At 42.6% G+C, this 144,179-nt stretch overlaps 1 protein-coding gene across 1 annotated transcript; it reads right to left on the reverse strand.

Annotated features, from left to right (window-relative positions):
• Nucleotides 1–18,796: 18,796 nt before the first annotated feature.
• nova2 (NOVA alternative splicing regulator 2) lies at nt 18,797–99,752 on the reverse strand. The gene is given in 6 exon segments (XM_034115877.1): nt 18,797–20,175; nt 36,662–36,828; nt 81,384–81,527; nt 96,246–96,273; nt 96,275–96,315; nt 98,824–99,752. Coding segments are annotated over 6 exon segments (1,548 nt in total). The 5' UTR covers nt 98,981–99,752; the 3' UTR covers nt 18,797–19,164.
• Between the last annotated feature and the right edge of the window lie 44,427 nt (nt 99,753–144,179).

A 144,179-nucleotide genomic window follows, 5' to 3' on the forward strand; every position in this document is an offset into this window, starting at 1 on the left:
CGGGGCATGTTCTAAAAATAGCTCGCCAAGCAAATCCAAAATGTAAAAAATACACAAAACAAAAAAGGAAATGTATTTAAAAGAATCTACCCTATGCATAAACAAAACCTCAATCATGCGAACTCTATCTACTTACTACAACTCTATATCTATCTAACACCCCTCCTCCCCCCCACCCCCACAATGAATATCGACCAATCACATTCTTGCTTGATTTGCGGGACCAGCGTTGCAGTCGGGAAGAAAAGCAATGTGGAGCGGCAGCTCCCAGCTTCATAAGAAGTGTGACCGTGATTTTCCTTCTGGCAGAATCTACACAACACATCAGCCCCATTGAACAGCCTATCATGCCAGCCTATACTACACATGAGGGGCAGAGTTTTACTGTGTGTGTGTTGCAACTTGCATATTTATTGCACTTGACGCACACACACGCATGGCGTAACTTCCACTGGGGACAGGGGGGACAAGAATGCTAACTAGGTAACATAAGATAAGAATAAACAAGTTTAAATGATTTGTTATTGGTTGTGATCATATTCTAAAGATGTTTGGATTATTGAAAAGTATACAGCTCCCTTTCATCTGAGTGTTGAGAGCTGTATCCATCAATTCATGTTGTGCTCAAAGTGCTCCAGATTGATGCATTTCACTTCAACATATAAAAAATAAATCTTCCAGGACGTGAGGTCCACTCCCAAATAAAGCAGGTTAAAATAATTAAATTGAATACATTTTATTTTAGTAAACACTGCAAACGGGTCCCACAGACCCAAACAGCACACAAACGTTAAAGGTCAGCATATCATAATGTTAAAATGTGCTAAATATATACACTGCAAAAAACAAAAAAAAGAGGAGTAAAAGTAGCCCCCGACTTGTTTTATTTTGTGAAAGTAGCTCTCATCCTAAAAAAGGTTGGTGACCCCTGCTCTATCCTTATCCTCATATCTTTGATTCAGTAATTAAAAAGAAACACAAAAAAACTTTAACAGACAAGGACATTTAAAAAAAAAAAAAACAGAATATTTACTGTAACGTTCTAACGACTAATCAGGGAGGTGTCCGGGGCTCTCATAGAGAACATGACGTAGCCTATACATGTGCCTGCATCAGGTCATATAGTATATCCTATAATGCTGGTGGGTTTGTCTCTTTACTGTATATTTTAGAAAGGCTCACTGTACTTAAAAAAAGTATGAAAGGCAGCGGATATGGCTAAAGCCTGACTCCTACTGGCGGCTGGTTAAATGACCCCTCGTCCTTGAGAGTACACTCATGCATCTTTCAGCAGGAAAGGAGAGAGGGAATCAATGGAGCTGCCAGGGAGGACACAGGGGAATCATACAACAAATATGCGTACCTAGATGCGTCATGAGGTGCCGGTACACAGTAAGAAGTATCAGTACGCAGATGGGTAAAAATCTGAAGTTAAGGTACTGCGTACCGGTGAGTACCGGCCCAATTCAAGCACTGATTATCACCTAATTTATATATATAGTGAATAGAGCAACCTTAGCATTAATTAGGGGGGAAGGATATGCCCGTTAAGCTGCTAGGTTTTTCACTTTGATATCCAGTTTGTCTCTTATGGAGCATGTTGTTGGTTTGTAGAGCCCTAACAAATATCCTAAAAACGCTCTGCAGAGCTGAGGGGAACGGAGACTTCTCTGTGTCTCAAGTGTCTCTTCTGCCATTACATGCAGCCATTTGATTCAATGTTATTCTGAAATTAATTATTAAATTAAAGGTCACCTATCATGCTATTTTTAGGCAATAGCATTGGTCTCAGATATATAAAGATATATAAAAAACATGTCTATGAAGTGTTTTGCTCAAAATACCAAACAGATCACCCATTCTAGCCATGCCTCATATCCCTCTATTTCACTTCCTGTTTCAAAAGTAATGATTTGGGGTATAAAGCTTTAAAAAAAAAAAAGAATTGATACAAAATAAAAAAGGAGGGGTCTGAGCTCATGTGGGACCTGGCAGCTACTGTCTAAACTAAATACTGTCGTGATGAAACGCCATATCATGGATTATCAAGGATTATTTCTGAAACAGTATGGAGCTCAAAGGCTTTCTCTCTTGCCGGTTATACCACAAGGTGAGTTCCTTTTTATTTCCTGCTTCTTCACACACATGCTCTCCAGTACAGGTTAGCTCTGAGTGTTAGCGATGCTAATGTAAACACCGACCATATTACGTCCAAAACAGTCGGGCATTGTTTCTGATGGCAACTTTCTGATAGTGCTGTGGGTCCACATTTCAGATATTACGCCATATCGGACGCAAATCTGGATCAGCTCCGTTGTAGCCCCGTTTTTAGAGATTTGGGTACGGAGGAAAAGAGAGAGGGTTTAATTTTCTGACGCTGCGTGAGTTCCCCGACACACCGGGGACACATATCTATGTATAAAAGACATCAAAAAGTGCATTTTGCATGATAGGTCCCCTTTAGACATAGGTGGGAGAAGTACTTCTAAAAATAGAAGTACCAGAGTGTAGGAATACTCTGTTACAAGTACAATTCCTGCATTCGAAATGTTACTCAAGTAAAAGTACAAAAGTATTAGCATCAAAATATACTTAAAGTACCAAAAGTAAAAGTAGTGATTGTGCAGATTGTTCCATTTCAGAATAATATATATGATATGTTTTATAATGATTGATCATGAAAGTGTTATCAAAGCTGGTAAAGGTGCAGCTAGTTTGAATGACTTTGTATACTGCAGAGTAGCTTGTGGATTTACTCCAGGTGGAACTAAAGTCTGATTTAACACTTGATTAGATTTCACATCATTTATCCACATCTGTAAAGTAACTAAAGGTATTAAATACATGTAGTGGAGGAAAAGTACACAATTTACCTCTGAATTCTAGTGGAGTAAAAGTACAAAGTAGCACAAATGTGAAATACAAGTATCTCAAAATTGTACTTAAGCACAGTACTTGAGTAAACTTAGTTCCTTTACACCACTGGAACAAGCATTTGCTGTCAGTCAGATGTCTAACCTTCAGTGCAACAAGCTCCATTTCCTTTCCAGAAAACATCACAAGAAGACATCAAATAGAAATCTGAGAATGAGGATAAAATGAGCTTTATGTGCTAAAGTAAAAGAGTATTTTCATGTTTTATTTCTAAATTACATCACAGTAAAAGAATAAGGGAGCAGAACTGTTTTGGGTTGGGTTTTGCACAGCAAAAGCAGTCAGACACATCAAGCACTGCGCAGGCTGCCCTTTGTACCATAGAAAATGCATTTATTAAAGCATAGGCTCCAGAACAATAAAGAACAACAGCTGCAAGATTGCAGAACATGTTATGTACCATCAAACTGATAAAGAAACCCCTGTACAGGCTACAGTGCTTTTAGAATCACAGCTTTTGCAAGGTAGTTAATAGCATGTATGTATTATTTATTCTTTACCATATAATAAACATTCAATACATCTCCTTCTGGGAACAGATTCATGTAAAATAGATGAAGGCTATATCTGAAAGTTTGAGTTAGAAATGTTACCACAGCAGAACAAACAGCATATAAAAATACAATCATTGTTCATAATTTAGCTCAGCTGACTGGCGTTCTGGATATGATTATGAAGACGACGATGAGCAATTCAAAAGAAATGAAAAGGATTCTGTTGGACCAAATATTTCTAATGCTCTAACATGATACACATTTGCTTTAATCTGATTAGTCGAACCAGATCAGCCATTTATGTTACATATCAACAACTTTCACTTTTTTAGGTCACTCAAGTATTTTGAGGTTTAATTGCAAGAAAGTAGTCATTTGTGGGTGATATATATACATTCAGCCTATAGAACTGCTGTATCAGATATTTTAGAATATGAACAGAAGGGGATTTTTATTTCGGTGCGCTGATCCTCGAATCAGATGATAGCAAGTTCGAGTCCCACTGCAGTCAGCATGTCGTTGTGTCCCTGGGCAAGACACTTCACCCCAAATTGCTCCTGTGGAGATTGCCCACAGTACTGAATGTATGTAAGTCGCTTTGGATAAAAGCGTCTAACAAGTGACATGTAATGTAATTTAATTTGTTGCCCTTTTCGGAAAGAAACCCTTCAAGCGTACTCCTTCATACTGTGGATTCAATAAGACTGCGTCTCTCAGCATGTGCCTTGCCAAGAATTAAGTGATTGTGTATCTTTCAAAACATCTGCTGTTTATGCTGGCAACAGCTCCTCCATTCTCAGAGTGGGATGTAAAGCAGGCTGCTGGAGAGGGAGAGAGAAAGGGTGATGGAGAACTGGAAGATGGAGATTGGTCTCGGGAAGTCAGATCATCATCATATCAGTCATTAGTGCTAATATGTGCAAAAAAAGCTCATAGAAAATACATCTTGTAAAGTGTCAAGAAGTGTCAAGAAAGGCAAGTGATATACATTTAAAGAATTGTATCCCCAAATCAGTTAAATGACTTATCAACTGATTGAAAATTCAACACAGATTTGGATGGATTCCTGCAAAAGACTTCCATTAGAAAACATGCTATATATTCATAATTTAGCAACAGCATCACTTAATGTAGAGCACACTGGAGCTTTAAACGTGTCACTTCACAGTGAATATTTGATTGATTCCCCAAAATATATTAGCTTTGAATTATGACATTGACCTTACTGTGCATGAAGAGTTTGCCATTTACTCTATTGATTCACTTTTACATAATGTGCCATTAAAAACACAAACGCTGTATTCCAGCACCTCCATCCTGAACCATGTACACTAAGAGGGATTAACTTCGTTGACGCTAACTAATAAACATTAACACTTTCCATGACACGTTTCACCCGGTAATGGTGTGGTGCCCTCTGAAACGTTGTGTGCTGGTTGTAAACAGGGTCTTCCCCAAGGACAGAGAGGGCGTTTATGGAGGCAGGGCAGAGACACATCATGGTCCCAGAACATAAATTATTCGCTCCAATGCTCTCTAGGTTCAGCGTGTCCCTTCATGCCTGTCTGCATCTGTATGCTACTAACACTGCAGTTTGCTGTACCTGCACTGCAAAAAAACTGAAACGTTGACTTTAATTAAATGTATAATGTCAACAAATTCCACATACCTGTATCAGGTTAGTTGAAAGCAATAATATTAAGTTGAACCTAATATTCTCTTATTTAAACTTAATATTATTGCTTTCAACTAACCTAATAGAGTAATGTGAAATCTGTTGACATAATACATTGAATTAAAGTCAACGTTTCCGTTTTTTCAGTGTGCTTCCAACAAGCTTTGGTTTAGTTCAGATACCCTCTAAGCCTGCAGGTGGATAACTTAACATTTGGCCTACTTACAAACGCTTAATGTCCACATTAATCCTCAGAAACAAGGCCACGGCTTTATATTCCAATGGGGAAACTGGAAATATGGAACAACGCCCATAGAGGCCCAGTGAACTTGTTTTAATCTATAGGCTACATGTGCATGGGAAGCATGGTTCTCTGCCAGAAGCAATCCTTTCCAATTGATCTTCTTTCCGTGAGACTTTGCAGGAACCACCTGGGAATTCCTGTGAACGTCTCCTCTGGGTGCTACTGAGATATCTATTCTTAGAGTTCGGATCAACGAGGGAACATGCAAGGGGAGCAGTGCGCTATTAGCGGTAGCAGGTGCTGCGCTAACACTGACAGAGACAGAGAGCTAGCACTAGCTAGCAAACTTTTTAGTTAGGAAGTACAGACATTTCTTGGGATAAAATCTTTGATTCTTGATTGAATGAAATCACGTTGACTGTCTGTTGTGACAGGAAGTCTCACGATGTGTTTCTGGAACCTTTTATGAGAAAAAGCTGCAGTTGTAGCTTTAGCGACACCCAAGCGCCCCAGATTCAGAGCCTGTGATCTACAGTAGGCCTATATGTTTGTACCCACAGCAGCACAGCTAGTTTATCATGGTAGTTGTCACATATGCTCCTCTGTGGCTTTTGCACTAAAGTAGGTCAGCAGTGACTGGAATACTCTGAAACTCCTCTAAAACAGTTCTGGGGAGTTACTTTAAAAAGGAGAGACAAAATATAGATCGACCTTACATAACACTGTGGATTATGTTGATTCTATATTACAAGACTTATCATGTGGCCTGTAGTTGATGAAAGAAAACCTATTCAAAAGAGTGAAGGATTTAATCGATAAATGTCATACAACTGTTGAATCTGATCATCTGCTCTCATGTGGCTTATTCAATAATAAACTGTAAAGCCAATGGAACATGATCTAATACATACATCCAGTATGTTCTCCTGCTGGACCAGGTGTGTTGAAGTAGCTTATTTGCTTTGCTTGACCTTATTCAGTTACAGCATTTCTTGTATTATGTTCGAGCTGCTTTTAAATGAAGGTTTCCTGTCCTTGCAGAGGCACAGGCATGCTCTCATTATCTCTGCATAAAGACAAACTGCAAACAGCAGCAATGCTGTCGGCTCTTTTTCAAATATTCAAAGGCTTTATTGTCATTTGCATCATAGCTACAACGTAGTTTGGCAATGAAAAGTCCCAGGCTTCTCCAACAATGTTTCTTACTGTGTCATTAGCTATACGTGGATTGAGGTTTTTGCAGTGTTGTTCTTACACAAAATATCATTTCACCTCAGTTACTGCAGGTTATGAAACTTACCTCCTGTATCCTCAGAGGCCTCTGTGGTTCTGAGACAACCTACAGAACCTTTAGGAGCTGATCTAAGGCACATTCATATTGATCACAACACCAGAGTATATCTCAAAGGACAATTTTAGAAACATTTGTCCATTTCTTTCCTGCTTATTCACCTCTCTAAGATGTTGCAGTTTGACAGAGAAATGTTTCTTGTAGTCTGAGCTTCTCTGGAGGCAGATATAATCATATTGGTTCTGCTGCAGTCTAGAATAGGTGTGTAGTTTAGCTGGGATAGAGATGTTACAGACTACAGCCAATGGACTCTGATGTGTTTATCTTATATTTCAAATGTAAATAGTACATTATGATCTCTGAGAACACATATAAAGGCACTTTATATTTTGCTCACTGTGTGTACTTATTATTAGCTATTACATATATGTCATGTTATAAGTCATATTAAGTCACTTTGGTTTTAATTAAAAAAATAATTCTGTTTCTTAATTTCCTACCTGCTGCTGGTTTGGAGTTTAGCCTAATATAACTGACCCATACAATTGTTTTTCATGAGGTTTAAATTAACCATTGAGATTTGTCTTGCTCCCACAGCAGTGAAGCCTCCAAGAAGAGAAGAAGGTCCAATCTGTTATACACTGTTTAAATCTCCCTCTGATGTAATACGGTTCAAGTTTGAGTACAAAGTGATAAGATAAACATTTGCTGATTATATTATTTTAGCCACAACCTGGTAAATATGCATGGGTTGTCTAATACACTGTTTTTTAATTTTAGCTGCCTTCTGACCCATGTATTTGCTTGCTCGCAGTAGCGTATTACGAGTGTGTGACATTGTAAACACACACACCGTGACCTTCTTGCTGGAAGCCGGAGGAACTTCTTTAGTGGCATATGGAGAGAGGTGTGTGGAAGGAGAGTGACAAGAGGTTGGTCGGACCATGCTGTGAATTGTGACTCCATTTCCCAGGAAGCTTTGCAACAACAGCTCAAAAAGCCAAAAGCCGCCTAGCCGATGGCATGGAGAGGGCTGAGACGATTTGGCCAGAGGTCACAGGAGCTGATTGGCTGGATTGTGTGGAATCATGGTGGATGTGGGGGTGCAGGTGTTTGTTGATCGGATGACTCTGGTGCACAGGAGGTTTGTGGGTAGATGGATATGTCAGAGGTGAACCCCACCCCTTCGAGATGCCTGTCGTCAGGAGGAAGGTGATGTGTGATCGAACCCTGCTCGTCTCTCATTCTTTCAATCAAACCCTCCTAGAGAAGATATCTGAATGGAAGCACATTACCAGGTGCCATGTTGGATTCACTGTTGGAACTTACCTCATAACAGTGCATTATTATATGGTACTGACTTTACAAACAAATGTGTGTGTCTTACTCCTTAAGACTAAAGATGGTAATTTGCTTCAATGGTTTATTTTACCCATAACCATGTACAAATAAACAAAACCTTTACAGCTTTGTATGGTCACACATTTAGCATTCATTGGTCCATAAGCACTCCTCACGGCGACATATAAACACTGTTATAAGAAACCAACATTGATTTCTAGCGTCGGTGTCCCAACGTTGCACTGACGTCACAAATGTACCATCCATTCTAACAGTTTCATTGCAAATCAAAATAGTCACATGCAATGATTGAAAGAAATTACATTACCTCATGTCACATAGAAAGTAAGCGAAAAGTTCCATCATTTAGAAATGAGTACTCTTCAGAGATTTGTCTCTCTTTTTTTCCCCCTTTTTTTTTTAAAAAGTCCTAGACATTCTTTCAACAGCGTTGTTGGTCTCATTTGAGTTGTAAACATTAGTTACAGTGCCTAGCTTCATTCACCTGGCTGGCTGTGTAGCGTCTCTCAAGATAATGGGTCAATCAATACTATCAATCAACTGTTCCAGAGGAATTGGTCGGTAGTCAATCAATGGTACAAAGAATTTCTCATGGAAGGACATGATGGTCTTTGGGCTCAGTTAGGGGCAACAGGACACCAGTGAGAGACTTGAGAACAGACTGAACATTAGATCAATATAAGACAACCTGAGAATCACAACTACGTCTCTTCGTCTGTCCTCCCTTCTTCCTATCCTCTCTCTTCCTCTATCTTTTTTCTTCTATGGAACGATCATAGTCAGGTGGGCGTGGCCTCGGTGGTTGAGGAAGATGGTAGGTTGGTAGGTTGTTTTGTTGTGGCGGAAGCCCGTTGCTGTGCAACTGGCTCCTTTTGTGGTTGGCATGGAGACAGGTTAAGGTGGGTTCTGAGCTGGTAGGCAGTATGCAGCACGTACAGTATGTACAGTATGTACAGTATGAACAGTAGAATGTAGGATGCAGCTCTGGAGACAAATACTGGAATTCAAAATGGTTTCAAATGATGCTAAAGAAAGTAGACCGAACAAGTGCACCTTCAGATTAAAGGGCCAGTTCATCTTATTTGCAAAAACATTTTCTTACTCATCTCTAGAGGTATTTCATATTCGTCTTGAGATATCTGTCTTTACATTTACGTCATCATCTCCCAAAAAACTCTATTTGTTTTTGGAGCACAAAGTCTTTAAGTTTTTAAGGAACTACAGCAAAAATAGTCCCAATAGAAACTGTTTTAAGTGAGGTTTACTGTTTACCCAGAACAACAGGGACTCTAATGATTCTTTAAATGTACATTTGTAATGCTTTAAGCACCACAAACTCAATTCCATTGACCACCATTGTTTTGGCGATAGAAATGTTAAAGACAGATATCTGGCCTGAAATGGCCATTTTAAAATGAAACAACTTGAGGTACTTGATTTTCTTTTTCTTGACAACTGAAGCTGCATTTTCTTTTATTTGCAAACACTTCAACTGAAAACACTACCAACAAAACCAAGCGCACCTCAAGTACGAGCACTTCCATTCTATATTCCTCCCCAGAGCTGTCAGTATGTAACAGTAGATTGAGACAGTAGTATGTTATCGATGGAGAACATCACATGGGGCTGACGTGATGTGCAGCAAAGGATGGCGCAGGGGAAGGCGGTAGTGGTGGACAGTGATTGGTTGATTTGGTTGGTCAGGTGACTGAGGGGGTTATGAACAGTCGAGTTGAGTCTGATCACATGATGAGGGTTTGCAGCTATAACGTCAGGAGGTTCCATCAGGAGGTATGGAAGCCTGACAGGTTTTAGCTTTTGGTGAACACTGGACAGAACACCCACCCTGAACCCTGCCCTCATATATCCAGCAGGCACACACACACACACACACACACACACACACACACACACACACACACACACACACACACACACACACAAACACTAACAAACAGACATGCACTCATTCACCATATTTGCATAGACACACACAAACAAATAAATACACAGGTTTGTTCATTTACACTCAAGACAAACATTTACACATGCACACAAACATGCACACACACACACACCACACACACACACACACACACACACACACACACACACACACACTCACTCACTCACTCACTCTCTCCCTCCCCCAGACTTGCGATGTGTTACTGTGATGATGCAGAGTGTGGTGGAAGGTGAAGAATAAGACAACGGAAGACAGGTGATGCTAAAATGAACATTTATAATGACTGCTGTTGCTGTCGCAAAATAAGAATCCTTAAAAAAAGACCTCATATATATTAGCACTAGATTGCCCACTTCACTGGTAATCCACAAGTCAAGAAACACAACTCACTAGGATTTTTTTTCTCTTTACAAACACAATGCTACAATTACATTAAATATTCAATACTCTTTAAGTCAGTTAATGAATGTTGTTAAAAGCAAACACTAAAATACTAAAAAATAAAAACAAAACAATACTAATATTAATTCACCTTTTTCCAGTCGTTCCCTTTTTCTCGTTGTTATTTATTAATAGTATAATAATAATAATAGTCTGAGAAATAAATAGCTCATGTGGTGTTCTCAGGGCGATGGGGCAGGCAGCATAAATCAAGAGTGGAGCTCAGAGCGATGCGGTGAAATAATGGAGTCTAATCTCGCGCCGTCACTTTAATACTTTCAACATGTCTCTGATGTGCAGCGGGATATGAAGATATGCACAGGTTTGGTTCTGCAGGGGCGGGGGGGGGGGGGGGTGTTCGAATGTCCCCTGCAGAGGTTGATCATCTCTAAACTAGCATTCTATGGTATGTAAACTAGGACTGTATTGCACAAAAGTTAGCAGCTCAGCTTCCTCATTCTGTAGCCCAGGAGGAGCATTTTTTTTCTTTTTTTGTTCTGTCCCCCTCCCTGGGTTTTTTTTTCCAACCTGGAGGAGCCGAGTTTTCCACGATGATATGTCTCTAACACGACCAAGCTTTTTTTAATAACTCGATGATAAAACTAGCGCCACTACAACTCACTGTTAGGAAAACACCAACAAATGTACGAAAACAAGCCTACATTGAGAATGGCTCGGACTACTTCTCAAGGTCAGTATTCTTCTTCTATGAGCACAGGTATCTAAAGCTAACCAACATGGAAGCTAAACAGCGAATACAGTAGGTAAATCAACACTAATAACAACAGCACAGGTTAACACAGTAGAAGTAGCATAGCCGATTATACAGGCAGACCTAACTAGCCGATATGGAGTATGGAGAGTGATCGTCTACCGCGTCCACTAGTACCTCTTTATGCTGCCGGCCCCTTTCTGCTCAACACTTCTCTCTTTACAGCTCGGCAAAAAATCTGACAAAAATATTTACAATGAGAGAGAAACAAAATGAAATTGTGGAGAAACAGTTGTTTAGTGTTTTCTTTTCCTTTTTTTTGTTTGTCTGCACTTCTTTTTAGAATGTTTTTTCTTCCTTTCATATGTTTTTTTTTGTTCTTTATCGACTTATATCTCAGAGAATTGTCCCCAATGATGAGCAACAAACAAACAAACAAAAAAATCCAATCATATCAGCTAGCATTGCACAGTCTCAGAGAGGGTTTTGGGGATGGAATGGAGAGTTATCGTCCAAACAGTTGGATGAACACAGAAGGGAGGAGGAGGAAGAAGGTCAATAAAGTTCATGAGGGGGGTGAAAGTTCAAAAAAGTTCAAGAAGACAGAGGATGGCTGCGCAGCTGACGGTGCGTAAACACTCCTGCGTGTGTCGGCGTGCGTGGTTTGGATGTTAAACGACAAAAAAAATCATCATTAGAAAAAATGGAGTTTTTGAATCTTTCCCATCGAGAAAAATCAAATGGAGCGAGATAGAAAGAGAGAAAAGGTGAAGGGTAGAGAGAAGGGGGGAGGGGGGTGAGGAGAGTGAGAGGTGCCCCCAACACTATGGCACACAATCAATGGAGTCCCACAGGCTGAAGAGATGACAGAATTAGGAAAGCAGCTGGCATGAGCGGTGGGGCTTTTTTTTAAAGGTAGGTTGAGAGGCAGGACAGCAGGTAGGTAGCCAACCTGCAGAGGGGTTAATCCTTGTCGGGGTTTAGCTCTGTGGGGGGTGGTGAGGAGGAGGAGGAGGAGGAGTAGGAGGAGGAGTGGTTGTGGTGGTGGGGGGGCAAGGTGCTGTTCAGTTGAGGCGTCATGAGCGACATCATGTTATGAGGGCGGAGCATGCTGGCTTCATGGGTGCTTCCAGGATGGATGTCCGACACACAAGAACAACTCAAAGAAACGCTTGGAATGGTAGTTGTTGTTGTTGTTGTCTTTTTTTTTGTTTTTTTTCCCCCCTCTGTTTTTCTATTTTGGCACTCGAGAGAAGAGAGGGAGGCGGAGGAGGAAAGGGTGTGTATGTTTGGGCAGAAAGAAGGAGGAGTGGGCAGTGAAAGTGCAAAAAGAGGGCATGGAAGAGTGTGTATGTATGAGTGTGTGTGTGTGTGTGTGTGTGTGTGTGTGTGTGTGTGTGTGTGTGTGTGTGTGTGTGTGTGTGTGTGTGTGTGTGTGTGTGTACATGTCTATGTGTTGTGTAGGGGTAAACAGGCTACACACAGAAATGGCATTGAGTTCAACCTGGTCTAGGTTAGACAGAGCATACAGTACAAATCAAAACCAGGAAAAAAAAATCAACACTGAGAAGAAGGAACAGAAAAACAGTGATATGACAAATGCAGTCTACAGTTGCTGGTGCTTCGATGGGGCCCGAGATTTTGGGTGAAAAGGGGGGTGAAAAAGGAGCGGGGAGGGGTCCCATAATATGTCTTAGAAGAGGTGGGTGGGTGTGGGTGAGAGTGGGTTTGTGGAGGTGGCAGTGGAGGGGAGGGGGCAAAAAGAAACTGAGGACTATGTCAAAGAGCCACACCCACTGAGAAGCCATGAGGTCACCTGGCGAACAGGTGGGGGTTAAGTTTGCATTCCTCTACACATCACAATAAAAACACAGAGAGCCGGCTATGTCGCAACACACACACACACACACACACACACACACACACACACACACACACACACACACACACACACACACACACACACACACACACACACACACACACCACAAGCCTAAAGCAGACAGAGAGAGGAAGAGAGAGAGGAGCATGCACATCTAAATACACTGCTGCATAAACACCTACAGTAACATCTACAGTAGTCTGGCACACACACCCCCCCCCTGCTCGGCCTGCCATGCACAGTAACAGCAGGGAGTTTAGTGCAAACATGTCGCTGGGAGCAGGAGTCTTTGTGGGAAGTTTTCTGCTGAAAATACTGACTTCAATTAAATGTATTTGGCTACACATTTCACACAGCTGTATTTCATTAGTTGAAAGCAATAATATTAAGTTGAACCTATCATTTTTCATTTCAGCTTAATATTATTGCTTTCAATGAACCTAATACAGTTATGTGAAATCTGTTGATGAAATACATTTAATTGAAGTCAACGTTTCAAATACTGGTTGCATAATAAGGAATTAGATTGCGCTATTTGGCTTCTTTTTTTTTTTCACATTGAATCCATTAAAGAATCGAATTGAACTTAGAGGGGGAGGAAGGGAGAGACAGAGAGAGCACACTGGAATTGTTCAGTGTTGTTCCTCTCCCTGAGACCAGAGCCTTGGATTGCATATTAAGAGAGTCAAAACACAATCTGTCCCAAATTCTGCACCCAAGGGAGACCGAGAGTGCAGCAGCAAGACTTGTTTGAGTGTTTTTTTGTGGGTGAGGAAGGGGTGTTTTCACCCAACACACTCTCTTTATGACTCTCTCCCAACACTGAATTACACAGGGCAGGGCTGGAGGTGCCCCGAGTCATATTTGAAGTCAAAGTCAATAAGGTGCATATCAATGACAAGACAAGCCTCTGAGCGTGGGGGGGGGGGGGGGGGGGGGTAGAAGGACAGACAGTTATACTGAGAGCTCGACACAGTGCGTCAAGGGTTAGTCATGTTAGAATACAAAAACACACACGAAAGCCTCTACTGCACGATGGTCGATGGTCAGAGGAGTGATATGCAAACTTATTCGGAGGTGAGTACATTCATGGACAATCTCAGACTTCAGAGTTAAATCCTGATTAGTTTTTCTGACTAAAGTTAGGCAGCAACTGAGAACTGTTTAGTACAAGCTCGCTCAGCAAGTAGCAAATAGTCTTAGGTTTGTTCGAGAGTATCCCTTTGAGGATGGTTAGACAACTTAACGACAAAATACTTATTTTTGTTCACCTGCGGTCGGCAGACTTAAACGACAAACATTTGAACGCGTGTAAAACAATATCAAAATGCTCTACCCTTATCGGCATGCAGAGATTTGTTTCCTGAAAAATGAATGACACACACTGCCTGATTTTTTTTTTTGTCACTTCTTTTTTGATTTTTTAAAAATCTTTTTTTGTCCACGCTTCACTTTGATATCATGCAATATAGACGTGCAAAAAAGATAACATCTATTTCCACAAAATACATTTTCATTGTAACTATAAAAGGCTGTATTTAAGAAGGCTATCGAGTCACATTTTTTAAATCGCATAATTACGTTATAACCTATCGCTGTATTGATTAGTCTAGCCCGAGTCGTAGTGCTGTTGCATTCTGGGAAGTGTAGTTCCCAGATGAATGGTTAACACGTTGCTAACATGGCGGTCCCTCATCTTGTGGCAGGAACAGTGAGGGCTTCAACAATCTGCATCACTGAGGCGCTTTTACTTCTTAAAAACTGTTGCGTGGACGACTCACTTCATACGTCACTTATAAATATGGTTCATTTGGCACTTTTCACATTTTCTTAATATAAAAGTATGTCTCCTCTTATCTTATGAGTTTAAATCAACACATTTACCTCTGTAAAGACCTATTTTGGCACAGTTTTAACTTGTTCAGGTTAGAATTATACAATTATTAACTTAGCTTATAACAGAGCTTGTATTACACTGCCACTTGAAGCTAGCCTCTCCAGCTAAAGGACAGATTTCGATATGTTGTATTTTTAGTACATCAGATATTATTATATAGCAGCATTTTCCACAAATTAAATGTTTTCTACTCATGTAAACCTATTTAGCATCTTATCCAAAGCTCCTACGGCAGACGGAGGGCAGAGGACAGGACGACATGTATTGCTTCCAGTACTCGTCACATTTGATCTCCCCCCTAAACTAAAGAGATTAGCCGCTGTTTAAATAACAAACCAAAAGGGATCTATCTATGGTTTAATTAATGAGATGAAAAATAAATCCGCCCAGTAATAATCAACTTAAATGGCACCTATATCAGGAATATCAGTGCCGTTTTTCCACTATAAGCGCACTGTGCTGCATCCAATGTCATTTAGCCATGACGCAAATTGGACAACTATAAACCCGCTCTAGTTATGGTAAAGGATGTCCACCCTTAATCTGCCGATTAATCCGATTAAAGAATAAATCTTCAATTCAGCATTAATGGTCAAAATATTATTTTAAATGAATTGAATATTTGTTCAGTCTTTTTAAATGTCTGAAACTTGTGAATATGCCTGTCCAAATTCCTTTTTCAGTCTGATCAATAATCTGAAACCCAAACATATTCAGTTTCAATGATTTGACAAATATAAAAGCAGCCAATCCTCACATTACGAAAGCTGTGAACGGTCATTTTTACTCAATAAACAACAAGTCGAGCATGATTTAGCCGCTCAAAGATGGAGCAACATGCACTGAAGAATAGCTTATTAACTGCATACAGCACAGTACAGCTCTACAGTGGAACAAAAGCACACTATCTATGAGTACTACCACTATCTTCATATGGTCTTATGAGGTTTTTGCCACTAAGAAACCCAACATAAATCCAGTCAAACCCCATCAATGACAGAATATTCCCTCACGATATGTGTATGTTTGTGCAGCAAGTTTTTCCAAATAAACAAAGTATTATAAACTTAAACGCACTGATCCAACAGCTAAGAGTGTTTGTTCGCTGTGCCCTGCCAGCCTCAACTAGGACCTCCTCTGCAGGTGTGGTGGTGCGTTAGATCAGGGCGTCTCCGGCCCCCCCGGCCCCCCGAGGAGGCAAACAGAGGAGAGACTCATTCTGTGGTGTTTGTCAGGGCAAGCAGCAGACATGCATTGATCGTAACACCAGACATAGTCACCCATGGAGCGATGTAGTAGGAGGAGAGGGGGGGTGTCAGGATGGGAGTGCACTGGAGGACTGAGGACGGGTGGGAGGGAGGGTGAGGACAGAGTGGATGGTGTTAGATGGGAGTAAAGAAGCCTCCTTACCAAGCTTTGGAGATAAACCCTCACTGGCGCTCCAACAGAGAGTGACACATTCGATAGCACAGTGGAGCATTATGGGTCGGATTGGTTTCAAAAGAATCATATTTGTTTATTAACTTAGAGGAGTCGCTCCCCTCACCGGGCTGTTCAATAGATCAAATGCACCCCCTCCTCATTTTTTAAGTCAGTTTTTACATTCCGTCACACTCCTATTGGACTCAGATTGGCCCATTGGATGTACAGTACATTATCCATTTTTATGAAAAAGACAGCGATAGAAAAGTGAATTTATAATTTGTTCCAGTCTCTTTAATCTGCTGCTGGACACCTAACACTCCCCCAACATCCCACCCTCGGATTACAAAACCCTTTTCCAGGACAACAGGTGGGTAGACTCTAATTGATCTCAAACTCGTGACCTCAATTGATTGATCCTCTTCATCGACCTAGTCTCTTTCTCCTCCTTCAGTATTCAGATACATTTCTGGTGAAGTTCTTCATATGCATTCTACATATATTTCATATATGTGTGGTTTTTTCCCCCTGCCATACAAAAACCATCCAATCGCGATGCCGTCTACAGCACACATCCCTGACCTCATAGGCAGAGAGAACCGATCCCTCGCTTCACAGTGCATTAAGACAAAAATTCAGTGTACTCCGATTGTAAAAAAAAATATATATAACACAACACAAACCAAAAAAACAAAAGAAAACAAGAAAAGAAACAACAGCAACTTCAGCAGCCTTCTGGGTCTACAGTGGGCAGTTGCCACGGGAAACCTGCAGTTTGCCAGAGGCAGAAACAACTCCCTGGACGTGTGTTGGAAATCATGTCTGCCCTTCATCGGCAGTCGGACGGTCGCTTGATAAGAGATCAGTGAGGCTATTTATCTCCTTTACTGATGTGCATGCTGTCTTAAAATAGCAAATCTGGGAGTGAGACGAGCAGAAACTGCAGTGGACCCCGGACGAACAGTCGCCATGTTTCAGTGTTTCCTTTTCTTAATGTCTCAGTAGTACGTTGTGAGTCTTAAGTGCTCTTGCTTGGACTGGGTTTGGGTTTGGAAGACCACAGGCTGAGCAGTAGCAGCTCATCTGAGAACCCAATTATTCATTTTGGTTACAATTTTACATTTTAGGCAAATTTTATGGGCGTTTTACTACAGATTTAGAACATAGGGATATTTTGGAGCATGGGGAGGATGGCCAAGCATGGCGACGAGGCGTTTGAGGTTATTATAGCTGCGTAGATCTGCACTGCAGCCTGTGGTGTGATTACAGATATTTACTTGCTAATCTAGAGGTCTCACTGCAGTCTGCATCATAGATATGGTGAATTCCCTTTTCTAGCACCAAATGTGGCATTAGCGTTTTGTTTCAGTGTGTACGCGTGTGCATGTGTGTGCGCATTCCCTGTTCTGCTCTTAGACTGGATATATAAGGTAATCCTTCACTGTAATGATATTAATGCCTGGGGCGGCTCTCTTACTGGACTTAAATAAGACATATATTACACTTTGTGACATTACTATTCATATTCAATTCATTTAAATTAAAACAAAAAAATAGTCTCATTTACATTCATGTCAACCTGAATTCACAGATAAAAAAACGAAACAACTGAGCTTTTTATGGGTGAACTCATCAATAAATAATGACGATGGTGAGGATTCGTATAATCGTGACAATATCAGATAATAACAGAATCATCACAGCAGACTGCAAATCAAAACGCCATAGATCCTGTGTGTTTGCCGCAGCTTGCACAGTATCACTCTCGTCGGTATCGCACTACGTGAGGTCATCAACGTGCGCCTCGGCATTCTATCTCAAACACTAGAGCTGCGTATGGGGGGGGGGGGGGGGGGGGGTGCTGCGTGCCGTGACACCCCTGCAGCGCTGCACTGCTCGTAGGATACATCACAGGGTATACAGAGGGTGGTGTGCAAACGAAGAAACGCCCAGCTCACTCTCTCCGCCCCTCACCCCTTCCCGAGTTCACCTCACCCTTCCTTCGTCTCCCAGAAAGAGGGGAGGAGGGGGGAGTTGAGATCATACAACGGGGGAGAGAATCAATGGGGTTACGGGGGGATTTGACAACGTTTCTTTTCTCGCACACCAGGCTTAAGTTTGCAGTCTTGCTCATTATAAAAACCCTTGTAAAAAGGGGGGGAGGGGTGAGGGGAAGGCAAGGCTGTGGGCAAGTAGTGAGAGAGGCTTCGGGGGGAGGCGGGGCAAAGGGGCGGAGGGGCGAATCAAAACTAGAACAAAAACAAAAACCCTACAGGAGGGTGACCGGTGTGGGCTTCAGGGGAGGGAGGGGTTAGGGTTACTTCCATAAGGGATTTTGGGTTGTACCCTGTAAACGCAAACCCTCCCCCCTGTGTGCCCATGCCCTTCCCTTCCTCCCCCTACTTCCTGTCGCCTCTCAGGCAGTCGGCCTGTCTACATGGCATTCAGCTATGTCCACACAATACACAAACGAACAAACAGACAGCTTAATTTACTAATCAAAACAATAAAACAAAACAATAAAAAATCCCGAAAGGTCAAGACGTTAAGTAATAAAACCTTATTTACACATTTAGTTACACATTTTTTTCTTGGTTTTTCAGCGTGATAACTCGCTCCATTCCCTCCTCGTCTTCTCAGCACATTTTTGCTTCGCGTCAACATTTCTTTTTTTTATAGAGAATACTGAAAACACGCAGAAGAAAACGGCGCGGACGATTCCTTCTGACATTCTTGCTCTCCTCTCCTTTTTCCATTCTCACTTTCAATTTTTTAAACTCCTCCCCCAAGCCCCCACTCTTTTTTTCCCCTCTTTTCCTCCTCGTTTCTCATTGGCTGTCAGGTTTAGCCCACCTTCTGTGGGTTGGTGGCACGTACCCCCTGCTCGTAGGTGATTCGCTGGCTGATCAGGTACTGTGCAGCCTGCGTGGCGGCCTGAGACCCCGTGATGGTCACCTTCCTGTTCCGAGTTCCAGGGATGAACTCGCCTTTCTTGGAGATCTGGATCCTGGCGCCAGTCAGCTCCTGGTACTCCACTAGCGTCTTCCCTCCTTTCCCCAAGATGGCTCCCACCAGGTTTTCTGGCACGGCAATCTCCACCACTTCCTTTGCTCCTTCTCCCAGCTTCTCCTGGGCCAGTAGAGATGACCCCAACAGGGGCGACGCGGCGCTCAAGTAGCCGTTGGTGGCTCCTGCGGCAGCCAAGGATCCCAGAGAGAAGCCCCCGAGAGCTTGGTGAGCGCTGGTGGATGCATCACTGGCATAGGATGCTAACAAATTAGCTGCGGCGGCTGCTGCTGGGTTAGCATTAGCTGCTACCGCTGCTAACACTCCTGAGGCTGCCGCGGGATTCAGACCCAAGCCCAGGGAGTTGGTGTTGTAGCCGTAGCTGGCCAGGGTGTTGAGGGCGGAGGTGATGGCCAGCAGGTCGTTGCCTGAGAAGCTGGACATGGTGGTGGGGAAGGCCCCGACCCCGGCCAAGCTAGCCTGGCCGAGCAGAGAAGAAGCGGCGGATGCTGCAGCGGCGGCCGCGGACGGCATCACCTCGGTGGAGTTGGCGTACGGGGAGCCGGTGGGGTTGGAGTTGGCGACGGGGCCTGTGATGTTGGAGTAGGAGATGTTGAGGCAGGAGGAGCTCTGTGGGTCCTCCTGGATCTTCTGGACGATGATCTCCACGGCTTTGCGGTTCTGCTCGGGCTCCCCGCTGATGGTGACCACCCGTTCCTGCAGATTGATGCCCTCGGGTTTCTGGGATAGCTGGACCCACGCCCCGGACTGCTCCATCACCGCCTTCACTGTCGCTCCACCTTTACCGATGATCAGCCCCGCCGTGCTGTTAGGGACGATCAGCTTGGCCTGGGAGAGAGAAGGAAACATGTTTGGTTATTGCTTGAAGGCTATTGATCAGCATATTACATTGACTAAATCAAGGATTAATGCGATGGGGAATGAAATCTTTCCTTTGTCATGCACAAGGCTGCTAAATGGTACACACATTGTTTAGCGGTACTTAAAAGGCAAGGTCAGCGCTCAAAAGGACTCTGCTCTTCAGAGGTGTCCCTGAGAAGGATGGGAAACAGAAAGAGACGACGCAGAGAGAGAGAGACTGAACCATGTGTGAGTACAGAGAGAGTGAGTTCCTGTGTGTGTGTGTGTGTGTGTGTGTGTGTGTGTGTGTGTGTGTGTGTGTGTGTGTGTGTGTGTGTGTGTGTGTGTGTGTGTGTGTGTCTGTGGGTGTGGGTGTGTGTGTGTGTGTGTGTGTGTGTGTGTGTGTGTGTGTGTGTGTGTGTGTGTGTGTGTGTGTGTGTGTGTGTGTGTGTGTGTGTGTGTGGCAGTGTATCCACCACCTGAACACATAACTAGCAAAGAGGTTTTTTTTTCTTTCGGAGTGAACAGAGGAGAAAGAGAAGAAGAGCAAGTTGGTGAGAGAACAGGTGATGAAGAGGTAGAGAGAAGTACACAGAGTGGGAGGAAAGGATGGACAAGCAGGAGAGAGAGACAGAGACACAGAGAGAGAGAGAGACGGAGAGAGAGAGGGATTCTAAAGAGGCTACTTGTGTGACTCCCAGGGGTCAGTGTTACCATGGAAACACAGCTCCAGCATTCAAAGGGTAGTGAAAGGGAGAGAGGCGATGACACACACACACACACACACACACACACACACACACACACACACACACACACACACACACACACACACACACACACACACACACACACACACACACACACACACACACACACACACACACACACACACACATACACACACACACACGCTCCATGTCCTAATACAGTGCAGTATATTCATTTCACATATTTGCATGTACAAATGATGCATAATTCTTTCATACAGTACTTTTGTTCGTCCGTCACATTGTGCACATATAACATTGCTGTGTTGGTCAATGGATGGATATGAAGCACTTGTTTCTCTTTTATTTATCACTGACTAATATTTCCATTTCTACTTATTAATCCCTAGAAAATATTGTCTAAAAATGTCAGAAAAAAGCCCATATTTGGGAGTGGGAAAGAAACACCCGCTTTTAGATTTTGCAGACCAGTTAGATGCACCGAGAAACAAGGTAACACACTACAGGAAAGTGAAAGGTCAGAAAAGCATAATAGGTCCTCTTTAAGCTGAAAAACTGAAATATATTTCAAATGAGCTTAACTCCAATAAACTGCACTTTTGCTCATTAGCAGCCAAATGAAACCCCATGCATCAGACAAGGTAGTATGCAGTACAGGTGTGATGTGGAGTTTTCCTGTTGCTAAGCAGTGAGTGCCCGTCGCTGTGCTGCAGCACCCAGCTCCTGCACATTCAGAGCATCACTCTGCTGAATGGAGTGAGACCAGAGGAAAGTGTGAGACTGTCGATAGCAAAAAAACTTCTGCTGCAACTTATGTTGTTCTGCTCTTCAGTGCAAACTAAATGACGCAAAGTCATTTCTCACAAACAAGGACACCTGTAGAAGTTATTGACTTCGCATTAGCCGCCTCGCACATGAATGTGTGTGTGCGCTGCAGCATTGATCCCACTCTCTGAGACTCACTGCATGTCTGTCTGAACATCCAATATTCATACTGAGCAGAAAGGGAGAGTGTGGGCTGGAGTAGCGGGAGGAGAGATAAAAAGACATGGCCTTGATGAAGAAAAGAGGAGGATAAAATAAAAGGGAGGGAGAGAGGGGGGAGGGGGATTGAGAGAAAAGTGGACGAGATGCACAGTTTATGTTTTGTTGTTACATGCAGAGTGAAATAAAGCGAGAGGAAAGGGAATAAAAGAAAAATCCAAAGAGAGAGGGATCAATTCAACGTACGATAGAACATGTGAAGGCCATTCCAATCAAGCTGCCTCCCCCGTCTCACCCCCCCCTCTATCTGTTTGCTGCAGTTTTAAGCAGAACTACCTCTGCGCGGCGATGCAGCGGTTTGCCACGCTGCATTCCACGGCTCCATCGCTGCACCGCCGCTTTCCACGAGATGGTTTCCATAGAAATTGAAAATGAATAAGAGGTGTGCAGGAGGGAGCGGATAATAGAGCGGCTTCAAACCTGCAGACAGCGTGAACAACTCCCCTATCTGACGGCAACATTAGAGAATGATCTCTCCCCTGTGAGTGCGAGGCGTCGCTGCGTCGCTCTCTGGGATTAACAGGTGCACTGTTTACTTCTTCCTTTTCTTCATTCATCTTTGCTCTCTGGCAGTTTGTACTTCAGTGCTTTCTATTGATTAGTGTTGTTACTGTGAGTCTGTTTACGTCCTGCTGCTATCAGACACTCGCTACAATCTGCCGCCCTGTGTAGATTAGTGAGAGGAACAAAGTGCTAGCAAAGTGTGAACACTGCTGGGGCTGAGACACTCCAGTTACCTTTCAGAATGAAATCACAAAGCACAAAATGGCAAATGAAAAGTGACACGGAAAATATCCCAACTGAAGTTCAAACCAATGTGCACTGCATTACTGACCCCAGGTTATTAAAGCCGACACTAGATCCTATTCCGCCGGTGGTCCAGTCGGCCACGAACCCGGTCCGTCCTTGTGCCCGGCTCCCTGACTATGCCCCCCCTCCCAGCTGGGTCTTGTCCTGTGATTACCCTTCTTTGTATTTAGTCTCGTCTTCCCCTGTGCTCCATGTCGGTTCATTGTCTTTCCTGTCTCCCTCCATGTTGGTCACGGTCAGTTTTTGTTTACCTCGTGCTACCTGTTTATTTCATGTCATGTTTTTTCAGTCATCGGCTTTTTTTAAATAAAGCTCGCCTTTTGTTCCTTGACCTTTTTTTGTCTTTTTTATTCTGCATTTGGGTCCTACCTTTTCCCGAATCCTGACAAACCCTAACTTCATGGAGTTTGGTGCTTGTAATACGTTGGGAATAAATACAAATATAATATATATATTATAATATTCTCGACAACATCTTAGGAATTACTATCTCCAACAAAAAGTCATTCAATATGACCGGTTTCCTCGTAACGTGAAGATCATGTGAATGTTTTTTGTTGACGAATGTTACCAAGTTGTTTTCCCTTCCCCTTGGTTCGTTTCTTTTAAATGTCTTCTTTTTATTTATTTTTCTTATTTAGGGACTCACAAATTGAGTTTGATACCAAATCAGAAGTTAAAATAAATATTAAAAGATAATATAATATTAAAAGATAAACCCTAAGCCCCTAACCCTTACCCTTAACAAACCCCAACCTATAATAACTAATTCAATTAATTAATTTGCAGAGGAATTAACTAGCTTAATTATTAAAGATATTATTTATAGTCCCGGTTTAATATTAATATCCGGCCATAAAAGCACCCAGAGCACAAACCTCTGCCCAGTACCATTTTTACAAATTATTTTAAGGACTGAAAATATATTTTGGTGAACATCAGCACCAAAGTACAGATACTGATTTTAACGCTGGTGTTTTGGAAAATAATGAAGGTGTTCCGGGTGTAAAAATAACGCCATTTCATCAGGAGCATTTTTGTTGGAGCTGCAACATTTCAGGATGGATGTTTTTCGGTTTGGAGATGAGCAGGCGGTGGGGGGTAAAAATGGAGACGAGGGATAAAAAGAAATAAGTGACAGGCAGCGAGAGAGTGAGGAAGGGAGGGGGGGGAGCCAAAAAGATTTTACCCATGAGCCCTTTCATCCTCTGCACTGCAACATCCTCACACACACATGCATGAGTGTTGGTGGGAGGATAGACAGTGGAGTCTGATCCCTCCTGGCCCTAATGATCACATCCACCATCTTCACATCTAACTGATTCTCAGCTAATGAGCATCTCCGCTTGCCTCCACTCCTCCTCCTCCTCCTCCTCCTCCTCCTCCTCCTCCTCCTCCGCCCGCTCTGCTTTCTTTCCTCACGTTTCCATATTGTGTTTTTTTACGGATCTAAAGAGGTTTTAAACCTCTTCTTTCAAGGTCACACACTCCCACACACACAATCCGTTCCCGTTGTGAAGGGCGTTTTATTGTGAAATCATGGTCTTCATCCTGCTTTTATTCAGATGATGCTGTACGATCGACTCGTTCTAATAGCCGACTCAGCCAGCCAGCCTTCTACCTACCCACAATCCTCTGCACCTATCTGCATATCCGCCACAGAGAAGCAGATTATGTGACAGTTGGCAGCATTTAGGCGATCGCTCCTACAGTGACGGCTCTTTCATGTTTGTTTTCCCCTCAGCCGCTCTGCTTTAAATCATTCTTTCTACATTTTCTCATCTCTGGCGTCTCCTTTTTTGTTTTGTTTTCTCCTAGAAGAGTTTTATATTTGCCGTATGAAACTTTTCACAGAGGAGAGGACAAAGGAGGGGGGCTTGGCGTCCATCCAGCTGCTGACCACAACGTCCTGTTGCTGCAGCTGCAGGGCTGAGGTCGGAGGTCAAAGACAATCTCCTGTTGGTGAATGCTTTCAGGCAAGCACTTTGAAGGAGCAGGGATGGGAAGTGTTGACTTCAGCAGGGATGGCTGAGCTGATAAGTCCAAATCAATGTCAACAGCACAGTGGAGCAATTTGGAACAAGTTCAGAGTTTGACCGTCTGAGCTATATGAGTGCCAAAACTGTCACACTGCAGGCACAAAAGTAAAATCCCAACTAATAGTTTAGATTTTTTCATTCTTTGTTTAGCCAGGAAGGTCACATTGACATACAAGATCCTTTAAAGTCCTGTATTAAAATTGAAACTAAAGTTCTAAGAGCCTTTAATGTGCCAATCCTGAACATTTCAGTCCTGGTGGAAATGTTGGAGGGGCTCTATTATGCTAATGTTCAGGTTCATATTAGTACTTAGTGCCTCTATTGTGACATGTCTCCATGCTTTTATGTTCAAAAAGCTCTTCAAAAGATGTCCTGTCCCTTAGCATATCACGTACAATGTGTTGGAGCACTAGGCAATGGTAGTGCAAGTGTTACATAGTGATGTCACAATGTTACTGAAGAAAACAATGACCATTTACTTGCACAAAAACCTATAAAACACATTACAGGAAAATGGAGAACCCCAAAAGCAAAATAGGGCCTCTTTAAAAAGTATTTACTGGAGATAAGAGTATATGTGGTGTAATACTACAGTTCCCAGAATCATGGGGGGAGCACCACACACTACTGTGGTTTCAATAACGATGTCAGGCAATGTAGCCTTTTCACATCATTGTGAAAGCAGCTGCGATCTGATTTCATGCTGCACACGGCAGTCTGCAGAGCAGTAAGATGGAGGTGTGCAGCTCTTCATGTGACGCCCTCTGTGGCTGCTCTGACTCTTCTATTACTCACTCAAATAATAATGCAAACTGATCCGCTTTCCAACATAACCGTTATTTGTTATATGTGACACATTTTGGATAAATGATAACTCATTGACAAACGCATTGCCGTTTCTGTGACATTTCTTCTGGTAATGCCACCACGGACACCAAGTTTTTGAGACTGCAAATATTTAAATACTGCAATACTATCATCTTTTTACCTCATTTGGTAATAGAGAGTGAATGACTGTAATCACACATGTAGTTGTATGAACATTTTTGATATTATTGCACTTGGCAGAAAGACAGCGAGGCAGAGGGTGGGCAAATGTTTGCTTTGGCTCATCAACCAAAGCGTGTAAGCAATTTACTGTATCTGTAGAAGTATGTGTGTCTGTGTGTGTGTGTGTGTGTCTGTTGCATAGATAAGTAGTAGTGATAAGCTAACAGGGTGCTGAGGTCACCGAAGCATGGAAATGTATGAAAACAATGTCTCATTTAACAAACAACTGTTAACAACCATGAGAGCACACACGCACACACACACACACACACACACACACACACACACACACACACACACACACACACACACACACACACACACACACACACACACACACACACACACACACACACACACAGTTTGTCAGGGTTTAACCTTGACTTGCAGACATATTAACACACAGCTGCAGCCGCTGCCTCTCTGCATCCATTTTATGAAACACAAATCTGTAGTAAGCCAAACTCAATAAAACTTTCTGAGCACTTACTGGAAACAGTTTTATGTTTAATGAAAGCTGGAAATGTTTAACCAGTGAAGACATGTCATAAACAGCAATCAAGTTTGTTGAATAATTATTGGCAGAGGCCTGTCTTGCCACTGGGGGACGGGGTTAAGATAAAAAGGTAAAAATAAATGATAAAAGTGGTACATTTAACAGAAATGCGTGTATATATGTCTTAGATTATAAAGTCATAAATCACCCATTCTCTAAGATTAAGGAATTATTTGTTTCTTAAATGTATTACTTTAAAATAAAAATGTTTACGATATACCAGTACTCAAATATCAGAGAATATGATCTGAGAAGTAGCTGTTTTTATTTTGAAAATTCTTGTTTTGTTTGACTATTTCCCCTTTGCCCTGGCTCCGTTTTTGGGAAAGATTCTAAAAACATTTTCTCTAATGGGGCTCAACAATCGAACCTAAATGAATTCCCGTAACCTGTTTAATACTAATACATTAACAATAGTCGAAATGTGGTTAAATCTAAGCAAAAGCCTGCTTCCTGAAATGTTTAAGTCCATTCTTCCTTCCCTCTCTTCCCTCACTATATCAGATCAGTCATGGTGGGAGTGATGAGCTGTCTTCTCATCAGATCTTTGTGTCACGTTCCATCCAGGTCACAGTGTTGTCTGTCACTGTCGTCATTAGCGGCCAACACACACACACACACACACACACACACACACACACACACACACACACACACACACACACACACACACACACCCATCAACAAACACAAATACGACCAAAAGACGTATTTGTGTGTGCAAAGACGCTAATACATTCATAATTTCACTTGAACCTGTGATAGAAAGGGGCATACAACCACACACGAGGAGAGATAGACAGATAACACACACACAACAATACGTTCTCTGATATGTGAGACACACACACGCAGTGTTTGGAGGACAGCGGACAACTGTTGAGGCTGCAGGAGTTTGATCTTTGAAGTCTTAAGCAGGGGACTTTAGCCTAATCTGCCTCCTCCTGATCCACGGGCTTAGTCACCTCTCTCTCTCTCCCTGTCTGCCTCTACCTCTCTCGCCCGCTCTGTCTCTCCCTCATCACCCCGACTCGTCATCCCTCTCTTTTTTTTCGTCTCTCTCTCGTTTCTCCTTTCATTCTCTGGAGCTCAGAAACCCCCCTGCAGGTTAAAAATAACTGCAGGACAGAGGAGCCGGGTACAATGACTTACAGCCAGGGGACAAAGTGTTACACAAATATCCAAACACACTTATAGTATACTGTATATGGTGTTCATATGAGACGTGTAAACATGTCATCATACAGCTCAGCTTCTTCTGACTTTCTCATCAACGTTATCAGTGAGAAAATAGCCAGAATCAGTGTTGACCGGCCAAGGGGGCCTAATAGATCATTACATATCTTACAATGTCATTTCTTTACAAAAATTGAAAAGCAACCAACTACATGTGCACTGAATATTATCATGGATGGTTATGTCAAAATTGGTAATCAACATTATTCTTTAACAACATTAAGGTCTTAGTGTATGTTTAGTGTACAATATTTGTATTGTCTTTTCACATTTAAATGAACAGACCACAGCTTTTATACCATGTTGAGAAGCTAATGTGCAAAATTGGACTTTTAACTACAATATTACGGTGGTCGACAGGTACAAACGCGCTACAAAAGCCCACAACACTTCCATTTGGAGAAACGCGCTGAAGTTGGAAAAATAAGCTAATATAAAAACATAAATGTGCCAAAACACATGCCGATGAAGAAACATCCTCATCCTGACAACATATGCACAACATTCACCATAGGTTTGCACCTCTTTGCCACCTTCAATATGCACTGCAATATGACAAAGAACTGGAATAATTACAACAAACTCATATTCAATGAGGGGAGCAAAAGCATTATTTGTAAACTTCTCCATTGTTGAAGATGTGCGAGGATGATGAAATAAGACTGTTGGCATATGCAAATGTAACCTCTTTGTGTGTCAATAGTTCAAATTACCACTTGTGTCATAAGAAGGATCTTTATTTGTAAATGGAAATTAATTCAATTATGAAAGGCTGCCAGTTGCTGTTTCACACTATGATTCACTTCTTTGGAAACTGTTAAATATTGTGTGTGTTTCCTTCAGCGGGCTAGCCCCTCTGCTGTGGCATCGTTACATGCATGGTGTGCCGCCAAGACTCAAACCCACAGACACCAAAGTTTCCAACATGTCCTGCTAAAAAATAGGGATGAGTACAGACTCTACATTGATGCATAATACATCTACAATCTGTATAACTGGGGAGCTAATATCACATTTCGTGAGCTCAGTGAAAGGTTGGAACAATGATGTATTTTGGACAGGAGAGTTTGCTCTTTAAATGGATGTAAATGGAGCAAAGTCCTGTTTTTTTACAAATAAAAGGATGAGAATATGCACTGTGCTGCAAGTACTTGTCCAAATACATTAGTGTCTCTTTAAAATCTCTATGTGTAATGAACTGTCAGAAAATACAAATTCCTCTCTGTGTCCTTTCTTTCTTTCCTTCCTTATTCTCCCCTTCAGTTCACCTCCTCTCCTTCCCTCCTCCGACCTCCCTCAAGACGTCACATCTGAACCTGATTTGTTCTCTGTGTGTGGCGTCCACGTGTGTAAAGATTTGCGGGGAAGAAATATGAATTACGGCAGAGATAATATAATGCAAATACCCAATCCTGACAGTTTGGCGCAGATAAGAGAGACACACAAAGACAGTGTGTTATATTTCTGCTGACTCGGCAGTGAGGCTGCAAATCACGGGACTGACGGGAAGATAGAACGTTACATAAGAAGGTAAGAAAGCACCATGATGTACGAGACTGCTCAGGAGTTTTTAGCCCGATACAATGGAATGGAACAGACATAATGTCAACACACATGGTTTTAGTTCAACACAATGGACAGAGTTGTGAGTCTTTTGGATTCAAAAAGGTTAGCTGATGCTGATAAGATGAAGCTTTCTTTAATTACGCTGACATTCCAATTCTAAATCAACATTCAAAGTCTTAGAATCCCCACCTCCTCATCATCTGATACGTGAGCCAGACTTTTTCCTGACATTTATGGCGAACTTCCTGTGTAGGGAGGCAATAACAGGAAGTAGGAAACAGGTGTTCACTGGAGGTGAAAGTTCACAGGAAATGGTCCCTATACCCCGCAGGAAGTGGCTGCAGCTAGGAAAACAATGCATGATGTCAAATGCTCATGTATGTGTTCACCGTTGAGCTGAATAAAGTCCTGCTGCGTGAATAAAGTTCAGCACGGCCAAACATAATACCAGAATAATACCACAACAAAACCACAGGCCGTTTACAGCTGATCTCACAGGGGACGCTCCTCACTCCTTCACGTTTTACTGCCAATATGAAAACAAAATCGATGCAGTAAGTAGATGATGCTTCACTACATTACACAACAACAGGAAGAGAGCTCTCTGGAGTGCTTTGGCTTTTTATTCAAACCATATTTATATGCTACTTTACTTCAAAGACTGTATATGCAATACAACAGCAGGTAAACAGGGATGATAACAGACTGGTTGCCTGGTAACTGAGAACTTAGACTCAACAAAGTATGTGACATCATCACATCTTTACAACTGGGTTTCATTGCTTGCCGTCTAACAGGTTCATTGTTTGAAGTCAGGATACAGAAGAGTCAGAGAGCAACTATGTGTCCAAATAGTTCCTTTTAACATCCATCTAAAGTTAGCTTACATTAGCAACAATAAGCTTAATGAGCAATTTAGCAAGTGGGCATTTTAAAGCTTTTTTCTTTTCTAAGACGAGGATCTTTTAAAAAAATTAAATTCACAATCTTGGATTACACCTTAATGATAATAAGTCATAATAGTTTTGAAAATATGCACCACGTGTGAAATGTGTTATTGAAATCTAGGACTTGTGTTTTGACTTTCCTTTAAACGGAGGCAACATCTGGTAGAAATTAGTATATCAATAATTTACACATAAGAGAATTTAAGCTATAAGAATTAGCATTTTCAGTGATGCTTAAGTATGTGTCTACACTCAGAAAGTTGCATAATGGAACACTAAAATGCAGTTTATTTTTGTAAGTATTGTACCAGGAGTCCAATTTAAAACTGTATCTATTTTATAAAGAAAGAACAATACCTTACTCAGTCTAAAACCCTTCTTTAAATGTTGTGCATCAATCAAACGGTGTCAATCAATTTGAAGAGAGCCATTATCACCCTTTACATACACTGAATATCTGATATGAAGTGTAACATGAGAGCGTGCTGCAGTGTGAGCAACAATGATGTTTCACAAGAGTGTACTGCAAAATCAAACACGGAATAATAAAAGTCACAAAAACCCCTCAATAAATTCTCCTCATCCATGTGTCATGTCAGAGCTCATTAGAGCCGCAGGAGGAATGTATTTCACTCATAAATCTCCTTCTTCTCTGGCCTTGAAGCGCTGTGTGTCGTCTCTCCGTGTCGTCGCTGCTCTGTTCTCCTCCTATCAGCTGCTGCCTCTCCCAGAGAATCCTCTGTCACTCCGCAGCTGTCGGCTAACAAGAGTTCAGATCTGCTTCCAGCTTCAGGCGCCCACTCAGCCCGCCAGACTCCGCTGTTTGGCTCAGGTCGTCCTCTCTGTCTCTACGTTATCCACGCTCTCCGTCTCTAAATCCTCCTCCTAGTCTCTCATTCAAACTCTTTTTCATATCATCATAAACTCTCTCCTCCATGGGCGTCACTTTGTTACACCAAAAAACTGAAGTTTTGACTTTAATTGATTTAATTATGTCAACAAATTTCACACAAGTGTATTAGGTTAGTTAAAAGCAATAATATTAAGTTGAACCTATTTAAACTTAATATTATCGCTTTCAACTAACCTAATACAGTTGTGTGATATTTGTTGACATAATACACTTGATAAAAGTCAATGTTTCAGTTTTTTCTTTTCAGTGTAGAAAAAGTGGTGGGGAGACTTTTTTCAGATTTAAAAAAACACGTTTCCAAATACTTTTGTTACAACTAGTGCAGTAACTGCTAAGCTGCTGCAAAGCGGGAGCCACAATTGCTTTACTATTCTCTATTCAATTGTGACTAATATTAAACGTGCCACAGGTCCAAACTGTTACCAGAAGTACACCCAAAAGTGTGAACAGTCCTCCAGATTGTACATGTTCTCTTGAGCAAATACACTTTTGTTGTCAAAGAAAATTCTTTGTGCATGCTATTTTCAGAACATTTTTAACAATTGATCCTAGTGCAAAGTGGTTCCAAAAGTGTGGGGACATGGCCCATGCGCCCCAGTATAAATGCTCTCCTCTTTTTCTCTGTGCCCACTGAGGGCTTAGTCACACGCCACATGCTACAACAGCCGCACTCTTGAAAGAAGAAGAAGAAGAATACCCTCCACCCGAAATAGCAGACAGTGGACACCAATTCATCTTTCAGGGGGACACATGTGTGTAATGGTGTGTATGTCAATGTGTGTCAGGTGTGTGTGTTCTCTTGAGGTCCATTCATCAGGTCACAGTGAGTTTGTGGTTGTGTCTTTCTACAATGAGAGCCATGCTGCAAAACTATGTGAGCGTCTACAAAGACTTCTCAGCTTACAGCCTACTGACCTTAATGTGACTGAGTGTGTGTGTGTGTGTGTGTGTGTGTGTGTGTGTGTGTGTGTGTGTGTGTGTGTGTGTGTGTGTGTGTGTGTGTGTGTGTGTGTGTGTCTGTGTGTGTGTGTGTGTTTTGCGTGTGTAACTGTGTTTGTTCATCCCTGTATTATTATTAAATAATATATTATAGTACTACTGATTAAACTTGTGGTGACTTCAAAGATAGTATGTCAGATTTTAACCTGTTTTATTTGGAAATTAGCCACAGTTAAAGTGTTACTTTTAGTGTTCTTTTGTAGTTAATTCCTTCCATATTTTGAAGTTGCGCTAATACAATTTGAGTTTAGGGTCTACACATTAGTGTCTGTACATATGTTCCATCAGGAAAAATTTACTTTTTTAAATTTCAGATATAACCAGTTACGTTTTGAGTTTGTGAAAATAAATAACATTGAAGCTCGTTATCATTGTGCCTTTACCTAAACATATCACATCCTTAAAAAGTTGTGGATCATTTGATAAAAAAATGTATAATTGTAAATGTAGGGAATTTGGGTTTGATCATGCTATGCCGCTCGGAGAAGGGGGGGCAGCGGTGTGTCTACTAGTGTGGATTGAAGAGGTTATTTTGGTGTGGGGGTTTTCTTTCTGAGTGTGTGTGTGTGAGAACATGTGTGTGTATCTGTGTGTTGTCAAATGCATCACAAATCCATTTAGTCGCCTCTCCGATGCAGTATAAATAGTCTAAAGAGCAGCAGGGGGATCGGCCCTCCATTATAAGAGTCTGAATATCAGACTATTAGTCGCTCGTCTCCTCGCGGCTGCTCCTCACACAGCTCCACTAAACCGTCCGTCACTCAGGGTCAAAGACACAAACCAAATAATCACACATGATGAAACTGGTGCGTTCTGTTCTGTTAGGGGAGACACACTTGGTGAATATGGGGTAAATATTAATTATTCTATTATTATTATTATTATTATTATTATTTATCTTTTATTTATATAATTCAAAATCCAAGCAATTGTCACACAACCAAATTTCCCCTGGGATAAATACATTAAGTTGGTTATCATTTTTATTATATGAATAAATAGCCTTGATAGGAGTACACAAGGCATTATTTAATGTTATTGGTGAATTTGGGAGAAATCTACAGACAAAAATAGACAAAGTAAGTTAAATGAACACCTACATTTGTATTGTTGTGTGTTTTCTTTTCACTTGTTGAATACGTGCTATTGAATAAGTTAACCAAAATCAAATGTAATGTGCAAAATGTTTTTGCCTATTGTGTCCCAACAGTACTACACCTCCTGGGCTCTCCACTGGTTGCCTGGCAACTACAACCTATATTTAGTGTGGAATAACTGGCCTGACCTGCACAGTGGCCTCAAACATCCAACACTTAAAGGGATGTCCTGCAATGCTGGCTACAAGCCTGGAGGAACACCAGTGATCAGCCCTCTAAGGCATGAGATAATAAACAATTCTCCACACAGGTTATATTAAGATGTGCACTTACTTTCTGCCTTATTGTATAACTGACAAGATTTATATTTAAATATTAAATTAGGAGAAGACTTTGCAGACACATACAGTATGAAGAAGACAACATACCATGTGTGCAAACACAATTGTAATACTGACATTAGCCGTAAACAGCCTGTTGGAGTTCAACTCTGCAGAGTGTGTGTGGGCTGGATGTTTGATGTATGTCTGTCAGTGTGTGTGTGGTAACAAATATTTGTATCACTCGTCAAATATAGCAGAAAAAAAAATGAAGAGCTGCTGATTTGAAAAAACAAACGTGAGAGACGGCTGAGGTGACCGCAGTGCAGAATCGCTGTATAGTTTACATCTCCTAACAATGTTGTACATTTTAGACATAGGCTTATTATATTTACAGCCCTTAATAACATTCATTTTCTGGGCACAATGTGTGTCTTGGCCGTTTTCGTTGTGATCGCTAAATTCACCTCGTTTCCCCTTGATTATAGATACCATTATATTACCATTAGACCATTTAGTAAGGTCAAAAACTAAAAGCAAAAACGCCTCTCAGACGCTCTTCCGTTTACTTGTTTAATAAAGAAAAACAAATAGTCCGAAGATACAGGGATTCATCTCCCTCCATCATGTTGATTTGAATCAGAAGTTCTGAACATGAGCCCGCCCCGCTCGACCTTCTGAGCCAATCACAGCGCGATGATGACCTGCCTTCCGTTTCAACTATACTCTTTCCGTTTCCACTATACTTTCTCTCACACATACATGCATTCTTCTCTTGCATACATATATTGTCTTCAGACATGCATATATTATTTATAATATTAAATGTAAACATTGAATGAATGTGCACAAGAGCAAAATGTATAAATGTGTGAGTGAAAAATGTATAAATATGTGAGTGACAATGTATGAATGTAAAAGGAGAATGTATGTGTGTAAGAGTGAACATATATGTATGTAAAAGGAGAATGTATGAATGTGTACATTGAAATATGATAATATGAGAGCAAAATGTATGAATGTGTGAGTGTAAATATATATGTATATGAGAGTGAAAATGTATGAATGTAAAAGGAGAATGTATGTGTGTGAGAGGACCAGTATGAATTACGGCCTGTACACGGCCCCTCATAAGTATTGATTAATTATGCATTAAACTCTCGTTATAACTGCACCTTATAATTGTGAACTCTGCAAAAACACACTATCTCTGACTGTGTGTGTGTGTATGTGTGTAAGTCTGATAACTGTAATTATTCACAAATAGAATGGCGTAGCCCTCCTTCGCCCCCCCCCCCCCACCTCCAAATTCTGCTCATGAGAGAGGATGATAGATCGCAGCAGGGGAAAACATATGCAACACTCATGCAACACCAAAGCTCAGAGGAGGAAAAAAATATGCACAGGTCAGCAATTCATCATTTCCATCTAATGAATACTTTAGGTTTGTGATTACTATATTTATACTGTTTTTCCATATGTTTAAACCTAAAAGTGTTGGACTTAAACGCCTGTGTGGGGGTATTTTTGTCTTTATCAAATTGTGGGGCTCTCATGTTAGAACCGCTTCAGAAAATGTGGGCCCCACAAGAGATGTTCTGGTATGGTATCCTCACAATACCACAAAGACAAGGATGTGTGTCTGAGAAGTATGTGTGTGTGTGTGTGTGTGTGTGTGTGTGTGTGTGTGTGTGTGTGTGTGTGTGTGTGTGTGTGTGTGTGTGTGTGTGTGTGTGTGTGTGCGCCCACAGGCCTTGTTGAATGCACTGTCAAGCAGGCCTGAACAGTCAATAGATGGAAACAATGCCAGACCTGACAAATCAATATGGAGCAATCATGAAGAGAGAATGATGATAATCACTTACACAGATTGGGATCATAATCAATGGCCACACTAATTGTCCTATATTACAGAGCTGCTGTTGGCACTGAGATGTACTTAGCTTTACACTCAGCAGTTTAATGAACTATTGAATAAAATAAAATAAAACACTTTAAAGTTTGTTTTGGAAACAGCTGAAAGGTTCTCAGCTAGTATTCTGAGTATTATTTTCTGATTGTCCACCTAACTCGAAATGACGTGAAAATCTGGACAAACTATCTCATGTTAAATTAAATCACCCTGCAGAAATATTTTAGACAAATTGAAGCCATTTCCAGGTTAGAACTTTTTACAGTTGTGCGTCACCGGTACAATCAGAAACAGACTTTTTGGCAGACATCTTTGACATTTATCATGTATGACAGAGCGATCTGGACACACACTTCCTCTCTCAGCAGGAGTGTTTCCAGTTAGCGTGTGGATGTTTAGGTCTCTCTGTACATATGTGTGTGTGCGTGCAGCAGCAGTGTGTGTGTCATGGTGAGATTACATCTTCACACCTCACACAGTTTCCTGTCTGAGTGGATGTCATCTCTCTCCTGACCCGACAGCTGATTTTTCTTCCCTCTATCTTTCCCATTTTCTCTCTTTCTTCTTTCTCCCCTCCTCCTTCCCTGTCTTATCTTCTCAATCACCATGTCTTTCTGTCTCCCCCTTTATTTCTCTCCCCTCTCTGTTTCCCTCCCTCCCTCATGTGTTTACATGTCTGCATGGTCGCATGTCATTTTTCTATTTTCTGCCTCATTCAGCTTCACTCAAACAGAAAATCACAACTCGACCACAGAAACACACAGTTTGTCGTTTCAAAGCAAACGCTCTCCTCCCTCTCACACACGCCTTCAGCTGTGGCATGTCCAGGCACACACAAACACACACGCAGTGGTGTAAAGTAACTAAGTAGATTTACTCAAATACTGTACTTAAGTACAATTTTGAAAGACTTGTACTTTACTTGAGTATTTCAATGTTTTGCTAGTTAAATTTCACCTTTACCAGCTTTGATAACACTTTAATGCATCAATAATTATAATCTAAATATAAAATGTATTATTCTGGAATGGGTAGATCGGCATAATGAGTACTTAAATTATATTTTGATGCTAATACCTTTGTACTTTTGTAACATTTTGATCGTAAGACTTTTACTTGTAACAGATCTTTCCTACACTCTGCTAGTTTTATGTTTACTGAAGTACAAGATCTGAGTACTTCTTCTACCTCAACACACACGTTTGCAGGGTTATTTCTCTGTATGAATAAAGAGGCATAGAGGGTCAGACTAACCTGTTTGACGCGGTCGGGGTTGACGGTGGTCTGTGGCTGCAGGATGCTGACCGGCTCTGTCTTCTGGGTGCTCTGAGGCATCTCCCTCACCTTCTCAGCGATGAAGTCATGGACTCCGTTCAGCGCCTCCACCGTGCCCTGGATCAGACACACCCGCTCTGTCGTTCCTGAAAAACACACATAAACAGATTGGTCAGTGCATGAGTTCTAAACGGAGAAGAAGAAGTAGTAGAGGAAAAAGACAGGAAACTCTGTTTTCATTCAGTCGTATATACAGTACAAACACACACAAGCAGACAAGACCTATTCACAATAGGCTTGCAATACTCCAGCTACCAATCACATCATGTTTCTTTTGTTTTGGTCCATACTTGGAATTGAACTGGTGACGAGGCGGTTCCAAAGCCAAGTCCCTAAAACTGAGGTATGACCCAAAGGAAGATGTAGAGAGCTCATTTTAAGCAATATTTGGGGAAAAGTAATACCAATCAAACAAGTGATGGTAAAGTTTTTGTAACTCATACATATCATTAAATGTTACTGCTTCTACGAAGTTGTGTCACTTTGATGAATGAATGTGTTTCCTGTGTAATGGAAGCAGCACAAAAGCTGCTGCACTGCCAGAAAAAAACCCACAAAGAAGAAGTTTTGTTCTTGTTTATCAGTGTGCCAACTTTTACACAAGAACATGTCTACTATATTTAGCGGTTTTGTCAGAAAAAGGTATTTGTTCCATTCATGTATTCTTGTAAACATTGTTGAGAATGTTTCAACAACTCACAGAGCGAATGCTGTCCCTATTCTGATTCGAACACTCATTTTTATGTGCAGTTCCATGAAAATGCAACCAAACCTGACACATGCTGCTTTTCAAAAAAGAACAAATGTGAGATAAGAAAAGATAGTAGGGAGCTGTAATGATCCCCGCTGGGAAATTACACCGCTGCAGCAAGAGAAACAAAACACTGAATTATTAGAAACTGAATCGAAGTGGAGAAAAAGGAACATATACTGTATAATTATATAACTTTATAGGTGATATTTATAGCAGCATAGTAAATACCAAACTTGTAATGAAAGAGTGTTGAGGAAAAACAGAGTCAGAGCTATTTGTAAAAAGTAATCAGATTAAATGAAAAACTGGTTGTTGACCTTAAATGTGACATCATGTCTTTCTAGGACATCGTCCAATCAGGAAATGCATTTCCTGGTCACATGCAAATTCAATTATGATTTTCCAAGCAAGCGTCTTAGCATTTACAACTGTATATTTGAGATTTATATCAGCTTGGAACAAACTGGCTAAATCATTTCCCACAAATCCAAGGGCTGTAGAGTTTACACTCCACAGCTGCAGAAAGTGGAGAAAACACAGCAAAGAAAGAGAAACTGTTTGCGTTTCCTATTTCACATGTTTCTCATTTCACCCAGGAAAGTGTGACCAGACACCCAGTGTTTACTACATGGGAAACTGAGCGATGGAGATTAGGAAGTAAACAGACAGTAATAAACAGTCTACAGCAGCTCAATGACACTTTCTGTTGTTGTGTCTGACACTGAAAACGTTGATGGGATTCAGTCTGAAGACGTTTTCATCCAACAGATGATTCATGGACTTTCCTTTACAAAACCTCAACGTCTTTGGTGACCAAAACTAATGGGTAATTTCCAATATTAAAATGTTTATGCATTTTTCCATGAGTTCCAGGAAGTAGTTCATTCTCCTACAATATGAAAACCAATGAAGACACTCTTCAAACTTGTCTCACTTGTGAAATCCGTCACTGTGAACATCAGGTTTGTATTAAGTTTGGTCAAAGTTACGTCATCGTTTTGTAACACTCTTTTGTTTTTTTGTGGTTTTTACAACTCCAGCAAGCTCAAAGAGTTCACTCACTTTACATGATGAATTACAATTTAGTGGGGAATGATACAAAACAGTCACAATCCTAAAACATAACAGTTTGCAAAATCATTAGCCATGATCTTAAGTAAATATGACTCGTAGTAAAAACGCTATAATACGCCAAACCACAAGTGTGGTCGCTAACAGCTGGAAATCCACACTGAGAGGTAAGTGTTCCAGAGCCAGAACAATGACAGACCTGCCATAATGCTTTATGACTTCACTGTGTCTAGAAATATACACACACACACACACACACACGCACACACACGCACACACACACGCACACGCGCACGCGCACGCACACGCACACACACACACACACACACACACACACACACACGCGCGCACACACACACACACACAGAACAGAAACTAGGCCAACGCAAAGCCTCTCAACAACACACTGAAAGTAAATCTCTCTCTGGCTATGTCTCTTTCCCTCACCCTTTCAACATTTATTCTCTTCCTCCCTCTCTAACTCACTTCCTCTCCCTTTCACTTCCTCCTCTTCCTCTCCCTGTTCCCCTCTCTCCCTGGACTCCAGTATTTAGTGGATCTGCTCTTATCATGGCTCCGCAGTGTGTCAGTTAGCTTCCTGTCTCCTCCCTCCGCCTGCATTGTTGGCCCGGCTCGGTTTGGCCCGGCTCAGCCCTCTGAGGTTGCACACGGGGGAAATGAGGGATAAAAGCTGTGATTTTGGGGTCGGAAGTTAATCAAATCCAGAAGGCTTAGAAGACTCAAAAGTCCATGAAACATGTTAAATATTACAAGATAAAATGCAAAAAAACTCCTATTGCCGTAGTATGAGCTAGTAGGATATTTGACTTCATTCTTTTTTACTTGGATCAAAAATCCTAAAATTTGATATTTTACAAACAAATGAAGGAAAATACTTTCAGAGATACAGGTTTGAGCCATAGTGAAAAAGTGCCTTTCAATGGCTGAATTGAGGATACTTTTGTGACTTCTAATAACAAAACTGTGGAGGATTGTTGCACAGCCTGCAGACAATGAGTTGGTGGAAGGGTCCAAACAACAGCGACTAAGAATAAAACACACACAGCACACTGTGGTATCTCCAACATTTGGCTAAGCTGGACCTTGGTTGCGCCTGTTAGCATTACAGTCGTATTAATTCACATTCCTATTTTTACAGTGTGTTGACAGCAGTAACAAACAGCTCCTGTTGACGGCAGCTGAAAGCTTCACCGTGAGGTCACACAAAATAAAACACAACATAATGTAACACAACTACATATTACTATGAGATTTCAGAAGTAGCAACATGCTAACGTTGTTGTGTGTGTGTGTGTGTGTGTGTGTGTGTGTGTGTGTGTGTGTGTGTGTGTGTGTGTGTGTGTGTGTGTGTGTGTGTGTGTGTGTGTGTGTGTGTGTGTGTGTGTGTGTGTGTGTGTGTGTGTGTGTGTGTGATACTGAGGAAACTGGGCTTTGCCTCTCCCTGACAGCTGGTGCCCTCTGGGTAATCTGGATTCGTCCAATCACAAACAAGGATTAGCAGGCCATTGTCTTGGCATGGGAGTGTGATTGTCTTTGTGTGTAGCTTTTGATGTGTGCACACACTTGTATGTGTGTGTGAGTGTGATTGCAGCGGAAACGGCCACTCTGTCAGCAGAGATCATACTGAAGCTGCTCTAGCTGTGCCTCTGCAGAGAGCTGCTAGTTCATTAAAAGATATCATTTAAAATCATACAATACACGATTGACTTTTTCTTCTAATGTGCCAGTAAACTAAGAGCATACAAAAAGCAGAAATGTAATGCAAGCTAATGTGAAAAGAAAGTGTTAAGCGACCTTTAAGTAGCGCAATCAAGGAACGCCCCCTCATTAATATATGGATGAAGAAACACAAATAAAAAAGGAGCAATAAATAGATAAGGATACGAATGAATAATGGAATCAATAATTAGGGTAATAGTTACAAAATAAAGAATACATTTGGAATAAAAAGAATATGACAAAAAAGGCGATTTGTCAAATAAAAAAAAATAACTTTATGATTTGCCTTTTTCTCTGAGCAGATTGTATTTATCAACCAGCTGTATTCATCTGGCCTTTATATTTGGTAATTGAGGACTTTATTTCTACATCTTTATCATATGTTTTTATTAGAATGTCAGCATTAGTCTTCCATAGTGTGTATCATGAGTGTGTCATCCATTAAGCTTATAATCTGAATGTGTTGTGTGTGTGTGTGTGTGTGTGTGTGTGTGTGTGTGTGTGTGTGTGTGTGTGTGTGTGTGTGTGTGTGTGTGTGTGTGTGTGTGTGTGTGTGTGTGTGTGTGTGTGTGTGTGTGTGTGTGTGTGTGTGTGTGTGTGTGTCTTTACAATTTCCCTTTGTAATCATATGACATTGTAACAGTTGTGCACATTTTCCAAGCTTGCTGTGTTCCAGCTGCTGAAGCAATATCTGTTCAGAGTTGTAAAAACTGCGTTTGCATAACGAGTCCATGAGGCATTTTTTATTTTGCAGTGCAGACACAAAACGTAGCAGGCAGAACAACAATTCAGCCATCTCGTGTCTTTTACCACTGCAGGAACCTAACAAATGTTGTCATTGGTTTTGCTTAACTGTGATTTACTCTGTGTTTTTTGAGGAGGTGAAACTGATTTAAGATGCCAGGTACTTTCAGGGGAAGCTAGCAGTGCTGTCAATCCGGATTTGTCCTCCAATGTGGTTTTACATCGCAACAAGGACTGCAACAACAAACACAAATCAAACTGCATTTGCAACAACAACAGCTGACCGAGAGCACTTACAGTAACTGTGCATTTCAAACAACCACGTTAAAGCCCTGCTACTCCTGGGAAGACAAACCACAGTTTATTACAGTTGTTGGAAATGTGGAGATGCACTAAAGAGCTGAATGATAGGGGGGCAACTTTACAAAAATAAATAAACAAGATTAAGGAGGGACTCCAAATGAAGAACCACAAAACAGTCTGGAGCAAACCCCAAAAGTGTCACAGTTTGAGGAAGATAGTGAAAATACCCCAAAAAAGCCACACAAGGTTTCAGATATCAGGGAATGGAAAGTTTCTGGGCAGGTTTACAATCCCTGAGATCAAGCACCTGCAGCAGATTCAGCAAGGGACTATTAACCGACTTCAACCAAGCCAAGGATATCTTTAAAGGGGCCATTCTGCTCATTTTCAGGTTCATATTAGTATTTAGTGTCTCTCCTGTGACATGCTTTAATGTTCAAAAAGCTTGTTATCTTTCATTTTCACCCTCTGTCTGAAACCAGAGCCCAGTCTGCTCTCATTGGTTAGCTGCTCTGTTGTGATTGGTCAACCGCTTAGAGATGTGAAGAAATGTCACTTGCAATGTTTTGGAGCGCCAAACTGGAGAGAGAACCTCCCTCTAGAGGGAACTTTGGGAGTTCAGCATTTACAGACGATTTACATGCACACAAAACTCTACAGGAAAGGGAAACCCCCCAAAAACATAGGGTCCCTTAAAAGATCTGTTCTGTGAGACGGGTACAGGTACAAATATTTAGTAAATGCAGCTTACTGAATGAGCTGCAGCTATTGTATACTGCACACGCCTGCAGTGTTGAGTGCAAAAAGTACAGAGGTCTGATTACTGCAGCTCTGTAGTGATTTCTAACGAGGGCTGATGAGGATTGAAGCCTGTTCAATTCATACCAGACGTGAACTTTAGTGCATCATGTCCACAGTGACCAAGTGACCCAACAGCACTTTGTTCAACACTAGAACACTTATCATCACCATGCATGATACAGGCTGCGGACCCTGGCAGTTGTTTTTATTAACTAACATGACTCACTCCTTCCTCCTCCTCCTCCTCCTCCTCCTCCTCCTCCTCCTCCTCCTCTGACCAGAGAGGCACCGGAGGCAGCTTCTCCTCTCATTTCTGACTCACGGTAACACGCAGCAGCATATGCTCGCTCAGTGTGACGATACATATTGATGGTTTAAACTGCAGGAGGAGCGACAGTGAGAGGTCCCTCGGTGCTAAAACCCAACACAGAGGGCCACATGTTCACATGTCAGAGATCGGGCAGCAGTGGGAACGGGTCACATTGTTGCTAAAAGCATGGAAGAAGAGAAGGAAAATACGTAATGTTTGTTTTTTTATGGAGAATGTGGTTGGTTGTAAACTAATTCTCTGAACAGGGATGGAAAAGCAAAGAGTTTCAAACTTTGTGTTGCATCAGAAGCCAGTCATTTAACAACAGAACCATTAAACTGTCTGCAGTAAATACTTTAGTTGTAAGAAAAGGCCAGATGATTGCATTGGCCCGCATGTTGATTTCAGTTGAATTGAACCCAAAAATGCTCAAATGAAAGGCGTACTCCACAACTGTTACATATGAAGTCCAGGTTACTCTTCAGGGACAGTACTACTCAGCCTGTAGACAAAATGATTTCTTATGTGGAGCTACAGTGTAGTCATTATATCTCAGACGTTTAATGTGTACATTAACAAAGCAGGGAACTTGCAATGATATTTAGTTGCATTATGGGAAATGCAGGAATGTTTGGACCTTTTCTTAAGCTATGGAGTAAAAGTCTGAATATTCTGGCCTCTATGCATTAGATGTGTCTATCATTTATTAAAAAGAAAAATCAATGATATTGTTTATCATGGTGTATGTATTTACTTAATAAAGGCCATGTTCTAGTGGGAAAGACAGAATAAAGATTTGGAGTTGACAAGCTGCAGATACGAACCACTGAAGAGTCTTTTATGTAAATAAATAAATACAATCTGTACATAAAGTGGGAGAGCTTCCATGACCTGAAACAAACTGTTCTTCCTTTTTGGGTTATTAATGTTGTTTTGCAGCTCAGACACCCACTGACGGCATACACAGACTGTCCTTTACTACAGTTGGGCTGAAAACCTCCAGCTAGTGTCAAATATATTCTGATCAATTCCTGTCAAGGCACCCACTGTTAAATCCAAAGAAAGAAACAAATCCCTGAGAGTCTTTAAAGATCCCTGAAGTTCCCTGTCAGGATAGAGTTCCTCAAACGTTTGTAATATTTGAGAAACATCAGCAGCGATGTGACAGGATGTGACATCATGGCCAGGGGTCTCTGTTCACAGGTACATGATGTTCCCCCCTGCTACGCGCAGATATACAGCTCTGACACCTCCAGCGCCACCCTGATGGAAATAACATCAGCAGGGGCGAGAGACAACCGATAGAAACAGATAAGAGAGGTTCACACGACTTCTGTCACATCGGGAAAACATCAAGCCATGGGAGGGGGGAGGGAAGACGGAAAAACGGACAGAAACTCCGAGAGGGAGAGGCAGATCGGAGCAGAGTCACGGCAGAAATGTCAAAATGGAGTGACACCGGAGTCAAATAAAGAGGAGTGGAGAGACAGACCGGGATGAAGAGAGAGGAACTTTTGTGAAACCTGTCACAACAAGGTAAGCTCAGGAAAACATAAAGGGGGGGGGACAAAAAGACATGCTGACTCTGCCAGATGTGTGCAGAAACATAGAGAAAGCTGAAAGATAGACGGATAAATGTACACTAAAAAAAATGATATGTTGACTTTAGTCACATTTCCTCTGTCAACAGGTACTATGTTATTGTATAAGGTAAGTTCAAAGGCAACATATTACTATTACAAAAAGATTTAGTTGAAGTAAAGCTTTATATTTTAGCTTTTAATGAACTAATATAATTAGGTCGAACCTGCTGATAAAATAAATCGAATTAAAGTCAACATTTCCATATTTTTTGTATTCTAATGTGGGCTACAAGCTTTCTAGTTTCAGTTTTTAAACTACAATTTTAGGTGAAAATATTCTACTATATTTCCCAAAAATATTTCCAGAAAATTCAGGGGAAATTGCTTTGAAGTGTTTTCTCTTTGAATTTAGAATCCACACAAACAATTACAGCCACAGTGTTTTTGAAGCATGTTTTTATTTATTCTTTCATTTTTCTATCGTCTTTATTTGTGCTTTCACATCGCGCATATATTCATGTCACAAGCAGAAGAAGATGCAAACTGAAAGAGGAAATGAAGTCATAAAGAGTTGATGTAAATCCAGGCAGAGTGATATAAACAGACAGAAAGAGAGATGCCTATGATTTAAAATAAAGTAATCCGTCTGGTAGTGTAAGGTAACCTCAGAGCAGCGCAGCGAGAAGTGCGTCTGGTTTAATGTAAGCTCATTACCCAGATCTCCTTAGGCTGCGGATAAACTCAGGTTAACTGGCTACCTTTGATCAGACCTGCTGGATTACCCGCTGTTAGAGGAGCAGCCCCACACCTTGTTGTTCCTCGGGTTAACGAGTGGAGAACATGGCTTATTGGCTGCAGTGTGAGGAGGACTGAAGTCAAAGAGATGAAGGTCAGCTGGAGGTCGTGTACCCTCAACCGGCTCAAAAGGTTTCCACCACGAGAGGAATATTTTAAATTCAACTTTCATTTTCACCAAAAAGGTTGACTTGAGGTTTGAGTTTTATATCAAAAACTTTCCTTAGCACTAAAAACCTCCACATATAAGATTGTATTGGCCTTCTGGAATCATTGCTTTCTAATAACTGACATATGAATGAGTATTACATTTCAACTCCTATTCAAACACAGTCTTGTTAAACACAAGGTTATTACAATTCTTTAGCAGCAATATTATGTGCGCCAAAATATATAATTATCAAGAGAATCCAATATCTATCCATTATTAGGTCCGAAACCAGCAGGATTCATTCTCCCCATCAACAAAGGAGCCGGTGGCGTGTTGTCTGACTTTCAGCTATAAGTATCATGTTGTGTCTCAGGAAATTACTGTGAGATGCAACTGCTTTATTCTAATTGTAAAAAAAAACAATATACTAATGGTTTAAAATGAATATTCTAAGGCTTTATAGATGTTTCTCCTATACCAAATTGAAATTGCCTCAGTTTCTCTGCACAATGGACCACCTGGAATGCGGGGAGAATTGTTGACGAGGACTGACAGCCTCTGTCAGAGAGAGATGGATGGATGTATTGACTGACAACCAGACGAGCCAATGGGAGCGACCGCACAGACCTCAGGATCCAATTAAAACGGGTCAGGGTCTAATGAGCGGGCCCAGCTGTGGGGACAAAGGCAGGCCCGGATCGGACAGATGGAGGGATGAAGAGAGAGAGAAAGTGTCGTTCATCGTCACTCAGAGAAGCCCAGCCCACATTCACACACTTCATCACGTCATCCAGACTTAAAGTCGTTGCATAACTGCTGCTGCAAAGTTTGGCCTGCAACTGTAACCCAGAAGAAGAGGAGGAGGAAGGTCAGTCTCCCCTTTATCCGGCTATGTTACCTTGGTAACCGACAGTCTCACCCCCCCTTTACAAACATACACACAATCACACACAATTATGAATATACAGCAAACACACACACCCTTTCATGCAGCTGGGCAGCTGTTGGTGATGTCATGAGTTTTTCTGCCAAACAGAGAGAGAAAGGAAGAGAGTGTGTGTGTGTGTGTGTGTGTGTGTGTGTGTGTGTGTGTGTGTGTGTGTGTGTGTGTGTGTGTGTGTGTGTGTGTGTGTGTGTCTGAGAGAGAGAGAGAGAGACAGAGAGAGAGAGACAGAGAGAGAGAGGGAGGGAGAGAGCATGACTGCATGTGCTGATGTAATCAGGAGCAGTAAGGAAACTTGGACCTGTTCTACTCTGTAGCCTACCAACTCCCCCTGAGAGACAGACAGATAGGAGGGAGGAAGGAGGACGCTAATGAATGAAGGAAGGAAGGACACATGGAAAAAGGAAGGATGGGAATATGGAAGAAAGAGGGAAAAGAGAAAAGCTCCAAACTTTAAAACAAAGGGAGGAAAACAAGAGAGAAAGATGGAAAGAGAATGAGATTATGTGGATGGAAATGTGATGGTTGCTTTGTGACGGGCTGGCAGAGGGCAGCTCCCCCCCGAGAGCTACAGGGCTGTAACACACACTCCCGTAGCCTCCATCGTTTACAACACAGAAATCATGCTCAATTAGGAGAAACATATGATTCCCTGGAGTGAATGTGTTCTGCTGGCACGGGGCACTGCTGTGACTGCTCTTTACTGAGTTTACTGACTCCAAAACAACGAGACAGGAAGAATCAAAGTTTCTCTCAGGTATCAGGGTGTCTCGACAGGCTCAACATTAAAGGCACTATATGTTTCCAGAATACAGCTGTTATTATGGCAGAATGTTATGTTGTTTAAGGATATTTAGTAAGCAGAGGTGGAAGAAGTACTCAGATAAATAAAACAAAACAATAAAACTAAAGCATTAGGACTAATCATTGCAGAGAAAACTTCACTAAAGCTGTCAAATAAAGCTAGTGAAGTAAAAAGTACAATATGTCCTTCTGAATTGTGGCGTTAAAAGAAAATACTTAAATAAAGGTACTTCAAATGTTACTTAAATACATTACTTGAGTAAGTGTTCTAGTTACTTTCCAACACTATCAGTTACCAAAGTACAACAATCACCCAAAAAGTACCTCTAAAGTACCTCTAAAGTACCTCTAAAGTACCTCTAAAGTACCTCTCAATCCTATTTGTACTGAGAGGAGTTCAGCCGCTCCTAAAGTTCCTTGAGAGAGAACCAAACATCGACCATGTGCCAAAAAGTGTTGCACAACCAAGAGAAGCTTCTGGTGTACTGTACAGTAACAAGACTACCCACAACTATAACAATATACTAAAAGACCAATACATGGAAATATATTTGGCAATTTGTGTAAAGTTGCTTTTACTTTGATCCTTTATGATTCATGTCCCTAGATGATTCTTCTTTTGGGAGTTCAAAATAAAACAGATGTGACCTGTAGAGTGGGCTTTAGCGTCATTCTCTTATCTTTATCTGTTTCCTCTGCTGTCCTGGTGGTGTTTCTGAACATCACTTTACAGCAGGGACAGAGACATGTTCTCCTGCTCTCTCTCGATATATCATGGCTATAGAGGAACGCAGTACGATGAAATTCTCAAAAGAGAGAGATCTAGCAGAGAGAGCGAGTAGATACTCAGAGAAGAGATCTCGCAGTCTCTCCGGTCTAGCTCTCGCGATCTCTCGCTCTCTCTCGATCCTGCTATCCGCGGAGATCTCGACCGAGAATCTAGAGAGAGCCGGAGAAGAGAGAGAAGAGAGAGATAGACATAGTATATAGATAGCGAGCTAAAGATAAGAGCTACTCTAGAGATCTGCAGAATAGATTCTATCGAGCTAAGAGTCTAGACGCTACTCTCTATCTGCTCTAGTATATATATCTAGCTCGATCTTATCTCCTCTCCCGCTTCTTCTCTCTCTCTCTCTCTCTCTCTCTCTCTCTCTCTCTCTCTCTCTCTCCCCCTCCCCATGCCTCCCCCTCCCCCTTTATCAGTGCCGAGGTCCGGCAGTGACAGAGCACTCGGAGAGAAGAATAAGGCAACTCTCTCTAAAGAATAACAAAAGAAAGCGGAAGAAAAGGCAGGAATTCCTCCGCTGTGTTGTAATGCTTTCACTTGGAGAGTCTCTCCATCCAGGCTCCACCTCCATGTCCTCCAACCAAAATCCACTTTCCCACTTCCAAGGAAGTGAGAAGACAAATAATGCTTAGATCATCAATATCTTGGTCAGATATATTGAGCACTTTGGAGAAACAGATGGAGCTATACTTTAAAGTGGTGTTATGATTTCATCTCTTCTTAACAGGAAACACTCCTTACTTCTTTTCTCTCCCAACTTCCTGTTCAAATACACGCATATGTTGAACATACTTTTGTTTTGACATTTGGTAAAGTTCTTCTACTTGTCTAAATAGACCCGTAATCCTCCCCCTCCTCCCCCTTTCTTTTCTTGTCTTTCTTTCTTCCTCTGGCAGCAGGACTGTTGCCCAAGTGACCCGAGCCATGCCGAGCCAATGGCTCTCCTCCTCTCCTCTTCTGCTCCTTTAAACCTCTTCTACCTCTCCTTTTCTTTCACATCTTCATTTTCTATGCGATCTCCTAGCACCACTTCCTCCTCCTCCCCTCTGTCCCTCTCTTCCTTCACTCTGTTCCACCTGCCAATTCACTTTCATTTCAGCTCATTTGAACATTTCGTTAGTCGACAAACACAAGAGCAAATAAATAAAGAACACATATCTGATTCCATCTTAGAATATAGCAATCACTTCAACTCTTTCACAGAAGACTCACAAAACTGCAAAGCAGCGTGGGAAATGTGGCTTTCTCAAACTACCACAGAATCCTTTAAAACCACTTCCACAACTTAATACTGCACATCACTGTTTTAAAAGAACTGCTTTAAATACTTGATTTACTACTTTGATCTGGGTGCTCCTCTGTTATTTGTATATGTTTCACTTCATTGTATAATGTTCCTTATCTTTCCTTGGATGTGTACTTATTCTGTTTGTATTCATTAACGCTTGCCTGCCTCTTAATTTAATATGTTGTTCTTTTTTTGATTTGGCTTATTCTGCTTTAATAATGTACATTTCCCCATTATACACTGAAATAATAGAAAAGATGACTTGAATTAAATGAATGAAGTATTCCACATGATTGGGTTATGTAAATTGAAAGTAATAATAGTAATAATGTTAAATAAAGTTTAAATAAAAAATATTAGGTTCAACTTAATATTCTTTATTTCAACTAACCTTATTCAATGATGTGTAATCTGTTGACATAATACATTTCATTAAAGACAACGTTTTAATTTGATCAGCGTAGCAAAAAACTACAATGGAGGAGAACATCTTAACTCAATCTCCTACAGGAGTGACAACGTGTTCTAACGGGACACACGTGAAACAGACAGCTGTGTTAATGCATAGTCTGCCCTGTAGACCAAACAACACACACACACACACACACACACACACACACACACACACACACACACACACACACACACACACACACACATATTCTCGTCCCATGTCACTATTTGGCGTCCCTGCAGGAACTCCTCTACACAAGAACGCATTTATGGAAAGAACTCTCGCACATACTCAGCTCGGCTCTCGGCTCTCTAGAAAGCCACACATGTCACTATGCAACCACACACAACTATATATACACACCTAATCACCCGCATTCTCATCTGTCTTCAACACACACACACACGGCTTGTTTGTGTCCTCGGAGGGCCCGCGAGGTAACCGGACCGTGTGTGAATTCTCGCTCTACCCAAACGAGTTCAACACTGTTCTGATTTCACTCTCACCCTCTCTTTCTCACACACACACTAATACACACTTTAAGGTAGATACATAAGCACACATGCAGACATCCCAGTGAAACACACACACAGTGACGTCCCTGAATAATGAAGTGACAGAACCAGAGAGTTCTTTCCTCCCTCTCTCACTGACCCCTTCTCTCCTTCACTGTGCCTCTGCATTTTTCCTCCCCTTGATCTCATTATTTAGTTTTGATTTCTTTCTTTCTTTTTGCGCTCTGGTTTTCTGTCTCTGTCTTTTGGGGGTTTTCTCTTTCCTGTGTTCTGTCTTTGTAATTGTAAACTGGTCTGCAAAGGTTAAAATCCCTTTGTTCCCTCCAGAGGGAGTTTCTCTCCCACACACTCTCCCCATAATATCTTCTAAAGATTCATGAGTAAGCATGTTCCTTAAAATAAGTTATCTCTTTTCAAAGATAGTTAGTTTAAGTACTGACATCCGAACACCAAAGACATAATAGTTACAATTCCTTATTGTAATAATAATTGCTCTACTGTTTTCACACCCTTCACATCAAAAGTAATGCACTTGAACTTGTATAATCCAAAATAATTGTGAGCCAGGTAAGGTGATGTAGCACATGAAGTGACAAAGTGCACGTAGGGGGGAGGTAAAGGTGACCTGTTTACCATCCGAGAGTTTGACCTCGGAAACCTTTCAGGGTCTTGAAACCAACACTGGACCTCCAAAATTCCCTGGAAGCAGACCAAATAACACACAGCCTTCTGCACAGCTCCATATGTGAGTGTGTGTTTGTTTAGCATCATGTATATGGATTGGTTACTCACACACACACACACACACACACACACACACACACACACACACACACACACACACACACACACACACACACACACACACACACACACACACACACACACACACACACACACACACACACACACACACACACACACATGGATACATACTCCAGATCTGATACTCTGTCTTCCACTTGCTTATCACCCCTGTTGGTATCTGGTGTCGCACAACTGCCTTGATGGAGCCCCACCTGTCTTCTTGCCCGACACACACACACACACACACACACACACACACACACACACACACACACACACACACACACACACACACACACACACACACACACACACACACACACACACACACACACACACACCCCTCATACTCTTCTACCCACGCTGCCCTGCATCCCAAAGCCTCAAAGTTATCTAAACATTCCCTTCCAACCTCTGCCCTTGTGTGTGTTTGTGTGTGTGTGTGTGTGTGTGTGTGTGTGTGTGTGTGTGTGTGTGTGTGTGTGTGTGTGTGTGTGTGTGTGTGTGTGTGTGTGTGTGTGTGTTTGTGTCTAAGGTGTAACTACATGTGTTCTGTGTGTGTATATGAGTGCACAGGTGTCTTCTTCTTGTGGGTGTGTGTGTGTGCACATTTGTTGTTTCGGGCTTAAAGCCAAGATGTGCGTTCATTTTTGTCTCATTACTATATTTGTCTATCTTTGTCATGTGTGTGTGTGATGTGCACAGTGTCAGCTGGTCTAAGCCTCCCTGTCCCCACCCTCTTATAGCCTCAAATCCCCCCAAATCCATCTCTGCCCCCCATGTGACTACAACTGCCCCTTTACCCCGTCAGCTGCCCCATCACTGCTGTCAGCCTCTCTCTCTCTCTCTCTCTCTCTCTCTCTCTCTCTCTCTCTCTCTCTCTCTCTCTCCTCTCACACACACTCTCACACACACACACACACACACACACACACACACACACACACACACACACACACACACACAACACACACACACACACACACACACACACACACGACACACACACGCACACACACTTTTATTTTCCTTCATCATGCCTCTGCCCCCTCAGGACCATTTCATCTCTGAGTTGAAAGATCATTTGCAGGTTGATGTTTGAGTCAAACTTCTCTCATTGGTTGTAGGTCAAGTGGGCGGAGCCAAAGTCTAAATTGAGACTATACACTAATCACAACAATGTTTAAAAAAAAATAGCTTTACAAATGACCAAATCACTTTAAAAAGTAGACCACTATCATCAAGACACCAATATCAAAATGACATGACAAGGCCAGAGACCTCTCACAAACCAAAAGTTTAAACATTTCATAGTGTCTAAGCCTTAGACCAAATGTATCTCTAATGTCTGTAGAGTAAAAAAAAGAAATGTTAGCCTGACATTTTTCAGGCTAAACTTCTGTAGTGTGATGTTGATTAACACGTGTCCCATAATGCAACAGAGCTGAAGAAAACAACACCAGAGCGCAGTATAAGATTGGGAACGAGGCAAAGTTGATAATAGTCCAAGCAAATTGGAAAATGAAATGGTAAGAAAAAGTTATAAAATACTTTGTGTTATACTTGCAGCTTGCAGTAGAAGGACAATTGTTCAAAATATATATTTCCACATTTTGTTTACATGAAATTAAAGAGGAAAACACTGAAAATAAATCTCACTCTATCATTCCACATTCCTTTTACTTCCCCTCATTTCCTTCCACTCAGTTTCTGTATCTCTCCCAACTGAACACACCCTTTGTCTTCTGACTCATGCTACTCGGAAACAGACTCTCACACACACACACACACACACACACACACACACACACACACACACACACACACACACACACACACACACACACACACAGTTTGAAGCCGTCAGTGTGGAGCTGATTTATGAGAATTCTTGTTTCACTTAATCCGCATTCTCACAACTTTGCAGAGCCCTGGCTGTTTGAACCCGACCCTCCGTACAATCCTCTGTCCCCTTAACACCCAATCCCATGTGGTGACATCACATGTGCCATGCTGCGGGCTAACGGGGCCCTCACTCTGCTCATTGAGTTTTACTGGACCACATAATAACGAGTAGAAACTTCACAGCCTGGCGTCCCCTAAAAGAAGCAACAGATGAGTGCCTTCCATTTGCAAACTCTACATCCATTAAATCTGTGATGACTTCAGTGTTAAAGGCACATAATGTACATTTACACCACATAAATATAAATTAATGATATTCTGAACATAACAGAAAAGTTTGGCTTAAAGATGGCGGTAGAATGGCAAAGTGATAACGTTTTTTTCGTAGGCTAACCAGGAAGTTAGCTTTGCAGAAAATAAAATGTGTGGTATAAACCCATTTGTGACAGTTCAGTGGGATAATCTCAACATATGAACCACTTATAAGATCTTCAGGGTGTAATTGCAATCGGCAGAAGTATAAAGCTAACGTTAAACAGGCTATAAAAGCGGTGGGAGGGCTACGCGTTACCTCTGCTAAGCTAAAGGCGGCTAATGTTCGACGTGGGGACATTTAGTAGTCTCATTTAGCACACAACTGTTGTTTTAATGACAAATAGAAGTGTCTGTTCAAGAGTGGTGATGTTAAGGATGTACTTTAGAATATATAGTATATAATCTTGCGGAACAAAACATGAATAAAGACGAGGGAACCGGAATGGGTAAATGCTAACTCATTTCCAAGTTTAAGGACTCATTCATGCACTATTCTATTTTTTGTGATAATAGTTTAATCCTTGTTGAAATTACAGGACTTTTTATTCTGCTATTTAAAAAATTGTGATTAAAAGTGGGGTAGGTTCAAATCCCGCCAGGAACACCACCACTAGTGTGCCCTTGAGTAAGGCACTTAGTCCTTAGTTACTCCAGGGAGAATGTCCCTGTAATTGGTAATTGTAAGTCGCTTTGGATAAAAGCGTCAGCTAAATGAAATGTAATGTAATGTAATGTAATGTAATGTAATGTAATGTAATGTAGGTCATTTTGGAGAAACCAGCTTGAGTGCGCTAGAATTTGAAAATACACAACCGGAAAAAATCTGCCACTTCCTTACAGAGCCCCTCCTCCAACACACACGAACGCGCACATGACCAATGAGGGCACGAGATAAGTTTGTGCACAGATGGAAGGCTGACAGGCAGGTAGACCATCCGGCTCTAAAATGATTGGTTGTGCTTTTTACAGTACTACGGCTTCCACAGATGACATTTTTTTATGTATTTTTTGTCAAAGCACTTAAGATATTCATTGCTATCGGGATGTTAAGAGCATTCCATGGAATATAACAAAAAGTGTATCTCGAGCCGGTTTCTCAAACGTACCTACCCCACCTTTAAGTTATTTAAATAGATTTCCTAAAAACTCTATTCCTACACAATATATTGTCGTGTCAAAAAGTGCAAGAATACACAAATCAAATAAAGACACCTTTTTTTTCTAGAAGTTGTACCATGTCGTCATCTTCTTCCAACACACAATGAGGGAAAGAGTACAATAAAGGGGACACACTCTCACCCCCCTCACACAGCTGCTTGTGATTGGCTGCAGCACAATGTATTCTTTGGGGAACTAAAGAGGGCTGTTTAACAGCTCATGGCACGTGGACCATAGTTTGACCCCTCTGGACACACACACACACACACACACACACACACACACACACACACACACACACACACACACACACACACACACACACACACACACACACACACACACACACACACACACACACACACACACACACACACACATCGACACACAACATTTACTCAACAACGCTCGTCAACCATGGAGACCAGCATGCCTAGTCTTTTACATCATCATCATCATCATCATCATACACAATCTGGTCCCCATTTGTTACAGCTGGGACTGTGTGTGAGTGCGTGTGCACGTCTGTCAGTATGTTTCTGTGCGTCTGAGGTCATCTATGTGTGTGTGTGTGTGTGTGTGTGTGTGTGTGTGTGTGTGTGTGTGTGTGTGTGTGTGTGTGTGTGTGTGTGTGTGTGTGTGTGTGTGTGTGTGTGTGTGTGTGTGTGTTTGTGTGTGAGCTGGGACTTGGCTCTACAATGAGGACACGTTGCCTGAGAGAGTGAAAGCTGTGCAGAGCCTCACACACCAAAACATCCTCAACTGTACTTGAACTCGGCCGACTCCTTCCTTCATGCACTCCCTACTGAAGAACTCTGGTGGATTTGCACACAAACACACACTTTTCCCCCGACATGACATAAATCCTCATTGGAAAAGCAAATAAAAGTCTCTGGCTGAGGTGCAGCACTGGTACTGTAACTCTAACCCAACTTTACACTGTAAAAAAGGTGATTCAGTCAGTGTGAGCAGTAAAAACGGAGACTTAAATTTGGACCGTCAGCGAGATTTTCGGCCAAGAAAAAGTTGTTTCTTGACTTTTATCAGATGTCGTCTCATGTCACCAACAAAGCTTTTGACTGGCAAAGGTAAACACAGATATAATATTCCATTAATTTAAGTTTAATTTTCTCATTTGCTGAGATCCGTGTTGCATTTGATGATCTTAATCATGTTTTTGCATATATGTCAGATCATCAAAAACATCTATTGTTATGAAAGCAATACTGGAAGATATGTTGACATACTTGAAGTGATTCTAACTGATTTATATAATAGTTCACCACTTAAAACCTTCAAATACATTTTATTTCTTATAACAATATGGGGATATGATGATATGATCATATCATACACCTTTCTGTTAATTATTTACAGCAAGCTGTTATTAAAAGCTTGCAAAGTAAATTTTTAAAGGCTTAAAAAGTGTTTTGTCTCAGGTTTAGCAGAACATGAGTTTGATTATTTTAGTTTTAAACATATCCGGGTTTATTGGTAACACAATATGATCCTATAATGATGTATAACCTACTGAATGTAAATCTGATTATTGCTGAGTCAATGAAAAAGCATACCATGAGAAAACACGCACCAACAATTTATTATCTGACCCATGTTGCACATCATTTTTGACTTTTCTTTTCTTCCTAAACCAAAGTGGCAGATTCTTAAAGCACCACACAGAGTTAGGGCCAGAACATTTGTTAGGCCTTTTGACCGCTGAAGCTGCAGTTTTAAAAATATCTTATAAAAACATATTTCTAAAATCCCAGAAGCTTAGACTGGCAGAAACCCTGCATCACTCATGTTCAACTGCTTTTACAGTAGTTTTAGAGCATATGAAATGTTTCCTCTGTCACACAACACCTCCAGAGAAAGTGCCAGGTCAATGTGTGCACCTGCTGACAGCTGAGAAGATCATAAAAACTTTGAATTTACAGACTGTAAACCGATAAAGTGCAGCAGTAAATTTATCAGTGAGAGGATTACCACTGATTTATTGTGTTGCTGTTTGGTCACCAGATCCATGTTTCAACCCAAAAGTGCAAGACATATTCAGATGCGTTACTTAAGTGAAAGTACCAATACATTATTGTCCAAATACTTGATTGCGAGTAAAAGTCCTGCATTCAAAATCTTACTTAAGTAGAAGTAAAAAAGTATTATCAGTCAAATGTAGTAGTCTGTTTGAAGACGGCGTTTTGACGGGGCGTGCGGCCCCCTGGGAAGCTTAGCTGTGTACTGACAGAATAGGCGCGTTCACACCGGAGTACTTTTCACCATACTTTTCGCATTTAGTTCCGTTAGTACCCCTGTCGCGTTCACACCAAAAAGAGCACTTAATCCCGGGAACTCTTACGGACCGTCCACACAGCAGCGTTAAAAAAATCTTGGAACGCTTCTGCCCATTCACTTTGAATGGGGTGACGTCACTTTGCCTCACTTTTCGCCGAACTGCATTGTGGGAAGCAGAGCGGAGATTTTCAGGATTTTCAGGATTCAAAGTTGAGCAATGTTCAACTTTTGAAGCTGAGGTGGAAGCGTCAGCCAATCAAATCCTGTGTATGCAAATCTGACAGTTCAAGCGCTAGCCAATCAAACCGCGTGTAAGCTGGGAGAGACATACCGCAGGTCATTTCCTCATATTCCAAAACATGGAGGAGAAATTAGCGGTTGGGAATCACCCGGTGCTTTATGACCAGTCCCTATTTACCTACCGGGATATAAACCGGAGGAGCCAGGCATGGAGGGAGGTGGCAGAGACAGTTTTAGGTTTTCGCCTGTTTGGGGAGTTTATATCCAGCTTTTTTGCTTCGTATGTCGGGGGCGGGAGATTCATGTGATTGGTTGTTGGTGCCTTGCTCGCAAAAAATCCCCAAGCTTCAGATACGCCCACCTCCAAGATTTTTTTAACGCTGCTGTGTGGACGGGCCGTTACCCCCATTTTTAGTGCCTGCTGAGAGATGGTACTTTCCTGGGGAAAAAAGTGCCCCAGTTCTGATTGGCTGGGCGAATTGCAAACCACGCCCCGTAAAACTCTGAAATGTTTTGTAGAGCCGCCATTTTATTATCCTGGCATTAGCATTATTAGCATTAGCATTCGCCCAGTGCACAAACGCAGAGAGACTAACTTATGGCAACACAAAATAAAACATGGGAGCGGTGGAGATGAGGAGGTGTCGGCGTTCTGGCGATTTACTCGGAAGGCTTCAGTAGAAGCTGCTGGGAGTCCCAGCAGCTTCTACTGAAGCCAGTCCCCAACTCCGGGGACTTCCGGCCGGGGACTTCGGGTGGCAGTATACGCCGTGAAGTTGTTTGCGGCCTGCCAGTAAACCCAAAGCAGAAGAAGACGAAGTGACGTCAGCGGCTCATTTGCGTAATCTTCCCTCAGGGAATTTATTCCGGTGTGAGCGCGATCTGTACTAAATGCCCAAGGGTAATAAGTGCCGGGGCACTGAGTGCCGGCACTGAGTACGGCAAAGTACTTGGTGTGAACGCGGCTATTGGATGGACGGTACACTGAAACTGGGGTACTCACTCCAGTTTTGCGGCGTCCCTCCTCCATTCAGGGGCTTAAGAGAGGCACATCTATCATCCCAGGAGGAGATAGGTTTTCCTTTCAACAGAGATTCAGGCCCTGTTGCAAAAACAGGCGGTGTCTGTTATGCACCCTCAGCACAGAGAAAAGGGTCTTTACTCCATGTACGTCCTGGTTCCCAGGAGGACAGGAGAATTCAGACCCATTCTAGATCTCCGCAGCCTGAATCAGCACATTGCCTGCAAAGTTCCATATGTAAACCAATTACTGGAAGTAGGGCAGCCGGGCGATTGGTTCACAACCATCAACCTGAAGGACGCTTACTTTCATGTCGAAAATTGCTCCAAAGCACAGAAAGTATTTGAGTTTTGCCTTCCAGGGGGGTAGCGTACGAGTACAACAGACTACCGTTTGGCTACTCCCTATCCCCACGCACGTTCAGCAAATGTGTGGCCACAGCGCTTCAGCCGCTTCACGACCATGCCATGAGGGTTTTGTAATACGACCTCATAGTCGTGGCCAGGTCCAGGGAAGAGGCAAACACAGTCCAATTGATCCAAATGGGGATTGCGGTCAATTGGAAGAAGAGCAGTCCCATACCTCACCAGCAGGTGAGGTATCTGGGGATTTTGCAGACAGGCATCCCTGCTTCAGGCAGTTTGCAGACTGCGACAGGGGGCAACGGTGACAGCTTTGACCATCATGCAGACTCTGGGTCTCATGGCGGCTGCTCACCTTGTGGTACCGCTGGAGTTACTTACTCGCCTGCAGAGGTGGTTTGCCGGCCTTCGTTTAGATCCCAAGAGGCACAAATGACATCTGGTGACCATCCCCCCCCCCCCTCAGTGGAGGACAACCTCCGATGCTGGGGGTCCCCAAAGCATCTGCGGAGGGGAACTACGCTGTGGCGGCAGGTCAGCCTTCAGTCAGCCGCTCATGTCGCGGTTTTTGCAGGGGGTCAGGCCTCCTCCCCGCAATGGGACCTGCCGTTGGTGCTCAAGGCTCTGTTCACAGAACCATTGAGCCTCTGGAGATCTCCTCCCTTCACGAGGTAAGCGTGTCTGAGTGTGCTCTACCAGCCGAGTAAGCTGCGGCCCGACTCCTCCACGGTCACATCCAAGAGAGGAAAGGTTGCGGTGCAGCGGCTGTTAACCAAAAAGCCGGTCAGGGGAAGTGTGATGGGTTGTTGGACGACAGGGCGTGTATCCATCAGGGCTCCACCCACTGTACCCATAGAGTCCAGTAGAGGGCGGAGCCTGTGAGATATAACGATGGGTTACGTATTGTAACCCTAGTTATATAAGCACAGGCGGAGCCCTCTACTAGGGGCCCTGTCTGTCCTATGCTGCTCGCTGAAGAGGGTGTAGGATGACAGTCAGGAGGCGAAGCCGCCTTATATAGGGTGGGCTTGCGTGCACACTCAGGTAGGCCCGCCCCAAGGGGCCGGCTACGTTTAACGATATCTCAGTAGGTGAACGCTCGCATAGTAAGGTCAAGGGGTAGTACCCATAGAGTCCAGTAGAGGGCTCCGCCTGTACTTATATAACTAGGGTTACAATACGTAACCCATCGTTTCATGAATGTAGTGGAGTATAATTACACGATTTCCCTTTTAAATGTAGTGGAGAAGTATAAAGTAGCATACAATGGACATACTCATGTTAAGTAAAAGTACCTGAAAATTGTAATTAAGTACAGCACTTGAGTAAATGTACTTCCCAACTCTGTGTGTGATGAAACATGATTGACAGGTCTGTAATAAGAGGTAAATGACAAGGGTTTCTGATGGAAACAGGGGTAAGGGAATATTTTTCTCTCCCTCTCTCCCCCTCTCAGTGTTGTGGGTAAGTAGGCGGAAGAAAGTGGCAATTAGCAATCAGCTAAAACACTAATTAGCAGCCTCTTTATCCCTCGATCTGTGTGTCATGTCTCTACAAAGTATCAGTCTGGCTGTGTGAGTGTGTATTTGCATGAATGTAACTTCCTCGAGCGTATGTGCACCGTGACATTGGAGGGTGGGGCCTAACTGGAAGTGTGACCTCACTTTTATTAATGACAACCATATGGAACGTGATCGTATGATTTGCGGTTTTATAGAATGTGGCCTCCAGTTATGGATGAGGTGACACACATGAAGTTTGAAATCACTGATGATGAGATGTGGAGACCAATTCATATTTTTATTCTACACTGTCATCATCACTTGTGTTGAAATAATGAGCTATTTTTTGCTAAAGCACAGTTTGCCGAGATATATCTCTGTTTTCTTTTGTTTTGGACATTACTGTAAGAAATAGCAACACTAGTTTTAATTGTGGCATCATGCAAATAAAATACGTTTAAATAGAAGAAAAAGATTGAAACAGAAGAATTAAAGAGAAAAGGAGAAACTATTAAAAAACAGTACGGAAGACTATTGGGGGTACAAGTGAACTGTTTTTTACAAATCAGCAAACAGCATTTGATGATAGGAGTGTTGAGAATTGATATCAATGAGTCACTCATATGTCAGAACAAAAAAAAAAATCACTTTTGGTCAGATCTAAAAAATAAATTCACATGTGACCCTAATCCTCTTCTGTAAAAAAGCAACTCAGCAGGACAAAAAACCTAAATTAAAAAAGAAACAGGTCGTCAGATGGTAGATGGGCTAAATATCATCCTGCCATCATGGCTTTGGGAAGAGGTCATGAACCCAATCAGCCAATCAGCACCTTCCTCTGTGGAGAACACTGCCCATGTGACCAACACTGAATCTGTCTGACCCCTGACCACACACACTAACACACACAAAAAACATGTAAGTATTCTGGTGACTGGCCAGCCAACATGTATGCTAACATGCCAGGCTCAGGACTTCATAATTAAAGTGAGAGTGCAGCCGGAGTGTCGGAGAGACGATACGACAGCTGACGGCTTTGTGGGCCCTCAGACTGGAAGAGAGAGGGGGGGATTAATCATGGGGGATGAAGGGGATGATGGTGGTGCATATGTGGGTATTGGATGGGGTGGGGGAGATGGGGCCTATATGGGGGGCGTCAGTGTTGGGAAAGCGGGGAGAGCTTTCACTGGGGGATTAAAAATAATGGAAGTGGGGTGTACAGGGGACCCGGGGCAGCTGTGAAACCAGCTCTTTTGTGAGGGAGGGGTGTGTTTGTGTGAGACAGAGGGGTTACGGGGTCCCCGAAGGCTACCTTTGTCCCCTTGCCAGAGATTGGGGGTCTGTAAAGACGGCAAAAGAAATGCAATTTCACAACTGGTTCTCTCCCCGTCTCATCAATGAGGCTCTTTGTCTGCCGCACTCACCTTCTCCTCCTTAAAGGGAAGGCCACTCCTACACAGAGAGGGACTCTATAGTGAAGGGACCTGCTCCTTTAAGAGCACACACACATCTGTGAGAGCCAGCGTGTGTGTGTGTGTGTGTGTGTGTGTGTGTGTGTGTGTGTGTGTGTGTGTGTGTGTGTGTGTGTGTGTGTGTGTGTGTGTGTGTGTGTGTGTGTGTGTGTGTGTGTGTGTGTGTGTGTGTGTGAAAGGTACTCAGGGACATTAGCAGATTTAGACCTTTTAGATCTGACCCCTTTGTGCAACTAGAGGGATGTTGTCATGACTACCACCGACGCTAAGTGTCATTGTTGTGGAGGGCCAATCAGGACAAAGCACATATGTGTGTGTGAGAGAGTGTGTTTGATCAGTTGATTACACTTCAAGTGTTTCACCAACAGATTAGCATCATGCGGTCAGGTAGTTTGCTTAAATAATGTCCCATGATGCACTTTGAGCCGCTCGTCCATAAAGCCTTTAATCAATATTCCTCTCTGGGATGTTATTAAAAGCTGACGCACTAATGGCAGCCTGGACTTCCGACCAGCGCTGATTTCAGCAACTCTCAAGGACAGAAGGCGAGAGGATCTGGAGTCCGCCCAGAGACGGGAAGAAAGACATCTCTCTGTCTCCCTCGCTGCCTTACACCTGCTCGGGAGGAGAGAGGGAGTCTGGGAGGAGGTGGGAGGGGGAGGGGGGGTCCTCCTCTCAGAGAGCTGTCACTTTGATTCTCATCACCAAGGCAACGGGTGTGCAGTCCCACAATCCTCTGCTTTGTCTGATGGGGGTAGGGGTATGTGTGTGTGTGTGTGTGTGTGTGTGTGTGTGTTTGTGTGTGTGTGTGTGTGTGTGTGTGTGTGTGTGTGTGTGTGTGTGTGTGTGTGTGTATGTGTTTGTGTGTGTGCCGTGGCTGCCGGGCTGTGCCTCTACAAACCTGCATCACATACACACACACATACACACACACACACACACACACACACACACACACACACACACACACACACACACACACACACACACACACCGAGGTCTGCTACTATCGTCATAGCAGGTCGGGAAATCGCCATGGTGACACAGAGACAAAACTAGCTATGTCTCATATTTACGGGTAAAGAGACAGAGCAGGCAATATTGTGCACACAAAATTACAGTGTGTGTATGTGTGAGTGTGTGTGTGTGTGTGTGTGTGTGTGTGTGTGTGTGTGTGTGTGTGTGTGTTTGTCCTCTCACACACATACATTCTCCTTTTACATTCATACATTTTCACTCTCATATACATATATATTTACACTCACACATTCATACATTTTGCTCTCATATTATCATATTTCAATGTACACATTCATACATTGTCACTCACATATTTATACATTTTGCTCTCGTGCACATTCATTCAATGTTTACATTTAAAGGTAGGGTAGGTAAGTTTGAGAAACCGGCTCGAGATACATTTTTTGTTATATTCCATGGAATGCTCTTAACATCCCGATAGCAATGAATATCTTAAGTGCTTTGACAAAAAATCCATAAAAAATGTCATCTGTGGAAGCCGTAGTACTGTAAAAAGCACAACCAATCATTTTAGCCGGCCCGGCTAAAATGATTGGATGGCCTACCTGCCTGTCAGCCTTCCATCTGTGCACAAACTTATCCCGTGCCCTCATTGGTCATGTGCACGTTCGTGTGTGTTGGAGGAGGGGCTCTGTAAGGAAGTGGCAGATTTTCTCCGGTTGTGTATTTTCCAATTCTAGCGATCTCGAGCTGGTTTCTCAAACTTACCTACCCCACCTTTAATATTATAAATAATATATGCATGTCTGAAGACAATATATGTATGCAAGAGAAGAATGTATGTATGTGTGAGAGAAAGTATAGTGGAAACGGAATATTCAAATCAGCAGCTCTTCATTTTTTTTCCTGCTATATTTGACGAGTGATACAAATATTTTTTACCACAAGTTGTTAATAAAACTGATGGACTCAGTACTAGTTGACTGCTACCAGAAAGGATTGAACTAGCGGCTGAGAAATAATCATATATTAAAAGACAGCAGCATCATAAGAGGCCAACCAGCAGTGGCGGACTGAAGTGGGCTGGTCGGACAATTCACAATTCAAAACCCTCCTGCTCACATTCAAAGCCCTCCACACCTATCTGGCTGACCTCCTACACCCCCTCTCGCTCCCTCCGCTCCTCCTCTGCTGGCCTGCTAACTGCCCCCCCCCCACGCCTAGTCACGATGGGGGATCAGGCTTTTAGCTGCTCCCAAACTATGGAACTCTCTCCCCCTTCACATCCGACAGTCTGACACAATCACCACGTCCCTCCTCAAAGCACCTGTTCAAATCAGCCTACTCCCTGTGCTACAGTACATGTCTCCTGTTTCCCAACGTGTTCCCTGTTACAGTCCTTTTGTACTGTCTTAAACCTTTCCTTAGAATATTTGATGAATTCTCAGGTGTCCTTGGGTGCTTTGAAAGACGCCTCTAAATAGAATGAATTATCATTATTATTATTATTATTATTATTTGTGTGTCTCTGTACATGATAAAGTTGTTTTATGAAGAGCAGCGTTGCTTAGCCAAGCTCCCAGAGAGGAGCTCTATCACAGGAAGTGACAGAGACGAGGAGCTGGCTGACAGCAGAGCGAGAGACGTGCATCACTTAGTCTTCTGACTTAGACTCAGCCTGAGGCGCAGCTTTACAAAGTCTGGGTCGTCAAAGGGTCGCTATGAAAACAATATTAACCAACTGTTATCGTCCATCTCCCAGTAAAACGTCTTCCACTCAAGATTTCAAATCTAAAGGGTACTTTTAATTGAAGAGGCATCTTGGTGCATTAGCTGTTTCATTTGACTGTAAAAACACTTACATATGCACCAATAAATGTAGGCAAAAGTCTATTCTGTGCATCTAGAAAAGAGTTAACAGCAGCTTCATTCATCTGTGTGAACACACAGGTTAAACAATAGTTTTGCAGCCAGATTGCAGAGTACAGATGCACACACACTTTCTCTTTCTCACTGAGGCAGATGGGGACACCCTCTCTCCCCCGGCCTCCCCCCTGCTAGCCTGACCGGGGTCAAAGAGCCTATTGTCATACAGAGCGCCTCGCCTCCCCCTATTGTCTCTGACAGTTGGAAACCCTCAGAGCTCATACAAACCTCTGCACATTCTACTCCTCCTCCTCCTCCTGCTGCTGCCTCTCCTTTCTCCTCTTTATTTCACTTTCCCCCTTTCCCCTCCTCCCCCCTCTCTAGGTGCTGACTGGGCTCCTCAATCTGTCACAAATACACAGCTGGACCAGTGCAGGAACACAGGACCACTGGAAAACATTAACTAGAGCTTCACTTTGTTTACTGAAGAAGTCCGAGTTACTTCCTACGTGACAGCATGCACCTATAGCTCTTATTGATTTCGCGGTCATCCAATCAGATGATCAGATTAGATCACATGAATCATTAATGATGCTTGTGGGAAAGCTGGTAGTTACAGGACAGGAAGAATAGATTTAAGAAAAGATAGAAAAGGTCACAATCGGTTATCCTTAACCACTGATATCAACACAAGTGAACTTTTTCAATATATAAGGAATTCAATTGTCAGTCTTAAATACACAATATTTTTCGTTAAATAAATCATCTTTCTGACAATATCTTCTAATTACGCGTGTTCTCTTACAACATATTGTTAACCTTGCACATGTTAAAATGTTGTTTTGCACATTTATGTCCAATACCATATCTCCTAACAATTCTCCCACTTCAAATTCTGGTATATGCTCTTTTTTTATTTTTCACTATCATTTGTCATGTTCATGTTGTACTTATTTGTTGTATATGTGTTGTAAAGTTGTATCTCTTGTAAACATTTCTACTTATCCTTTTTTCAAATTGAGTCAAAATCTTTTTGAAAGTGTTTTTATTATGATTCTATATTTGCTCCTTTTTTACAACTGAATTCCTCTTACTGTGTTAAATGCACCATATATACCAAATATCATTCCTTGTATGTGTAAACCTTCTTGGTAATTAGCCTGATTCTGATTCTCCTTTGTTTATTACATCCAGGTCATCTGGCACAGTTTAAAAAAATGATCTGACACATTTATATGTCCAGACCAATCAAAAGACTGAGTTGAAATCAGATTATCCTTACCCTAATTAATGGCCACGTATAATTAAAACCCAATTTGATTCAACATCAGTGATAACAGTAATTCTACAGTGAATGTGGGCAGAACATGGCCGGCTGCACAGTGACTCTGCAGAGTGGCTGCAGGGCGCCATGATGCTGTGAGTGGCAGGTGGAATCTCTTCACCTCCCTCCCTCCCTCCCTCCCTCACACACACACACACACACACACACACACACACACACACACACACACACACACACACACACACACACACACACACACACACACACATTGTCGGATTCTTACTTGAATCCTTCACAGTGCATGTTTTTCTCGTCCTCTCACTTACATAAGCCAACAGAAGAGAAACAGCTGCTCTTCCTAAGCGGGATCCTCTTCAGGACGCCATCATTGGTATCCTCTTCAGGACGCCATCATTGTTTTTTTTGTGTCTGTTTCAGCACTGAGTGAGATGGCTGCAAGCCGACATTTGATGTCGCCGCAATTTTAAAAAAGAGCGCTGCTTTTGCTTTCCAAACCATGGGGATTTCATTTCTGTTAAGATAATTAGTAACATTTGAAGAAATTAAGCGATAAGAAGAAAATATCCAACACCAAATAATGATAGTGTTAGTTCAGACAGGCTTTGTTGGGTACACAAGGACAGAGTAAAGTCATTTGAAATCCTCTTTTCTATGTGTTCTGTCATCATGAAACAGATGAGTAGCTGTGAGCAGATAGCTGCTGGTCCGTGTGGATCTGATATTAAAGGATAAGGCTTATGGAGGTGAATCCAAGTGAATCCTATTCATCACAACAGCCTGAAGCAGTGGGGGGGGGGCAGCACAATGATTTATGGGAAGAAGAAGAAGAATACAGAGAAATGTTCAGACCTAAGTCTTGCAATTATTGGGAAAACTTCTGTTGGAGGGTTACCAAAAATCCTGCCTCGTTATGTTAAAGATAAAAATATCTCAATTTCTGTTTCCATAAGTAATTTAAAAAAAAGGTAAAGTTCTTTGATTTAAAAAAAATATTTGATGTTGAAAAGTTGAACGCTTTCACTGTTTTGCAACACAATGCAGCACAATGTATTCAACATATCCGGGTGGTTTAATGTGGGATTCTGTATAGGATTATTGTTATTAGAGCATCTTGGTACAAACATGTACCTTTCCCTTGATTATAAACTTAGTAAAACATTTCCTGATGAGTTTATGGTCTCAATCCTTAGTTTTGAGTCTTCAATATGGCATGATTTTGTAAACGATGGTCATGTTTAGAGTAAAAAAGACTAAAGCAACATGTGCTGCCTGCCAGAGGATCCTCACTCTCAGACAGAGTCAAAACATGCAGTGTTACAGAAAGTGGATGATACCTTGAAAGTCATACTTCAAATACAGTCCACTTTTTAAAAACGATATTTTACTTCAAAGTCATGTCCATGTGGAGAGCATTAGGGAACGCCAAGAATGAGATTCAGGCTGTCCTGAATCATCTCACACACACACAGACCTGCAGTGGGGATTGATGTGTGTGTGTGTGTGTGTGTGTGTGTGTGTGTGTGTGTGTGTGTGTGTGTGTGTGTGTGTGTGTGTGTGTGTGTGTGTGTGTGTGTGTGTGTGTGTGTGTGTGTGTGTGTGTGTGTGTGTGTGCCAGAGCATTGTGTGAGTGATGAGATGCAGCAAAAGTGTTTGAGAGGCTTTTTTATGACTGTCGTATTTCACTGGCAGACTGCATTACCCTACCACATCCCAAGGACACACTCACACACTCCCACTCTCACTCTTACTCACACACACACTTTCAATCTTACTTACACACACATACTCACACACACTTAGTGCAGCATTGATCTGCGGGCAGGCCGGCCATATTCCTGCTGTTCTATTTACGGCTGGCCTCGCTGGGACCCTCAACACTCCGTTATTAAAAGTCTAAACACGAAGGCAGCAAATGGAGAGAGATAGAGGGAGAGGACGGGGGGGGGAGTACTGAAGTGAAAGGAAAACATATTGATCACTAACTTCCTTATTTCTAATTGGTAATTCTGCTGTTTTAAATCATGCAGGCCACCGTAGACAGAGTATCAAAGATGTTGTAGGAATAAAGGAATATCTGCGCTACTGAGCACAGAAATGTAAATGCTGTCTTCATTAGAGCAGGTGGGGGTCCCTGTCACCCTGACCCACCCTCTGTGTGGCAGGTGTGGTGCAGATTTATTAGTCAGGCCTGTGAAGCCCCTTTCACACCAACGCAGCTCCCGTTCTAGCTCCGTGCTAGAGCTTTTCTGGTTCGGAACCGGTTTTTCTTTTCAGCCCCCGTTTTGTTCACACCGCCCAGAGCCCGAATGGTGCTGCGCCATGACGTCACCGTCTACGTCGCTGATTTTCTCCCCAACGGCGCTCACAACAACAACAATGCGTCGGGTCGATGATCGTGTTACTTTTAATCATACGAAGTCAGATTAAATTAAATAACGACTTCTCCAACCTTATACTTTTCTCCAGAGTGCCGTGGTTCATTGTTTATTAATGTGTTACAGCGGCATTTACCGACCGCTGCAGAGCTGGCTGCTCTTCCACGGGAGTTTATTCTCCCGTTAACTCACACGGCAGCGGCCGCTGTAAAGTATTCACTGTCTGACTGTCACACAAGCAGCTGATACATCACATAAGTGAATGTGTGTCAGTCTGAATTGACGCTGTTTGGCATCACAACACTGTTATGAAAGTTTCTCTGGTACAAAATGGGTGATGTTAGCATAGCAACCGAAGCTAAACTGACTATCTTGACTACTTGTTGCTATCCTATTGTGGCATAAGCTGTTTTCTCCAGGCACATTTTACCGGCGTATTTTTCATTATGATTCTACTTGTGATAGTCGGACATGACAACCTGTGCAGCCCATGCATGTATTGATTCCATCCGATAGCTGCTATAATACAAAACAAAACGTCTGCCTGCTCTCCACAATGATCAATGACAGTGAACGGATGGTCAAAGTAAGGTACAAATAAACAGAATCACACGAAGCCTGGTTAGTGTTGCCTGACTTTATAAAGTGTGTTTTTTGTATAACCCCGGGATTCCACCGGGTCCGTCTGCGCCGCGTCACGGCTGCGCTGCGGTTTTGGTCCGACCTCCTCCAGCGTCATAACCCACCGGGCGCGTTTCAGAAGCGGAGCGTCTTGCCTGCCGGCTCACAGTTTTTGTTGATTTGGGCATATTTCCTGGACAGGCTACTTTGTACAGACAAAGTTAATAATAATTGTAATATTCCAGTTATAAACGACATGAATCAAAGATGTGTTGCTGTATTTTAGTGGTAAAAAAATGCATTCATCATCATAATTATTCTATATATATAATTTACACAGTGCCTGTAAACCGGAGGAGAACGCTGGCATTTCTCCTCCTACTTGAAAGACTACGGAGGGATAGGGTCTGCAAAATTAGTTTATTTTGGGGATTGACTGGATGCTCTGACCGGTCCACTTCCTGCCCAGCGCTATAATGCAACGCCTCGCGTCGCGTCGAAAATAGACTTGCATCCTATTTTTAGCGGAGCCCAGCGCCGAGACGCTTCTGGGACGCTTCTGGGATGCTTCTGGGACGCTTCTGGGACGCTTCTGGGACGCTTCTAGCCGTAACGCGGCGCGTCTGGTGGAATAGCACCCATTGACTAGAGTGGCCGTGATCTTTGCTCAGCGCTACTGCTTGTTACAACTTTTATTTGCCGCTCGCCATAAACTGTTAGCTCAGGTTAATCTTGCCCCCCTCAGACGTAAGTGTGACGTATGCGGTTCTTGCTTCTAGACCGACACTTTTTTGGTGCTTGGTAAGAACCGGTTTTCGGTGCTTAGAGCCGGCTCCGCTGCGGTGTGAAGGTGATACAAAACCATGCTAGTGTGATGTCGTTTTTTTATAGACTTTAGATTTTTACTTAGGACAATAGCATTTACGTTTCATAAAAGTATTGTTAATATGTGGGGAATATACTGCTGACCAACACATGTAAGTAGTATAAATGTGTGTTTGCCACAGATCTTATTTTCTGCTTTATTTAAGAATCCAATGGAAAAATCCCCTTGCTTTTTTTCGAGGGAGCATCGTGCATCAACCTTTTTTAGGTGAAAACCGAGCTGTATGTCAGCGTGGTATTAACCCAGCTCTGGAGGGGTCTCATTCTGCATGAGTTCATGTTGGAGAACATCAGTAACCCCTCCAGAGTTCAGGGTTCAGCTCCCACCGGAGCCTCCAACACAGAAACACACTCAGAGGCACTTAAGAGAGATTCAACAAGCTTCCGCTACTTTTAATTTGACCTTTTCCAAAACAGAGCTCCTCTACTCAAACTATCTGAGCATCAAACTCAGCACTTCAAGGTCTTGGTGATATTTCCCAACCAAAAACAATTCGAGTTAACTGTCATTTGTTACTTTGTCTCATTGCTAAATCCAATAAAAGATCATAAAACAGAACTACATTGCAGATAATGATAACAGATAACATCAGCAAGTGAAAACATCTTAATGGATATTTTGTCTGTCCTCTTTTTATAAATCTGCTGGATCTAGATGTCATTTCTGCCTCTGATGGCGTAGTGTTGTATCTGCAGTCTGATCCCTCTGTCTGTCAGCCTGCAGCTCTGACTGGTACTGAGCGCTGCCGTCACACACAAACAAATATGAAGAACTGGCGTTGCATCACTGTTTCATCAGCTCTTTATTCTATGCATTCAACATTGCAGTAGCTGATTCCTTGAGCCTTTTTAAATGCAAAGTCCCCCTAAAAAAGCTCCCATCTGATTTATTTATTCATTTCTTTAGTCTGATCAATGGATTTGTCAAATGACATGTTTAAAAACCGACAAACATCAAACATTGTCTGATTTCTGCTTCTCAAATATGACGATTTGCGTTTCTTGTGTCTCATATCTCGATAGTCCACTAATTTAAAAAAGCAATCAAATAGTTTTGTTTGTATTTATTGGTCTTTTATTTTTTTATCTGGCAAATTCCAAATTCATTGACCAGTTTGATAACTTTACCGAATATATATATATTTTTAATTATCTGCAGCCTCTAAAAAGAATGATGATCAAAATTCAAAACAAAAATATCAATAGCTTAAAGGTAGGGTATGTAAGTTTGAGAAACCGGCTCGAGATACACTTTTTGTTATATTCCATGGAATGCTCTTAACATCCCGATAGCAATGAATATCTTAAGTGCTTTGACAAAAAATCCATAAAAAAATGTCATCTGTGGAAGCTGTAGTACTGTAAAAAGCACGACCAGCCGGCCCGGCTAAAATGATTGGATGGCCTACCTGCCTGTCAGCCTTCCATCTGTGCACAAACTTATCTTGTGCCCTCATTGGTCATGTGCACGTTCGTGTGTGTTGGAGGAGGGGCTCTGTAAGGAAGTGGCAGATTTTCTCCGGTTGTGTATTTTCAAATTCTAGCGCACTCGAGCTGGTTTCTCAAACTTACCTACCCCACCTTTAACAGCGTGCCATGCATAAGATATGTTTCTTCTGTCTGAAATATTGTCAGTAAAGTAATGACACAGTGGGATCAGCTGCTCAGGCAGACTGCACACACTTTCACCGTCAATCTGATGCAATCATTTGAGAAATTCAGACGGAACAAAAGAAGGAATCTAATTTAGCTGAAATCATCTCGTTATAACAGATACACAGCAGACATTTGTAATGAATATGTCGCTTAATGAAGACGGGAAATGGCCAACAGGACATTCATTATAGTTGCATATATGTGTGTGTGTGTGTGTGTGTGTGTGTGTGTGTGTGTGTGTGTGTGTGTGTGTGTGTGTGTGTGTGTGTGTGTGTGTGTGTGTGTGGTGTGTGTGTGATATGTAATATTTTTCCATCTCTCAGTCTGAGAGCTTAGAGCTGCATAAGAGGCTTAGAGCGCTGACATCAGTAATGTTGATAAAGGCCGGGGGCGGCGTTTGTGAGTGTGTGTGTGTGTGTGTGTGTGTGTGTGTGTGTGTGTGTGTGTGTGTGTGTGTGTGTGTGTGTGTGTGTGTGTGTGTGTGTGTGTGTGTCAGAGAGTCAGGTGTGTGCGAGTGCGTTAGGTCATCGGCCTTTTGCGACAGATGTGTGCTGGTTTTCTGTGCAGATGGGACATTGAATGCTGCAAACCGCGATCATGGCGTGGGATTAAAGACAAAGCTCTAAAATGGTGGCACGCTGCGACAGAGGACGGACAGAGGAGACACGGAGGGACGGAAGAAGAGATCCGAAATCTGAAATCCGTTATTGTTTTTTTACCTGCTATGCCACTTTGTTTTAACACTGTAAATGTCAATATGGACAATACAAGTTTGTGGACAACCTTAAAATCTTAGTTGAATGTCCACACACTGTGCCAATCAACAATCTATTATCTCACATGTGACTCGAGCTTCTCGGCTGCTAATGAGAAACTCCTTGCCTCCTCTCCTCTGCAGGCGTGTGAACGTGAGTCAGATCGGAGCATGTGGTCCTCGTCCTTCAGGGCGTCACATTAACAATCGGCTTCAGTTCACATCGGGCTCATTAAAGTGTCTAAATGTGGTGCTGAAGTCACCGCCGCAGGAATGTGTACTGCTCTGCGAGGGCTATATGAAAACACATAGGACCAGTTCCAAACCGACCCATACACACTCTCCCTATCGGAGACGGCAGTGGCTCAGTCTGTAGCGACTTGGTCTTGGAACTGAAGGGTTGCCGGTTCACGTCCCGATCGGACAAAAAAAAGATGGAGTGAGCTGGTAGCTGGAGAGGTGCCAGTTCACCTCCAAGGCCTCTGCCGAGGTGCGCTTGAGCAAGGCACCTAACCTCAAAACTGCTCCCTTGGTGCCGGGTACCTGGGAGCCTCTCTGCTCTGCCACCTCTCCTATCTGCATGTGGTTGTGTGTGTGCATATATATCCTCCCCTGTGTGTGTAATGTGTGTAAACACAACAGAGTGGGGAAAGACATTTCCCTGTAAGGGATTAATAAAGTGTATCTTCTTCTTCTTCTTCTATCAACTTTCATTCTGTTTGCGTGTTCCCATCGAGGGTCTGCTTCATTAAGTGCTGTTCCGAATCAACTGGGCAGTGAAAGTTATTTAACCCTCCAACAGGAAGTTATCAAACGCTCCAACAGGAAGTCTGCATCGGTCCTGTGTAACCAGCTGCCCTACCTGACCATGTGCAACGCTGTTTGTGTCTGATATGGAACCAATGTACAATACTCGTATCTTGTCTTGAAAACAGTTCATTGGATTGTTACGTTTTGTATATTGACAAGGACTTTTTGCATAAATCAAACAGCCATAAAAAAAAAGGAACACCAATAAAGATTTTTGATTACTATTTAGTATTAATTGTTTTCTTCCGAGAGATGCTGATATGAAACCATGGTTACAAAAACGTTTATTTTGTGGAGAGGGGAGTTTGTCCCAAAGCTCTCAGCTGTATTTACAACCTCCACCTTACCTCCAGTAGCCTTATTCAGCTGAGAGAGACGCAGTCACGGAGTGGAAGGGTGGAGGCGTCGGTTTGGAACTGGGCCCTTGAAGCTGATATCATTGTCCATACACACTGTGTTTACACTGCACTAATAATGACATCATGTCTCATTGTCACAGATCAGACTTCTTTTCTTTTCTTTTTGGTGCATTTCTTTATTTTGTTTAATTAAGGATCACGTTGCAGAGTCTGCAGAATTTAATTTGACAAAGTCTCAAGATTTCACATCTGGCCCTTTTACTGGATGTTTTGGAAATGTGTCAACCTGTGAGATCAGAGGACTAGCTGCACTTTATTTGAGCTCAGCAAGAAGATCACTGTTCAGTTTATCAGGTTGAATTTATATTTTTGCAGTAAATGTTTATCTGATTTATTAAAATCCAATGTTTATACAAGTAATATCACTTTTTGGTGAAGATGACTCAGAGCTGCTTTTATTATTTGTCCCGTTGAAATGAAATGGAGCCACCTGAGAAATGAATCTTAAAGAATGAACAGTTCAGTATTCAGACAATTGTCTCCGAACATGATTATCCGTTAAAAACTGAACGTTGTTTCTGAAAACGATCCAGACCTAGTGTTAAAAACGGCAGAAGAATCTTCTATCTCTGCTATGCACCATCAGTTTGTGCTCAGCATTATTATCATCAGCATCTGTCTCAGTGACACATCTGGCCCTGAGGCTCTGAAGCTGAACTGCAGCCAGAAAACTGCAACAGGACACGAGAGGGAAACTTTGACGGCATCAATACTAACTCATTTCCAGCTTTTAGTTTGTCTTGATGGCTTTGCCTCCGTGTCCGAGCAGAGGTCAATACCTCGAGGTGAGGGCGAGGAGAGGAGGGGAGCGGGTCGATTCTAATTATAAAACAGGTGTCGCCTATGAATATTTGATGTGCAGCGGCAGCGGCTGTGTTCCTTCGACTCAAAGAGCGATAAACCAACGGATTCACCTGTCACATACGCTTATCATGGTGCTGCTGAGCAAACACTGAACAAACTGGAATCAGGTTAGATGAAAGCAATAATATTAAGTTGAACCTTATATTTGTTATTTAAACGTAATGTTATTGCTTTCAACTAACCTAATACAGTTATCTGTTGAAATCTGTTGACAAAATACATTTGTCAATGTTTCAGTTTTTAGTGAAAGATAATGAGCTAGTTTTTGAGGTAGCGTTAAAGTTTTGGATTCTTTGACAGTTATTTTGAATGGTTCTGATGTTTACCACTAAGGACATTATTACCTACAAAGCTAGCTACATTAGAAAGGTTAACATCTATACCATTCATACATATTTAATTCAAAATGAAAGAGCAATTAAAACTAATTTAACATACAAATTGTATGCCTTTTTGAGCCTCTGGGTAGAATTCTCCAGAAGTAAAGCAGTCAAACATGGAAGTGTAGTAGAAGTTTAAGGGGGGCAGTGAATCAGATTTGAAGACTGTTGGAGGCCTCAGCTTCTGGTATGAAAACATAAAAACACTTTTTTATCACCCTGATAAAACATATTCAAACAATCTCAACATTTTCTTTGGTGGCTACACCTATCAAACCTGGGCGCTCCGGTGTTTTTACGGTGGAAAATGTGGAACAATTCCAATAAAAGTTATTTAATGGCAGCATTATTCTCTCCCACAGCGACGTTTTCTATGTCTAATAGCTAAATGGAAAGGGTTTCTTGTTTTTTTTCACGTTCTCTCGCTGATTGCAGCTCTGCAGACGCAGCGTTGTCACAACACTCTGCTCCGTCTCATTCTAATTAACCCAGGGCGGGGGGGGGGGGCGGCGGCTATATTTGGAAGCGGCACTGCCTTGTACTGTACGGGTAATAAATCTGTTGTGCCATAATAGTGAATGGTAGGCCGTTTGTGTGTGTGTATGTGTGTGTGTGAGGATGAATGGTGGCCTGTCTGGTCCCCCCCCCGCTCCTTGCTACAGTAATTGGTCGTCGGCTTAAGTGCTGCTGCTGCACTATTCTCCAGATAGATGGGATGGAGGGAGAGACGGAGGGAAGGAGGGAGGGAGAGAGGAGGAAGCTGAGGAAGGGAGGAGGGAGGTAGAAATGATTGATGGGTGCTGGATCGAAGGATGTATGGATGGAAAGGGGCAAGGAGATGGAGGGAGGAAGGGCGGTGTGATGTATGAGTGGAGGAATTTAGGCTAAAAAAGAAGAGCAGGCTAAAAAAAAGAATTCAGTTTCACACATTTCTTCCAGATTCATTATTTTCTGGGCTGCCGTTAATACTGAAGAAATCTTGAATGAATTCTTGTAAGAATCTACCTCCTTGTTTTCTACTCTCTGTCAGCGTTGGAATTGCTGTGTTTAAACTCACAGTTGTTTACATCCTGTTACCTTGGTTTTCATTGTCTTGGATTTTATATTTTTATGTTGTGTATTCCTTCGTTGTTTGCGTTGCGTCCATATATTTTGTAACTGCAGCAACTACATCCCCCTCGGGTACAATTATGCAGTTCATTTGAAAAGTGTGATGTTATAAATTCGAGCATTTACTGTAAAAGTCCAAATGAGACGATTGTTTTCCTACAGGATCCAGCTTTCCAATAGACTTCAACAACACTATGTTCTAAAAGTGCAGCCAAACACTGTTTTGTGATAAAGAATAGGTGTAAGAGCCAGAGAGGCTTTATATTGATTTAAAATGATCTTATTTTGGAAAGCAACTTACATTTCTTGCATCTGTGTTGAGAATTGTTGCTGGATAAGACTTTTAGTTTAGGCGCTGGCGGGACTTTTTTCGCTCTAACTGGGTAATAATAATTATTTTTAAGTTTTCCAAATTAGCGTACCTTAAACACCAGAATGCATTAACCAAACCAAAAGAGCTTTTATTTTGAAAAGATTAAAAGTGTTTGGCCAAACTTGGACCATCCGATGACAGATTTACAATTTTTTTTTCGTTTCATACTACCAGATAAAATTCCCCAAACTTCAATGACCTCCGCCAGGTTTGCCGTGACAGCTGGGATGGGGGGGGGGGTTGTATGCAGGAGGAGGAGTAGAGGGGGAGTAGAGGGGGAGGAAGGGGGGTTAGGAAAGAAGGCCGACTAATGTCTTCCGAGGAGGGAGAGGAGTTGAATGAGACACTTTGGCCAAGACACAGCAGCAACTCTCTCTCATTAGACTGGCCCTGTTATTCCCAATACACACAAACATGCACGCACGCACACACACACACACACACACACACACACACACACACACACACACACACACACACACACACACACACACACACACACACACACACACACACACACACACACACACACACACACACACACACACAGATGGGCCCTTGCAGCAGGTGGGCCTTTTGATTTGTCACCCAGGAAGAACCGTGTCTCATTTGCATACAGATGCCCCCTTCAGAGCTTAGGAAGGGTGAAAACACACACACACACACACACACACACACACACACACACACACACACACACACACACACACGGAGGCCCATACAACCCTCTCTTTCTCTTTTCTTTCTTTCACTTGTCTCCCTTCCTCCCCTCTTTCTCTCTTGGCTGTGCAGTGATATTGGCGAACAGACCTCAGGAGAGTGAAATCCATGCATGCCTGTGTGTGTGTGAATATTTTTGTAGATTTATAAACGCACTTCCTCCGTGTGTGTGTGTGTGTGTGTGTGTGTGTGTGTGTGTGTGGTGTGTGTGTGTGTGTGTGTGTGTGTGTGTGTGTGTGTGTGTGTGTGTGTGTGTGTGTGCCTCTTGGACACTCTTGCACCTTGCATCTGTTCTAGCTGGCAGAGCTTTCAGGAGTCTTGTTTGTCGGTGTCAAACAACGGTGACTTGTTTGCAGACCCACACTGATACACACATTCACTCTTTCTTAAACACACACACACACACCGACACAACACGAATGAGAGCTGCATTTCTAACCAAATAAATACTTGGAGATGGTTGTGGAGTTTAGAGCAGAGGAATAAGGGGCTTTTGCGGCTGGGATGAACACAGGGTACGATGTTAAATTAAGCTTCCCAGGAAAACACTTCACAAAGTTGAGTGATTGTCATTTCCAAAATGCATCATCCTTGAATTTATGTTTCACACTGGCAACAATTTGAGATGTTTTTTTTAATCTAATTTAGAGTAAAACAAGGCACCAGAACTGCATTTTATTTTTGTTAAAGCTTTTCTCTGTCCAAGCGCAAAAAATTGCTTACATTTGTAAAAATATCTTTTTTTAAACAAAGCTTTTTTTCTATTTGCATTATATTTTCTAACTATATTTCTTTAGGATTGTCTTCAGAGAGTCTGCAAGCACAGTTATGTTATACACACCAACACAATTTTATGAGAAAAACAACTTTTCTTCTCTTCTACCCCATTAGAATATGTATTCCCAGCTCTCTGCACACAGAGCCATCATAAATGAGCGACATGAATCCCAGGCTGGAGCTCTGAAACGTATTTAAAAGCGGCACACTGTGTGTCCGACAAGTCTTCAGCCAAGATGGAGAAACGTCCTGCTGTGATTGGCTCGGGGGGGGCAGCAATTACATCAGAGACTCTGCGGGCGCTACGACAACACTGAGGGTCTCTGAGAGTTAAACATCGTGCTGCTGAGACTCGGTTCAGAATGTGATTGTAATTTCACCTCTTACAGGAGCCCTGGAACAATATTATTTCTGAGAGAAAAGGACACGTCGTAGTAACAGATTTGGGTCATATAAATATGCTACACTACACTCAGTCACCTGCCCCTGAAAACACACCGCTGAACCATGAAGGCACTAACATCTGACCTAGCCGCTGTTTTCCCCCGTGGTTTGAGGTTTAGCAAAGAGGAGACAGAAGAGGAGTCAAACCGCAGTTATGTTTTGTTATATTTCACATTTCTCAGTTATGGAAGAGTACTTTTTCTGGATGTCTTTACAAACAAAACCTTCACTAATAATGTACCTAACTGTAAGGCAAGGCAAGTTTATTTATACAGCACATTTCAAGGCAATTCAAAGTGCTTTACAAAAATGAAGGACATTAATAGCATTTAAGAAACATATTATGAAATGATATCTAAAAACACTCATTTAAAATCAATGATATAAAATGACATTTAAAAACACTAATTTAAAAGCAAAGATACATGAATTACAGTTACAGTGCAGTGTGAGATACACACATCTGAACGAACCCCCCTTTGGAAAATTATAATCTGACCCCATGGTACCTTTTAGTTTTCGCCGAAACTATTCCTCTTTTCTTTAAAGGCACATTAGTTAAGTTTAAGTTGTCTTTTCTAGGATTTTTTGGGTGTACTCCGCGAACCAGGGTCTTGAAACCAAAACGGCACACGTAGGGGACTTTAACCCCAATAATGACTTTAACTACCTTTGGGGGGACTCAACAAAAGGCAATTCAAAGTGCTTTACAAAAATGAAAGACATTAAGAAAATGGCATTAAAAAGCAAAGATAATAAAAGTTACAGTGCAGTTTAAGATATGAATAGTTCAATTAAAAGCAGCGGCAAAAAGAAAAGTCTTCAGCCTGGATTTAAAAGTAGTAAGAGTTGCAGCGGACCTGCAGGTTTCTGGGAGTTTGTTCCAGATATTTGGAGCATAATAACTGAATGCTGCTTTACATGTTTAGTTCTGACTCTGGGGACAGAAAGCTGACCAGTCCCTGAAGACCTGAGAGATCTGGATGGTTCATAATTTAGCAGTAGGTCAGAAATGTGTTTTGGGCCTAAACCATTGAAAGCTTTATAAACCAGCAGCAATATTTTGAAATCAATTATTTGACAAACAGGAAGCCAGTGTAAAGACTTCAGAACAGGAGTGATGTGATCCACTTTCTTAGTGTCAGTGAGGACTCGAGCAGCAGCGTTCTGAATCAGCTGCAGCTTTCTAATAGTGAGGCCTGTAAAGACACCATTGCAGTAGTCGAGTCTACTGAAGATAAAAGCATGGACACGTTTTTCCAAATCCTGCCGTGACATTAGTCTTTTAATCCTAGATATATTCTTAAGGTGATAGTAGGCTGATTTAGTAACTGTTTTAATGTGACTGTTGAAACTCAGGTCAGAGTCCATGACTACACCTAGAGTTCTGGCTTCATCTGTTGTTTTGAACATTGCAGACTGAAGCTCAGCGCTAACTTTTATACGTTCTGCCTTGGCTCCAAAAACCATTACCTCAGTTTTATCTTTGTTTAATTGGAGAAAGTTCTGACACATCCAGTCATTGATTTGTTCAATGCACTTACTCAGTGTTTGAATTGGAGCATAGTCTCCTGGTGAAATGGTTATGTAAATTTGGGTGTCATCCGCATAGCTATGGTAACTTATTTTGTTGTTTTTCATTATCTGAGCCAGTGGTAGCATGTAGATGTTAAAGAGAAGAGGCCCCAAGATGGAGCCTTGAGGTACCCCACATGTCATATTTGTCAACTCAGATGTGTATTTACCTATAGAAACAAAGTTGTTTCTGTCCTTTAAGTAGGACTCAAACCAATTTAGAACTGTTTCCGAAAGTCCCACCCAGTTTTCCAGTCGGTCTAGTAATATGTTGTGGTCAACAGTGTCAAACGCAGCGCTGAGATCTAATAATACTAACACTGAAGTTCTGCCACTGTCTGTGTTTAAGTGGATGTCATTGAAGACCTTTATACGAGCAGTCTCAGTGCTGTGGTTTGGTCAAAAGCCTGACTGGAACACATCGAAACAGTTATTTAAATGCAAGAAATTACTCAGCTGTTGAAAAACAACTTCTTCAATGATGTTACCTAGAAATGGCAGGTTTGATATTGGCCTGTAATTGTTCATTACTGAAGAATCTAGATTATTATTTTTTAAGAGCGGTTTGATGACTGCAGTTTTTAGGGCCTGTGGAAAAACACCTGAGTGAAGAGACTTGTTTACTATGTGAAGTAGATCTGAGGCCATGCAATGAAAAACATGTTTGAAAAATCCTGTTGGAATAATATCAAGGCAGCAGGAGGAGGATTTCAGAAGTCGAATAATGTCCTCTAGGTTTTTATCATTAATCTGATGGAATTGTGTCATGATGTCTGAATTGATTTTAGGTAGACACAGGGACAAAACATTTGCTGTACCTGATACAGAGGCACTGACCGTACCACAATATCCACTCCTGGGAACCAAAGCATGAATCATTGTTATGGTTGTGTTAAGACAACTCTAAGCAGTCGTTTGAGAGTAAGAAAACATTGTGGTCTTGGTTCAACAAAGGTTGAAAAAAGGTTGAAACAAGGTTCTGAACCTAACATCCTTGCACAACTATGTGTACTTTAAGGATGTTACATGCACATCTTTAATTGCAAAATAAAAAGGCAGAAAATAAATAAGGTTTTTATATTTAGTATTAATGTCACACAATGTCCATGTGTGTAGTTACAAACAGCAGGATTCAATCCATTTCCTCTCTTACACAGCTCAAACAACCAAAACCTCTGACTCACAGGATGACACACACACATACACACACACACACACACACACACACACACACACACACACACACACACACACACACACACACACACACACAACCACACACACACACACACACAAACACACCACACACATACACACACACACACACACACACACACACACACACACACACACACACACACACACACCCAGATCCCCTCCTCCCCCTCCTCTCTGCTCTCAGGGCAGATTTAAGAGTTTAGACAAACACAATTTCACCTATGATCCTGTAATCCTGATCTGTGTGTGTGTGTGTGTGTGTGTGTGTGTGTGTTTGTGTGTGTGTGTGTGTGTGTGTGTGGTGTGTGTGTGTGTGTGTGTGTGTGTGTGTGTGTGTTGGTGGGGGGTGCAACGTGAGCCCAGTCAAGGCCCCTCTGTCCCTCAGGACTCACAATGTCTGTCAACACAAAGTTTTAAGGCCCCACACACACACACACACATATACGCACACACACATACATACAAACAGGGACCTCAGCCTTTATAAATCCATCAATCTGACCCGCAGCGCTGGAATGAGGCTCTAATTGTGGATGCCAACAAAAAGCAGGAGGTCAGCAGGTCTGATCTGAAGGAAACTCAGGAGATGCCCCTAAGCATCAGAATAAACAGCCTCTTTATGTGTGTTATCATTATGATAAACTGATGGATGACTGAGATAATAAAACGTTCCCTTAATGGGTCGAAACACTTTGCACATCTATTCATACACACTCCTTCCATCCTTCACTTCCTTCACAAGGACAGGTGGATACAGCAAATGTTTTTATGGATAAACTTCTCCATTCATCCATACATCAATTATTTCATATTTCTCTTCAGCGACTGTTTTTCAATGTTTCTCATTCATCCACCAATGACCTCATTCATCCATCTGTCGCTGTTCAAATGTATATGTATTGTTCTCATGATGAAGCAAAATGGCACCTTGTGACACTTCAACACTGTGAAGAAAAATATAGAGCTGAGGATTGCAGCATAGGGCTGCAACATGAAGTCGATCAATAGAGAGATATTTGCCAACTCATTTGAAAATAATTGAAATCATTATTGTATTTCTACACTACATGCTAAAATGACAGAAAATGTTTATTTCAACGTCTCAGATATGGAGATTTCCAACTTTTCTCTGTTTTTTATTACATTTAACTAAATATGTTGGGTATTACAATCTGGGATGGGATTTTCTTTACAAATTTTTGAAATTGTATTGACCGAAAATGAATTTAGAATATAACTGAACTGATTTAAAATAATAATTAATGTGAATGAATACTTTAGATTACAAAGTAGTAATTAAAAGTGTCAAAGTGTCAAAGGATGACGTTTTTGTGCCATCATTACTCCAAACTGCCAAAGCAGCAGTGGGGGGGTTGTGGTTTCTTACCTGGGTAGAAGTCTTTGGATTTGGACAGTTTGATGGTGGCTCCGGTCTCTTTCTGCAGCTGGACGATGGTCTGACCTCCCTTACCGATGATAGAGCCCGCCGCATAGCTGGGAATCAGAACCTTCAGGAAGTACTCGCCTTCCTCTGCAGCAGGAAACAGGAAACAGGAAGTCAGAGAGAGCTACAGCAGGGCATGTTGTTTACATTCATTTTATATTAAAAAAGCCACAGTATGCATTATTGGTCTGTTTGAACCTTTGCCCTCATGCCCGCTTCGTGTTTCCTGCATTTTTCTCGTTTTTTGGCAATGTTATGGTTGTTTTAAAGGGAAAGTCGTTTCTCATCCAACACAAACTGTGAATTGGAAGTGTTTGTCAGTAATCACTGTCTGACAGAACAGATGCAGGCTGGTGCCGCCTCACTACACCAAAGCAGAATCATTTGTCTCCATCCAACCCCCCCCCTCTCAACCGCCCCTCTCAACCGACCATCCGAAGCCTCCTCGAGCTGCATAAATCCAGCGGCATCAAACGTTGACTGATATCCATGACAACTAATTATTTCCATAATCTGATGAATCCGTTATCTCCCCCCTTTCTCCGCGCGTCCGTTTGAGCGAGCCTCTAAACACTCTCTCCAGATTGGTCTGATCTAATTTCAGCGTCAGGCCCGAGGAATCTGGTCCTCGTCACCGCCTTGGCACGAGACGAGACGGGGGCTGAAGAATATGCAGCGCGTCGCTTTTATTATTAAAGCTAATCAGATTCAAACAACGCTTGTGGATGTGGCGCCTTGTGAATGCATAACAGCACATGCCCCCCCGACACATTCACATATTAACGTGTGCAGACGAGCAGATATCATGCTAACATGGAGATCCACCTGCAGGAGTTAACAGTCCGTGAAACTCTAAATACGAAAGTCAAAATGAAGTCGGTTTCCCGTGTTCTTCTGATTTCATCCCTGAGCTCAGCTGATTGTCCGAATGGGATAAAGATGTCTTTGAGTGTCAGCGGCCAGATCATTGTAGAAAAATACAAAATCAGCCTGATGGAGAAATAAAGCGCGCCTTCCAACTGAAGAAACAACCTGTTAGGGCTGCATGATTTGGACAAATTGTGTGAATGAATGAGATTTCAACTGATGTTGCAATCATGCTATTGTTCACAATATTGCAGGGACTTATTATTTTTAGCACTATAATATTCATAATCATTCAAACATAAATGTAAAGGATTATGAAGTGGTTCTTTTAAGAGGATCTGTTCCTATCATATATGTTACAGTACGTATGTTTTTTGTTTTGATACTGTATGTCACCAATACTTAAATGGTAAACTAAATAGTATTCGAGCCTGTTTTATGTATTTTCTTTTTGTCTTAAGTATATTGTATGTTGCACTGTTGGAAGAGCCTGAGACTTCAGATTTCCATTTCCAAATCTACATTCTACATCTGTTGCTAGTGTGCATATGACAATAAAACCTTTACATCTTAAAGAAACCCACAAAAACAAATGGCACACTGTCAGCTTGTTTTCCTAACTGCATCGTATGGGTTTTATTTGACGGTCTTTGCAGACTCTCGAATAAATAACTGATTGTAAACACTTCTGAAGCACGCCTGTACATTTGTTTGAGTCAACTTAAGTCATAGACAGAAGATGAATTTCGTCAGTTGGAGCCATTGAAATGACGACCTCCAACAGACACTTTGAAGTGACACAAATGTAGCTGCATGTGAATTAAAGCAACTTCAATTGAAGGTGTGTCCTCACTAGATAACATTTGACATTTTCGAGTAAATGCTTGTTGTTTGCCAGATTCTCTAGCTTCAGTGCTTTTGTGCATCAGTTTGGGCACAAGGGGAATAAACCTAAAGGTCAGAGCACATGTTTCCATGCAGGCTTCATTCAGAGCGGGGACACTTTCAGCAGCTCCGCTCAGGGACACGCTGACCTGAAGCAAGACTCACACTGATCCTGCGACCTTTAGGTTGTAGCCCGCTGCTCCTCTAACAACACTGAGAGAGAGAAGTGACAGTCCTCTCCTGACACTGTCTCATTCAGGAAGAACCAGCAACCTTCCCTTCAGGACAGAATCACAATACACAATGCTGCTTCTCTGCCATTCAAAAGCTTTTTTGTATACTTCTCAATGGCTTTTGAGCCTCAAGATCTGCGCTAAACTCAGACTTAATACATCCAAGTGAGGTTGACTGCCTTTGCACAATGTGCTTTCTCTTTTACAGCCATAAAGCACTACCCTAACCCTAACCCTATGGAATATGCTCCCAGCTGAGCTTGAAACGTGCACAGATTTTTACTTTTTCCCATGGTGCAAAAAAAAAGGTTATTGAGCAACCAGTCTTTTCAACATTAACCGTTTTTGAGTGCAAGACTGGGTCAATAAGAACAAAATCCCTCCCATTCCTAAACAGCTGGCCTTTGTTACCATGGCGATGTCAACAAGCTGTAGGTCAACATTCTCAGTTTCTTTTTTTTTAAGGGCTTTTTCACACACATTCCTCTCTTTAACAGGAGAGCTGGCCCTTTAAAACTCACAAATAATAATGAGATGCCATTTTTCCCATAATAATAAAAACAATAAACCTGTTCTGCCCGGCAACATTCTAGAACATGCTTATGCACTTGTTTTGCATGCTTATATATCTTTATTCTTACACTTCAGCACATACTTTCTAATAAAACATATACATATGAAAGGTTTAATCTATACCCAAATAATAATATATATTTTTTTTCATTTATTCCATTAATTTGAATCGCTTAAACCTAAACAAATCGAATGAAAACTATCAGCATGGATATTGCTATAGATTTATGCAGATTATCCAAGCCTTATGTAGCTTTGAACACATGCTACCTTAGTATTAAAATCACACAAAATCCACTTTCTGGAGGTTGTGAATCTACTAACACGGCTCTATAGTTTCTATCACGGTTTTGCAGAGTTCTGTCTCTTTAAACTGCACTGATTCAATGTTTCTCAGCTTCCCTCCAGAGCAGCATTCTTCATATTTGATAATCCAGGACACAGACCCTCAGGAGGCAGATTCAAATAGAATTATTATTACAGGGGCACACTTCCTGCAAGGGCGAGGCACCTTGTCATAACGCTATCTCTATCTGAAACCCAAGCTAACAACTGAAGACACTGAACTTCAAAAATGCAAATATATAAAGAAATCCTGTTCTTTTTTGCTGCGGACTGCACAGGTGTAAGCAGCTGGAAGATTCATGATCCCCTATGGTTCCACGGAGTATTATAAAATGCCTTTTAATAGCTGTAACTCACATAAAATCCCTTTAACACTAGCAGCAAAACAACAGTGGAACAGGGGTGTTGGTGACACCTCACTATAAATACCTTTAATTAGTAAAAGACTCTGAACACCCCCACAAGATGTTTGGTGTTATTCTGGCTGATCAGGCCTCTGCTGACGTTAATACATTGATAAGTACAACGACTTAGGAAAGAGATTCTTACAATTGTGGGAGAGAAACTCAGGGATTTCAGCCTTTGCAGACCATTTACATGCAGAAACAAGAGAGAGAAGACCCCAAAAACACATAACAGGGCTTCTTTTAAAACATTAAAGATTGCCAACTCGAAGGATTGAACTGTTGACCGAGTGATGGCTAAAGACACAGAAAACTACTAATGCAAACCCTTTTACGTTACGAGGTGCCAAATTGGAGTTATTGGATTTTCAAGGAAACGTTTCCCGGTTAATATGATTTATTCTTTGGACGTCTCTTATAAGTTGTAAGGTCGTGATTACTGTAGCTTGTCAAATTAATGTAGCATAAATAACTAGTGACTATATAACACAGTATTCTGAGAATGTTTTGACTATGTAAATCGGAAAAGTTGCATACTAATACATGTTGGATTGTGGGGAGGCAGCTCAACAGAGAGGGAAGGAACAGCCCACTTTATTCATCAACACAGTACTACTTCTTCTACACTAAACCCAAAAAAGAACACAACATGAGAACATACCACAAACTTGTGCAACCAATCACTTTTTCATAGTAGCTGTTTCTTTCAAAGACGAAAAACCCGTCTCGGCAAACTGGTCTTTCCCATGTTTACCACAGTTCTTCGCTGAGTGTGTGTGAAGGGATTGGAGTACAGTTTTAAATATGGGAGGGCTGTGTTCTCATCTGTGAGTGTACAGCCAAGTGAAAGCATGAGCACACACACAGAAACCCGACACTCTCTGCCCTGCCTCCAGCCCTGAGTGATAAATACAAACTGCAGACATGGATGGCAGAGGGGAGGAACATGTGCCTAACTCTCTTCTTCATCAGGCAAAGAAGGTTCAGCTTTCCTTTGTTAAACCATGTGTTAATCAGAGTTCCCTCAGAGCATTAGTGAGGGGTTTCAGACTTTGTGTTCAATGAAATGCTCTTCCCTTTGGATTTCTTGGAGCTCCAACTACGTGCTTCCAAACACCTACTGACACTCTTCTTCTTCTTTATAAATCATCTACTTTCTATCTTGTAATATCACCTCTCTGCTTCTTCCTTCCCTCCTTCATCTTCTGACTGTAGATTTGTTACGTAAAACCATCTCAGAAGCAGTCTAAGAGGGTGTGAATGATCACATGGACTTATTGAATCTGCCTGCAAAGCGTGCATAAGCTAAGTAGCTGTATGATGTGGCTCTGATCTGACCACTGACTGCTGTATGAGAAACTCAATCTGACAAACCAATAGAAAATAAGATGAATACATTCACAGAAAGTGTTTTCGTCACCAACAGTGTTTTCTTTGGATTTCAGATGTAGAAAGCTATATTTCTCCTGTGATTCAACGAGGCTTTCCTTCCTCATTTATTTCCTGTTTATTTGGAGACTGATGTGTCATATCTTGAGGAATTGAGCGCTTTGAATAAAACTCTCACAGGTTCCTGATTAGGAAACTTATTTTCATAACATTGCTTCTCATCCTCATTTTTGAGCCAAGCATGGAGACCACCATTATTTTGTCCATCTTTACGTATTAAATCTTTACTGATCAACTGCGATGTGACTTTCACTGTGCCCGATAGAGTTCTGCTCTCTCTGATATTAACAATGCTCACAGCAGCACTTTGTTGTGAGCAGGAAGTAATGTCACATGGTCGTGGCCTAAATCTGTGTGTCTTTCTCTTTGTTACGTTTATTTCTCCCCTAATTCTTCATTTTCTTTTCCTCCTCTCTTGATTCCACTAGCCTTGTGTCCTATCCTCTCAATTCTCCTCTCCTCTCCTCTCCTCTCCTCTCCTCTCCTCTCCTCTCCTCTCCTCAGTGTGCTGCAGTGACCCACTTTGAGTAAGGAGCCTTTGGACTGACCTCCTTTAGATAGAGGCTATATCTAATTATAACCAGCCTGTATTAATAAAGCAGGGGAATTGGTAAATAGGAAACACACACACACATCCACACATACACAAACACACCCACGTGTATGCATGCACACAAATGTAAAAGTGCATCTGTAGCTAAAAAACAGACAGAACAGAAGCACACACACTCACACACACCCCCTCCACAAACAGACTGTTTGTGGACGTCTCATAAACAAGCCTACACCTTGGCAACATGACTCATCACGTTTATAAAAGGATGTAATGAGTGACTCATGTTCATCAGTTCTCTGTAACACGTGTACATTGTCACCATGGCAAATATAACAATAAAAAAGAACTATCAAAACAGTCTTGAACCTATGCATGGGTGTAAAGAACAGACTCCATTCTGATCATTGATTTATTTTGCATTTAGAAAATATGTGTGCCTCTAAACTGCAGTTTTCCGCACTAGGAAGGCATAAAAATACAAACATATTGTTAAACTCAACATGAAACAACCCTGCAGGTCTCCAGAGTTGAGTTTGTTAACAGGGTTATGTAACGCAGATTGAATTACACTTTGCTTTGAGCAGGTTTAATAACTGCCATGACTCCATTTTTGGTTTTAAATCTGAAAATATAATAAAAAGAGCTGCCCCTTCCTCCCCCACTGCACTACTGATACTGTTTACAGAACTTTTATCAACATTCCTCCACTTGTATCTGCTGTTTTTAAAAGCCTCTTACATGTTACAGTCGGGCCAAATAAGTAATGCATCTCTTTTTCTCTTTGTGGTTCCAAGGATAAAGCTATCAGACTGTACTCTGTGCTCTATAAAGCAGTGAGTTACAAACCAGTGTGATCAAAATGCTGTGTTATTTATATTTTCTACCAATTAAGTTAATATCATTAATTGATTGGCAAGTTGAGTTTTGTCAGTCGAAAGGATCATGGTCAAATACTGGAGAATACATGAGTGTATGTGTGACAATACAAGTTAATGCATTAATACACTGAACAAAAGGGATATTGATACCTTTTTAAGTTCTTTAACATTTGATTGGATTTCAGTATGCAAATAAGCAGTTTTCTTATTTGCAGTAGAGGAAGAAGTTGAGTAAAAGTAATATACTACAGTGTAGAAATACTCGGTTACAAGTAAAAGTCCCTGCATTTGAAATGTAACTTAAGGAAAAATGTAATGTAATGACATACAAGTACCAAGAGTAGAGTCATTATTGTGCAGAATGTCCATTTTCAGAAAATATATAATAGTTCAGAATTGTAATTACTGATCCATCATTGTTATATTGCCATGTATCTTAGTACATATATAATACATCATAATGCATTATCTGAATTATATTTTGTATTATAATATGAAGCTGCATGGTAACTAGTGATTAACGTTAAATGAGAGTAAAAAGTCAAATATTTGCCTCTAAAATATAGTGGAGTAGAAGTGAAAAAAAGTGCCATGAAATGGAAAATATTAAAGTACAAAAAACACAAAACTTTAGTTTGATACTTGTACTTATTACTTTTCACCACTGCTTATTTGAGACATCCTGTTGCCAATTGTAACCTCACCATCCCCACTGTGGAGAGCACAAAGGAAACTTTGAATAATGCTGATGTTGAATTGATCCTGCCACTCATGTCAGTGTTGTCCGCCTGATCCGGAGTGAACCCCGCCCATGCAGAGCACCGTTTGGTTACCTTTTTACCACCGTTCCAGAAAAAAGCCATGCCTCATTTATCTCCCTGTCACAGTTGCAAATTCTAATTATGTGTAATTATACCCCATGTTCCCTCCAGTGTTGTCATCCCACGTCCCAGGTGTGCAGGTGATACTCATGATGCATGTCAATCTACCGGAGCATAATAAGCAGCCGCGGGCTCCGCTCGACACGTCCGAACCCATCAGCGTCACAACCCGACTTCAAAATCCGATAGAGGTCACGAAACACTCGCCCACGCCATGCTGCCTTTCACAGCTCGGCAAATTAAAAAGTTATGGTGAAAACTAAACTTCTTCCTCGTGGCAAAATGTCCAGACATCTGGTAAAATAAAAATCTGTTCACAAGACTCCAGTAGAAAGTCACTGATTCAAAATGTATTTTGAATGTGGAGATATCTTTTTATATGGCAATGCAGAAAGGTTTTTGTTGGTTTCATAGATAGTATTTCCTTAAAGTCATATTATTATTTTTTATATTTAATAGTAAATATACTCCACTGTGTACCAGATGAGCAATTGTTATAAAATGGAAGCATGTTGGATTTTATTTTGCCCCTATTATTTATTATTATTTTTCCTTTATTTTTTCCTTTACTCTTTGGTGTGATTGAATACAGACACTCTGTGATATATGAATCTATAATGTTAAATATCATTTGAATCTAAAGGGATGTCATTTATGTTGTTAAACATTTATTTACCATTTTTCTCAGGAAAAAAAGTGGATATATGAGGAAACCGTGTGTGTGTGTGTGTGTGTGTGTGTGTGTGGTGTGTGGTGTGTGTGTGTGTGTGTGTGTGTGTGTGTGTGTGTGTGTGTGTGGGTGTGTGTGTGTGTGAGAGTGTGTGAGAGTAGTTAATGTGTCCGTATGATGTCTGTCTCAATGTTCCTCTGCTACTATTGTCCACACATGTTGATATGAAGCATCATCAAAGATTCAGTGTCTCAGCCTCTCGTGTGCAGCGACTGTCTCACGCTGACAACATAATGGCCATGTACATTTTCAGTCTAAGTAAGAACAAGAAAAACACTGTAATTACAGATGTGGTGATTGTTAATGATTTTAGCTGTTTTAGCTGTCAGAAAGTATGCAGGGAGTACTTTGTGTGGTTCCTAAAACCATGCAAGACACTCGGGTAGGTAGCATTTCAACTATCCAACCGAAAACCAGCCGATGTGGCCAACCCCACTTCAAATGACAGTATTTAGCTAACCCTAACCCTAGCAGCTCTAAAGATGCTTTATCTGGCGAGAACGTCCCCGAGATGACCACAAAGACAGCCCATTCGTCTCTCCAAAGCCACTTTTTCTAAAGTATCTATATTATTCTGTAAAGAATTGTTTAGCAAATTAAATATTAAATAACCTGCCTTGCTTTTTTTTAAATATCAATTATAGGTATCCTACAGTAATTTCTTTCTGTAAGCTTAACTGAATGTCGCTTGAGATAAAAATGCCCCGTTGACATGTATCCACAATCTATTTCAAGCTATCTTAAAATAGATGCTAACATTGTCACATGTATATTGTATTCTTTTAATTTTCTAACTTTTTTTAAACTTTTTTTAAACCAAACGAAGGCTAATGAAGGAAAAACTGTACAACTGAGTCACAGTTAAAGATAACTGAAATATAATCACTGTTGTGTGTGATTTGGTGTGTGTCTGCAGCTGTGTAACTACAGGGTTCCCCACTGGGTGCTGGGATGAGGGTCTTTGCTTTCACTACTCTAATAAACACACTTGCATACACAGAATCATATTTCCATTACTTTAGAGGACATTTTCATTGACTAATTTTAATTTCCTGGAGATTTACCCACACAATAACGATAACCACTACTTTCTCAATGCAAACCCTAATGCTAGCCCTAAGCGCTACTTTCCCAATGCTAACCTAGCCCTAATTGCTACTGTCCCAATGCTAACCCTAGCCCTAAGCTACTTTCCCAATGCTAACCTAGCCCTAATTGCTACTGGCCCAATGCTAACCCTAGCCCTAAGCGCTACTTTCCCAATGCTAACCTAGCCCTAATTGCTACTGTCCCAATGCTAACCCTAGCCCTAAGCGCTACTTTCCCAATGCTAACCTAGCCCTAATTGCTACTGTCCCAATGCTAACCCTAGCCCTAAGCGCTACTTTCCCAATGCTAACCTAGCCCTAATTGCTACTGTCCCAATGCTAACCCTAGTCCTAATTGCTACTGTCTCAATGCTAACCCTAGCCCTAAGCTACTTTCGTCTTACCCCTTCCCTCACCTTAAAACAAGTATTCTCCTAAATTGTAATGCTTTACCTTATGGGGACTTGCCTTTTGTCACAAATAGAAAACTGAGTCCCCACAATGTAATTAGACGACCACACACTACACACACACACACACAGGAAATGTGTTTACCTCTGTGTGTAAGACTGTGGCTCTCAACTCCTAGAAAGTTGGAAGGAAGTTTAGCAGCACAAGCGACAAGGTCAGAGAGTAACTGCTCTACTTCCTGCTCTGTGTTCGCATGTTGTAGAAATGTCTTCATAAATTCATCAAGCTGTAAGTCTCTGTGTGTGTGCGTTTTCATGTTTAAGGCCCGGTGGGTCAAGAAAGGGGGCTTTGGGATCGGGGGCCCAGGGGGTTCTGAGACTTAGAGGTCGTTCGCAATAAATAATAAATGGTCCTCCACAACGACATAACTTGATGAGTAAACAGTGCAATCTGTTGCTAAGACCCCTGTGGACCAACAAGCCCAGAATAGGCCCTCCATGCTCGGGGATTGGAGGCTCAAATCCTGGGATCTGGTGTCCATGGGCCTGCAGGGGCGGGGGGGGAGAAGATAACAAATCCTTTCTCATGTTCTGTTACTATTCCTCACACGCTTTACTCTGATAAAAAAACATGCCATCTACATAGCAGAAACAAAGGTATGTAGCGTTGGTTCGGAAATTACAGTCAGTTAACTATACATTGGTTCAATGTTCACAAGTAGATGGTAAGGAATAGATATCTGTGTATTGAATGTAGCTGATTCAAAGTTACACAATTATTTAAAGGTAAAAGTTGGTGATGAGTAGCTTTTCAAAAGTGTTTTAGTCTTTTTTTTGTTTCACATTTAACAGTGTGTGTTCAAACTTTGTAGGTTTATGTCCGATTGTTGAGAGTTCCTTGCCACCGTCACCAAGAATACATTCCTCTGACGTTTTGTGTTAGGGAACTCTCTATTTTGAGAGGAATACTCGTCACTGATGCAAATGCTGCATGGAGTAGATTATGTACATGATTTGAATTAACTACAACAAATTACAATTGTTTAGTATTAAGGTTTCTTCTTCATACAATGTTGGTTTTGGACATGAATAATACATTTTGAATTCATACAGGCAGCACACTCAACTTGCCCGGGTATTGTAGCTTTTCGTGACGGTTTAATCATTCTAGATGTGCTATCACTTTGGAAGGTTTAACAATTGAAGGGAACCTCTGAACAATTCCAAAACTGTCTTTACAAACTAAAATGGGTCAAATGTACCCGAGCGGTCCAAACCAGAATCTGGTGCGGTTTTGTTTAGAAACTTCAGATGTGAATCCGACATTAGGTGGGGGAAAGGGGGGAGGGCCCAACCCTGCTGATGAACGGGGGTACTGGTATGGAGGCTCTTGGGACTTGGAAAATATTCATCTCCTCTAAGCAGGGAGAGTTAAGGGGGGGGGGGGGGGCAGGCTTTGTCTAACACACCCCCCAAACCCTCTGCTCTTTTGTTGGGAGGTAGCATTCACACACACACACACACACACACACACACACACACACACACACACACACACACACACACACACACACACACACACACACACACACACAACACACACACACACACACACACACACACACACACACACACACAACACACACACACGTAAAGCTCTCCAGCAGAGAGGCTTTGACCAGCTGTCTTCGCTCTGAAAGATGGCCGTCGTCACTCATAAACCCAGAAGAGCTTGCAAAAGGAAATATCTCTATCTTTATCATTCTCTGGTCTGCCTCTGCAGCGGCTATATTTCACTTTTCCCACGTCATTTACTCAATTTAGACTTGACATTTTCCACAATGAGTTTTGAGCCAGCAGCGGACGCTCCAATTTCTCAATCACAAGATTCAGAAGCTGCGAGCAGACAACATAAAACCCTTACATTTCTTTGGGAAGAAATGTAAAAAAGAGTCAAATGTATAGATACAGGTACAGCCTGTAGAGAGTGACTTCTGATTAGTAATATATAATTCAATAATGCCACATATCCAAAGTTTCACCAAATCACGAATACGTGTGCAGCAGCATAGAATACTGTGTTTTGTTGTCATGCCAGCAACCCCCTTCTCAGTTGTTTTTATGTCCACAAATCTTTATAAAGAAAAATAATGAACGGCTCCCATTTTGCAACTAAATCTGGAATTCTTGAAACAAATAAAAATGTACAGACTGGGTCACCTAACAATGGCAAGGACGGGGTTATTCCTCCATCTATTTATCATAAATGAGAAATTGCATAGAAGAACAACATCCTGTTATTTAGTCTGAATAGAGGTTAACGCACAGCCAATGAAATGCCTTCATACTGAAACAAATTCTATCATCTGCGTAGAAATCGATGCAGACATGGTGGCTATGCTAACAAAGATAACTAAAGCAGCCGCCTCTATTTCGCCCCCTCAGTGTGTGTGTGTGTGTGTGTGTGTGTGTGTGTATTGTTCATGGACCAAGGCTATTTCAGAGTCGGGGGCCCTTCCAGTCGTCCTCTCTGTATTGGCCCTTTCATCGCTCCCTTATCCATATTCATCACCGCCCCACTCTCCCAACCTATCAGCAACCAGAAAGCTGTGACCGGCGCCTCGCTCCACCAATCGCACGGCTTCCTTTGTGGGAACATTCCCACCTCTCAGCGCCTTCACCCCACCCTGTACAATGGCTGCTTTTTTTTTTACTTTGACGCAGTGGTTTGAAGAAAAAAAAACGGAGGAGGAGAGGTTGGAGGAGGAGAAGGAGAGTCGAGGCTACCACTGGCCGACGGCGACCGCAAATCGATCGACAGCCTCGGAAGCGGTTGCCGAGCGAGCGTCGTCAATGGCAGCCCGCGATTGATGAAGGGGGTGGGTGGAGGACGAAATGATGGGAGGACGAGGATGAAGGAGGAAGGGAGGAGGAGGAGGATGAGGGCGCAGTCGTGACGGTCTGAACCAGAGCATGATTAGTATGGATGAGGAGGAGAGGAAGATGGGGGGAATGGAAGAGGAAGAGAGGGCTCGGAATCGCGAGTGAACAAAACAAGCGTGTCGCAGGGGAGGACGCCGTGTTCTGCAACAGCGCCTACCCAAACACACTGTTTCAGAAAACTACTGCTCGACCAACTGATTAACCATAAAATTCTGCATAATTATTAAAAAAAAAAATCTCAACAGATCTGATTATTTCATGTTTTGTGGATCACACTGTTATAGGGTTGGTCGTATTTATGACCGACCCCTCTCAAATCTATTTCCCAGTGTTCAAAGACAAATATGGAGCTTGTTCCTCCCTAGTCCCGACAGTTGATCAATGCGAGGAAGGCAGCCCTCCTTTGTATGGACCTCCCGAAAAAAAAAAGATGCTCCGCTCAGCTCCCGGAGCAATGGAAAACACTCGGATCAATAGCATCAAAGGTCCTGTCTGACACAGCGAAGACCCCCTCCACAGCATGTTGGGTTGGTGCATGCACGTGTCCATCTGCAGAGCAATAATTCCTCTACACACCCCTTTAAGTCTCTAATTAATCTCTGATTTTTGCAACTCAAATCAGACGAGAACACAAAGACAAACCACACACACACACACACACACACACACACACACACACACACACACACACGTAGAAATCTTCCGCTAGTCCCCTAATGTCACTTAGCAAGGACATTGCCCCCTCCTCCTTCCATTTACTAAATGAATGTATTACATCGAGAGAAGAGACCGTAAGTACGAGTCAGCAAACGTTCCCCCTGATTGTTGAACCTGTAGGCATCACATGTTCTGACCACCTACATGAAGATCGGTAAAAAACAGCAACATATTATTTATTCTGTTTGTGCTTACATAGATCAATGGCTTACACAAGCACTGTATTTCCCCTGAAAGCTGCATTCGTTGGTAATGGACTGAATCTGAATCTTTTCTATTAGACTGCGGCTGCTGTTAGAGACCGAAGTATCAGTATTGGTTATAGTACTCTAAACAAATACCAGTTTGTAGTGACAATGGAACGCGTGAGCCACCATGAATGTTCCCACCAAAAGGTAACATTTTGTGATAAAATAGGGAATTATTATAATTTTGTTGCTGAGAAATGCTAAATAATATTATAATTACCTCCAGTGCCATACAAAGAAGAAAGAAAAGATCAACAATAAAAGGTTAAGTAAATGTTTTTAACCTTTCAACCTGTGTGTCAAAAATACTGCATTATCTTGGCACTGAAACCACTTTTTTCTTTAATGTATTTTTCTTTGTAGATAATAGTGTGTCTTGTTTCCTCCTTCTGTTGAGTATCCTTCGATATCCTTGTAATATTATCCTTATATCATTTTGGCCACTCTAAACTCAACTCTTACACTCTAAACTCTCCTGAAGGCTTAATGATATTCCCATTTTAATGTCTAATATACTTCTTTGCAGGAAAATAATACATTTTGCGTCAGTCTTTTCTCCAAATAAATGTAAGTCTTAGCTCAAATGTTACCATGAAACACTGAACCCTGATTGGCCGACAGCTTGAATTATGAAACAACTCAAATATTTCATTCAGCCAATCACGATCAATCTGGCTTTGAAAATGATCCAAGTATAAACCTCTGAAACTAAAATCAAATATTAACAATGAGCTCATGAAACGCCTCTGATCGTATATGTACATGATTAGAGAGGAATCAGAATTCCTTTAATGTTGGGGGGAGGCATGCTGGTTCGGGGTGAGGGGAGCCATGGAGATAAGAATGGGGTTTGGGTGGGGGGATTAGAGGGCCGGTGGGGGTGTGCAGCTACTGCAGCTACTCATTGATCTTTCATTCTTTAAGACCTTCAGCCTTTATGAGACATTGCTGTGATTTATGACCCCCGGGGGGGTTACAGCGGTCTCCTGTCATCCTGTACCTCTGACAGCTGACCAGCTCCTTCTCTAATGCCGCTCCCCTCACTCAAACACACACATTTGAATAAACCCTGCACACAAACCAGCCACAGACAACATATTAAGATATAAAAACGTGTCCTCTGTTGAAAGTCCCTGTGAAGAAGAGCATGGGTTAACCCGACAGTCATGTGACATTTACTGACAGCGGTTGCGCGGCGGGCACTGCAGTATATCACACTTGAAAGAACATTTCCACATTACATCAGCAGTCATAAAGCTTTGGCGACATGGCTAGCATGAGGTCAAAGGTCATCAGAATTCATCTGCACAGCAATGTTTCATGTGTATCATGACAAAATAATGTGTATAAAAAGCATGGGAATGGATGTCATGGAACTGATCACATAGAAACAATATCAGCATTACCCTTGATCATGAGAATATGAGGGTGTTACTTTAAATCCTATTTAGGCAGCATTAAAGCTTGTCATTAAAATTCCCCTAAAGATTTAGATTGCAGGATTTGACCTTCAGGAACACGACATGAACCACTCCTGCATTGAAGAAGGTTAGGTTAAAGAAAATAAAAACAGGTAGAAGATCAAAAGTCTCTCTTACCATGAGTCTCAGTTTCTTGTTGAGGGAAATACAATGCCTTCAGTTTCAAAAAGGGGCTGCAGGAAGGCCACTACAGAGAGAGGAAGCACAGGGGTGGGGGTGCGTGGTGTAAGCTAATCATACAGAGAAACAACCATTGTTATGATCTCTTAGCAGCACTTTCTTTTCTAATCTGCAGAGCAGCGTCAATATATATTTAAAGACAACAACATACTCTCAGTGAAAATATATCTTTCTCTGCATCGTATTAGTAATAAAATGATCATTTAGGCTCATCTCATCTGCGTAATCTGATTACAGGCCGTCTATAAGAAAAATAATGTCATTTACACAAAGAGACATTTTTTCAAAGAGAACTGAATTGAGTTTTTTCACAAATTCTGCAACCAAGCTCTGATCCTCTGTTCATCCTGAAGTGTGTGTGTGGAGCGGCTTTATTTCCAACCATCCCATCATGAGCCTGATGCTGCCGGCTGAAGGAGGGTTGGCCTTCCTCTCTGCCTGAGTGAAAGCCTGCTCGGCCGTGCTCCTCATCATCATCATCATCATCATCATCCCAACCTTTTAATTTGTCTAAATGGACGAGCTGTCTGTTCAGGCAGGAGGATGGGGTCCCTGGGGGCCGCCAGGGCTTTTTGCATACAGCAGGAGGAGACTTTAGTGCTGCAAGAGCATCGATCTGTACACAATCGCTAACCTGCGGCTAACCCCTCTTCTGCCGGACACTCTCTCTGTTTAATTATTACCAGCTGTCATATTTCTGAAGCTGTGAAAAATTACCCTCCTCTTGTTTTCTGTTTTACTGAAAAGGAGCACGTCACACAATAATCTAAATAAATGTATTAGTGTCCGGACCCTGTATGCACTGTAAACCCGAAATAGCTACATGTTCCAATTGGTGGCAACCAAATTAAAGTGTTTTAAACAAGTTATCTCAAATATATTTAGTACTCTGAATGTTTTCGATCACCACTGCCATGAAACTAAGTTAACAGAACTTAAAATAAGTGTACAAACACATGGTTTCCAATGTCTTTGTTTGTATTCTCTACTGTTGTTTTATTAATTCTCTAGTTATTTTTTTCTAATCATGCCATCCTTTATTTTGAGGACAAGCGACTCAACTCAATGGGTTTGTAGTGAATACATTACAGTAAACATCACAGCTGCTTGCATTATGGTAAATCACCCATAGTGGATTGCTTTCTGCGGGAAATCTCTCGGCCAGTCCTTTAAATAATTGGGGCAAAAATCAGATGCCATCCAGTCATGTTAAAAATCATGGAGGTTCTTCTCTGAAAAAACCTGCAGTTAATCTCGGATTCTTTCCTTTTTTTGACACACATAATTTGTCTCGAAGTATACACTAACATTAAATCAATTTTCTTACAATCATACGTGTTTAGGTTGAGTTTTAATTAATACTTTTTAGGGACTGCTGTGCCCAGGAAACATATTTCAGGCTAAATTATTTATATATTAACATGAAATACTGTAGAGTCTAAATAGATCAAATTAACAATTAATAATTCAAGTCCTATTTTATGCAGGTCAATATTTGTCTCAGTCATGTAAATGACATATGTGTGTCTGTGACTCTTAAAGGAACAGGCGTCCTTATTAACGGTCTAAAGTTACAGTTAGGCCACCTACATTATTATTGGAACATTTGGTTGTTAACACATTTAAAGGTGTAGTGTATTTGAATGTCCATTAATGGGTGCATGGCCAGGATAGAGTACTGATGGTTGTAATGCCGGGTGATGAGAATGTTTGGCGCATGACAGCATGTAAACAAAAACCAAATATGGTGATTACCATGGTGACATATCCATAATTCATCCAACCAGAGAATAATGAAGAAACATGATTGGAACATTTACAGAAAGAGAGGGGGGGAAAAAAATCTCCCTTCCAGCTGCAGGTTATTAGAATCAGGACAGCAGAGCATGATGAGAATATACACACACACACACTGACATGCTGCAGTAACACACACACTGTCGCATTCTGCTCTCTCTGGCTCGGCACTGGCCTGCTGTTAATGTGAGTCCGCTTGTTTATCCGCTTGTGTAATTGTACACAAAGCGGCGATGGGGGATGATGTGTGAGATTATCACAAGGTCATCCGTCGGCGGGATGAGAGCCTGCCATCACGCACCAGCCCGATCTGGCTTTCACTTGTTTACATCCTCATTCTGGCTCCAGCATGGCCGCTGTGGCTGCGCGTAAATCTTAAGACGCAATAAAATAAAAAACACCCAATTCGGCTGATCTAAGGAGGCTAAAACAGGCAGAATGTGAGCCGCGGCTTCCCTCCAAATCCCCCCTCAGCCCCTAGCATTGTTCCACCGAAAGCGGCGGCCCAATGTTATTGTAACCCTGATTAAAAAGCGGATCTTTCTTTGTTTAGCATTTTATATCTATATCCCTGCGTAATTGCAACACAAATCTCTGAATGTGAGCTGTAGCATGCCACTGTGTGCGTCTAGAATCAGATCAACCTGCTCTCCTTTCACTGGCTCAGGACGAACATTCTAACCCGAACAGCTCCCCGCATCCCGATCGGTGCCCTTACCTCCTGTGTTTGTGCGTTTGGTGCTGCTGGCCTCCGTGGGAGTCTCCAGGGGTCTTTTACGTGAGTCCGGAGGGTCGGACTCCATGTGTGGTTGTTGATTGTGATGGTGAGGATTTGAAAAAATCCCGTTTTGCTGTACTGCTCCGCCGGCCATCATTTTCGAGCTTGCTCTTGGATGCTTGGGCTGCGTTTGCGTTTAAATCCCCCCTTTTCCCGTTTTTTTACGCAGCGTAGCCGTGCAGATGAGTCCTTGGAGAAGGCGAAAGCGATTCTGGGAATTGGAAAAATACGCCTGTTTCTTACGGACGGGGGAAGGTTAGCTGCGCGTTTCTCCGTGGTGCGCGCGTGCGTACCGAGATGCTGCGCAGGGACAGAGAAAGAAACGGAGCGGCGGATGATCGAGTCAGAGGGGGGGAGAAAATCCGGAACCTCTGCAGATGGATGATGATCTAGGCTACTGAAAACGTGCAAATGGAGCATCAATCTTCCATCAAGCTTCTGATATGTGGGCTAGGATATGTGTGTCATTCCGCTGCAAACACATAAAAGAGCGTACTCATGTCAGGGCAGTGCAGGATGGTGGCGCTCCTCCGCAACAATAAATAAACAAAACAAAAAAAACAATACCGAAAGACAAAGAGGTGAAATCAACCGGAGAAAGAAGAGAAAGGTCGGTGAAGCAATACAAAAAATCCGGTGGGTTATTGTAGGCTATTAGATAATTTCTTTCTTCTTATCCTGTCCTGGCTCCGATCATGCAGACACCCCGGGGTGACGGAGGGTGACGGTGGGTGAGAGGGTCCGGAGACGCGGAGTTGGAGGAAACACAGAGAAAGAGAACGAGTTTTTTTCCTGCTCCTTCTCTCGGTGAAGATGCTGCAGTCTTGCGTTCAGAGCATCCCTTCTCTGACTGGCTGCGCGAGGGAGCGCAGGGGAGCGGCTGACGTCACAGGGCCTTGAGACCCATTCAGATGCATCCCGTAAAATTGGGGTTTCCCAGACGTTTAAGTAAAAGAGGAAGCGAATTGTCTTTGTGTTGTGTTGCTTTTTAACCGCGAAAAACCATCTGAGGATATTACTTAGGCTAGGCTAGAAGTATGTATTTCTATTATTTTGCTTTTGGTTTAGCCGACCAGATCAAGCTTTTATGCAGTTTAAAAAACAACATTGGATTAATTAACCTACATCACTTCAGTGATCTTTAATCATTTAGGAGCTAAGAATTCTGCAGGTTTTCAATTCATGCAAATTATTTACACAAAAGATACATTGGTGAGCGGTTAGAGACGTTGAAGTGTCTATCAAATAAACATTTTATCTTCAAAACAAGGGTGTCAGTTAAATTGAAGCGTGGTGAGGACATAAACAAAAAAAACAAAATATATATAAAAGGTCTTCAACATGTGATTTTAGGAAATGTAAAAGGTGTACTGGTAGGAGATAGGTAATTTATGGCGGGTCTGGTAAAAAATGCATACCCAAAAGAGCGTTTGCAGTTTGAATGAATGAAAAGTAATCCAACATTAACAGAGTGAAGACAGAACACGTACATTTTCTTACTTATTGGGCACTTTTGGGCAATTAAAAGATTAGTAGGCTACGTTTTTTTTTGGAGCCTAAGTTCTTCTTAGACAATGCTTATTAGTTTCTTCTATAATCTGATTTCTTATGACAAATCTTTCTCAAAGCTTTTTCCTTATTTAGTTAACATTTTGTTGCTTTGTTAGCAAATACTTTTCACAAATTCTTCTTCTTATATCTAAATGTTGGGAGAAAAATAGCCATTTAAAAAAATGGTGGGGTTATGGCCACAGCTTCTCCCATTGTAAATTACACCTATGGTTTCAAAACATAAAATCCCGGCTCACAGGCAGAACCAACCAGTTAATTCCGATGTTCCCTGAAGGCATCGTGAGAGAGAAAGCGAGAAAGAGAGAGACGCCTCAGTCGAGACACGATTGGCCGAGGCTGCATTTCTCCGGCAAAACGGAAAGGACACACATATATTCTCCCGACGGTGTCACATGACGGAGTGGAGAGGATGCGGCTCAGTCGGCGGCTTTTTGCTCCGTTACACTCCCGGCAAATGCAATTATGTCCGAGCCAGAGCCTGAAGGTCCCTGCGCGGCGGTCTGAAGGTCTGTAGCTGGCTGTCCACTGCTGTACAGAGGGCCACGAGCCTCCAACTCACCTGGAGCTCTGCAGGAGGCTCTGGCTTCAATTTACATACGAGAAATCTAAATAAAATTTGTGACAGTTGAAAGAGTTAGTTTTTATTAAAGTGTAGCATTTAAAAAAAATATAAACCAATTTGTTTTATTTATATCTGTAATTATTTTTCTCATTGTGATCCCATACATCTCTAATTAGACAATATCGCACCTTAGACGATGCCTGTATGATCCCTGCCGGGACGCCAAAAAAGACACCAAAATAAAATGACATGTTTATGCATGGTTATAATGCAGTTCTGACACTGAAACAGCCTATAAAAGAGGGAAGCATAAAGCGTGAGCCCCCGGCCTGTCTCACCTGTCCCCTCATCTGCTGTGTGACCCACCTGTGTGTGCTGCGTCTGACATCTCTGCGTCGCTCTGCCTGTATGTGAAGAGGGATCCTCCAGCACTGTGAGCTGTCTGAGAGAGCTACACCCGCCTCAGTCTTTCTCTCTCTCCCTTTACACACACACGCACACACTCACACATTTGGCATATTCTCACACACGCTCCGAGACACACGCAAATACCTTCTACTCCCTCTCTCCTCCTCTGTCCACTGCTGTACAGATGTGGTGCGCCCTCATTCCCTCCTGTAGATTGTAGTCAAGGTGACATTGTGCTGCCTGTGCACACACACACACACACACACACACACACACACACACACACACACACACAGCACACACACACATAGAGAGTCGCAGCTTTCTCACACTATTTCACATCGCCATGAGAAATGCACCGGTGAGCCAGTCTCCTGCTCTGGAAATACGTGGCAAATGTGAGGCAGATGGATCCCAGGCTGCAGTCTCAAACTGATTCTGCACCACAGAGAGCAAAAAGGCCTCGACGGCGGCACCTCATTGTACGAGCCGCTCTGCACAGTGTGTGGAGTGAAGCGTAGCCGGACACGAGCATTTATGCATTTGGACGTGAGAAAAATGTGACCTGAACTGTGAGGGTCTCACGCTGCCAGGCCGTCCAAGCCGCTGCTGCAGCATATGGAAAAAGTGAAGTAGCCCCATAAGCAGTAAAGCACACAGACTAGCAGCATTCTTTAGTTTTTATTAGGCTGGAGCTGTGAGCAGATGTTGGTGGTATGGTTTTTCAGATATTTGGTACCGCAAACTACTGCTCAGCTTTGGACAATGACCCTGAAAGCAGCTTTCAGTACCGCGAGTTATTCTGCACACCACGTTCAATTTGTAAGAAGTTCATAATAACTCAGTTCTCCCACTTTTTTGTAAAATGGAATCAAAAGATTTAGTTAACCAACAGCAAATGATTGACAGCGTTTCCCTCTCAGTTAGGGAAGAGGTGATTTTCCAATGATGGATTTTTCATTTTGGAGCCAAAGCCTGGAATTCCCAGTCTTAAAAATATGATAGTGACTCAAAAGCAAAAAGCTGAGACAGGAGCCAGCTGGAGGGGTCAAATCTTAGTAAAGGTTCTTTGATTTGACCAGGTGTACAAAATGAGATAAACATTTGAGAAAACATTCCATAATTTGTCCTAATCAGCTCGATAGTAAAAATACACCAAACATGTCTTACTGTTACTGTTCCCTCAATCACAGTTTTGTGAAATGAGTTTCCTCTGGACAAGGTCCTCCTCTCCAGGTGTGACCCACTCTCACCTGTTCTCCCTGCAGACTGTGATATACTGTACGCAAATGATTCTGGGTGTTTCTCCTGCTCGGGGTCAAGGCTGGCTGAAGATAAATGATATTCAGGATGTCAAATCTGCTGTGCTGCTGGCAGACGCTAGGCCTCTGCTGCCCCCTGCTGACAACCTGTGGGAAGAGCAACACATCATTATTTACTTTGAATCTTTTCTTATCCTCTATGTAAAAAAATGTCAAATGGACTGCATTTATATATCTTTTTCCATTCGTTACAACCCCTCAAAGTGGTTGAATGACACATTGACATATTGACTGCAAGGGCTGGGTATTGAACCACTGACCTTTTGCCTGGACGATGACCATCTCTTAAGCCATTGCCATCCCCCTTTGTCATTTTACTGGTTCAACTGAGTTATTCCTTAAAGTCATTTCTTGGTCGTTTTCATTCATAGTCTAAAATAAGACAATTATAGCAGAAAGGGGGCTAAAGGAAAAAGCACGGTACATCCCTTTAAAAGTCAGGAGATCAATGAGACACACCTGTGAGTTGGGGAAGGGGAAACAAATTAGTAAAGGACACAAGGAGGAGAACAGGAAAGCGGAGTGAGAGTGGCTCAATAAGCAAATCCTTCAAAGTTGATTCTAGTTCCTGGACACATTGGTTAAAAAATAAGACTTGATTTGTCTGTGCTGCTGGAAATATGCTAACCTTGGAGCTGCTGGATAGAGGAGCCAGCTCTATGACCTGCTTGCATGCAGCTATGGACCACTTGCAGCTGTGGCTTTGTTTAACCTACAAAAGTTAGATAAGTTAATCTAGCTATCCGGTTCAAATAGTCGTTTTTTAATGTATTTTGTATGACAAAATAGTTACAACTCATTTATATAAATTCAAGTTGCCAAAAGCGTTCTCAAAATACAGTTTATGCTAGGGTTTTCATCTGATTTATATCTTCTTGTTCTATTCTTATTAAAAGGTCAATATTGGCCTTGGCCTCAAAATACCTGTTCCTATTGACAACACCATTACCTCATTGAAGAACTCATTTATTTAAAGAAGTTCTACATCCAAGATAAAGTAAACAACTTAAAGCTCATTGGTCATGATTTGCCAGCAGTGTCAGTGAAGGACTTTTCTCCACAGCCCGCTCCCCCCCCCCCCCCCCAAACGTCCCCTCTGTATAATTGTCCTGCTACCCGGCACTCATTCAGTTGTGTCCCAGAAATCAATAAGGAGTGGATGCTGAGGAGGAAGCGTGAGCACTCTGTGAGATTGGAAAGAGACAGATGTGATGTGTTCCTCTTTATTGTGTCCGTCCATGACCTCACTCTCATGCCATCACGCTGAGATTTATGACTGACTGCAACACAGGAACCTGCATTTGTATTATTTAAGAATGAATAACTGTTATATCTCTCACAGGCTCCGCCCTCTACTGGACTCTATGGGTACCTTATCATGCAAGCATTAACCTACTGAGACTTCTATAGACGTAGCCGCCTTCCTTGAACACCGAACCTGCCCGACATGCCCTGGCCTGATCGCGGGGGCTGACCCGCACCGCCTGTGCTTCCAGTGCCTGGGGCCGAAGCACGCAGAGGAGGGCCTAAACCAGTCGCCGGCCTGTAATGCCTGCCGCATGATCCCGCGGCTGAACCACCGACATCGTGGCGAGCATTTCCGGGTGAAGTTCGGCCCGCAGGTGGAGGTGGAGGATCAGGACCTCGAGGTGGTGGAGATGGATGAACTAGATGACGAGGTGCCATTTGATTTCACCCTCCCAAGGGGCTGGGTGGCCACATTCACGAAGGGGGAAGACGACGAGGACGCCTCGTTGTCTGACACCTTCGGGTCCGGCGGCCAGGAGGGTCCAGCACACAGGTCTGCACGTCTGGACTTTCCGGCGGTTATGACCCTGGCGGCGGAGCGGTGTGGCTTACCGCTCCCCCCACCGCTGCCACAGAGGCCTGTAAGCCGCCTTCGGCAGGGGTGAACTTCCCTTCACGGGGAGTTTTGCGGCGGAACGGGTCACCAGGGAGTATCACAGCTTCATAGCTGGGGACCTGCAGCTGAGGGCTTGTCCATTAACACAATGTTATGGGGAATGGAAACTCAGCTGTGTACTAACAAGGTGGATGGACAGGACGCTGAAACGGGGCTATTCACTCCAGTTTTGCAGCATCCCACCTCCATTCAAAGGCATGCGAGAGGTAAATCTATCATCCCAGGAGGAGATGGGTTTCCTCTCGGCAGAGATTCAGGCCCTGGTGCAAACACAGGCGGTGTCTGTTGTGCACCCTCAGCACAGAGAAAAGGGTCTTTATTCCATGTACTTCCTGGTTCTCAAGAAGACAGGGGAATTCAGACCTATTCTAGATCTCCGCAGCCTGAATCGGCACATTGCTTCCGCATGTTAACTATAAAACAGTTAATGGGGCTAGTGCAACCGGGCGATTGGTTCACCACCATCGACCTGAAAGACGCGTACTTTCATGTAGAAATTGCTCCAGAGCACAGAAAGTATCTGCGTTTTGCCTTCCAGGGGATAGCCTACGAGTACAACAGATTATACCGTTCGGCTACTCCCTGTCCCCACGCACGTTCAGCATGTGGCCACTGCGCTCCAGCCGCTGCGCGTCCATGGCATGAGAGTTTTATTTTACCTGGACGACCTCATAGTCATGGCCAGGTCCAGGGAACAGGCAATGTTTTGCACAGCACAATTGATCCTACACCTAACCAAGTTGGGCTTTGCGATCAATTGGAAAAAGAGCACCCCCATACCTCACCAACAGGCGTTGTATTTGGGAGTGGTGCTCGATGCAGGCGCGCTGCACGCCACCCTGTCAGAGAGCAGACGTGCGTAACTTCTCCGGGCGGTCCACAGGCTGCGACAGGGGGCGACAGTGACAGCTTTAACTATCATGCAGACTCTGGGTCTCATGGCGGCTGCTCACGTTGTGGTCCCGCTCGGGTTACTGCATATGCGCCGCCTGCAGAGGTGGTTCTCCAGCCTGCGTTTAAATCCCAAGGGGCACAAACGACGTCTGGTGACCATCTCCCCCTTCAGTGGAGGGCAACCTCCGGTTCTGGGGGCTCCCCGGATCACCTCCAGAGGGGGTCTCCACTGGGACGGGTGACCTCCTACATCAGTGTTCACGGACGCGTCCAGAACAGGATGGGGAGGGACCTGCCTGAGGGCTATAGGTGGGCGCTGGTCTCTAACAGAAACACGGCACAGCAACCTCCTAGAGCTACGGGCAGTAGTGTTAGTCCTCCAGCATTTCAAGCCCCTAATTTAGGGGAGACATGTTCTGGTCAGGAGCGACAACAGCACCACAGTGGCTTATATCAACAGGCAGGGCGGAGTCCGCTCCGCCGCCTTGTTGACCACAGCGGAGAAACTGTGGTTATGGGCTTCAGAGGTGGTGTTATCTCTGAGAGCCCTCCACATCCCGGGACTGGAGAACAGGGGGGCCGACCTCATGTCGAGGGGCGGCCCCCTGCCAGGCGAGTGGGTGCTTCACCCGGAGGTGGTGAAGCAGATCTGGGCCCAGTTCGGGAGAGCTGAGGTGGACCTGTTCGCCAGCCGGCGCAACAGCCACTGTGCGCTGTTGTTCTCCATGGTTCTGAGCGACGACCCGCCCTTGGGGGTGGACGCGTTTGCACACGAGCCATGGCCAAGGAAGCTGCTCCACGCCTTTCCACCGCTGCGTCTCATTCTACCTCTCCTGGGGAGAGTGAGGCGAGAACGTCTGTCAGTCATCCTAGTGGCTCCGGATCGCGTCGGGGCGCCATGGTACTCAGAGATGACACAGATGAAGGTGGGCCAGCCCTGGGCAATTCCCCAGTTCTGGGGGGCGATGTCTCAAGAGGCAGGTGCAATCGGGGCGTTACCCACTCTGGGCCGTCCTCTTCAGGCTTGGCTCCTGAGAGGGACAGGCTGAGACAGGGTGGATTGTCTGACAGCGTTATTCAGTCTATCCAGGCAGCTAGAGCAGAATCCACCACAGCCTGTTACAGGCCGAAGTGGCTGGGATTCCAGCGATGGTGTGAGGAGCGGAGAATCAAATCAAGGTTTATTTATAGAGCACATTTAAAAGCGATTTTTGGTCGGGCCAAAGTGCTGTACATGTAATAACTACAATCACATAAAAACACATTTCTATAAGCACAATAAAAGACAATAAATTACAACAGATATTTAAAAAGAAAACACAGGGAAAAGTCAGGAGTCGTGCTCCGCTCTAACTAAGACTAGAATAGAGCCCCTATCTTGTGAGTTGGGCTCTATTTTATCCTACTTACAGTTAATGGTGGACAGAGGGCTGGCTCTGCCCGGTGCGTGCGCTAGCATGTTATGTGGAGAGCACGGCTGCCCTTAGACGCACTGAAAAGCTGTTTGTGTGCTTCGGGGGTGGGGTGACCGGGAAAGCTCTGTCCAAGAAACGCCTGGCAGGCTGGCTCTGCGAGTGCATTGCACATGCCTACGGACATGCAGGGAGAGCCTACCCCGTGGGGGTCCGTGCACACTCTACACGGGCTGTGGCTGTGTCAACAGCCTTATTCAACGGTGTGAGTGTGGAGGACATATGCTCGGCGGCATCTTGGTCAACGCCAGGCCCCTTCATAAGGTTTTATCTCTTGGACATGTCTGGCTCTTTCTCCTCGTCTGTGCTTGCTGGGGCAACACAGGACTGGTGAGGAGGGAGAGGGGGGCTGTGGGTCAGTGGGCATCTGACCCCCTCCCCGGGCGTAATGCGCTTACGTTTTTTCTGGGCCCCCTGGAGGGTCCTGGGGGACGTGGTGCGCACTGGGCCCTTACTGGGCTGGAGGGCTCTCCTCGCCTGCCTCGCCTGCCTAACCATTCATCTGGTATACGGCCCGCGAGACCATTTGATACGGCTCTCGAGGTAATTTATAAACACACGCAAACAATTAAAAAAAAGAAGAAATCTAGACCGCAAAATAATTAAACAAGCAAGTGCCTGTTTTTCCTGGCCAAGGTCAGGGTCCTTGAACACAACACGGGCCTAACGTGTCATCACGTGGTATACGTCTGGGGGAGCATGCCCCCGGACCCCCCTAGAGGAGGTTAGATCCCCCCCACTTAAATCATGTTCACATGGATAGGAAACTAAATTGCACACATCTTCTGTCCATATCTTTCTGTTTTGGTGGTCATGCCACAACCGTGCACGTGCATGCATGCGCGAGTCATGGTAAAATATCTGGATTAAGAGGTTGCTTTTTCTTTGCACAACATGAAAGAAAGGCCAAATGAATGGGCTGTGATTTTAGTATTTTTAAGTAGAGGTCAATAATTTGTACGGCCCTCGGAGGATGTTGAAAAAATTGAAATGGCCCTTGAGAGGAAAAAGGTTCCCCACCCCTGATCTGAGGGGTAGGGGTGGAGGACAGTCCATGTTTAGTTGTAAAAAGTTAAAACACTTGTGAACACATGAAAATGTTAAACATTGTCCAAAAGCTGAGAACATGAACATACATTTGATGCAGATCAGCACTGGGTCATATTGTCTTCATTTATAAATCAGGAAAAAAAAGCACAAATAGAAAGCTTATGGTGGCAGTACAGTATAGGCTGGTCCTCCCCATGTTTGTATTTTGCATTCATTTGAATTTGTCACACACATTTGGTGATAAATTAAAAACAATTTAGCTAGCTTCGACAAACGACATTGTTTTCTTTTTAGGTTTTTCGTGTTTTATAAAATACCGTTATCATCTCTTCAGTTTCAAATCCAGCAACAGCCTCTGACAAGAGGACAGGCCCGCCCCTCCCTACACGCAGATCACGCAGACTGCGTGGGGCCTCATCTTTCGAAGGGAGCCTCAAATGCGGCGCACTTCAGCTTATGCGCAAATGCGGCGCAATTAAATGCGCCGCTGCGAGGTTGCGTGCTCCACTAGCACCCACCCCCCTCCGTCGACGCTCGCGACACAGAGGGCCTCATCACATAACTTTGCGTGGGGCCACAAGTTGGCCGGGGGCAGCCCTGCAAGAGGAAGTCGGATTTTGAGAAAAAGCATTTCTCACTCACCCTTAACCTGCATTCACATATTACGTGTTTTTTTTCACACAACAAATTTGAAGCTCACTCCAGAGAAACACAACGGCAATGCCATTTTGCTGTAGTATTTCAACAAAAAATAATGCTGGGGTAATGTAGGGTTAGTTCCATCACTGAGCAAAACAATAGAGGTGAGTGGATTTCAATGTTTGGATTTAAAAGGTCTTTGAAAACGGCCATATTTGTTTCCACAATGTCCAATGAACTGAATGATGCACAAAACACAGAACACTGGAAGAACAAATTGCTTTACATTTAAGTGTGTGTGTGTTATGGACAGATGGTGGGCTGGCTGAGTGAAAACTCATCCTTCCCCCTCCTGGTGGAGGTTTATGAGCTTTTAAATCCACACCCTTCTCTGCACACATTGTCTTTAAAACACTGTTGTGTCTGTGAGAGGTGCTTCTCCACTCTGCCATTCATGATCATTCCTGGGATTCCACACATCTACACTTTGACCCTGGATCTCTCAAACTGTGAATGTTTTTTTTAATGTGGGCCCACTAGCGTCGGCTAGGTGTTTAAAACATGATTGTGGTGGATTAGAGAGTGTGTGGGAGAAAGAGAGATAATAGGGAAAGTCGCAGAGAAAAAAAGGATAATTATAGCTGCAAGCAGCGGTGAGCGGGTCTTCGACGATCTGCGCAGGTTCGCTGTTGTCCGCACGTCGATGTTGCGCAGACGTTTTCCGGACTCGGCCGTTAGCAAACGTGGGAAGTTTCAGGCCATTGGACAATGTGGCCGGACAAAAGATGCGCCGGTGAAGATGGCCGCATCGTCTTTGTGCTCCTCTCCAACTTTGTTCCTTTTCGTATTTTGTACATATTTATTTTACTTTTGCCGTTTTACTTTTAACATGGTTCGCAACATGCAAGCCGACCGCACCTACTCTGCCATACAATATAGCAGGGAGGAACTTCTTCAATTGCGAAACTTCGTGGACAATAATAACCCTCCGACAGACAATGGAGATTCGCCATGGCTACCTGTTGCTGTTCTACCTGAGAGACGCAAGAAGAAGACAAAGCGAGGATGCCGGGCCGGACTGCTGGTCAGACTGAGGAAACGAGAGAATCGACCCCCTCTTCCGAGTATTCTTCTGGCTAATGTTCAATCCATTGAAAATAAGCTAGACGAACTCAGAAGCCGGATTGCTTTTCAACGGGACATTAAGAACTGTAACGTGTTAATTCTCACTGAGACTTGGCTCAACCCCGCTATCCCGGACTCCGCCATTGTTCCTGTCGGATTCTCTATTTTTCGTCAGGACCGGACTGCTAACTCGGGGAAAAGTAAGGGAGGCGGTGTGTGTGTAATGACTAATAACAACTGGTGCTCAGATGTGAAGATTATTTCGTCGGACTGTTCCGCTCATCTAGAGCACCTCATGATCTCATGCCGGGCCTTTCATCTGCCGAGGGAATTCACATCTGTTGTGATAACAGCAGTGTATATCCCGCCGCAGTCGCTCGCCGACAACAACACGGCACTCGATCAGCTGTTTGGGATTATTGATAAAACCGAGACTTCACGGCCAGATGCGGCGTTCGTTGTGGCCGGAGATTTCAACACCGCCAACATGAAGAAGGTCTTGCCAAAATATTACCAACACATCAGCTGCCCGACGCATGGGGGAAACATACTGGACCATGTTTATTCCCCTTTTCAAGTCAATATGGATTCAGAGCCAATAGATCAACATCGATGGCTTTAGTAGACTCACTTGAAGAAATTACTAGCTCAATTGACCAAAAGAAACATGCAATTGGAATATTCATTGACCTAAAAAAGGCATTTGACACGATTAATCATGACATATTAATAAAAAAACTTGAACGTTATGGAATCAGGGGTGTAGTTTTGGAATGGGTAAGGAGTTATTTAACCAACAGGCAACAGTTTGTGAAGCTGGGAGAGTGTTGTTCTTCATATTTGGACATTACATGCGGTGTCCCCCAGGGGTCAGTATTGGGGCCAAAACTATTTATTATGTATATTAATGAAATATGCAATGTATCGACAGTACTCAAGTTTGTTTTGTTTGCTGATGACACTAATATATTTTGTTCTGGGGACAATGTACAGCTACTATTGGAAGAGATCACAGCTGAAATATGCAAACTAAAGTCATGGCTAAACAGTAATAAGTTATCATTAAACTTGAATAAAACAACATTAATCATATTTGGAAATAGCAATACACAAGCATCCATTAAGATAGATGGGATTTTCATTGAGAGAGTTAAAGAACATAAATTCCTTGGAATCACAATTGATGAGAAACTGAGCTGGAAACCACACATAAAACATATTCATTCCAAAGTCTCAAGAAGTATTGCAATATTAAACAAGGCAAAACAGATTCTTGATCAAAATTCCCTCTACATTCTTTACTGTTCATTGGTTTTACCTTATTTAAGTTACTGTGCAGAGGTTTGGGGCAGTAATTATAAAACTACAACACAATCCCTATTTATTCTACAAAAAAGAGCAATAAGAATTATTAAAAATGTCGGCTATAGGGATCATACAAACCCATTATTTTTAGAGCTAAAATTATTAAAACTGTCAGATCTTGTTGAATTCCAAATCGCACAAATCATGTTTAAGGCAAAAAACGTTCAATTACCTGGGAATATTCAGATATTGTTCAATGAAAGACAAGGGAATCATTATTTACGGGGTTCATTTATATTCACTAATGTTAGGGTGCGCACAACAAAGAGAAGTTTTTGCGTTTCTGTTTGTGGGGTGAAGATCTGGAACAATTTGAGTGAAGAGCTAAAGGGATGTCCAAACATAAAACTATTCAAAAAGAGGTATAAAGACACAATTCTCACAAGGTACATGATAGATGAAACTGCTAAACCATAACTGTTTGTATTCTTGTTTTGTATTTTATTTATGAATATGTGTTTGTATGAATTTGTGTATGTATATATATGTATATATATATATAAATATATAGAGACCATTGTCCTAACTTGCCTGTATATATTATATATTATTATATTATATATTATATCAATTATTCAAGATTATAAGTATACGTTTATATTGTATGTTAATGTAAAAAAATAAAAATAAAAATAAAAATAAAAATAAAAAAGGGAGAAGGGGTCGGATTAAATAAGTGTAAACTTCTTCCGACCCCTTTTCGGACGTGTAATTAGCTAAAGCTTTGTTGTTTATTGTTTATTGATATCAGACAATGATACTGCAGATTATTCAATTATTATTTAAATGTTTCGTTTTGTTATTGCATTCATTTGTATAGTACTGTATCATGTCTGTATCACCTTTTGTTTCATTTGTATTTTCTTTGGTTTTACACGCTCGAAAAAAAAAAATAAACTAAACTAAAACTAACTAAACTTTTCGAAATGGATATAAGGCTCTCCCTCGCCCTCCCTTCGGCAAATCAGACCACATCTCACTGCTGCTGCTGCCTGCTTACAAGCAGAAACTTAAAAGGGACAGACCGGTAACAAGGACAGTACAGCGATGGAGCGTGGAGTCAGATGCAGCACTGCAGGATTGCTTTGCATCTACGGATTGGAGTGTGTTTGAGGACAATAACATCAACACACACACGGACACTGTCATCTGCTACATTGGGAAATGCATCGATGACGTGGTACCGAAGGTTTGTGTACGAACATTCCCAAATCAAAAGCCCTGGATAAACTGCGAGGGGCGCGGCAAGCTGAAAGCGCGCACTATCGCGCACAGAGCTGGAGATTTGGAGGAGTACAGGAAATCTAGGTATGATCTCCGGAGAGCAATTAACAATGCAAAGAGACAGTACAAAGAGAAGGTGGAATCTGACTTCAAAGGCTGTAACACCAGGAATATGTGGGCGGGACTAAGAACAATGACAGACTACAAAGGAGCAGCGGGTGGTGCTGCGGGAGTGTCTGCGTGCGCATCTCTCCCAGATGAGCTGAACAGTTTTTTTGCACGCTTTGAGAGCAGCCAGGCTGTGGAGGTACAGAGGGACCAGGAGCTACACTGCCCTTTTGTTTTAAATAGGGCAGATGTGTGTAAATCCTTTAAAAGGGTTAACCCACACAAGGCTCCTGGACCTGATGGCATCCCTGGCCGTGTTCTCAGGGTGTGTGCAGTTCAGCTGGCAGAGGTGTTCACAGACATCTTCAACAGGTCCCTGTTGCAGTCTGTAGTCCCCACATGCTTCAAACACTCCACTATCGTTCCTGTCCCGAAAAAGACAATAATCACCTGCCCCAACGACTACCGCCCAGTAGCACTCACCTCCATCATAATGAAGTGCTTTGAGCGGTTAGTCAAATCATTGACTCACTGCACCTCCTCCCTCCCTGACTCTCTGGACCCCCTGCAGTTTGCCTACAGAGCAAACAGGTCCACAGACGACGCCATAGCCCTCACCATCCACACTGCCCTCTCACACCTGGACCCGAAGAACAGGAACACATATGTGAGAATGCTGTTCATTGACTACAGTTCAGCATTCAATACCATTGTGCCCTCCAAGCTGGCCATCAAGCTCAGAGAGCTCGGGCTCAACAGCGCCCTCTGTGACTGGATCCTGAACTTCCTGACGGGCAGACCCCAGGCAGTGCGGGTGGGAAACATCACATCCTCCACCCTGATTCTCAACACCGGTGCCCCTCAAGGCTGCGTGCTCAGCCCTCTCCTCTACTCCCTGTTCACTCACGACTGTGTGGCCACACACAGCTCCAACACCATTGTGAAGTTTGCTGACGACACGACCGTCATCGGCCAGATCACAGACGATGACGAGACGGCGTACAGAGAGGAGGTCGAAAACCTGACATCTTGGTGCCAGGATAACAACCTCCATCTCAACGTCAGCAAAACAAAGGAGCTGATTGTGGATTACAGGAAGCAGCAGGGAGAGGGACACGCCCCCATCGCCATCAATGGGACTACGGTGGAGAGAGTCAAAAGCTTCAGGTTCCTTGGGGTCCACATCACTGAGGACCTGACATGGTCTCTTCACACCACCACCATCACCAAGAAAGCTCGACAGCGGGCGGCTCTTCTTCCTCCGCAGGCTGAGGAGGTTCAAAATGGATTCCAGGATACTCTGCAACTTCTACAGGTGCACGATAGAGAGTATCCTGACTGGCAGCATCACGGCCTGGTACGGCAGCTGCACCGACCTCAATCGTAAGGCTTTACAGAGGGTGGTGAAAACTGCACAGCACATCACCAGGACGGAGCTGCCATCCATGGAGGACCTTTACTCCCAGCGGCTCAGGAAGAAAACACTACGGATTATCAAAGACCCCCATCACCCCAGCCACAAACTGTTCTTTCTGTTGCCGTCTGGCAGACGTTACCGCAGCATCCTGGCAAAGATAAGAAGATTCGGAGACAGTTGCTTCCCGCGGGCAGTGAGACTGTTAAACAATTGAACTGCTGAAACAACTTCAAAACATTCATCTGCTACTTAGTAATATGTATCTAATATCTAATATATATCATTCCAATAACTTGTATATAGACTCGTACTGCACTATTCCACATGCTCACTTTATTTTATAACTATTTTTCTTTTTGTATTGCTCTTGCTATCTGTATTGTTATTATGTTGCATTGTTGGAGAAGCCTGTGACATAAGATTTTCAACAACATAATTACTCTGTAACTATGTCAGTTTGACAATAAAGAACCTTGAACCTTGAACCTTGAACATGGGAGGTACAGCAGTAACATAAACATCGTGTTTGATGGCGAGTGATCTGTCGCCATGGCAACAGCATATGATGACACCCCATAATAGGCTTAGATGACTGGAGGGCTGCATCGTTATCAAACGTGAAGTTTTGGGCCGTTTGGAGCATGTTCACTGGAGTTATCAGAAAACCGTGTTTCATGGTAAGCATTGTGTTGCTATGGCAACGCCATTTGACGGAATCTCAAAAATTAAACGTATCTGTCTTAAAGGTGGGGTAGGTAAGTTTGAGATACACTTTTTGTTATATTCCATGGAATGCTCTTAACATCCTGATAGCAATGAATATCTTAAGTGCTTTGACAAAAAATCCATAAAAAAATGTCATCTGTGGAAGCCGTAGTACTGTAAAAATCACGACCAATCATTTTAGCCGGCCCGGCTAAAATAACTGGATGGCCTACCTGCCTGTCAGCCTTCCATCTGTGCACAAACTTATCTCGTGCCCTCATTGGTCATGTGCACGTTCGTGTGTGTTGGAGGAGGGGCTCTGTAAGGAAGTGGCAGATTTTTTCCGGCTGTGTGTTTTCAAATTCTAGCGCACTCGAGCTGATTTCTCCAAAATTACCTACTCCACCTTTAAGGTCTGGACTGTTAGCACACATGTGAAGTTTGACCAGTTTATGACCATTTTCATAGGAGTTATAGCAATATCGTGTCTAACGTCGAGGAATGCGTTGACATGGCAACGGTTTTTGAGGAAAACTCACAAGTGGCACATAGACATGTTGAGGTCCAGACCATTAACCATCATCTGAAGTCCGGTGCGGTTTGGACGATTTTAATTTGAGTTGCGACAATATAATGTTTTATGGCGAGGGATGCGTTTCCGTGGAAACGGCATATGATGAGACCTGAGATTTGGCGTAGAGCTGTTAAGGCATGGACCGGTGATATACAACTGAAGTTTGGTGGACAATCGGGCCGTGTCCATTGGAATTATACAGCGACATCGTGTTTTATGCGATTGCATGGTAACACCACATGATGAGACCTCAGTTGCGCGGTTGAAGATGGCTGCATTGTCTTTGGCTCCTCTCCAACTTTGCCTTTTTTTCGTATTATTTCAGTGTTTGTTTACTTTTTGTCGTGTGCTTTTAACCTGGTCCGCAACATGCAAGCCGACCGCACCAACTCTGCTATACAATATAGCAGAGAGGAATTTATACAGATCAGAAACTTTGTGGACAACAGCCCACCTGGTCAGACAAAGGGGACCCGCCATGGCTGCCTGTTGCTGTCCTACCTGAGAGACGCAGGAGCAGTGGCGACTGGTCATTAGGGGCAGGTGGGGCACAGCCCCACCTAGTGTCAGCAGAAAGTATTACAAATAATGATTACAAAAAATGCAAAAAAATGCAAAAAAATATATAAAATATATTTTAAGATCATGTTTAATCATCTGATTCATCTGTACATTGCTGTTTTAGTCTGTGTTCTTCTAATTAGTGTGTCTACAGTCACAGTGTGTGCCTATTGAGCTGTTTAGAGCCATGTGGGACAAAACCTGATCATGCCCTTCCCTCTCGCTGTGAAGTGAACGGTGACTGTAAAAACTACACTGCGCATGCTCAGAGTATTTTCCTATTTAATGTGTGTGGCAAAAAAATAATGACCATAGGGGCACTAAGCTGCCATCCCCACCATATGTCATCTCACATCATTCAGAGCTGATTGGCTGTAAGTACGTGTGCCGCGAAAAGTGTGGTGTGTGAAGAGGAGACGAGAGAGCTGCAGTGACGCGTCCTAAAACCAGGAAGTAAGCTGCGCATGTTCTTATTATACATCCATGGGCTTCCCTCGACAAAAAAGCAATGAGGTTTCTCCATAGGATTTTAGAAAATAGCTCGAAATAAGATCTGTGGGAAACGTACCTGTTAGATAAATGCACGTTTTGTTCAGCCGGATAACATCCACATGTCTACCCTACTTTTATAATTTTTTTATCATAAATCTATCGATTAGATTTATGATAGACTTTTGAAACTACTAGAAGATAAGGAGGACTTTTACAAACAAGTTATAGAAATGTTTGTCCAGAAGGATAGGCAAATGGACTTCATCTTCAAGTCAAGGTAAGACCGCAATTTTATTGAAAATGGGATCTTACTAAGAGAGAACAATTCAATATTTAAAGCTCCCATGTCATGCTTTTCCGGTTATTACCCGTCCCCTTGTGTGTTATGAAGGTTTTATGCATGTAAACGGTGTGCAGAGTCAAAACCCTCAAAGTACACCCTGTAGCGAGTAAAACTCTAACACAGAAAAATACCTCCCCAAAACGCCTCGTTGGAGATACGTCACTGCCCATTTGAGTCTTCCATTTAGTTCCGGGTACCGCCTGATGTCATGCGGTACCCGGAACGAAATGGACCAATCCCGAAGAGCTATGGCCACACCAGCAGCGTCGTGTTCCTCCTCCAGAGGTTCGAAGAACCGGCATTTCACAGACGAAAGCTTCCAAAACATTGCCCAGTTTGAGGCCGGATATGCACAGCTTGTTTGGACCGTTTGGAGCAGGGGAAGATCTGGGTATACAACCTGTAAGTTTGCATTGTTATTTGTGTATTTATCAAACAAGACTGTTTAAATGTGTAAACTGTGTTGGACTGCTAAGCCATTGACACAGTGCTAACTAAGTTGCTAGAGTTTCCATATATCAACTCTAATATCAGCAGATGGCCTTGCATACATGTATCTCATAGCAGGAGAATGTCTGCATTCACACACAAAATACCTATTGACAGTATACTCCGGGTGATTTGCCGGTCAGTCGCGAAACGTAATTACATTATAGCTGGCGTAGCGATCTAACACACGGAGCTAGAGCTAGTTTCGGTCAGAAAAACATTTTTGTGATGCTACGTTGCTAGCGTTTAAATATATCAACTACAATGTCAGCAGATGGCCTTACATGTTTGTCATGGCAGGATAATGTCTGCAGTCACACACACGGAATACTCATACAGTATACTGTACTGTGATTTACCGTACATTGTGACCGTACATATACTGCATGTAGCTAACGAGGCTAGCTGTATGCTAGCGCAAAACAATGTATTCATGCAAGTTACATTGTATGACCGAACGTAGCAGAATACCCGTATACGATTGCAATTATAAACACGTTATTGCTAGCCTAATATGAACCACTAGCTTTTGTTCATAGTAGTTTTATTACACTGCATTATAGTTGCCTTTCCTCCAAGCTAACGTTCATATCGTGTTAGCTACCAAGGTAAACAAAGCTAGGTTAGCATATTAGCAGGCAAGCTGTTCATTACACAACTACTACTAACGAATCTAAAACAACTAAGTTTCTCTAATATTTTATGATTTGCATTTGATTTCGTCCAGCCAGATCCTGGCGGACAATCCATGACGGGGAAGGGATTCTACTACTACTGAGGGTGCTAAAAGGCACCGCACCGACTGTGCGCAGGCAAGATGCGAGGAGGAGGAATGGATGATATACCGTGTATATATGTATATTTATGTTCATTTTGTACATTTCTAAAAATAAAGTTTAATGGAAATACTTAGTAGGCCTATCCTTTCTTCCCTGAATTCATATATAGCAAACCATGATTTGATTTCTCATCAAACAGTAGTAGTTTATAACGGGTAAAAATAACTTACTCTTTGTTATGAGAGTAGCTCGTAGGCCACAACGGAAAGACAAGGAGACATACACGAGTTTACAAAACCACGGCACATTTATTGTAGTAAATGCAGAGACAGGTGGTCGAGGGGAGAGGGTCGCTCAGTTCGTCCTTCTGCAGCCGCTTTGGAGAGAGACTCCGGGCCGCTGGGATTAATAGCACCGGCTACGGAGGTGTCCGTGATCGCGCTGATTACCCTCTTCAGCTCCACCCCACCGTAAGACAAAGGCCCTGAGGCCGTCACACTCTTCTATAACAACAGTTAAAAATATATATGTATATAAAATATACCGCTGTACCGACGCCATGATAAGACTGATGTTACGCTGAGAGCAGCCGGGAAAAGCACTGACATGGGCGCAGCCTCTCTGGTGGTTGACTAATCAGAACGAGTGGCCGAGCTGACCAATCGGAGCACACTAGGCTCACAGGGAGGGGGGGGCAAGAGCTCCAACGAGTCGTTTAGTGGAGAAAGTGAATACTGCTGAATACACATGCTTGACAGAGATGCTGTATGCGAAACCAATGTGAGTTTGGAAAATTGCACAGTATAAATCTATTTTAGTATACCTCAACAATGTAATTATGATCAGTGGAAATGGCCATGACATGGGCCCTTTAAATGATAAAATTACATTTTTTGGGTATCCTTTTGTTGAACTGTCTGTTTAAAATTAATCGAAGCATCAGACAAAAAAAGCTTTTGAAAATAATATTATATTTTGGTTTAGGTCAAAATATAATATTTGTAAACCTGAAGAGTCAGTGCCAGTGCCTCACCAGCCATGAACCTCACTGCACGTCACTGCAGAAGCATATATATAGACATCTACGTTTTTTGTGCCCCACCACTTTTGTACATATAAAAACGCCACTGCGCAGGAGGAAGACAAAGCGAGGGTCCCGGGCTGCTAGTGAGGCTGAGGAAACAAGAAAACCGACCCCCTCTTCCGAGTATTCTTCTGGCTAATGTTCAGTCAATTGAAAACAAGCTAGATTAACTCAGAAATCGGATTGCTTTTCAACGGGACATTAAGAACTGTAACATGATAATTTTCACGGAGACTTGGCTCAACTCCGCTATCCCGGACTCCGCCATTGTTCCAGATGGCTTCACTATTTCGCCAGGATCAGACTGTTAATTCAGAGAGAAGCAAGGGAGGTGGTGTGTGTGTCATGATAAATAATAATATCATAACAACACAGCATTAGGTCAGCTGTTTGGAGTGATTGACAGGACAGAGACTTCACAGCCAGACTTTCATTGTGGCCGGGGATTTGAAGAAAGTTCTGCCGTGATACTATCAACACATCAGCTGCCCGACACGCGGCGGATATACTGGACCATGTTTATTCCCCTTTGCGACATGGATATTGAAGAGTTTATCGCCGGCCACTAGAGGGCAGCGTGTCACTGCTGTCGCACAGGATATGCCGTGCTCTGACCCGGTAGTACTGAGCAGCCATTTTAGTTCAAACATTGTTCATTCACTCCGCCTCGTGTCGAGACGTTCATCCACTCACACATGTAAGACTGTTCCCACTATTGTTGGTGTATATATACGTGGTGTCGTAGCATATATTTGTGTTGTGTTAATGATGACATGCATGTATGTAATACTTTGTCAGCTTACCTCGCTGTATTACTCTGTTTCAGGGTGTCGTCATCTTTGTCATTAAAACACTGAAACTGACATTGAGGAGTGTGTTTCTTCATGACGACACCATGGTCGTTGTTGGATGCCCTGCCCCCGGCTGCGAGTTCAAATCTGAAGACGTATCTGAAGCACTCGTCATTGCCCTATTGACGATTCATGGATTTAGCCACCAGCACGCAGCGCCTGTCATGGCCGCGCCAGCCCAGGCCCCAGCCCCTCACGGCCCGAGACTCGATCGGCCCAAAGTTGATGTGGGCGTATCGATAGAGGAATGGAACGTGTTCATCCGCCGTTGGAATGTATTCCGCGCCGGCTCAGGCATAGGGAATGCCCAGGCCCCATTCCAGCTGTTTCAGTGCGCTGGGCCTGTACTTGGAGACAGCCTGTTGAAAGCCGTCCCCGACGCCGCTTCCGGACCCTTGCCAGATCTGATCGCCGTCATGCGTTCCCTAGCTGTCATCCCAGTCGCTACATGCGTCCTGCGCACCGAGCTACTCCAGTTACGCCAGGAACGCGACGAGACATTCCGCGCATTCGCTGCCAGAGTGTGCATATAATGCGGTATGCGAGTGTGGTAAAGACGTGGACTATACCGACCACATTATCCGTGATGTTCTGCTCAATGGCATCTATGACTCGGACATACGCCGCGAGACGCTGGGGACATCTGATGTGTTGGTCAAGCCAGTTAACGATGTAATTGCACTCGTCGAGAACAAAGAGATGGCCCGTAACGCTCTCCCGTCGTCCTCCCTATCAGCCATGTCGTCATTCCGGCGCCTGCAGACGACTCCACAGACGAGCCCCGCCCCGAGCCCTGCGGCCGGGGCTAAACGTGCCTCGTGCCCGGAATGTAAGAGCGTCTTCAACGTCCTCACGGAGGGGCCTCGTGGGTGGAATCCGAAGCCTCACCTGGTGTGCATCGGCTGCTACAGGGCCCGCCGACGACAGAGGCGTCCACAGCCGTCATCCGACAGTCAACATGCCGCCATGGGGTCGGAGCTGGTCTCCCAGGTCTCGTCGGTGCGAGCTGGAGCCCGCCCTGGCCGACGTCACGGGAGCCATCGCCGACGCCGCGCCCCTACGTCGCACGGCTGTCTCAACAAGCCTGCACCTATCAGACTCGAGCACCACATCTTCTCCAAAGGCGAATGGAGACGAGCCAGGATGAGAGACCACCCCCGAGCATTGATCACCATCTCGATGGACTCGCCAGTCGGGCTGAGGGATGGCACCAGCAACCGGAGCTCGGCCGACGGAGCTCGGATATCCGCCATCGCGGACACTGGCGCGCAGTCGGACCTTTGGTCTCTGGAGGAGTTCCTGGCCTGCGGTTTCGCGCGGGACGACTTGCGACCCGTCAGCCTCAGCCTGTCGGCCGCCAACCGCTCCCCTATAGCCATCGAGGGAGCGTTCTTCGCCAGGCTCTCGACGACCTGCAGCGGGGGGCGTGTTACATCCTGCCGTTCCATGGTATACGTGAGCAGCTCAGTCCGGGCCATGTACCTATCCTACGAGTCGTTGCTCAACCTCGGCCTCTTGCCCGTGGGCTTCCCGTCGGACGACATTGCAGGGGGGCCCCAGGACGGGTGTGGCCCTGACACGGCTGACACGCCAGACCAGCCCTTATCCGTCAATGCGACGAGGTCAACCAACGGCGGCTGCGTGGGGCCAGGTGACCCCCAGGACGCCCAGTGCTCATGTCCTCAGCGCACGGTCCCCCCGGCGCGCCCCGCAGCTCTGCCGTTCCCTTGTACGCCAGAGAACAACAGCCGGATGAAAAGTTGGCTGCTCGGGAGATATGCCTCGTCGACATTCAATACTTGCCCCCATCGGGCACTACCATGCATGGAGGGGCCACCTATCGAGATGCACGTGGACCCCGCAGCTACGCCTAAGGCATGCCACACCGCGGCTACAGTGCCTCTACACTGGCAGCGGAGGGTCCACGATGACCTCCTGCGGGACGAAGCCCTCGGGGTCATTGAACGCGTACCATACGGCGAGCCAGTGGCGTGGTGCCATCGCATGGTAGTCACTCGGAAGCACAACGGTTCCCCCCGCAGGACCGTGGACCTCTCCCCCCTCAACAAGTTCTGCCAACGTGAGACCTTCGCCACTGAGTCCCCGTTCCACCTTGCACGCCGCGTCCCGAAGGGCACCTGGAAGACCGTCACGGATGCCTGGAACGGCTACCACAGCGTCCCCCTGCGTGAGTCGGATCGCCACCTCACTACCTTCATCACGCCCTTCGGCCGTTGGCGCTACACCAGGGCATCACAGGGTTTCCTGTCATCAGGGGATGGCTACAACCGTCGGTTTGACGCCGTCCTCTCGGACTATGAACGCAAGGAACGTTGTGTGGATGACACCATCCACTATGACACCGACCTGGAGCAACACTGGTGGAGGACCATCGACTTCCTGACGCGTGTCGGCCGGTCGGGCATCGTGTTGAACCCGGACAAGCTTCAGTTCGCGGAGAGGTGCGTCGACTTCGCCGGCTTCAGGGTGTCGGAATCTACCATTGAACCGCTCCCGAAATACTTGGACGCCATCCGGGACTTCCCCACCCCAGGCTCCATGACGGACATCAGGAGTTGGTTTGGCCTCGTCAACCAGGTGGCTAACTACGCCCAGCTGCGTGACACGATGGCCCCATTTAAGCCGTTCCTCAGCCCGCGCTGTGTGTTCCTATGGTCCCCCGTTCTGGAGGAGGCCTTCCAGACGTCCAAGCAAGCCATAATGGAGGCCATCCGCGAGGGCGTGGAGATCTACGACGTGCAGAAGCGTACCTGCCTCCGCCCTGACTGGTCCATGCGTGGCATTGGCTACTTCCTGCTCCAGCAACATTGTCACTGTGCCTCGGGCATACCGGACTGCTGTCCAGGAGGATGGAGGATCACCCTCGCGGGTTCGCGTTTCCTGTCCCCTGCAGAGCAGCGCTATGCGGCCGTCGAGGGAGAGGCCCTAGCTGTGGCCTGGGGTCTGGAACAGACGCTGTACTTCACGCAGGGGTCCGACAACCTCGTCGTGGTCACCGATTGGTGAAGATCTTTGGTGACCGTACGCTGGATGAGATAACAAACTCGCGTCTGTTTAAACTCAAGCAGCGCACCCTCCCATGGCGCCTCTCACTGGGGCTGCCGAGCGGGCCTGACGCCGTGGAGTCAGCACTCATGGCCTCCATCCGCGGCGACGCACGGGAGCTCGGAGCCGTCTCTTGGCCCCTCCTCGCACGGGAGACAGCGGCTGACGGATGCCTCGGCCACCTCCTCCAACTCATCGAGCAGGAGGGTGGGATTGACGTTAACGACCCTGCCCTGGCGAGTCTGTCATCGGTCTGTGAGTCCGTCTACGCACAGGACGGCGTCCTGCTCTATCGGGACCGCGTCGTGGTCCCCCCATCCCTCCGTGGGAGAGTCCTTCGGCATCTCCATGCCGCTCACCAGGGGACCTCAGCGATGGGGCAGCATGCCCGAGCCATAGTTTACTGGCCCGGGATGTCCGGGGACATTCAGGCCACCAGGGACGGGTGTGCAGACTGCAACCGCAATGCTCCGTCACAGGCGGCTACACCCCCCCTTCCGTCACCACCCCCGTCCACGCCATTCGAGGCGGTGTTTGCTGACTTCTTCGACTATGGGGGCCGCCACTACCTAGTTGTCGGGGATCGGCTTTCGGGCTGGGTAGAGGTCCTGAGTTCTACGGCGGGTACTGCCCTGGCGGGCTCAGCTGGCCTGGTCCAACACCTCCGCTCGTTCTTCGCTACCTTCGGCGTACCGGAGGAGCTCTCGAGCGACGGTGGTCCGGAATTCAAGGCGAGCCACACTGAGGACTTCCTCCGCTTATGGCACGTCAAACACCGTGTGTCCTCCGTTAGCTTTCCGCAGTCGAATGGGAGGGCGGAAGTTGCGGTTAAGACTGCTAAGCGCCTCCTGATGTCCAACACCGGCCCGTCGGAAAGCCTTGATCAGGACCGCTTCCTGCGTGCTATGCTGCAGTTGCGGAACACGCCTGACCCCGACTGCAACCTCTCGCCGGCGCAGATCATCTTCGGCCGCCCCCTTCGTGGCTCGCTCTCCTTCGTGAACCGCCTCGAGAAGTTCTCGAACCCGCATATCCGCCCGCTATGGCGCGAGGCATGGGCGGCGAAGGAGGACGCCCTTCGGACCCGTATGTCCCGTACCACCGAGTCTCTGGGGACTCACTCAAGACCGCTCCGCCCATTGGCACTCGGCGAAAGGGTATTCCTCCAGACCAGCAAGGCCCGAGCCCCCGCAAATGGGACAGGTCAGGGATCGTGGTGGAGTCGCTGGACCATGACCAGTATCGGATCAGGGTTGACGGTTCGGGACGTCTGACACTGCGCAACCGGCGGTTCCTCCGTGCCTACACGCCGGCCACACCCTGCGCCCATGAGCAGTCGGCCACGCCGCCGCCCGCTGCCCTGGGACATCAGCCCCCACCTATCCGCCCGGGCTGGGCGACGCCCCAGGGGCTTGCTCAGCAGCCGGCTGATGGTCCCCGCGACTCGGCTATGGGCGCTTCCCCACCGGCGCTTGCTGATGAGGCGTCCTCTGACCTCGCCGTTCCTACGGGTGCCTTCCTGGGCGCACCGCTCCCGGTGCCGCAGTCGCCGCCGGCGCTGCCCCAGCCCACTCGGCCGGGCCGCGTGAGGAAGCCGCCGGCACGATACGAGCCCGAGTCCGGCAGCTGGATACGGGATTTAGACCGTTAATCTATTCCAGCCTATAGCTTTCCGGTCTGGGGGGGATGAAGAGTTTATCGCCGGCCACTAGAGGGCAGCGTGTCACTGCTGTCGCACAGGATATGCCGTGCTCTGACCTGGTAGTACTGAGCAGCCATTTTAGTTCAAACATTGTTCATTCACTCCGCCTCGTGTCGAGACGTTCATCCACTCACACATGTAAGACTGTTCCCACTATTGTTGGTGTATATATACGTGGTGTCGTAGCATATATTTGTGTTGTGTTAATGATGACATGCATGTATGTAATACTTTGTCAGCTTACCTCGCTGTATTACTCTGTTTCAGGGTGTCGTCATCTTTGTCATTAAAACACTGAAACTGACATTGAGGAGTGTGTTTCTTCAGATCTAAAGCTCTCCCTCGTCCTCCCTTCGGCAAATCAGACCACATTTCACTGCTGCTGCTGCCTGCTTACAAGCAGAAACTGAAACGGGACAGATCAGTGACACAGAGTATACAGCGCTGGAGTGAGGAGTCAGACTCAGCTCTGCAGGACTGCTTAGAATCTACGGAGTAGAGTGTGTTTGAGGACACAAATATCAACACACACACTAAGAAATTAAAATCAATGTTGATATGGCGTAATTTAAATTAAATATAGGATTTTAATTTAAAGCAGTTTTATTCTGAAAAAAACGGAAGTTCACACTAACTATTAAAGGTGGGGTAGGTAAGTTTGAGAAACCGGCTCGAGATACACTTTTTGTTATATTCCATTGAATGCTCTTAACATCCCGATAGCAATGAATATCTTAAGTGCTTTGACAAAAAAATCCATTAAAAAAATTCATCTGTGGAAGCCGTAATACTGTAAAAAGCACGACCAATCATTTTAGCCGGCCCGGCTAAAATAACTGGATGGCCTACCTGCCTGTCAGCCTTCCATCTGTGCACAAACTTATCTCGTGCCCTCATTGGTCATGTCCGCGTTCGTGTGTGTTGGAGGAGGGGCTCTGTAAGGAAGTGGCAGATTTTTTCCGGCTGTGTATTTTAAAATTCTAGCACGCTCGAGCTGGTTTCTCCAAAATTACCTACCCCACCTTTAACTTAACACTTTTATTCAGAAAATTCTTCATTTCCGATTAGCATTAGCATGTGGCTAACGTTTTGAAACCGTGAATTGAAGGTGAAATGACATGTGATGTTGTACACTAAACACACTGGGATTAGCACTCATTTATTGACGCTGAAATAACGTTTATCAGGGAATGTTTAAATAACCACAGACACCAGAATGATTTAATTTAGCAACAGAAAAAGGCAGGAATTGCATTGGACCCGCCCCCGTCGACGCCGGCCAATAGGAGAAGACCTCAGATGACAACAGGAAGAGCGAGCCAAGAATCGATCTCTTTTTCCTGACCTCGGCTGACCGGACGCATGGGGAGAGAGCCTCCACTCGCACATTTCATTTGTACACCACCGCATCTTTTGTGTAATTAAATGCTGTTAACCTTTATAAGCTTCCCTTGACTCTTTTCAGTCTGTCCTGCTCTCAGGGTTCAAGAATTACTAACAACACGGACACGGTCATTTGCTACATTGGGAAATGCATCGATGACGTGGTACCGAAGGCAGGGTTGCCAACTTTGGGTACCTGGCTGGAGTGAGATTGTGATATCATGGGTTTAATTCGGTTTAATTACACATATGCGCACGACATGACTGCTATCGTGTCAGCAGCGGGACCTTAGCATATATATAGGATATATATACAATATATACAAATACACAATAATGGACACAGACTATAAAGGGCACACAGTTTCATTCACTAATGAAAGTCAAACATGTTTGTTTCCACTGTTGTATTGTGTGCCTGTCGCGATAAGCAATTAATTGACTTATCAGTTTGAAAGGATGTACTTGAATTATTATTATATATTATCATTATGTCAGTGGTCTAAAATGGTCATACAACGGTGCCGACAATATTATCGTTTATCGCAATAATTTCCGGGAAAATGTATCCAACAAAATGAATTATCGTGAGAGGCCTATACATGAAACACACACACACACAAACAAATCTACAGACTTACTCCAAACTGCCAAATATATTAATTAACACACTCTCACTCTCATATACTGTACTCTTTGACTCTATGTTGGCCTAGTAGAACAATAAGCAGCAGACTTTTACTTTTTTATCATTTCTACTGGATCTTAGATCTGCGCATGCGCTCCAGAGTATTTTTGTTGGGTAATCTATGGTAGGGCTAACCCATACAGTGGTGGGGCTTAAATCAGTATTTGCAATGTAATTACATACACGCTCCCCCCGACAGTGAAACGCCATGCGTGAGGTTTAGATTATTTCCCTGTCTCAATCCAAATTGAACTGTATGAAATAAAAAGGCACATTTGTCTTGTAGTAAATAAAAAGGGCGACCTGGAGCCAATCCTGCAACAGGTGAAAGAGTTGACATGCTGAAAACCCAACCCCTGCAGGGGGGTCTGGGGGGATTCTCCCCCAGGAGATTTTTTAAAATCCTAACATAAAATAAACATTCTGGTACTCTCTTGAGAAGAAAAATAAATAAATCTATTACTACACATTTAAAAAAATGAATGCCATATTATTTTTTTGTTACTTTGTTCTGAAAGCTGAACCTGCTGCTCCTCACAGAGAGAAGAGGGAAGAGGCTGTGTGAATTACTTTACATTGTGGATATGGGTGGATAGCCCCCATTGTTCTGTGTGTCAAAATGAAAGACAGCCCACACACCTATCAATCATCAAACCGTGGGGTCTTATTTCATTACGTGTTGATTTCTATCAACACGTAATGTTGTATCGATGTATAGAGATGTACTACCACAAAAGTATTCTCCGTCGGGACTTCCTGCAACAACACCACGCCGTTATCGTGATTCTGATTGGCCAGAAGACATTATCAAAGATGTTCTATTGAGAAGACGATCACTACGTGACAAAAGTTTTCAAAACCGTTTCTAGTCTTCGTATTCTTGTTTTTGGCGTGAGAATAGTTTGGGCAGCGTGAGAGCGTGAGATTGAGAGTGAAAGCGTGTGTCACACACCAGATGCGTGAGAGTTGGCAACCCTGCCGAAGGTTACTGTACGAACATTACCGAATCAAAAGCCCTGGATAAACAGCGAGGTGCGTACCAAGCCAACCCTGTCTCCTAAAAATTACGTTCCCACAGAACTAAACTGCATTCTCAATTACGTTTAGCTAGAAACGTATTTTCTCACACGTTACGTTTGTTATGAACGTATCTCAAATACGTTTATTTTCTACATATCTTCTAGAAACATATTTTCTCCCACGTTACGTTTGTTATGAACGTATCTCAAATACGTTTATTTTCTACATATTTTCTAGAAACATATTTTCTCCCACGTTACGTTTGTTATGAACGTATCTCAAATACGTTTATTTTCTACATATCTTCTAGAAACATATTTTCTCCCACATTACATTTGTTATGAACTTATCTTAAATACGTTTATTTTCTACATATCTTTGCCATTTATTGTCTTGCTTATAATAATGATAATAGTCATTTATAAATATCATTTTAGAGCACACATTTGAAATCGACGATCGGGCTCGATATCCTATGGTTAAATTAAAATCAGTAGGCGAGGCTGTAATTTCGCCAGCTGCGAGGCAGAAAATAATAGTTTTAACATGCCAAAAAGCTGCTGTGTCGTTTATTGCACATCAAACACCTCAAACTTCCTCTGAGAAGAGCTCTGTGGCTTCAGGCTTGATCGCCGTTCAAATGACAGCGTTGGTTTCCCCAAAAGTGGGCGGAGCTGTAAAGTGACGTAGATTTTACTCTCATCTATTATTCAAAACCATTCTATTTATTCTAACGTAAATTACATGCCAGTGTTTTATCTTTTTATTTAGCGATTTGTTTCTGTTGTTTAACTGGGAATGTTTTCACATTGAACTGGAAGTACGTCACTTCACTTTGTCTTCTTCGTCCCTTTTACGTTCCAGACAATGCATGGCTCAGCGTAACAGACTGAACAGCGACCCCAGGTGTGTCTACATTGGAATTACATCTTCATTACTGAAGGAAAAATACTTTACCTAGTGTTTGTTAACTGGGTTTTTAATGCAGTTGGCTTTTCTTAATGGTTACAATATTGCAATGAGTTATATCTGAAGCAAATTATGTTTCTGAAGATGTGTAGTCAATTCCACCCTTCAATGTAGCATAAATGTGAACTCTCATTACAGGAACAATACCGGAAACAGACGTAGGAAAGATCCTCAGCTCGCTGATTGGATGTTTTAGCCGCAATGCACGTTGGGATATGGTGTTTATGCGATGTGAAATCCTATGCGATGTGAAATCCGAAAACATTAAAAAAATTATAATAATACTTTATTCCGAGTGTTCTTGCTTTTCTCTTTGAAAGTCATCACATAACGGCATTGTAATACACGGTTCGGCTACATTAAATATTACACATCTGCCTTAGTTCTTTATTTATAGAGCCCTGGTTAGAAGACTTCTGGACAAACAGGAAGAACTGCCGCCGAAACTGAATACGTGACGTGGATCATAAATATATCAACAATTAAACAACATCTTACATTTCTTTTCACAAAATACGTCTCCTTGCAGTATCAATACTAATTCGGCTGACTTTTATATTTGATCCAATTGGTAGATAGGTTATATTTACACCATAACGGTGCACAGCTGATAGAAAAGGACTTGTAGTTTTTAAAGATATTACTGATTTTCTTTGAATATAAGAATGTAAATACTGAGTTGAGAGAATAGTCAGGGGTTTTGGGTGATGGGAGACACATCTATGGAATCACAATTTCAATAGCTTACCATTAAATGACGGATATACCTTTCTGTCTGTGATGTTTTACAAATCAGATATTAATGTGTAGAAGTAAAACATGAGAAATAATATAGCAATATCCTGTAAAATTATGTAAAAACACGAATAAAACTACACATCTTCAGATGTTATACATACATAAGTGTCCTACACTAATAATACAAAGTTATTATTAGTATACTGTGTGTACCTTGTGTGAACCGCCTAGTGGTTAAAGCACGTTATTTAATTATTTTTGTTGAATAATGTTATTTTTGTTGAATAATGTTATTTGATGAATAAAATATTAAGAGTACATACTTTCATAGGGGGAAAGTAGAAGGTCAATGATAGAAATATAGAATATAAAAAATCAAGAAGATACTGTAAGTGATCTCTACAATAAAACAGTTTAGTGCCGGATGTACAAAGATATTAATATGAGGATGTGCAAAACAGACAAACTAATGAACCTTTATTAACACATTAAAGAATACTTTAGGTTAAGGTCTTCTTTCAAATAAGAAAAAAGCTTTGGGGGTATCTATCTACAGATAAATATTAAGCCTGACAAAGTACTTAACGTCTAATATATTGCTTTCCTGCAATGTTAACTGTGTTGAAGCACTTATTTTAACTGATATTATACACATTAATTATACTCTTATGTATGTAGATAGTATAAGAAATGTGCAGAATTTGAGTTTAATGGTGGAGGTATACACACATATTGATAGATGTCTTGTAATGCACTGTTGAGGAACCTGTGACCCAGGTTTTTAATTAATTGCATAACTTCAACATAGTTGTGTATATGATATGTCAATAAACCTTAGAAAATCTTGAATGGGATGTGCAAAATAGCCATTATACAGTTTTTAATTAACTATTAGTAGAGAATAACGAGTAATGAATATACTTTATAGAGATCTGCAGATAAATGTTTAGTCTTCTCAAGCACCAACTAATATCTCGTCTGATTGTTGGCACTTGACAATCACCTTTTCCTGAATTTTACTCAGGTGTAACTAAAGTCTGCTTTAAGGGTTGTTTATATTTCACATCATTAATCAGAATCTGCAAAGTAACTAAAATAAATGTAGTGGAGTAAAAATACCAGGTTAACCTCTGAATTGTAGTGGACTAGAATTACAAAGTAACAATGAGCTGGCATGTGGGTATATATTAATGCTTCCCATTATGGACACAAGCGATTTTCACCCATTTATTAAGTACATGTTTTACATTTGTACACACCAATTTGTTTCCTATCCCCTAAACCTCCAGGGCTGTACACAGTTTAATACTGTCAACTTCTAATTTTGGGAAAAACGAAAACGTCTTTTAAAACTACAATTCCCAGTAGAGACGTGCCATAGAACATGTTGCCAGCATGTGTAGTTCTGGGGGGGGCGTTCGAGTCCAGTTTTGGAAAGTCTGCCGTGGTTTCGTTCCATTTCAAAGAGCTGTTTGGCGCTCGGCGTAACCTTGGCGCACTGCCACTCCAACATCCAATCCCAGAGCTTGAAGATTAATCACAGGGTTTGTCAACGGTCCCAAACGATAGCTGGGGATTGTGGGTAGTGTAGTGTCTTCGGCCATCCTAAACTCAGATTTTTTTTTTGGATATCATATCGCATTAACACCATATCCCGACGTGCATTGCGGATAAAACATCCAATCAGCGAGCTGAGGATCTTTCCTACGTCACTTTACAGCCCCGCCCACTTTTGGGGAAACCAGCTGTCATTTGAACGGCGATCAAGCCTGAAGCCACAGAGCTCTTCTGTCCTTTCTTCTTAGAGGAAGTACAGAAACACGTAACTCTGGATTTGTTTTAATGTTTGAGGTGCAATAAACGACACGGCAGCTTTTTGGCATGTTAAAACTATTATTTTCTGCCTCGCAGCTGGCGAAATTACAGCCTTGCCTACTGATTTTAATTTAACCATAGGATATCGAGCCCGATCGTCGATTTCAAATGTGTGCTCTAAAATGATATTTATAAATGACTATTATCATTATTATAAGCAAGACAATAAATGGCAAAGATATGTAGAAAATAAACGTATTTAAGATACGTTCATAACAAACGTAACGTGGGAGAAAATATGTTTCTAGAAGATATGTAGAAAATAAACGTATTTGAGATACATTCGTAACAAACGTAACGTGGGAGAAAATACGTTTCTAGCTAAACGTAATTGAGAATGCAGTATAGTTATGTGGGAACGTAATTTGTAGGAGACAGGGTTGACCAAGCTGAAAGCGCTCACTATCTCGCACAGAGGTGAAGATTCAGATGAGTACAAGACATCTAGGCTAGGTATGAACTCCGGAGAGCTATTAGCAGTGCAAAGAGACAATACAGAGACAAAGTGGAGTCTGACTTCAAAGGCTGTAACAACCGGAACATGTGGGCGGGACTAAGAACAATGACACATTACAAAGGAGCAGCGGGGGGTGCTGCGGGACTGTCTGCGTGCGCATCTCTCCCAGATGAGCTGAACAGTTTTTGTTGCATGATTCGAGAGCAGCCAGGCTGTGGAGGCACAGAAGGATCAGGAGCCCTGCCCTTTTGTTTTAGGCAGGGCAGATGTGTGCAAACACTGTAAACTGTGACAAACAATGACTTTGGTTGTTTTATTTGATTAATTAAACAGATTTTAGTATTGACATTGTTGCTTATTTCGCATGCACCTTGACCCATCAGCCTAATATGTTATGTGTACTTTTCCGAACGATATGCTCAATGACCTCTCATTATTGCAGTTATTTTACATTTTAGAAAATCCAATTTTATTGAATGTTTTACGCCATCATTGACTACTGCCTCTGACTCATGTACAAGTAGCAATACTAAAGTGTAAACATAATCAAAGTCCTGCATTCACAATCTTACTTAATTGGAAAAGTATTGGCAAAATGTATTTAAAGTGGACCTATCATGCTATATTTGAATAATATAGTGTAGGACCATACCTATATAAGGCATATTTATACTTTTTTTTTTTCAAAATACCAAACAGATCATGCATTTTAGCCATGCCTCATTTTGCTCAATTTGACATTTTTTAGCTGTTTTTGCAAGGTCTGATTCTGTGAGAACAGCACCACCTACAGGCCTGGCATATGTACTACAGCGTCTCCAGCGCTTTCGAACGGCAATGGCCGTGGCTGTCTCCTCCTGATTGGTGGAGTTGGCCCAATAGCCGTAGCGCCACTGTCCTGACGTCAGGACAGTGTTCAAATCTGGATCAGTTTTGATCAGATCCGTTGCAGCCCCTTTTTTAGAGATTTGGGTATGGAGGAAAATAGAGAGGGTTGTGTTTTCTGACACTTGGTGAGTTCCCTGGAACTCCGGGGACACATATTCATGTATAAAAGACGTACAAAAGTGCATTTTGCATGATAGGTCCCCTTTAAGTTCCAAAAGTAGAAAGTACTCTGCAGAATGGCCCATTTCAGAATCCTGTATATTTCGAATTAGTTAGTGATGGATAAATGTGTGACTTGGTAACGGTTGGGGTTCATTTGAATTTAACTTTAAATACTGCTGGGTAGCATGACCTATAATGATATACAACATATGTATTAAATGATTTATATTTTGTATTAATCTTAATATAAAAACTACATTCAAAGAAAAGAAAGTAGCATGAAGTGAAAATGCTCATGTAAAGTATTTTAAATTGGTACCTAAGAACAGTTCTTGAGTAAATTAACTAAGTTAACTGCTGCAATGGGATCTTGATTTTGTTGTGGATTAGGAATTGTTCCTGTAGCCCAGGGGTACTCAAACTTTTTTATTAAAGGTCCAGTTGTGAACTTTATACAAGGTCACTGGTCCGGATCAATGCCAGTAAAATAAAGTAAAAGGTAAACTTGCGGTTAACTTGTGGTCTGCTATGCGTGTCACGCTCGCGCACACAAGTAAATATACTGTATATGCACGTTCATTCTCACAACGCGTCAGACACAAGACGCGCGTACATGATGATGTACATTAATGTATCAGAATCAGAATTTATTTTTATTTTTATAATGGGACACAGGGTTTGGTCCGGATTGATTTGCAGTTCGGTCCGGATCCGGACCTTGGTCCGGAGTTTGAGAAGCCCTGCTGTAGCATATGGGGTTGAGGTCGAATAATCTCTTGTTGTTTAGGAAGGTTCCTAACGGAGTGAAATTACCTGGAAGTACCTGAGCTGCAGCCATGATAAGAGCTGTTTGAATTATGTAGAAAAGTGGCATCAATGCTTCCTTTGTTATCTCCTTTAGCTTAGGGTACACTGGACCATCCGTTACTAAAGAAAAGAGATAATGCCGTCCCACAATTCCTTGCAACCACAGAGTTTAAAGCATACACCATGCGGCCATTCACAGAAACAACCAATTATGACCAACAAACACAGATCATGTAAGTGATGCTTATTAAGAATTGTACACCTTATGTTGAAACTTGCCAAAGGTCTTGTATGTTTAATACTTTCAAAAATATGTTAAAATAAAAGGCTAACTATTAACTTGACGCTAATGTAATGTAAAATTATCAAAATAAAGTCATATTTGAACTTGTTAACTGAGTTGGGTGGTGTTTCTTTTAGCTATTTGTTTTTTTATTCGACCTGTTTTAATGGTGAGTTTTAATATGCAAGTTATGCATATACGGCAAAGAACATTATTTATTCAAGTATTTTGATACAATTGCACTAATTTGGATTAATGTGCAATACATGTGAACAGGAGGATGAGCAACAATTTCTTTTTTGTTTTCCTTTTTTAAAACATAATTCCAACCTTGGTAATGAAAATGTATTTTGCTTCACTGTAGTTTAAAGAGCTAGCATAAAACAACATGATAAGTATATAGATGTGCTTCAGTAGTCCATAATCTTATTGAACTATTCCATCGCAGCCGCAGTTTGTAATCATTCAATCAAACTGTACAGCAGGGGTCTTCAGACACGCCTGGTGGAGATCTGAGAGCACATTTCAATTTCACAATGAGACTGAAATTAAAAGGTCAGATTTCCATACTTAAATATGACTGTTCCACCCTCCTTCCCCCAGATTACTTGGTGAGATGTGTCTGGCCATCACAGTCCATGTTCTTCTGCAGCAGACAGATGTGATCACAGTGACACACATCTGGGGAAGATATGTGTTTGGATGTGAGTTTAGTGACACTGAAATGATTCCTGTTGCACTAGGGGGTTTTGATAATACTTTCAAGATCAAATTCAGATAAAAGCTCTTACATCACAAACCTCTCAGCAACCACATCTTTGCATCTTGGGAATCCTCAGGAAATTAGAACATTTATTTTATACAGCAATAAGATTGCAAAGAAGGTCTCTGATAAGGAGACAAGTTCCCGCTACGGAGAGAATCAGCAGGTTAAAGTGAATAGAGAGTTGGTTTTGTATAAGCAGTAAGCGGGATCAGTTTATAGAGTAACTTCTGCCTGTGAATACTACTACTTGAGGATGTGCGATCTACTCCTACTAAACATGATAACCATTTGCAGTTAGCTGTACAAACTATGATGATGAGGTCCTCGAACAGTAAACAAGACAACGTCATCTCAACAACAAAAACATGTTCTGCATTACACAATTCAGTGACTTAGGGTTTTTCTAACATCCGTTCTTCAAATAATTTCTAATGTTATCATTATTCCCTCAATTTCAAAATGTACATACTTAACTTGACCGATTCATTCATAAATAGATAAGTGTCAGAAACTAGTTATTAATGTTGACAGGTTTTGTCAACATTAATGAGAAATGACATGTATTGTCTAACTAGCATCCTTAATGTTAAATACAAAATCCTAGTAGGGAACAGTCCAATATCCACATTTTTGTTTCGGGTAAATGTGTGGAATTATCTTTCTGAACTGTTTAGTGTGAGTCTGAGAGAGAGAGATTTTACATAATTTGGAGAAACTGTGTTTGGTTCAGATCCTTGCAAGTCCCACCATGACTGTTTTAAAATATTTGCAAATGGAAAATAATAATAATGATTTCAGAATGATCATTTATTACAATATTGTGATCATCACAACTGCAATATCAGCCAAATAATTTTCCAAATTGCTCAGCGCAATCACACACTATACATGGAGAGCCATTGTACATTTACTAATGACACTTTATGTCACTGCAATGCAATTGCTAAAAAATAATGCTACAACCACTACCTTCAATACGATATTGTTAAACTGTGTCCTGACAGAAAACAAAGTCAAAGAGAGATTTAACATTAAGTGGACATTGTGCTGTGCGTACACTGGGTGGAGCTCTTGTTCAAGTTTCAGTACATCATGTATCCAAACTGCACGACTGAGTACAGCTGCAGTGCTCAAAATGCAAACACCAAGAAGGTTTGACTTCAGAAAATCTCAACAAATGAATGTGGCTGGTGGTTTATTATCATTATATAAGATAAATTCACCTATAGTCTGAATTTGTAGTATTGGCTTTCATTAAGATCATACAGGACCAAAGAGGAAACCAAAGCACAGGATGCAACTGTTATCTTTAGTTGGAAAAAGCTAAATTATTAGTTCTAATCCAAAATGCTCCTCTTCCGAATCCCTGTTTTAAACCATGATAGTAAAACCCCTTAGCTATTGTTTAAGAATGTATAATGTGTTGATCAGCATAGCACTTTCAACAACAATGAAGAGGAACCTTTTATTTAGGGATTGTTCTTTAAAAGTGTATTTCTTAATAATAATTTGACAAACTAATTGTTATTTCAGTAAGTATCAAATCTCTAGTCTGATTTAAAACGTATTCAAGGTCTTTAAGTTGAAAGTTTGTAAATTATCTGTCAATCCTATACTTTTGTCCATCAGTATACACTTCTGAGTGAAGGGGAACAGTTTGTCGGTCCCGTAGATGATATTCTTTGACCACGCCAGTTTGTTTGTTCAGCATCGGTCCGTCTGGGTACCGTGAGAACGTTCTTCTTATTGGTTCTTCACAGAAAAAATAAATGAATCCTATATGGAGCTGAGGGCCTCCTGCCTCCACTCACTCATTACATGTTCAAGGCATGATTTGTAGGGGTGGGCGGATCGATCCCAAAATATCGATACTTCCGATATTACGTTACGTTTCAAAATATCGATACTAGAGCCAATAGGATCGATACTTTTAAACTTTTTTTCCCCCTCTCCTCTACTCGTCAATTTCATCAAAAACTATGTGCAGACGAACACAAGTATATGCGCTCTTTTCTTCTCTCTCCAGTCTCCACTGCTGTCCTCCTCTCCTTGAGGCTCGCGCACGCGCAGCGCGCTCCCTGCCTGAACGCCGATTATCAAGCTGACTGACAGCAGCCAGCAGGGCAGGACAGCAGCAGCCAGCGACTCGCGAGTGCGACACACACACGCATGATGGCTGAGAGAAAGAGGAGCGTTGTGTGGAGCTATTTCACAACTGCCAATGAAAACTTAGCGAACTGTGATGTGTGCAAGAAGGCAGTTCGCTACTCTGGCCACTTTGTATTGTTATTTTTCATGTTTGCACTTTAAATTTGCAAAAATAAAACGTTTATTTGTCTATAAAAACGGTCCTGTCTTTATTCATGAAAATGAATTCAGATTTAGTCTATTTATGATGCTTTCAGCTCAAAAATCATGTCATGCAGCTCTCCCCTATATGAAAGTACATAAGACGCTTTTCATTTAAAAAAGTATCGGTATCGATATCGGTATCGGCGATACTGGCCCTGAAATACTTGGTATCGGATCGAATCCAGATTTTGTGGTATCGCCCACCCCTAATGATTTGATGCATGTTAAACCCTATATTCCTAATTGAAAACATTATGATACATAGTTTTTATTTAAAAAAAAGTCTGTTATTTTACATATTTAACTAATATATTAATATTAACTTCTTCTGAGGTCAAAGTTGAAACAGAAAAATAAGATATTTTGGATTAAAGAAAAGAAGACATCATTTTTTCATCAGATAATTCAGTTTCCACTCAAACACAGTACAAATACACACATGCACAGGACCTACACAAATTAGGTCTGAAATGCATACGTGCACAAAGGGGCTGCCATGTTGTGATGCCAGGGAGCGACTGGGCAAACTGGCATCTCTTCAGATTAGAGTATAATAGATTATTAGATCAAATATACTTTTGTACCAGATTAGGACATTTTGTGGATACCAGTCCACGTTCTGTTCTTGGTCTGATCGGGACTTGAACTGGGGACCCTTTGGTTCCGAAGCCAAGTCCCAAAAACTGAACTGCTTTCACCCCAAACTCCCCAAACTTTTCACCCTAAAAAATTCTGAATGTTGAAAATGACAAGACAATATCACTTGCTTAAAATAAGCCTGGTTATTGGATTAGAAAATAAACCAAAGCAGAATCCAGAGAATATCTGGAGCCCTGACTGAAGCGGATTTTGTTAGTAAACAGTGAATGGATTAAATATTTGCCGGTCTCGCTCAAATATGATTGAGGTTGTTTGTTTTCTCTATGAAACTGTTTACTTTGGATGTTCCCCTCCGAGGCCTACTGGTTTACACTGCTCCAGTCTGGAGACATTCCTTCCGAACCCCCGCCAAAATAATTTGTTGGGTTACAGTAAATGGGTACCAAATTGTGTCTCTATCCTCTGGGATTACGATTGCATCTAAAACCTTTATCTGTGAAGACCTCCAGCTGGATAACTGTCAGCTAAAACAAACAAACATATGTTTGTGAATTACTTTTAATGTCAAACTCTTTTATAAATTATAAATTACATTTAAACCAAATCCAAGGATCTAAACGTTTGCCTGATCTGAAACAGACCCATGGAAAACCTATATGAGTCATTAGGGCAAGTTGATTTCCTCTGCACACAGTATTTAATGCTTATACTGTAGGTGTACACAAACATTTATACAGATTTTCTGACATACCAGTACTTCCGTAAATGTATCACTAGTTGTCTAACTGGATTGGATAGTTAACATGCAGAACATTTAGTCAAAACACATTATAGCCTCTACAACACATTAGGATTTTTTTTAGCAAGGCACTGAGCCCTATTCTCTTGTGGATTACCTCTTTGCTTTAATTTAGACAAGAGACTCTTTGTTATATTGATTGAAAACCAGAATAGACACAGATGTTGATCATCAACAAGTAAAAATACTAAAAAGTACGTGCCAATCCCTGAAAAACACATATTTCCCAATCATCATGACAAGTGAACTGTGGTAAAATAGCAGTTTTCAGGTTTGCAGTGTTTCGTGTTCACTTAAGGCAGACATTAAGCACTGCTATGGGGATAAACCTGAAAACGTACAAAGTAGCTGTACATAATTTAACACTGCTTTAAAAAAGAAAACTGTTAAAGTACATTATCTAAAATATATTTCAGAACAACAAAGGTTTTGTTTCTAGAACCCAAAGGACATTTCTAAATCTAACAGAATGACATGTGATCCTTCTACATGAATACTGGACTTTTTCAGTCAACAAATATAATTCTCAACACATATTTAAATAAATCCCTCAATCAAATTCTATTTGTAGCAGAGCTGTGACTCAGTGCTCAATTAAATGTTTCCGATACAAGAATACGGGCGTTTCCTTTGACAAAGTGTTTAATCACAAGGTTCCTTGTGACTCATCTATACTCAAGTGTGTTGCATTAGTTGTTATTTCGGTCTTGACAGGCCAAAAAAACCTCCCTTTTTAAAGCGATTTCCATGTTAGCAATGAGGGACAAAACCCACAGTCCTTTGCAAGAAAGTACCTTCCAAAGTAAGTTCTTCAAACTTCAATCCCTTTGTCGCAGACCAGCAAGGAAACAATGCCTTGGGAAACACACAGGGAATTAGATACTAGAAAACCTTCTTTCTTTTTTTTTGTATTTATAAATACATCCATATTTTTGGTCCATGACATAATAGGACTTAATCGCCCTCAGCAGTTCAAGACTGTTGAATCCCAATCCCATGAATCCTGTCCACTCTCTCTCCAAATGTCTACCCTATTTTCACTGATGTAAATCCAAGTTCTATGTATTCAAACCCTAGTTGCCATGTATACAAAATAAAGAACCTTGAACCTTGATCCAATACTGTACCATGTTCCTAGGACACTTAATCTGCTAAAATATCTTAGTTCTGACCATTCTTTTGTCAAAGAATTCCAAAGGTGAAAACTGCACAGAACATCACCAGGACGGAGGTGCCATCCATGAAGGATCTTTACTCCCAGCAGCTCAGGAAGAAAGCCCTCAGGATTATCAAAGACCCCCATCACCCTAGCCACAAACTGTTCTGTCTGCTGCCGTCTGGCAGGCGGTACCGCAGCGTCAGGACTAAAACCACCAGACTCAGGGACAGTTACATCCCACAGGCCATAACACTGTTAAACCCCTGAACTTTTGGAACAACATCCACAACATTAATCTGGCTGCAATTTAGAAATTATTTATATATATCATATTCAAACACTTGCATATAGACTCTTATTGCACTATTCCACAATTTCACTTTTTTACAATTTTTCTTTTTGTATTTACTTGCACTATTCTTTCTGTTTTTCTGTTTTATTGTGTTGCACTGTTGGAGGAGCCTGTGACCTAAGATTTTCATCGTCATAACTACACTGTAGCTATACGCATGACCAATAAAAGCCTTGAACCTTGAACTTGAAAACCTTTTTTGAAGACCCAATGTACTCGTAGTAGGCAGGTAAAACTTGAACGAAGGTTAATCGAAAGTAAATAACAGCATCACGGCAGGTCATTTCCATCCAAATTGCATCTTCACCTTTTCACTACCGACTTCATGATTTAAAAGTATAGGCTATATGCTAAACACTTCATTTAAAACTTAAATTACAAGACTACATGGTCACAAAAGTGTTCGATCCGAACTTGCAAACTTACGCAATTTTACTATTACCCGTCGTAAATAATAACAAGAAGAAACTCTTAGCCTATTCCAATAATATTGATAAATACTAGGGATGCTCTGATTAGGGTTTTTGGGGCCGATCGCCGATCACCGGAATCAGAATCGGCCGATACCGATCGGCGATCCGATCATAGGGTGGGTGGGGGCTATGGGGATCTTCCATTTAAAGTGATGTTTAAAACTCAGTTAATGGGGCATTTTTATATTGCTTCAGTTTATAATCGTAACGGATCAAAAAGTTCAGACTCATTTTTCAATAAATTATGCACTTCCACAAACAACCAACAACATAATTATTGCATTCAAATGAAGTACATTATTCAAGTTTACATTAACTTTGGATAATAACACGGGAGAAATGAGCGGAAGCGCTCTCTTTTCCTCTCTCCCTCCCTCTCTCTCTCTCCTGACAGCCCGTCAGTATCGTCTCATGCAGCTCACTGTAATGAGTGACCCGACAGTGAAGAATAAACATATTTATAACTAGTTTAGCTTGTTCCAGAGGTAGATAAAATAGCCAAGTGTGTTAGTCTAACTTGAAGTGTGTGTTTTGCTCCGCTCACCGGTCCGTCACAGCGGGTGGAGCTGCAGGATTTCTGCTTCACACACGTTGCATACCGCTATTTTATTGTCTTTTTCGGACACCTTAAAAAACTGCCAGACTGGTGAAGCCATTTTGGCGAGCTTGTTTTGCCGCGCACAGAGAAAAGTCTCATGTATTTTGCGTCATCTGATCAGCTCTCCTTATCGGCCTTTATAGAGAGCACCGATTGAACTATTAAGAGTGAATAACGATCGGAGCATCCCTAATAAATACAAAACAATACAAAAACAGTGGTATTAATTGAAATGATATTCAAAGAAAATGGAGTCTGTCATGCCAACATTCATTTATTTTTTTAATTACAAATACGGCTTTTACACATCTGTTTCTAAATCTTTTTAGACCAAATGTAAATCCTGTCCCATCATTATCTCCATTCCAGATCTCCTGTTCCCACTCTTAATTTCCACCCAGTTCTTAATTCTAGTTTCGATCCAGCTTTTAGTCTCTACACCTGTCTCCTGTCCCCCTTGTTTTGAATCACAGTCCTAAATCTCTAGTCCCAGTTCCAGTGTGGTCCCTAGACCTCAGACCCAGTCTTAAGTGTGTGTTCCGTTTCCGATCAATAATCTCAGCCCCTCTCCCCTCATGTTCACAGACTCTGAGCAGACACAGCTGGACTCACACTGGACTCTTGTCACCACCACTGGGACGATCTGTCCACAGGAAGTGGACTGGCTTTACGCTTAAGAGCTCATTTTCTTATTTCCTGTTTTGACCAACCAATCAGAATATAGTTTAGACTCGGGAACAGACCCCCAGCCTGTTGAGAAACATCTGCTGGGGTTAGGGAGGGCGACAAACACATTTTAAGTAAACCGCTACTGGTTCACGACCGCAGACAGCAGAGGGACACTTTAAAAAAAATGACTGATATTTGAACTTTCTAAATATCTACAGTAGTTTCTTAAGTGGGTTGTCTTACATTACATATCAACAAAACAAATTGTGTTGTATTTTGTATTGACATATTCTGTATGAGTTGCCACGAGTCATTAAATGGATAAGGTGTTTATTTGGGAAAAATGATACTGAAAACACAGGCATTCGACCAAAATGTAGACTTTTTATGTTATCTCAATCCTTTTTTACAATAATAATAATATTACATTTATATAACAATGTACCTCAATCTTTCAATGAAGAAAAAATAAACATATTCAAGGAAAGCCTTCCACGCAAAGAGTGTCTCAGAGCAGTGGTCTTCACTATTTTTTTACATGCGAGCCGCATTGATAGGACAAAGTCAATAGGAGAGCCACTTATACCGCAAAGTATGAAAAGCTGCATACAGTTATAATAAGCATGTCTGCTTATTAAAACCTGTTAAGCCCAATTGCCCCCGCCGGTGGGGGCAACCGCAACATCTTGCAAGGAACAGCGTCTCAAGGCTTCTTAACATTTAACAAACTATTAATGATGCATAACCATTTAACGGGAAGAAACTCAGCTAACAGACGATATTAACCATTTTTACCTAAACGAAACACAAGTCTAACACCAAACGTCTAAATCAGCACTGAGCGAAACATGCAAACGCATCGCTATCTGCACAAACTACATGTCATATGAAAGCTGAGATTCCAGATTCCATTGGTATAAATCTCATCACTACGACCAAAACTCACTGAAGTAGCAGCCAGGAAAGAGCAAGAACTTCACTTTACGTAGCAATAATGATAATTATGTCTTACCTTTGCTGTTTTGTGATCAAAAGTTGTGTTCAAGGGCATAACAACGCTGCTGAAGGTTAATCCAATGTCTCTGTGTCACTTTGAAATGATTACTGATAATCCATCATTACATTTATAAATAATAAACGTAATAAATGGCTTATAATGGTTAGCTGGCCGGAGCTTCCGGTTTAGGAGGTGCGCACGCAGCGTCTCGTTCTAACTGACTAATGGTAATGTTTACATGGATTTATTTACCCCTCGATTCTATTGGCTCTAACGGTTACAAAGAGGTGTCAATCACCCAAATCGACCAATGGGTTCCAGAGATAGGGCCCTGTGTAATGCATGCAGGTCTGCCTGGCAACTGGCAAAGCATTACGCATGTGGCCAAAAGTAGTATAGGCCAGGGACAATAGTTCTAAAAGGTCAAAAACAGTTGTATTTGAATGGAATGAATACCTATAGTAATATTTCAATTAAATAAAATGAGTTTTACACTGTGGTACCTGAGAAAGGTCAAATGGCACTGAGGGCACCAAATGTACACAAAGGTGAGTCCGCCTGGACCTACCTGTGCCAAAATATTCAAAACAAATTCAAGTTTCACTAAATTAGCATCAATCTTGATACAGGGTACTTATGAAATATTGTGGTTTGGATCCCTAAAGGTTTTGGGCTACTATCGCATCATTCAAGGGTGGTTTTCACTATAGTTAATGGGTTTCTTTTAGACGGAGATTAGAATTTTTTTTTTTTTTACTATGTTCCATCTGAATTTACTCTGACACAGCAACATCTATATTGATTCTGACACTTCTACAGCCAACTCACAGGTGTATCATTGCTTTGATAAAAAAAAAATTCATATAACCCTTTTAGAAGTGAAGATATAGTCAGGGGTGCACATAACTGGTACGCAGGTACGCATGCGCGGCACAAATCTGAATTGCGTAACGTCACTTGTGTCACTACGCGCCTTTGCGTACCTCAAAACATCAAAACAAAACACATATTTCGTCTACACGTGTTTCTTGTCAACACTCAATGGAGTAAACTACTAGGCATGTCAAAAAACCCAAAGACATTAAGCAGCTACGTTGCCGTTTCGCTCCCTGCAAAAAATCTTTCTATGACTGATTGAACTGGAGCTGGGTGAGCCGCGCAGGACATAACCGACGGACCTGTGAAGCTTTCCAGGAGGCACAGGCTTAGATCACTGGACGACAGAGTTGGTCGCCGTGTGCACAGACAGGGTTAACGTTGGTATAAACAACAGAATTGTGCCAAAAGTCCGCCAACTGGCTGCGGTGGGAGACTCCCCTGTGCACATTCTGTGCCCCGCGCACACACTGGAGAACTGCGCAAAATCATCTGATCACAACGTTCACGCTCTGTGGTCAAGCTGCTGCAGTTTTATTTACACCAAAGTGGAGTGAAACACACAGCTGCAAACTTACTCAGGGTGTTATGGAAGAGTTTGAAATCAGACAGAGGTGGAAGAAGTACTCAGATCTTGTGTAGGAATACTCAGTTACA

The sequence above is a fragment of the Trematomus bernacchii genome, unplaced genomic scaffold (assembly GCF_902827165.1).
Source record: "Trematomus bernacchii unplaced genomic scaffold, fTreBer1.1, whole genome shotgun sequence".
Taxonomy (NCBI): Eukaryota; Metazoa; Chordata; class Actinopteri; order Perciformes; family Nototheniidae; genus Trematomus; species Trematomus bernacchii.